This window comes from Neltuma alba, unplaced genomic scaffold (genome assembly GCF_004799145.2).
Source record: "Neltuma alba isolate B1F8T4 unplaced genomic scaffold, ASM479914v2 tig00011479_pilon, whole genome shotgun sequence".
Lineage (NCBI taxonomy): Eukaryota > Viridiplantae > Streptophyta > Magnoliopsida > Fabales > Fabaceae > Neltuma > Neltuma alba.
In genome coordinates, this window is record NW_021636148.1 from 370,590 (window position 1) to 493,725 (window position 123,136).

The following is a 123,136-nucleotide window of genomic DNA, read 5'->3' on the forward strand; positions in this document are numbered from 1 at the left end:
TGTATTAATATCCCAATCAATAAATTAGGAAATCCATTTGAAACATAATAATTTCATTGTTTTGAATTTAATTGGTTAATTCTTTAATTAATAATTTCTTATTAATGCATTTAAATAACACGCTTTTTAAGAATAATATATTTTGAATTGTAATATGATTTTTTTAATAATACACTAAGCAAAATACATTGATTGCAAGATCCGATCCGACTGAATATCATATGGGTATTACAAGAATTCTAATATATAGTTGATAAGACGTGCTAAAACCTAATTCTTCTGTACAGTGAATTATTCTTCTTCTTATTTACAATATAAAATACTTTAATTAATTCATCAAAATTAAGAAATGATAGTTACCTTATTAAATCTGTTTCAAATCAAAATTTGCCCCCCAATTCTACTCATATATTAACTGAGGTTGTGAAAGAGAGAAAAAATTCAAAAAAATTATATATAAGTATTAATTAATTAGAAGAGTAAGATTAACAAATAATCATTAATTACTTTTTAAGTGATTTATATTGTAGATCAATAAAATTTTGTAAAAGTGACTCATATTATAGATAGCAAGGAGTATAATTGATGAAGTGTGAATAGCATGCATTTTTATAAATGTTATATGGCTTGCCATCTTTATTGATATATAGGTGACATAACATGAGGCTCATATAAATTAATTACTTACAAAATAGTTTTTTTCCCCTAAAAAATTAAAAAGAATTCATGGCAGCTTAGGTCTGTGGGATCTGCAAATCTCATAGGTCCTTCTATTCTCCACTTCTCCCTTATGTATATCGAGGTTCACGAGAATAAATAAAAAAAATGAGAGCTTGTAATTAATGTCACAAATAAGGTTAGTTAGTGAGGCAAGCAGTCAGTAGCTTTCTTAATTAATTAATTAATTACCAGTATAATACCATATCAGTCCCAGCTAATAATGCAGTGCTAATCGCGCAAGATCATCCGATGTGTTTTTAACGTGGGGCCGACTATATCTGCACGGACCCACTGTGCAAATAAACAATATGTCAGCTACTAATTTTTTTTTATCCGAGTTATTACTTAAAGGAGTCCAATAATTTGTGTATCATTTTACTTAGCTTTAATAATACTTATGAAAAATGTAGATATATATTACTTCCGATCTTAATTATAACATCCTATTTATAGACTATAAATAGGATTTTAAAATTAAAACAGGAGCTAGTACATTCTTACTCTCTTACATACATAATGAGCCTGTTTAGAACAGCTCATAAGTAGCTTATAAACTACTTTTCAATTGTGGTTTACGGAATACGAGATAAGTATGTGAAATGAGTTTTGTTTCGATTTATGTGAAACATGCTTATAAGGGATTTTCACCGTTCAGCCAATATTATAATTTTTTTTAAAAAAAAGGACTAGATTCCCCTCCGATTGCCACCATTAGAAAAACGGGAGTTTGACTACAATTTTGGTTTTTTTTTTTAATGTAAGATCATAATTTACTTACTGAAAATTTTTAAAATTAAAAAAATTGGATGAAACTTGACACAAAACGTAAAAAAGGAAGTCATAATGTTCATTATTTATTGATAGCGTGGTCTTTAACAGATTTTATATTCATATTGATTATATATTGAATAATCTGTTGATAACAAAATTCAAAGTTTTCAATTTAAAATAAAAAATTGGCACTTTTCAGAAGAAAGTTTGAATTGAAATTGAAGTAAATGTTCGGCCCAAAAAATTGAAATTAAAAACAAAAGGACTTCAAACGGATTCGCGCGCATGCCCGGGCTTGGCCCCAAACGTTAGCACTGGGAAAACGGGCCGGCCCGGCCATACAGGGCCAGCCCGTCACGGGCTCGGGCTTAAACGGACTGGCCCGTTTAAGCCCGAGTTCCAAAAATGAAGCATTTTCTCAAGCCCGGCCCGTGAGAGATAACGGGCTCGGGCCAGCCCGCGGGCTTTTGGCCCATTTAACTAAAATGTATTTTTATTATTTTTTTACCTATTTTATCGAAATAATAAAAATGAAACAATAAAATTACTAATAAAAGATATAAATATAAAAAAAATAAGTCACAAACATAAACACCATTATGTCAAAACATCTATCACAGTGTAATGGAGTTTATTGAATGAACAAACTAAATAGAGGACAGACATAAACAACTAAATAAACACTAAGTTCAGTAAATAATTACAATATGGATGATCTTGTTTAATTATAAATAATTAACAAAAAAGTTTAACTAACAAACATAGTATACATAAAAAATAATTGTTTGTCCTACTGATAAAAAAGAAAAGAGTTCATCATTCCTAGTTCTAAATTTGTTTCTAACTATAAAAATGATATAGATCTTTATTTTAATTTAAAAGATTCTTTAACCAATTCTATTTCAAGTATAAAACATATGAAAGAATGATAAATAAAGATTGTAAAATAACACATACAGTATTTTAATAGGTTTTGACAACTTATAAATAATAACACATTTTTGTTAATATACTTAGAATTATGGTGATTTCTTTTTTGTGAATGCCATTTGTGTGAGCAGTGGGGGTAAAGTAAAACTAAGAGTATATTATGTGTAAAATGTTAGGGTTTTCCTTTTTAAGTTAAGAAAACAATATAAAATTTTTTAAAAAAATATTGGCGGGCTTAAACGGGCCGGCCCGTTTATTTTTCGGTCCTACAGGGCTGGTCCTTTTAAGCCCGACTTCCCTTTTAAGACTCCAAAATACAGCCCGGCCCGCGACTTAAACGGGTTTAAACGGGCCGGCCCGACGGGCTCGGCCCGTTTTCCCGGCTCTACCAAACGTGCAGGAAACTAAGAACAAATTCATTAGCGAACTACTGATTTGCGAGAGACAGAGGAAGGAGTTTCCAATGGAGTTTTCTTCTGTTAATGCTCTTTGCCTTCATGTAAGTTTGATATTCTCAACATAATGAATTCACCTCTTTACGATTATGTCAATGCAATTGCTTTCTCTGGCGTTCTCACTCTTGATTCTTCGGTTTGTTCGGATACTTGGATTTATGATTGCAGCTGATTTCTTTAGCATTCCAAAGATGCCGATTATCTGAGCAGATTTGCAGATTATCAGTCATCCTCAATCGCTCCTCCTCTTCGCAGCATCCTTCCGTTCAAATTTCGAGTTAGCCTCTCTCGCTGTACCTGAGAGCATGGGACTGAATTTACATATTTGATATTAATTTTTGTGTCTTGACTCTGTTAGCTATAGGAGATTACTTTTAAAATTTCAGACACCTAGGATTTTCGGGATATTAAATTAATAAACACTTTGATTTGATAAAAGATAAATAAATTAAAAATGAGTCAAAACGACGTCCTTTGCAGTTTTTGACTTATCTGATTTTCGAATTACTACTCCAGGAGGTTGATGACTTGATATATAAAATCTCGTTTTTATGCGTTAACATACGATTTCATTACTTTGGAAAAGTGGTGTTCTCATCATGTGTCAGGGCAGTTGACCTCAGGCAACTAAAAGAAGATGAAAACATGTTGACCGAACTCAAGTGAGATGATTTGACCAAGTATTCTGGGTTCAAGCCTCATCCGGAGCTTGGTCAATCTGCTTTGATGCTATGTTGGAGAATTTCTATCTATCTTAGATGCCTTGATTAATATTATGATTGATGATGGCATCTTCCATAAACCTTTAATTGAGTGGTATCTGGTTGAAGCAGTTTCTGATACTGGTATTGGAAGCTGCTTAAAAGAATTTCAAGACTTGAATTTTTCTTGGGGAGGTATTACTGAGAAGTGGGGTAAGTGAAGTTTCGCGGTTGACACAGTACATTTGAATTTTCGGTCTTCAGCTTCCATGTACTTATTTACTTATTTGTTGTTTGTTATGCTCCTTGTGACAGATGGAATGCTTAGTGTTAACACCACGAGTGAGTTTAATGCTCCCTTATTGTGCTTTGTCTGATTTAACACTGTCGAATTATATGGAGTTGGAGATTTGTCGAATGTTTTGCTTACTGTCTTAGTTCCTTGTGATCCTATACCATAATTTCAGAGTGATTTACAGTTCGACAATTCGTTTAATTGAATTGCAGAATAAATTACTGCTTAATTTCACAATTGTCATCGGAATTGTTGACAGAGTATAATGACATTGCAGGCATCAGTGATCCTGAGATTTATAATTACCAATTTAGTTTGAAGGAGAATCGTTCTTCCAGAAGAATAAATAGGCTACCTTCATACCAAAAAAATGGCGCAAAATTCAGGTTTCAAGATGCTTAAACTAGTAGTATATATTTAAGGCATTATACGCTCGTCTAGTTTCTTTTAACTTTGCAACTACCCTACATTGCAGTGGCACTGAAGTTTTCCTGTCTTTTGCTCAAAGCCTAGATATTTTACTGGCTGATGTTCGTAGCTTTTTGCAGAAGGTCAGTTGAATTTCTAGTGCCATTTCATTAATTCTTCTACAACACAATGCTAGAAAATTAGATAGATAGGTTAACTGATATATCAATTTAATCATTTGAATAATGAATTATATATCTCTACTATCATGAGATAATACAAGCAACTGCACTTAGACATTTATCTTTGTGGAAAATTTAAGGGGAACAAACTAAGATCAAACTCCATTTAGCCATATGTTTTGGCCATTGGAAGTACACAAACCTAATCTGGTTAAATTCTGCTATAAGCTATAAAGCTAACGCTGCAGAAAGTATGATATCTGCTTTCTCTGAATGTCGTTCAGCAGTATAAAATGGTCTGTTCCGGCAGAACAAAAAAAGTATAAAAAGGTCTTAATATCAGAATTAGAAGTCAACTTCAGTGACCTTGACTGTACCAGTTCTTGTATATAAGCTGCACTTCTCCCCCCTTGTAGAGAGCAATTTTTGTCCTTTAAACCATAACTTGATTGAGTAAGCAAAGAGTATGTGTGCTAATGTGGAGTGCAATAACGCACCAAATATTCATAGGAAGAATTTTCTGAAAAGGAAGTAATATCAGTGCCAGCCAGATAAATGGAGGTAGCTTTGGCTAGCATGAATTTGCTGCAGTTTCCTTCATTCATTACTGATTACTGCATATCAAAGGACACTGTTTTGTTTCAAAGGACTTCATTCATTGAATTTCTGTTCGCTATGCTTTTTGGCAACATATTGGTCTGTTTTGATTATTTATTAATAATATATTTCTCTTTCTACTTATGGAATTTCTTTTTCCTTTTGCAGATGCTTATTCTAAGGATTCCTGTAAGTTAAACCGACATAAATGCAGATTGCTGCAGTATTCTCATATTCTTTCGAACATGAATTAGATGCAGTCTATTGATGCCTTGCTGGTGCCGCTTAAAAGCATTTATTCTTGATTTCGCTATCAATAATTATTAATTATGCCAAATTAGAATGCTAAACTCGATGATCCTATAATCTGCTACAGAACCCTTGATCAAGACGTTGGGACGGATCTAGTAATTATAGCTTTAATATTTCATTCAGAATATTGCCCTACAATTGGTGGCGGAAGATTCTGACGTTCCAGGATCACGATACGAAAAGGTTTTTCTTGCAAATAAGCCCATGCAGTCACCTATTTTGGCATCAAATCTTCAACATCTGAAATCAGGCTTTGAAGAATATGTCTTAACGCATGGGAATAGTTTAAATAGCAAGTGTAATTCTTGCTTCCCATGTTGGTAAGTCCATAATCTCATGATCAGAACCCCAGTTATTATTTAGAATCTATGATTTTATTCTGATGTTGGTAGATTGATTAATATGCTGTGGTTAAGTCCGTCAGCAGCCGACCCTTACTATTCTATACATTAAGTAAGGTTACAACTAAAGTATCCTTTATATACCGTTCTAATGTGCACAGAGAATGCAATCATTGTAGTTCTCATGGTAACAAAAATCCAGTTTCATACATGTACGTCGCATTATCTGGTGCAGCAAACCAGTTAAATCCTTCACCGGAAGTACTACTGTTTAAGGTTGTTTCTGCTGAATTCTACAAGGTGTTGTCGTTCATTATGTAGCAGCACCCAAACTGTGATATGATCAAAGTAATTAATCTTTTTTGTGTCTCACATCAAACTGCTTCTTTTGTGAAATTTTCCCTGTTTTATTAATCTTTAGTTAGATCCGTTGAAAATGATGTTGATATGTAATATCACATATATTTGGAGGCAAATTATCTCACAATATTTACTGACACAAAAAAGTCTCACATTAAGTAGAATTGGAGTTAAGAAACTATGTTCTCCATCCATAATTCTGAGAGAAGTTCAAAATCTTCATTTTCTTGGTAATCAGAAAAGAATCTCTAGATTCACAAGTCATGTACTGATAGACTTGGAACTATTTACCTTGTGAGCCTTTGTTAGGGAGCATCTCAAGGTTGGGAGTGGACGAGCATGCTGCTCGGAAACTGAACTGGTGATGGAAGCAGTGATAGTAATAAGTAATGTATCAAAGGACAACAGTACATGCTTGAGAGAAAGTGGTGATAAAACAGAGGTTCTTCACTATATTTCTTGAGCTATAAGTTTCAGTTCTGTTTTGTATTGAACAATAAATAATCAACAGTAGCATTTACATGCAAGTCAGTCTACCGGTAGTGCGTGTATGTGTACAGACAAACTAGGATATCTGGCATTAACTTTTGTATGCTCATTATCTTTGATAGTTTGGGGAGGCAGCTTAGCTCCATGTTAATGTTTGTAAAGTTAGTTTGTGGATATTGCTTTCAACATTTATCTGGTATGAGATCAATATTGTCATGGAAATATCTCGTACAGAGTTACTGAAAAAGGTTTGCATTGTCATAGATGTTTATGATACGCTGACATTGATGATACTTTTGAGATTAGCCATCCATGAAAAATGTTTGCAATAAGCTGAAAAATATCCAAGCAGAAGACAATATTTTCTGAAGTTAAAAGAAGTGATGATTCATTTTTACTAAAAAGTCAAAGATCATTATGGAGATTTGTCTTCATTTATTTATTATCCTTTTTGGACGCTCTATGTTTGTTATTTCCCAGATTCGATTTATCATCCAATTAATGATGGCCTTGTCCAATATCAGGTTATGTATTTCAAAGATTTCTCACCTTGCACAATTCCTCAATCATCTATGAAGGCGTTGAAAAGCGTTGGCTGGAGAAGATATGGTTTGAATTTAACAGGCACAGCGCAGCAAGATGGCCGTGCATTACTAGAATGGGAAAACTTGCCAACGGATACTCAAATTGATATTGTGCTTCACTCCTATCATCAACAATATCCAGCTTCTTCTGAGAAATCATTTGATGCTTTTCTTGAACAGACACATTACTGCATAGAAAGTAGCGCATATTTCAGTACGGAAATAGTACTTTATCTCTTGCCTATAGTACAGTTCGAAAAACATCTTGCTTATAGTAGATAAACTGGAGGACATATTTCTCCACATGCATTTAAGAATGAAAAATTTCTTCGTGCGACTGTGGTGCTTATATAATTTCTTAATTTAAATGTGATAAACTTCCTTGACCTTTTGTTAAGACCATGATACGGGCACCAAGGAAAGAGTCTCAAACTGGTAGGAATCTTGTTAAAAGAGCCGTTAAACTCTCATTGGATGACTTGAAGAACAAGCATGCAGGAGCTCTTTTAAGTGCCCGTGCTACTAAGGTGAACCCTCTTCCTTCTTTTCTTCATCCCCCCTCCCCCTTCCCAAAGCACAAAAGCACACATTCACAAGCATATGTGAACACACGTCATGGGCCCTAATTGCTTCTATTGTCGAGTGTTTTCACTCTCACACCAAGACATATCAAACTCGCTTTACCGTATCAAGTTTGCAATTCTTTCAATTTTACCTTTTCTAATATCTTTATGGCCCTTTTATTTTAACTTAGTGGGCTCCTTATGCCTTATACAGAGTTTGACAGATAAGTCCTGTTATTTATAACTTGTAAATTTGATATAACCTGCTGAAATAAAACAACAACCAGAATAGGAAAAGTGTACTGCAATAGTAAATGAGGAGAAATACTGAGGTTTTGCCTGTTAAATGTCAGAAGGAACTGAATTAGTGCTACAAAAAGATTCTCATTGATTTTGGCCAAAAGCCTTTTCCCCAATACAATCATTACAGCAAGCAACTCTGACAAAATACACAAAATACTGATGCAGAACCAATAAAAATAATGATGCAGAACCAATATGCACCCTTGGCTTTCGAGAGGCCAGTCTCTCCTCTCCACACTCAGTTTTCCAGCTCTGGCAGAATATCATAGCCTATTGCAAATTTTATTACATATCGAATACTGATGATATTGATTTGGCTTCTTACAATTCCAGATCTGCAGTTATGCCCCTGATCTGGGAAAAACAATTGCCGGTTTGATTTTGTCCTCTAATGACCTGGAATTCCAAGGAGAATGCTTATCACTTCTTGGATTACAGTCTCAAAGAGTAGGAGCTGAAATTGTGGAAAACCGTATTGTACAAAGGATTGTTTCAGTGATAGAGATGAACGACAAAAAGGATCAGAAAACTCAAGAAGCTGCACCTTTCCTTTTTGATGACGACCGTCTCCGGGAAGAAGAGTTTCAAGAAAACGATGAAGGTGATTATAACATGACGGCACTAGGAGATTAAAGTTTTATATATTTTACAAATTAGCCAGACGCTTCATTACTGAATCATCTTTCTTTTGATGAAGTACGCCGAACCATTGGTTATTGAGGTAATATAAATCTGTCAATCTCTCTTTTTTTTGCCAACAATATAAATCTGTTAATCTGCTCATACATGAGTCCTGATGCTTGGGTTTTTCATTAGCATTTAGGATACAAACGATTGTTAAATAGTCACAATTTATCTTGTTTTTGTTTTTCTATTTTATAACCATGGCTTAATAGTTTATTGTGGAAGATTCAGCTACGACAACAATGAATGCCGTGCACCGTGCGCTGCACAAGAAGAAACATGAGACCGCATATTAATAATAATAACTTGTTATGGGCTTCTTTAAAAGGTATGGAGTGTATTAAATAGGTCAGAAAAAGTGGTGGGTTTAAAAAATAAGTTAAAATTAGTTAAAAATAATAAATATGTAATAAATAAATTTACTTTTTTTTTTCAAACATGTCTTTATTTATAAGGGGCCAGTAAAAAAAAGTATGAAAGAGAATATAGTAAACCTTTTAATTAATACAATATATAAAATTAATTCGGAATATAAATGGTAAAAATACATTAAATTCTCAAACAACCATAGGTAAAATCTTATAAAAAGGATTAAGGTAATTCAAATTTCAAGTTCTTATAAAAAAGATCAGAGGGTGTAGTAAATAGGTCACTCATTTAACAATTCATAAATATTGGAGTTTTATATAAGGAAAAATAACAAAAAAGAAACTAAAAATTATTAAATCTCAAACCAGGTTTAGTAATAACACTTCATTTTATGTTGATAATATTGAATTTGTAAATAATAACAAATTTTTTTTATATTTCTTGTTTGGCATTTAGTATTTTTTAGCTTTTTTTTTTTATCGTTTTTCCTTTATATTATATAATATATTATTAATAATTTTTTTAACATAAAAAGGATTTAAACCCTTAATCTATACTTACACCCTACACCACTTGTATCTTTCGTGCTAAGTCCAAATTATTGGCAATTTAATAGAGTTTTTATGCTAGAAAAATTATACAATTTTAGGTAATTTAAGTTATTATGTCTTTTGTGGCCAAACAAAAAGTAATTTTGTCAATATTAAAGTATCTAGTTGAAAATAAGTTTAAACCTTCTGCACCCTGCGGCACTTACTGAGTAGTGCAATTTTCAGTTGTCCTAATACAAACTAAATTAGTTACGTTCATAATTTATTGCACGACGCATCGCCAAGAAAAAGGAAAGAAAAAAACCAACAACCAAAAACCAAAAACTCAAAAATGCCTTCTTCCGCGACCGAATTGGCGCCACCATCTTCCCTGTCGTTGCTATTTGCCCATTTCCACAGACCGCAAGGAAGGCTTTTCAGGTGAAGTCGTTTTTTGCTGGCGGGGTTCCCTCTGCGACGGAGCAACTATCAAAGGGAAGCGATTATTACAGCATCATCCAAGGGGTTTTATTCAAATGTGGCCCAACTCCTATTCAGGTACTTCTTTTATGCTTCGTTGATTTATTGTTTTGGAAGTGGGGATTGAGAGTTGTAAATTTAGTTTCACCTAGACATCGTTTAGCTTTCTGCTTATTTCTGTCATCTCCGGGATCGCATGTGCTGTCATTTTTCTCTTGTCTTGAAATGTGCGTGAAGAATTAAACCTGCATGTGTCACTGAAATATTAAACCTTCAAGTGGCATTGAAAAGTCAAGCCTGCGAGTGGAAGAGCAAATCAGAAATATCTTTCATTCATGTACACACTTAACTCACCTCTCAATCCTGGTCAAGTTCAACTCTCACTTTCTGCGATAAAACAGAACAGTACTTTTTATTTGATTATTTGTTTTTTTTTTCCTTGCAGCTTAAACATTAAATTTGTTGGGAAACAGAAACTGGGTATAAACGCAGTCGATTAAACACAAATTTCAGCGCCAAATACTCACATTGAAGGGAGCTTCAACTTCATGAAAGCTAGTTCTTTTCTTTCTCGTCAATTTTCACAATTACAAGTCTTGCTTTCATCGCTCCAAAAATCTTTACTGTTACCAGTAAATCTAAGTCTTGAAGAACTTATTGGCAAAGCATTAGACCAATATCCTGCAGTCAAAACCTTAAAGAATGTCCACTCTATCATATTTCGTTGCCATCTTCATCTAGACCCCTCTCTCGGAATCAAACTGATGAGGGCTTATGCTGCTAGAGGGGAAGTTCACCTGACACGCAAGCTGTTCGACGAAATTCCTGCAAAGAATGTTGTTTTCTATAATGTCATGATAAGGAGCTATGTGAACAACCACTTGTACAATGATGCACTGGAAGTTTTCAAGACCATGATTAATGGTGGCTTAGGTCCGGATAACTATACATACCCTTGTGTCCTAAAGGCCTGCTATTGCTCTGAAAATCTAAGATTTGGGCTGCAACTTCATGGGGCTGTGTTAAAGGTTCGACTTGATTCGAATTTGTTTATTGGAAATGGTTTAATTTCCATGTATGGGAAATGTTGTCATTTATTCGAGGCACGACGAGTATTGGATGAGTTGCAAGGCAAAGATGTTGTTTCCTGGAATGCAATGGTTGTCGGGTATGCACAAAATGGACAATTTGATGACGCACTTGAGATTTGCCGGGAAATGAAGGTGTCAGGACAATGGCCTGATGCTGGTACGATGGCTAGCCTCATGCCAGCTATAAATAACACATCATCTGAAAATGTTTCATTTGTTAAGGATATGTTCATGAATTTAGAGAAGACGACTTTGGTCTCATGGAATGTGATGATAGCTGTGTTTGTAAAAAATTCAATGCCCAACGAAGCTGTCAAGTTATATTTACAAATGGAAAAAAATAGGGTGGAGCCTGATGCGATCACCTTGGCTTGTGTTACGTTAGCCTGTGGGGATCTTTCGGCTCTGTCGCTTGGGAAAATAATTCATGAATATGTTGAGAGGAAGAAACTATGCCCCAATGTGATATTAGAGAATGCATTGATAGACATGTATGCTAGGTGTGGATGTCTAGAAGATGCAAGGGAAGTGTTTGACAGAATGAAGTTCCGTGACATTGCATCATGGACATCATTGATATCTGCTTATGCTATGACTGGGCAAGGTCGCAATGCTATCTTGCTCTTCAAAGAAATGCAAGATTCGGGTTTAAGTCCTGATTCCATTTCTTTTGTTGCTGTTCTCTCTGCTTGTAGCCATTCGGGTTTACTGGATGAAGGGAAGTTCTACTTTAAACAAATGACGGTTGATTATAAAATAGCCCCAAGGATTGAACATTTTGCATGCATAGTGGATGTCTTGGGACGTGCTGGGCAGGTTGATGAGGCCTATAATTTCATCATACAGATGCCTTTGGAACCTAATGAGAGAGTTTGGGGTGCTCTGCTTAGTGCTTGTCGCGTGTACTCCAACATGGATATTGGGCTTTTAGCAGCTGATAGACTTTTTCAGTTGGCCCCTGAGCAGTCAGGTTACTACGTGCTGTTATCTAATATATATGCAAAGGCTGGTAGATGGAAAGAAGTAACTGCTATTCGATCATTAATGAAGAGAAGAAAACTTAGGAAAACACCTGGAATCAGCAATGTTGAGCTGAATAATCAGATTTACACCTTTCTCGCTGGTGATAGATCTCACCCACAGTCAAAGGAGATATATGAAGAACTAGAGGTATTGGTGGGAAAGATGAAAGAATTAGGTTATGTCCCTGAGACTGATTCTGCTCTTCATGATGTGGAGGAAGAGGACAAGGAATACCATCTAGCTGTGCACAGTGAAAAGTTAGCTATTGTGTTCGCTATTTTGAATACACAACCTGGTTTTCCAATCAGAATTACAAAGAACCTTCGGGTCTGTGGAGATTGCCATATTGCTGCCAAGCTTATCTCCAAGATAGTTGAGCGTGAAATTATTGTTAGGGACACTCATCGATTCCACCAATTCAAAGATGGGATGTGCTCTTGTGGAGACTATTGGTGAGAGCCAACCTGATCAGTCTCTAATCGAGACTTTAACATTATTATTGACGGACTATTTAAGGCTTTATGGGGTCAAATTTTGGATCGAATATCATCTGAAGCTAATTGCCGTGAACTGCAAATCGGCAACTCTGGTGATCCTGTACATTGCTCAGCACACAAAAACAGATCCTGTATATGTAATACGATGGCCTGAGAAGATTGAGTATCTTGTTGAAGGAGTTTCTGATACCGGTATTGGAAGCTGCTTGAAAGAATTTCAAGACTGGAAGTTTTGTTGGGGAGGTATTACTGAGAATTGGGGTATGTGAAAAATTTGTCGTTAACACGATAAATTTGAATTTTCGTTCTTTAGCTTTCAATTATTTATTTACTTATTTGTTGTTTGTGCTCCTTGTAACAGATGGAATGCTTCGTGTTGACGCCACCAGTTTATTCTTAAATATCTAGGTTGCATGAGCACAAGATACATGGGCACCTAAAATTTCCATGAGCTTAGTCTTCCAAATAGCCGTAAAATTGAAATGATTGAAGGAGGTTCATATGCGTGTACAAGATTTTATCGGACTTTTGAATACATTCCAGCATTTGTAGTAATAGCGTATTAGTTAGTCGTAAAATATTCTGGATGTTTAGCCAAATCGCAATAAAGTAAAATCTAAAATATCGTGTACAACATCTTTTTACATAAGCAAAACGCCATGGTTTCCAATATATTGACAAGAAGAACGAGACAAAGCACGCCATCATACACTGCATATCCAAATCAATGAAGTCCATTAACAAACCTCTATATATTTCTAACTACATCTTTGTCCAAGATCAAAGCCTAGCTTCATCCAACAGTCAAAAGAGGAGAACAAATATAAGATAGTGATGGCCCTATAACACCAGCTTTAGGTATGGTTTCTTCTCAAGCAGCAGGAGGAGCAGGAACGAAAGAAATTTCGGGCTCTTCAGAAATGGAAGCCATAATTGGTGATCTTGATAAAGACTCTTCCTCAGCCACAACCTGCAAATGTTGAGCCTTAAAATCAAGGGATTTATCATTGTAAATGTTCCACCATTTTGCAACTAACATCTTTATGTCTTCCCTGTCCATGTTAGCTTCCTTGCCAGTGTACCTCCATGGTTTTGAACCCTATTTACATATAGAAAATGGAGATTTATAAGTCCTTTTTTTTTTTGTAAATCAGCACTCATGTTTATTTTTATTAAAAAATTGTGACACGTCACTTACGGTTGCACAATAGTGGGCCACCTTAACCTTTGTCAGGTCCACATTCTCTGGATGACGCCATAACATAGGCAAAACCAGGTTGTATTCCAAAGGTAGAGGCTTGTATCGCTCTTGGAAGAGCATATTCAGAAAATCCTATTAAGCCATTATTCCAGAAGTTTCAGTCAAAATTTGGTCTCCTTCGTTATCTTGAAAAGGTTAATAAAACATTAAGGTGTAAAAAATTGTCTTTCATCTTTCTTTTTGTCAAAATCGAATTGAAAACCTCTGTTGTGCATTGTGTGCGCGTAGTGGAGGTTTTACTCTTTGCAAAATGGAGTATGTTTAAAAGAAATATACATTAAAGAATACGGCTGTGCATATCGAACCTACATCTCACAATTAGGTATAAGACTTAAAATTTGGAAAAAATATAACTATAAAAAAATCTCATAACAAGTTAATGATAAGTTTTATTATAGAAAATGACAATGAAGTCCATTTTGCTTATTTGTTATTGAGACTTCTTCATGATTATGGAGATCTCATATTCGCTTTTTTTTTTTTCCTCTATCTCTCTCTAAATGCATTTTTTCAATTTATTTTGTGATTTTAGGGGATCCGAATAAAACTTACTTGCTCAGCAAAAGGAGTGGGAGGAGTGAGCTGGAGAGTGTGAAGAAGGCTGTGATAGGTAATTGGATTTGGCTCAAACACAAACATGCCAGCATTGAAATACAATGGAGGAGGAGACCCCATATGTGCAGGCCAAGCAACCTTACCCGGACATTGTTGGCAATATCCAACCTTGTACTGTGATGAGTGGCTCCATGTTATCTCACAGAAGCAGTCCATCACTGCATACAAGTATCCATCCTCTGTGTCGAACAAATGGTCTATGTTGTCGTATACTTGTATGTCTGCATCCAAATATATCATCTTCCTGTATCCTTCCAACTGCACAAATACACGCATTGAAAAAAGAAAAAAAGAAGTTAACATTTGGTTTACTTACATGACAAGTATACAGTAAAGGCCATTTGTCGAACACAAGAAAAGCAAAAAAAGAGATAAACCTAATCTATGATATATACAAATAGAAAGTGACCCAACAAAGATTGAAGAAGAAAGGTGTTTGGCACTCACATTCCAAATACGAAGCTTGGAATAGTTGATGACATAATAGGCCATGGCGAATTGAGTTTGATTCGGAGGAGGATAGATTGGTTCAATCTCATGAACAATACAGCCCTGAGACCTCAAAATCTGAAGATGCTCCTCAGGAACATCAGGCAAAGTAGCAACTACTAAAGGATATGCACTTTTCACTTTACGTAAACCCTTAGCCAAACCCACCACACCTTTTATATAATCTCCATTTCCAGCCAAAAATGTCACATATGCTTTCTTTAAGCTCTCTCCGTTTGGCTTCGTGCCTGTTCCTGCAATCACCTCCTTTGTTAGTTCTTCATCGGCCATTTTATGAAACACTGATTCTAACTTCAATATGAGACACAATATGATAAGAACACTGTGACAAGATCGGATATATTGGTCTGAAAAAGGCTTGTATTGTATATATGATTTGAAGTCGCCAAAAAAAAAAAAAGTCTATGTAATTTTAAGAAGGCTTTGTTTTTGAAGCATCAGTGTTTCCAGAAGGTGGGATTAATGCATAGCTTCGTTGAAGAAGTTTGTAGGAAGAGGATAAATTTGAGAAAAGAGAACAGAGAACCAGGAAATACGAAATAAAATTAAAGCTAAGTTTGATTGCTATGATGGTGGTCTTGCCCTTGTTTATATAAACTTCAAATGGCTAGCAAATGCATGTTAAATTCACCCCAAATGAAATTCCAAACCGGACTTTCTTATGTTTATCATGTTGCGCTGTTAAAAAAATGGTTTAGTGATCGTGACGATATAACTTATTTGATATGGATAAATTAATTTTAAATGTTATTAAAGAATTCATGCCATGTGCAATAAAAATAATAATAATTCAGAGCAAGTGTGGGAAATTGATTGGGGAAAAAAAACTCTTCCGATCCTTAATATAAGACCCAATTGTTGAGTTGGTTTTTATCCTAAATATAAAACATATTTCTCATATTTATCAATTTTTTTTTTAAATTACCCATATGGATACTCTCTCAACCATAATCAAGTAGAAAAGGGAGAGAGGGTGTTAAAAAAATGATTATGGTGTTTTAGGAAAAATATGTCACTTTTCTTAATTAACTAATTTACCTAACTTTCTTAATCTAATCAAATTAGCTAAATGAGTCTTATATTAAGGACGGAGGAGTATTATAATAATGTGCCGGGTTGTAATAAAAATAATAATAATAATATGCTAGGTTTGATGATCACGGTTCATACCCTGCACAGGGCTAGCTTTATCATGAAAAGAGACGGTTGAGATTCGGATGCCGGTGGAATTGGGAGATTGAAGGAGGGTTTTAGTAGAATATGAAAGGTATGTTTTATATTCCTTCAGTTCTTAATATAAGATCTATTAACTAATTTGATTAGATTAAGAAAGCTAAATAAGTTAGTTAATTATAAGAAATGTGACATATTATTATAAGAATTGCGACACATTTTTTCTAAAACACTATAATCATCTTTCTTAATACACCATCTCTCTTTTCTACTTGATTATGGTTGAGGGAGTATCCATAGAAATTTAGAGGAAATTGATAAATATGAAAAATGGGTCTTATATTTAGAACCAAAACTAACTCAATAATTAGGTTCTATATTAAGGACCGGAGAAGTAATATCTATATATATATGGCCATCAATTTTATAATATATATAATATACTATAATGTGAAATATTACCTTCAATTTTAAATATAAGACTCAGTTCATAGTATAAATTACACTATAAAGCAAATCTTATATTTAATATAAGATATGCAGTCGGCATTTAATGGTGTGCATTCCCATGAAAGTGAGTGGGTCTAATAGAGAAATTGTAATTTGTAGCATTTAGTTTAAAATATTTATGTAGATAGATTTTAAATTTTAATGAGATTTTTTTAATTGCAACTGTTTGTGTTAAAATTATCAATATTTGGCAGCATATAAAATCTTGAAAGGTGAAACAAGCTTAAAGGCAAAATAAGGAGGAAAGAAAAAGAAGTGATGGCAAAGAAAAGAACACGGTTTCTATAAGTATTTACTACTCATATTGATAATATAATATTTACCTTTTTTATTTAACTATTGTGTTTTTTAAAAGCACGTATTAGTTGAATAAAAAATCAGTTTAAATTTCTGAAACAAAAAAAAAAAAGCTACAAAACACAAGACAGCATGGAAGCTCCTAGGCTCCTAGCTTAAGTTGCGTCTTATCTTTACAGAGAAATAATATCTCATTCTCTGTAAATTTTAAATTTTGAAATAGAAATTCAAGCAAGCCAATTCAACGATCACTAATAATTACAGAGTTCTTTAAATTTCAGAGCAGCCCTTTTTTTGGCATAAAGAATTTCACAACAACCTTATGAACGTTTGTTTACAAGATTACCTCCATGTGCACAATCACAACACTATTTTTTTATATCCGTTATTTAATTTTCTATTTTTAAAAAGTCTGCTTCCTTTCATGGTTTTATATTCCATTTGTAGTTAAAAGCAAAACTAATGGCCTAAGCAAAGAATATATACTGAAGTAAGAAGATATTGTTAGTTTGTCACTGAACATTCTGGAAGGAATTAAACATTAAATAAATATTATTTCAATATTTTATTTCTTCTGACTTTAAGTTAAATCGATCTGACAATGATATAACTATTTAAACACTTGGAAGAATTTGTTTATTTTTCTATCATTTTTAATGGGATTTAACTATTTGAACTTGTCCAGTGGGAAGTCGCCAATCTTGCATTATATCGCACGACATATCTTCCATGCTTCATTAATTTAATTGGTTCACTGTCACTACATCAGATAACTCATTATTTTATATGATCACCAATTTTTCTTCTTGTTCTATTTACTCAGTCATGTAATTATAGTTTATATTAATGTCATTTTTGACTTTTCATAAAAAAAGAAAGAAAGAAAGAAAAATTATTTGCTCCTCCCAACTCCCCCGTCCCTCCAAGTCTCTAGACTAGGTATCATCTCAATGCTTTACATCAAGTCTAAAATAGGCTGCGCTTTTCATGATTCGGGATAATGTGATTTGATGAATATTGATTTCTTATATATTCTATTATGTATAAAATATATTTTTTGCCATATATAAATATTGATATATTGATGTTTCCTTTCTCAGGTCCCGGCAAACTACTTCAAGGCCACTGCAGCATTAATACATGCTCAATCATTGTTTGTTCTCATTGTTCAAGTTTGCTTGGGCTTGTTGCGTGCCACTGCCCACTTTTCATTATGAGAATATAGGTAGAAGGAACGAAGAGAAATGGACTTTAGAAGTAGACTTGGTACATAGAAAAGTAAGTAAAATCCAAGAAACAAAATATCAGACTACATACTAAACCAATTAGAATAGTGGTTCAAAGACTCAGTAAATCAACTCAAAATTAAATTAGTCATATTAAAATAATATAATTTAATTAAAAATAACAAAATATAACATTAACAATTACTAATAACAAAATATAAAGAAATACAACAATAATTTGATAAAAATATAATATTGAGAATTTTGGTCTTCACAATTTCTCAATAACTAAAATTAATAATTATTAATATCAAAATTACTATTAAAAACTGAATAAAAAAATAAAAACAATAACAACATAACTATCCAAACCAATTCATCACCAATTTTTATCAATTTACTCCAATTTAATCAAGTTGACACTAATTCAATTACTAGCCAGCTTATTACTTAAACCAAACTGAACGTTTACTGGTTTTCTGATTAAACCGGTTAGTTCAATCTAATTTTTTTCTTTCACCGGTAAAATCTTACTCCTTTTTTTTTTGGGCTTGTTTATGCGTGTTTGAGGATATTGTGTGTCAGACATGGAATAGACATGCATGGGAGAAGAGTGAGGGAGGGAGAGAACTTTTTTTTTGTTCGTTTCGTTGACAGAGGGAGAAAGCTAAACGACTTAAAAGTGTGAAAATCTGAAGGGGTTTGAGTTTGGTGGAGGGTGAGAACAAATCTGAACAGAAGGACTGAATTGCAAGGATTTTAAGGGCTTGGATCCCCTGCAGCGAGTCATATGTGCAGCGTAAGAGTGCAAGAGAACTCACCAACGGCTCCATGAAAAGGCTCGATGATTAAGCATTATATAATCCCCATCTTCACAGACCATAGGGCGGTAATTGCAGAAGCGGCAGTTATGATAACAGTTTTCAGAAAAGGGATGGCGCATTGAATTAGTTTCCATGAGAGTTACAAACATTGCAGCCAAACCCAAATATAAAGCTCAGGTATCACATATCCCCCATCATGAAAACAAATTTCTACAACAGCTTTAGCCACTGAGTCCTACTACACCACAGAAGATAAACACAAAACCAATTTATCTCTCAAGAGATTCTGTTTTTCTTATATCGAAAAAGCCCAAAAAAAAAAAAGCTAGATAATATTCACCCCTGCATCCAGAATTACTCCCACAATAAGACTCCGAAAGAGCATCAGGCCTGTTGTGATAGAAAAATCAGGTAAGAATCACCACATGGCACATTTAAATGTTAACTAGTCAAGGTGAAGATCACATGCAAGCATAGAGGCATACAGCATGAACTTTGCCACCACTCTAAACTAACGAAATATCCAAAACCCTCCATCCATCATTAAGCATTGTTTTTAATCAATATTGCGGAGGGAAGGAATAGTAGCTACCTTGTTGGCTATATTGTTGGAAAGCCAATCCAAACCCTCATAAAGGCCTTCCCCAGAAGTTGCACAGGTGCTCTGGATATACCTGGAAAGATCGTAAAACAATAGTCCTGATCAGGATCGCTAATCCTATTAATGATAAATGACAATAAGGTGGTCAAATTCTTTACCAGTGGCGCTGCCTGAGAGAGTGGAGACCCAGCTTATCAGTGATCTCAGCAGCATTCATTGCATTGGGAAGATCTTGTTTGTTAGCAAATACAAGCAATACTGCATCTCTGAGTTCATCCTGAAAGATAATTAAAGGAAATAAAACATTTTAAACTTCCCCCATAATCAACAGAAAACCACTCAGAGCAAGCTAACATCAATTGCTAGACTAATGTATTAACAACATGGAGTCACATCACAGTAGGTAAAGGTAAATGCTGACAGAGGTACCTCATTCAACATTCTGTGCAACTCATCTCTTGCTTCAACGACTCTGTCCCTATCATTGCTGTCCACAACAAATATAAGGCCCTGTGTATTCTGGAAGTAATGCCTCCACAAGGGACGAATCTGCAAAACATTAAATGAAAAAAATAAATATCAAGCCATCAGCCTCCAGGACAAGAATATTTAAAAACGGTAAAAATTTTGTATTGTTTGGCAGTGAGATAGAAGTGGCCTACGTATCATGCACATCTATCAATATAAAAAAGAATGAAGAGGGATCAAAGTTTACACCTTGTCCTGACCACCAACATCCCAAACAGTGAAGCTAATATTCTTGTATTCAACGGTCTCCACATTAAACCCTGAAAAAGAGTGTTGGAAAAGCCCGTAAAAAAAGGGGTATGTAGTCGGGGAGGGGGGGGGGGTTTACACAAAGGCATCACAAATGTTCAGACTGATATATATGATACTAAAAAAACACTTCACATGCACAGGAATCAAAACAATAATATTAGAATCGCTACAGTAAGATCAAGGAAGGAGAAGAATAAATCAGTCTGGATGATCAGCCACAATAAAGACCTACTCAACCCTCAAAAGTGCAAACTAAACTCGGAATTGACAACCAAATGCTATCAAATTATGTGTGCCCATGCATATGGAAGCAGCTTCCGCTGTAATGTACACTAGCCAATATTTGTATCTCCAAAACAATCAATCAAGCAAAATTTTTTACTTTCACTCAACCATAACTCTTACATAAAATTATGTATGCCCGTACACTTTTCTGAAGTGGAAGAGAACAGAAAAGAAAGAGACAAACAAATATATACTTCACTATTTTCCCTTTTGTGGGTGTTCTTTTTTTTTCCTTTTTTTTTTCTTTTTTTGGGGGGGGGGGGTTGTGTTTGGCAATATGAAATAGAACCTATTGCAGGTAGAATTGCTGCAAGGAACCACTAAATAGACAAAAGGAAGGAAAGGCGATAATATCACTTTAGCCTTGCTTGTTCCTCAAGCTGATTCTGTCACTGCTCAATGCTCTCCAGCTCCTCTTTCTCTTTAAACCTAGCCGATGTGTTTTGCTTCAACAAATTCAAGCAGCACATTTCTCTCTTGAACTTGTAAACCTTCTAAACCTCTCTTTTCCAATTCTGAAAATAGATAGTAAATACGCCCGCTTCACTAACAACTTCATACTTTCTAGGAAATAAACTTCTTTACTTTGGCTTCCAAACCTTTTTACCCAATCAAGACTTCTCCTTTTTCACTTGGAGCCTCTAACCTCAAGTTATTGTAACTTATAGTGTAGCGCCTAATGTATACCTTTAGTATTAGACTAACTTGAATAAAACATGCCAGCCATATATCCAATGATCAAGTATGACGTTGGGAATTAGACAACTCATCCTTGAACTTCTACATGAACAGGTAACTCATAAATAAAGGATATCATGCTGATGCAAATTGAATATTTAAAATTTCAAACCAAAGATCCGTTCAAAACTTACCAGTAAAATTACAATGAGTATGATAATCAATCAAGAGTATTTACTGAATTAATGGTGCAACAAGTTGCATGTTGGATCTCATGTCAACTATCCAATATTTGGTGGCATGACTAAAATCTAAAGTGGCCGAATCATCTACAATTTTAGCATTCACTTTTCAAGGTTTCTCCATGGCTCCTGATCTGCTGCTAACGGGCCATGTGTAACACATCATGATTTCAAGAAAGCTTATCAACATATCAACAAAAACCAGTTACAAGAAAATATAAAAGGAGGGGCATTGGAGTGCATCCGTTAGAAGCACCTTTGTGTGGGAATTCAAAACGGCTCAAATGGGGATTTACCAATCCCATCGCCCCTCGTCTAATGTTTCTCCCCACATAAAAAAATAAAAGGACAAGGTTGTCCAAATACAAAAAGCATACAGCTCTTAAAATAAAACTTTAACTTAACAGCAAGTACAGTTCAGAAACTTACCAATGGTAGGAATTGTAGTAACGATCTCCCCAAGCTTGAGCTTATACAAGATGGTGGTCTTACCAGCAGCATCAAGACCCACCATGAGAATTCGCATTTCCTTTTTGGCAAAAAGCCGACTGAAAAGCTTCGTAAATGTCAGTCCCATTTCTCCTTCAAACGGCGGACCCCTACATATACCCATGCATAAAACATCAACCCGATAGAACATTTTAGAAGCAAGCTTCCAAGTGGTAAATTTTATTTTATCAAAGACAAATCTGTCTTAAACAATTTTATTTTATCAAAGACAAATCTGTCTTAAACTTGTAAAGCATCCTAATTGTTGCGGGGAATCTAACCAAGCGGAGTCGTCAAAGGAAAATCAAGTTAATGCCACTTGATTTGGCCAGATCTCATGCTAATGAGACCACAGCGTCATACAACATGGTTCACAATTCGCATCGCATAATCTTTTGATGGCAACGGGAATGGATCGCACCGATCAAAATTACGATGTTAACATGGCATTCGAAGATATCCTGCCGGATTCATTACAATATTGAGAAAACAAAAAGATCAAAACAGTCCGTTCCCACAATAATCAGATCAACACAGGGAGAGAACAATAAAAAAGCCAAATACTGAAAATACCAATAAAAAACCTCAATAGAAACTTCATTCCATCGGAAAATCCAACTGAAATTCAATAATGAACTTAAAACTCGTATTCCCGAAATAATAAACGCCATAAACACTTGTGGAATGCAAAAATCCAAAGGAGAAAACAACAAGGAAAGAAACTTCAAAACCGATATTCCAAACGGTTGAGGGGACTGATGAAACAGAAGCTGTGACCTTGGATACAAAATTTACCTTGAGAGATGTGCGCTTAAGGGATCTACTAAAATAAATCGCAGAGAACGAGAGACACGCGAGGGGTGAACGCTTTGGGCCAACGCCAATATGAGGGGTTTTATAGCAGAGGGGCACGGGTACCGGAATTGTTTGTCCATAAGAGTTAGTTAAATTACGGAATTACCCTGGATTGGAAAAAAAAGTTGGAATGTGAGATTTGATCAGAAGCTTCCAAATGCGACAACCTTTTATTAATCTGACGCCAGTACTTATTTTATGGTTCTGGCGAGCTGGCTGTGTCGTTGATTTTTTAATATTTCAATATCTGAAGAGCTGCATATTTTCACATACGTTTAATTCAAATTAATCTAAACATTAATAAGATGAAATCAAATGCAGGAAAAAAAAACAATAATTCCAAATTATGTAACAGTTATGCTAAGTAGGATCTATACATATAATAAATAAAAATCAAAATCAAACTGAGCCATTTTCTTATTCATAACAGCTCCTCACTCATTTTACTGTGCTATGAAGAGTACCACCTAAATGAATAGTGTCAGCTTGTGGATATGACTCCGTGCTGGGATGAACTTCTTTAGTTTTTAATTTTCTGATTTTCTCTCTTTTGTTGCGTGTGAAAGTGTAAAAACTATTTTGCCTTATTTTTCAGTCTCCATGAAGTGAGTCAGGTTGTTTGTGGAGGTATGGAGGTTTTATAACGTATTAGAATTATTTATGATTTAACCGTTGGAGGTAAAGAGATGAAGCTTCCGGTTGGATTTTCAAAGTCGCCATTTGATATATTAAAGACGTTTAAAAGCTTTCAACGCATCACTCTATTTTGAATTTCATAATCATCTTTTAATACATTAAAAATGTTTAAAAGCACTAGGATTTAAAACCTTTCAGGCGTTAGACAATCATGAGAAAATTTCCGTTGAATAATTTAAATGCTTCAATGCATTAAAGGATTTTAATGGGCCACTTTTAAATCTCTTAATGCATTGGAAATCCATTTAAAACTCTTCTACATTTGATTTTCCTATTCATAATAATAATAAGAAAATCTGTCTATGATTAATGCTTAATTTGTTTTCATCTTCCCACATTCCCAATTAATGTAGGATCCTTTCTTTGACACACCCAAAAAATATTACAACAATCCCCCACATGTGTCAAAGAAAATACCATTAGCTGAGTTACACACATGAGTACAATCATTGTATCTGGTGGTCCTTTGAACTTAAAACCAGACCTAGACCAATAATACTTAGCACACAGAGGTGCCGGTGGTTCTTATGAACTTAAAACCAACATCTCTAGGTGTGTACTAGAGGTATTAATAGTCAGACTGTACCCCCACATTTCTGCTGTTAACGGCGTTTTTGCGCGTTAAAACGGCCATGCGCGTGCCTGGTGCATAACGAATGCTCTAGAGATTTTGCCACAATCTCATAGGAGCGGCCCCACTCCACATTCGTAGAGGTGATTTCATTAAGTGTACCTGCAATGAGCACACCGTCCTGTGAGACTATGAAATCATTAAGAGCTTCCGCTCAGCCTCACCAAAATGCATTCTAGCACTTTCTCACACACCATAGGAAGGGACTACTAGTTTATTTAGTGCTAGCAGAACTAACAGACGACTTGTTCTTACCCATTGAACCTTCTTCATGGGATCACCAATCACAAAGGTTGGGTTGCCATCGCTGTTAATTTCAAATTGGCTTCAATCCCATTCCCCTCGATGTTTCATAAATTTGTTTCCTCCCTAGAGGTTTTGTTAACGGATCCGCTAGGTTCACTTCTGACCTCACATAATCGATTGAGATTACTCCATCTTTTAGCAGCTGCCTTATAATATTATGTCTCAATCGAATATGTCTACTTTTACCATTAAAGGTTTTATTTTTAGCCGTAGCTATCGCAGATTGGCTATCACAGTGTAGAGACACTGATGGTGTTGGTTTTTCACCCAATGGAATATTCGCTAAGAAGTTTTTCAACCACTCAGCCTCAGAACCAGCCAACTCCATTGCAATAAACTCAGAATCCCTCGAGGATTTGGTTAGTATAGTTTGTTTGGCTGACTTCCATGTTATTGCACCACCACCGAGATTAAAAATATAGCCACTAGTGGATTTTGTCTCATCTGAGTCTGAAACCCAGCTAGCATCACTGTATCCTTCTAATACAGCGGGAAATCCACTGTATAGTATACCATAATTCATGGTACCTCTCAGGTAACTCAATACCCTCAACAGAGCCTCCCAATGCTTACTGCTTGGGCAGTGAGTGTATCTACTCAATCTACACACAGCATAAGCTATGTCCGGCCTGGTATAGTTCATTAAATGCAACAGACTCCCAATGATCTGTGCATATCTAGATTGAGCAACTGGATCTCCTTCATGTTTTGTTAAATGCATATTGGAATCATAAGGAGTGCTAACAGGAGAAACATCATAGTGTTCGAACTTTCTCAAGATTTTCTCAACGTAGTGCTCTTGAGAAAGCAGAATACCACATTCATTCCTTATGATTTTAACGCCCAATATAACCTTTGCTTCACCCAAATCTTTCATATCAAAATTTGAAGCAAGAAAACATTTTGTCTCACACACAACATTTATGCTAGTACCAAAAATAAGCATGTCATCCACATATAAGCAAATAATCACACAATCACCATTTACAAGTTTTGTATAGACACAACGTTCTACCTCAACAGTAGAGAAGCCACCACTCAACAAAACTTGGTCTAGCTTTTCATGCCATTGTTTAGGCGCTTGTTTCAAACCATATAAAGACTTAACAAGTTTGCAAACTTTATTTTCTTGTCCAGGAACTACACACCCCTCAGGTTGGGTCATGTAAATTTCTTCTTCTAAATCACCATTTAAAAAGGCTGTTTTAACATCCATTTGGTGAATAAAAAGTTTGTGGATCGAAGCTAAAGCAATCAGGATTCTAACAGAAGAAATCCTAGTCACAGGAGAAAATGTATCAAAATAGTCAATGTTTTCTTTTTGAGTAAAACCTTTGGCTACCAGTCTAGCCTTATATTTATCAATTGATCCATCTGGAAAATATTTTTTTCCTAAAAACCCATTTGCACCCAATAGGTTTTGCTCCTGGAGGCAAGTCAACCAAAATCCATGTTTTATTTTGATTTAAAGAATCTATTTCAGCTTTAATAGCTTCTTTCCAAAACTGAGAATCCGGAGAAGAAATAGCTTCATGAAAATTTTTCGGATCACCTTCTACTAAATAAGTATAAAAATCATCTCCAAAAGATGTTTCTTTCCTTTGTCTTTTACTTCTCCTTAAATTCTCACTTAAACTATCATTTGAAGTTTTTTCCAAAGAAGAGTTTTCAACTCTTTTAGGGACACGCCCAACTTTCAAAGGAAATATATGTTCAAAAAATTCTGCATCTTTTGTTTCAACAATCGTATTAGGATCCAAAATATCACTTTTCAAAACTAGAAAACGATAAGCAGCACTTTTTTGAGCGTAACCAATAAACATGCAATCAGAAGTTTTAGAACCAATCTTTCTCTTTTTAGAATCAGGTAATAAAACTTTTGCAAGACACCCCCACACTTTTAAATATTTGAGGTTTGGCACAAATCCTTTCCATAATTCATAAGGTGTCTTTTTAGTTTTTCTATGGGGTATTCTATTTTGTAAAAAACAAGCAGACAATAAAGCTTCACCCCACAAGTTATCAGGTGCAGCAGAACTCACAAGCAAAGCATTCATCATTTCTTTTAAAGTTCTATTTTTCCTTTCTGCTATACCATTAGATTCAGGTGAATAAGGAGGAGTTACTTCATGGATTATACCCTCTTTTTCACAAAAATCATTTAATAATAAATATTCTCCTCCTCTATCTGACCTAACTCGTTTAATCTTTTTATTCAGTTGATTTTCTACTTCTGCTTTATACAAAAGAAACATTTCAAAAGCTTCATCTTTATTTCTCAATAAATATACTTTAGTATATCTTGAAAAATCATCAATAAAAGTGATATAATATCTTTTGCCTCCTCTAGTTTGAACTTGTTTTAAATCCCCTAAGTCAGTATGAATTAAAGATAACAATTCAGTTTCTCTCTGAGTAGAAAAGTGTGGCTTTTTAGTTAATTTAGTTTCTGCACAAACTTCACATTTGTTAAAATCATTACTTTCAATTCCATGAATTAACCCAAGATTTTGCAATCTCTTTATATATGATTTATGAGCATGTCCTAATCTAGCATGCCATATGTCAAAAGAATCAATCAAGTAAGCAGAAGAAGATGCATTTTCATTAATTTCAGCAACACTTAAAACAAACAGACCCTGATTACAATATCCCTTCCCAATGAGAACATTGTTCTTAGTCATGACAACCTTGTCAGACTCAAACGACACTCTAACCCCAGCTTTCCCAAGCAGCGCCACAGAGACTAAGTTTGCCCTAACATCTGGGACATACAGCACATCATTCAGCGCTAGGGTTTTTCCTGATGTGAGTTTCAGCACCACTTTTCCCTTTCCCTGAACCTTGGCAGTTCGGGAGTTAGCGAGGTAGATGTGGTCTTCTCCTTCTTCAAAGGAGGTAAACATCTCTTTATTTGCACAGATGTGCTTAGTGGCTCCTGAGTCCACTACCCATTTCTTCACATCAGTCACAATAAGGGCTTGAGAGACCACTGCAGCTATGACTTCATCATCACTGCCATCATCTCCTTCAACCAAATTCACATTTGGCTTAGGAGGATTATCACCCTTTTGAGTAGCCCTTTTTCTACATTGCGCCGCATAGTGCCCTGGCTTTCCACAGACAAAACAATTGCCTTTCTTTTTGAATTTGGGGTTAGAGTCCTTGGATTTGTAATCAGATTTCTTATTTTTGTTATTTTTGTTTTTGGGATCATACCTCTTGGAGCGCGGTTTCGATTCCACCAAGTTTGCTTTGGCAGCTATTTCCTTTCCTTTTGCGGCTTGTATGGCCTTTCTGTTTGTGTCTTCAATTATTATGTGGGTAATAAGATCTGACAGGGACAACTGCTTCTGTTTGTGCTTTAACTGTTGTTTGTAGTCACTCCATGTTTCTGGCAGCTTCTCGATCAGTATGCTAGCTACGAACTCATCTGGCAGGTTAATCTTCTCAGCACGCAGCTCCTCCAACAACTTGTGGTACTCGTTGATTTGCAGCTTGATGTCTTTCTCTTCGGTCATCTCCCATTTGTAGAAGTTCCCCACTACAAATTTCTGCTTCCCAGCATCCTCAGCAGTGTACTTGAGGATAAGAGATTCCCATATTTTGTGTGCTTCCTTATAGACACAGTACACATCGAACAGATCGTTAGATAAAGTGCTGATAAGAGTGTGTCTGCAAACCTTATTGGCATGTGTCCAAATATCTTTCTGGGCTTGATCAACATCTGGGGTTGGTTCGGACTGAGTAAGAGCAGCAGCTACTCCATGCATGTCAAGGACAGAGTAAACTCGCTCCTGCCACCGCCTGAAATTCCTTCCATCAAATGTCTCTATTTTTGAAGTGTCAGGGAACGGCCTAGGAATAGGAACTGCTGTTGGAACAACAGTGACTGGGGCAGCATCATGGTTATTCTGAGCAGCAGTGTTGCGGGGTTGTTCCATGATGGGTCTAGCTCTTAAGATTGTTGGCGGCAGCACCTGCAAAATAAATAGTTAATCCGAGTCACGTCCTAAGGACGCTGTCCTTAAGAGCTATTCCGCAACCACCGGTAGATAAGGATGCGGCACTCCCCAGGATTAAACGGATCCTTCCTGTAAACAGGGTGAGCAGAACAGCAGAAGATAGTAGTAAACTCAGCAAGTAAGAGAGCACACAAGAGGGGGAAGAGAGGAGCTCAAAACTCTAGAGCTGTGTGTTTTGAACCTTGGACTAAAGCACCTTTTTATAGGCTCCAAATAAAGTGAACGTTGGCACCATAACAGCACAACATTCAATAGTCCGTTTTCCTCATTGAATTCAAGTCAATCAAAATTGAGTATATGAATTAATGATAGCATTGTGGAGGTATGGAGGTTTTATAACGTATTAGAATTATTTATGATTTAACCGTTGGAGGTAAAGAGATGAAGCTTCCGGTTGGATTTTCAAAGTCGCCATTTGATATATTAAAGACGTTTAAAAGCTTTCAACGCATCACTCTATTTTGAATTTCATAATCATCTTTTAATACATTAAAAATGTTTAAAAGCACTAGGATTTAAAACCTTTCAGGCGTTAGACAATCATGAGAAAATTTCCGTTGAATAATTTAAATGCTTCAATGCATTAAAGGATTTTAATGGGCCACTTTTAAATCTCTTAATGCATTGGAAATCCATTTAAAACTCTTCTACATTTGATTTTCCTATTCATAATAATAATAAGAAAATCTGTCTATGATTAATGCTCAATTTGTTTTCATCTTCCCACATTCCCAATTAATGTAGGATCCTTTCTTTGACACACCCAAAAAATATTACAACAATCCCCCACATGTGTCAAAGAAAATACCATTAGCTGAGTTACACACATGAGTACAATCATTGTATCTGGTGGTCCTTTGAACTTAAAACCAGACCTAGACCAATAATACTTAGCACACAGAGGTGCCGGTGGTTCTTATGAACTTAAAACCAACATCTCTAGGTGTGTACTAGAGGTATTAATAGTCAGACTGTACCCCCACATTTCTGCTGTTAACGGCGTTTTTGCGCGTTAAAACGGCCATGCGCGTGCCTGGTGCATAACGAATGCTCTAGAGATTTTGCCACGATCTCATAGGAGCGGCCCCACTCCACATTCGTAGAGGTGATTTCATTAAGTGTACCTGCAATGAGCACACCGTCCTGTGAGACTATGAAATCATTAAGAGCTTCCGCTCAGCCTCACCAAAATGCATTCTAGCACTTTCTCACACACCATAGGAAGGGACTACTAGTTTATTTAGTGCTAGCAGAACTAACAGACGACTTGTTCTTACCCATTGAACCTTCTTCATGGGATCACCAATCACAAAGGTTGGGTTGCCATCGCTGTTAATTTCAAATTGGCTTCAGTCCCATTCCCCTCGATGTTTCATAAATTTGTTTCCTCCCTAGAGGTTTTGTTAACGGATCCGCTAGGTTCACTTCTGACCTCACATAATCGATTGAGATTACTCCATCTTTTAGCAGCTGCCTTATAATATTATGTCTCAATCGAATATGTCTACTTTTACCATTAAAGGTTTTATTTTTAGCCGTAGCTATCGCAGATTGGCTATCACAGTGTAAAGACACTGATGGTGTTGGTTTTTCACCCAATGGAATATTCGCTAAGAAGTTTTTCAACCACTCAGCCTCAGAACCAGCCAACTCCATTGCAATAAACTCAGAATCCCTCGAGGATTTGGTTAGTATAGTTTGTTTGGCTGACTTCCATGTTATTGCACCACCACCAAGATTAAAAATATAGCCACTAGTGGATTTTGTCTCATCTGAGTCTGAAACCCAGCTAGCATCACTGTATCCTTCTAATACAGCGGGAAATCCACTATATAGTATACCATAATTCATGGTACCTCTCAGTAACTCAATACCCTCAACAGAGCCTCCCAATGCTTACTGCTTGGGCAGTGAGTGTATCTGCTCAATCTACACACAGCATAAGCTATGTCCGGCCTGGTATAGTTCATTAAATGCAACAGACTCCCAATGATCTGTGCATATCTAGATTGAGCAACTGGATCTCCTTCATGTTTTGTTAAATGCATATTGGAATCATAAGGAGTGCTAACAGGAGAAACATCATAGTGTTCGAACTTTCTCAAGATTTTCTCAACGTAGTGCTCTTGAGAAAGCAGAATACCACATTCATTCCTTATGATTTTAACGCCCAATATAACCTTTGCTTCACCCAATCTTTCATATCAAAATTTGAAGCAAGAAAACATTTTGTCTCACACACAACATTCATGCTAGTACCAAAAATAAGCATGTCATCCACATATAAGCAAATAATCACACAATCACCATTTACAAGTTTTGTATAGACACAACGTTCTACCTCAACAGTAGAGAAGCCACCACTCAACAAAACTTGGTCTAGCTTTTCATGCCATTGTTTAGGCGCTTGTTTCAAACCATATAAAGACTTAACAAGTTTGCAAACTTTATTTTCTTGTCCAGGAACTACACACCCCTCAGGTTGGGTCATGTAAATTTCTTCTTCTAAATCACCATTTAAAAAGGCTGTTTTAACATCCATTTGGTGAATAAAAAGTTTGTGGATCGAAGCTAAAGCAATCAGGATTCTAACAGAAGAAATCCTAGTCACAGGAGAAAATGTATCAAAATAGTCAATGTTTTCTTTTTGAGTAAAACCTTTGGCTACCAGTCTAGCCTTATATTTATCAATTGATCCATCTGGAAAATATTTTTTCCTAAAAACCCATTTGCACCCAATAGGTTTTGCTCCTGGAGGCAAGTCAACCAAAATCCATGTTTTATTTTGATTTAAAGAATCTATTTCAGCTTTAATAGCTTCTTTCCAAAACTGAGAATCCGGAGAAGAAATAGCTTCATGAAAATTTTTCGGATCACCTTCTACTAAATAAGTATAAAAATCATCTCCAAAAGATGTTTCTTTCCTTTGTCTTTTACTTCTCCTTAAATTCTCACTCAAACTATCATTTGAAGTTTTTTCCAAAGAAGAGTTTTCAACTCTTTTAGGGACACGCCCAACTTTCAAAGGAAATATATGTTCAAAAAATTCTGCATCTTTTGTTTCAACAATCGTATTAGGATCCAAAATATCACTTTTCAAAACTAGAAAACGATAAGCAGCACTTTTTTGAGCGTAACCAATAAACATGCAATCAGAAGTTTTAGAACCAATCTTTCTCTTTTTAGAATCAGGTAATAAAACTTTTGCAAGACACCCCCACACTTTTAAATATTTGAGGTTGGCACAAATCCTTTCCATAATTCATAAGGTGTCTTTTTAGTTTTTCTATGGGGTATTCTATTTTGTAAAAAACAAGCAGACAATAAAGCTTCACCCCACAAGTTATCAGGTGCAGCAGAACTCACAAGCAGAGCATTCATCATTTCTTTTAAAGTTCTATTTTTCCTTTCTGCTATACCATTAGATTCAGGTGAATAAGGAGGAGTTACTTCATGGATTATACCCTCTTTTTCACAAAAATCATTTAATAATAAATATTCTCCTCCTCTGTCTGACCTAACTCGTTTAATCTTTTTATTCAGTTGATTTTCTACTTCTGCTTTATACAAAAGAAACATTTCAAAAGCTTCATCTTTATTTCTCAATAAATATACTTTAGTATATCTTGAAAAATCATCAATAAAAGTGATATAATATCTTTTGCCTCCTCTAGTTTGAACTTGTTTTAAATCCCCTAAGTCAGTATGAATTAAAGATAACAATTCAGTTTCTCTCTGAGTAGAAAAGTGTGGCTTCTTAGTTAATTTAGTTTCTGCACAAACTTCACATTTGTTAAAATCATTACTTTTAATTCCATGAATTAACCCAAGATTTTGCAATCTCTTTATATATGATTTATGAGCATGTCCTAATCTAGCATGCCATATGTCAAAAGAATCAATCAAGTAAGCAGAAGAAGATGCATTTTCATTAATTTCAGCAACACTTAAAACAAACAGACCCTGATTACAATATCCCTTCCCAATGAGAACATTGTTCTTAGTCATGACAACCTTGTCAGACTCAAACGACACTCTAACCCCAGCTTTCCCAAGCAGCGCCACAGAGACTAAGTTTGCCCTAACATCTGGGACATACAGCACATCATTCAGCGCCAGGGTTTTTCCTGATGTGAGTTTCAGCACCACTTTTCCCTTTCCCTGAACCTTGGCAGTTCGGGAGTTAGCGAGGTAGATGTGGTCTTCCCTTCTTCAAAGGAGGTAAACATCTCTTTATTTGCACAGATGTGCTTAGTGGCTCCTGAGTCCACTACCCATTTCTTCACATCAGTCACAATAAGGGCTTGAGAGACCACTGCAGCTATGACTTCATCATCACTGCCATCATCTCCTTCAACCAAATTCACATTTGGCTTAGGAGGATTATCACCCTTTTGAGTAGCCCTTTTTCTACATTGCGCCGCATAGTGCCCTGGCTTTCCACAGACAAAACAATTGCCTTTCTTTTTGAATTTGGGGTTAGAGTCCTTGGATTTGTAATCAGATTTCTTATTTTTATTATTTTTGTTTTTGGGATCATACCTCTTGGAGCGCGGTTTCGATTCCACCAAGTTTGCTTTGGCAGCTATTTCCTTTCCTTTTGCGGCTTGTATGGCCTTTCTGTTTGTGTCTTCAATTATTATGTGGGTAATAAGATCTGACAGGGACAACTGCTTCTGTTTGTGCTTTAACTGTTGTTTGTAGTCACTCCATGTTTCTGGCAGCTTCTCGATCAGTATGCTAGCTACGAACTCATCTGGCAGGTTAATCTTCTCAGCACGCAGCTCCTCCAACAACTTGTGGTACTCGTTGATTTGCAGCTTGATGTCTTTCTCTTCGGTCATCTCCCATTTGTAGAAGTTCCCCACTACAAATTTCTGCTTCCCAGCATCCTCAGCAGTGTACTTGAGGATAAGAGATTCCCATATTTTGTGTGCTTCCTTATAGACACAGTACACATCGAACAGATCGTTAGATAAAGTGCTGATAAGAGTGTGTCTGCAAACCTTATTGGCATGTGTCCAAATATCTTTCTGGGCTTGATCAACATCTGGGGTTGGTTCGGACTGAGTAAGAGCAGCAGCTACTCCATGCATGTCAAGGACAGAGTAAACTCGCTCCTGCCACCGCCTGAAATTCCTTCCATCAAATGTCTCTATTTTTGAAGTGTCAGGGAACGGCCTAGGAATAGGAACTGCTGTTGGAACAACAGTGACTGGGGCAGCATCATGGTTATTCTGAGCAGCAGTGTTGCGGGGTTGTTCCATGATGGGTCTAGCTCTTAAGATTGTTGGCGGCAGCACCTGCAAAATAAATAGTTAATCCGAGTCACGTCCTAAGGACGCTGTCCTTAAGAGCTATTCCGCAACCACCGGTAGATAAGGATGCGGCACTCCCCAGGATTAAACGGATCCTTCCTGTAAACAGGGTGAGCAGAACAGCAGAAGATAGTAGTAAACTCAGCAAAAGAGAGCACACAAGAGGGGGAAGAGAGGAGCTCAAAACTCTAGAGCTGTGTGTTTTGAACCTTAGACTAAAGCACCTTTTATAGGCTCCAAATAAAGTGAACGTTGGCACCATAACAGCACAACATTCAATAGTCCGTTTTCCTCATTGAATTCAAGTCAATCAAAATTGAGTATATGAATTAATGATAGCATTGTGGAGGTATGGAGGTTTTATAACGTATTAGAATTATTTATGATTTAACCGTTGGAGGCAAAGAGATGAAGCTTCCGGTTGGATTTTCAAAGTCGCCATTTGATATATTAAAGACGTTTAAAAGCTTTCAACGCATCACTCTATTTTGAATTTCATAATCATCTTTTAATACATTAAAAATGTTTAAAAGCACTAGGATTTAAAACCTTTCAGGCGTTAGACAATCATGAGAAAATTTCCGTTGAATAATTTAAATGCTTCAATGCATTAAAGGATTTTAATGGGCCACTTTTAAATCTCTTAATGCATTGGAAATCCATTTAAAACTCTTCTACATTTGATTTTCCTATTCATAATAATAATAAGAAAATCTGTCTATGATTAATGCTTAATTTGTTTTCATCTTCCCACATTCCCAATTAATGTAGGATCCTTTCTTTGACACACCCAAAAAATATTACAACATGTTTTACCCCGCTCATTTTAATATTTTCCCTCTTCACATTCAAAATTCAAACTTTCTTAATTTGTACTCTTTCTCTCTCATTTTTTTCATTTCTTCACCAAACCTACCTGACAACGAGGAGAGGAGGAAGAAATTTTTTTACATAAATAATCCTTTCTGCTTAGATGGGATAGGATTTCGCATAGAAGCTTCTCCCTCTCTTCTATATCCCTATTCAAGAGGAGAAGCGATGGCTGTGCCTAGCTCCTTCATTCAGCCCAAGGATGAGAAGAGGCCAAGAATTAGGCTCAAAAGAGAGATTTGTTTACTTCTTACACATTAGGTATGCATCTCCGCTTTTTCTTGGTTTCTCTTCATCTCTTTCGTCTCTTTCACTATTGCTTCATCGTCTCTTCTCGTGGAATTGGTTACAGATGGAAAGTATCAAGTGGACTGAGAGGAGAAGCGAAAGAGGCAAGCACGGAGGATTTTAGAGGCAATTAAGACAGGGATGATAAAGAGGTTAAGGGCGAAGGAAGAAGAGATAGCCAAGATTGAGAAGTTGAACTGGGCTCTGGAAGAGAAGTTGAAGTCGCTATGCGTGGAGAATCAAATACAGTGTTACGCTACCCAGTGCCTGGTTCTTCTAGATTGAAATACGGGGGGAGGATAGAATATAAAATGCTCTAAAATATGTTTGCTTGATAGGTGTTTCTTAAAATGCACGTGAGAAATTTTTGTGTGGGTTGTGCTTTTCTTTTTTGGGTATATCCTCTCTATTCTGTTTTTTTGCTTGGCTAAAATGGTGTAACAATTTGTGATCTTTGATAGTTAGGAAGAAAAGATAATGGAGTGAATGTAATAATTTGCCACCAATGAAAAGGAGTCTTATGTAAAGAGAGTCTTATTGAGTGAATGACGATTGTTTTGATGCAAGTATATCCAGAACCTCTATTTGGGTGCTCTAGTAATTAGGTGCTATTGATAGAATTTTGCTTTATTCAAGCACCGTTCTAATATTATCTTGTTTGGATTTATAAAAAAAAAAGAAGGGGAGGGTAAAATATCTTAATATGAACAATTTTGCTCTTATTTTATTTAAGATATGGACATAATGGTCATAACATGATAAAATATAGATATAATAATCACAACATGACAAATATGAGCATAATAATCACAACATGACAAAATATTACTATTTCCCTCCAAATCTTTCCAATTTTGGAAGGGAGGTTGAGGAGGGGAGGGGAGGAAAAATTTTAAAAATTTTCCATCCCCTCCTAAAATTTGTGTGTTGCCAAATAAAGAGAAATAATTAAAATCCCTCCTCTTCCCTCCCCTCCCTTCTAAATCCCTCATACCAAGTCCTCAATTTACTGAGAAGTTCATTCACGTGGAGAGGTGAAGAAATTTTGTTTAGAATTGAATTCATAATTTTATTTTTTTATTATTTAGCCTAATTGAACTACTGTCATGGTTTTTTCCCGTAAAAGCTACCTAATAAATAATTGGTAAATTCGTTATATGTTAAATTCATGTATCTTTTGTTTCATATTTTTTATTTGTAGAGGTTGATCTAGTAGGAAAGAAAGAGTTGTTTAAATTCATCAGTTCCTTTTTTCCCCAAATTTTAGGGGTTGTCCTCAATGAAGTGGTGTTTTCAGAGTTGTGGAGTGGGTACTAGCTTTGGGAAGACAAAAGATATGACATTTGCAAAGGTAGGAAATTGACACACACTTGTCTTGCAGGATATGTATAACTGAAAAATCTGCTATGATATAAGTTATTAAATCTATTAGGTTTCTTATTTTTATAACATATAATTCTGTTATTGTCCAGATCTTTATCTTAAGGACTTACAAAGTAAGATGGTTGGCTGAAGTTTCTTGAAAAGAGGATTAATTTTGGGAATATAAAAGTTCTGATATTTCCAAGGGCAGAAAATCAGCACAGAATTATCTTGTAAGATTTGCTTAATTGTGAAAATATTTTGTAATGTGTTGCATGTTTGGACAAGTTGTGCATCATCAAAAGGATTTGATACATATTGTCACTTTTGTTCTTCCTTTCATTGAGTTATTTTAATTAGTAAGAATGATTTGATTCTGTTTTGTGCAACCCTATAAAAACAAGATCATAGGCTATAGATGTTACATTTTCATTTATTTTCTCTGTTCGGGAAAAATGTGATTTTCCATTCTTGACTTGGATTGGTATATAATAAATGCAAAATATTGGACCTTAATGATTGAAAAATTATAGGTGTTAAACGATGTAAGACCTCGTGAACATGAAAAAGGCACAGGTAGTATTGTTCAGTACTTCATATTAGCTTGAATTTTTTTTTTTTTCAAATCACAGAACGGCTACAAGAGATGACGATGTTGGGTTAAAAATTTGATAAATGAATATTGTCGTTTAGTTTGTTCCTTAGCTCTTCTCTCAGTGAAGATATAACTAACAACATTTGTTTACAGGGAAGTCTTTTTTAACCTGTGATAAACATTTTTCTGGGTAGTAGTGTACTCATTTTTTGAATTGATCTTTTTGTTTGGTGAAAATATTAATTATGTTGTGTCTAAATCTCAGAATTAGATATGTGAAGTTAATGCATCATGTGCATTGCACCAGGTAGCCCGTGCTAGTTGAATTATTAAAAAAGTACAGACAAATCAAATTGGAGGGGTGTTTTCTCAGTATAATTAAATTATAAATGATAAAAATAATAATATAAAAATACAAAAAATGAAGGACTGAGTCATAAATAAGTTTAAAGTTTAAAAACTGCGTCACATCAAGTCATAATTAAGAAAACTAAATTATAAATGAGTTAAATCAATGAGAAAAAAATTAACTCTTAAATTTTTTTTTTGGTTACACAAATGTGTTGAAATCTATAAATAATCCTAGGAAAACATATGAGTATGAATTGATGTTATCCTCCGCCATCAAAAAATAAAAAGTCAATATAAATTTGTGTCTCTCAAGTTTGTTTTTATTCTGATTTTGGTTTTTTTAAATTTTAAATTATATATTTTAGTTCCTCAAGTTTCTTTTCATAAAAAATATTGATCCCTATAATTCAATAAGAATCTGAACGATTTTATTTTTTGAGGGACCAAAATATATAGTTTAAAACTTAAAAAATTAAAACTAAATGAAAACAAACTTAAAGCAACAAAAATTATATTAACCCAAAAATAAATTATAACTTGTGGAGTTCAAATTTTTATGTAGAGTAAACACATTTCTTTTTATAGAACCAAATACATTTCTTTTTTGGTATGAGTTAGGGTATCCTCAAGTATAAGTGCACTTCTTAAGATTTAAATTTTTGTTCTTCTTTTTACATGATGAGACTGCTTACCATTTCAACCTGACATATTTTTATTGCTTTCACATCATGTATCCTAGGCTAGCCCCTATTCACAGGGCACTCAATGGACCCAAACTAATTCGGATTTGGGCTTTGTCGGCCTTGTATGAGGGAGACTTTGGCCTCTTATGCTGCTGCATTCCTACATCTCAAACTCGAAACCTGTTGTTAAGCTAGAACAACTTCGACTAGTTGATCTAGGCACTTGGAGTTTTTCAACCTGACATGTTTTTAGTAAACCAAATACATTTTTGATATACTGTACATGATATGAGAAGTTGATTGGGCAGTCCATAATTTATAAATGATGCCACTAATTAAAAATTTTATGACCTTTACTTTATATATATTTATTGAAGAAAAAATTACATCAAAAGGGGAATATCCTTTGACAAAAAAAGATGTGATCGTGATATAGTAGATTAAATTTCAAAAAATGTTAACTTTTTATCTAACATTTTTGTATGCCTATTTTTCATTATTAACAGGGACAATGACAAAAAAAAACTGGAAATTTGAAAATACCAAATAAGAAATGTCAACAAAAATTTGTTGTCATTTACAAATTTAGACTTGTTAATATCAAATAAAATTATGTTAACAAACCTGATTTGGGATTTACAATTTCTAACTTATTTTCCTGTCATTCTTCCTTATTAGTAGGTGTTTCCATTTAATTTTCATGTCATTTACAATTCTATGATAAATTTGAGCGCTATCTGGGAGTTTCCGTTAGGAAAAAAAATCAACGTCCCTGTCCTGCCAAGGGGCATAGATCACAGAACAAGACAGTCACTCTTAGTTTATACATCAATCTATGTTATTTTACTAATTCATACAAAAATATGCTGTCGCACAAAAATTTCTATAAGAGCCAATATCAAAATTAACATAAAACCAATTTTTTAAGAATCAGTGTTCCACTGTTTTAAATCAATGTCAAACCAACGTGACATCTATAGATTCTTTTAAATTAATGATGATCTAAGGTAGCCAACGATGTTTTTTGCCTCTCACTCAACTTCACCCAGCTCCACATGACAGATGATCCCAACCAAATTTGGCTGGTTAGACTTTTTACAATCTTAATCCGTTCTTTTTTGCCCGTTTTCCATTCCAATTTTTTTTTTAAAAAAAATGAATACTACTAGTGAAAAAATGCATGTTAAGAAAGCTACTCTTATCTGAATAATTGTAAAAACAGGTCATTGCGCTTTTTTAACAACTCAACATTATGTAGCTATCATACTATATATTTGCCCTACTTCCAATTGAAAAGTCCATAACATCATCCCATGACAGGAGAGTGCATGAAGTACAAGATCATAATTCACTAAATAAACAATTACTACGCCAATGAGAAATTCGATTCAACCTAAGCGGACTTTAGTTAGAGGACGACACAAAAATTAAGCTAAGCTGGCGTCTTCATATTAATTTAGCCAGGAGAATGAAAGAAACTATATATTATATACAGTAACAGACAGACTCACTGCCTTCCGGATGATGAAGTTCCAAGAATAAATGCAGAATTCAGAAGCCTCCGGACACGCGAAGCTGCAAACAAGGGAGAAAATGTCAGGAAGGCGTGGGAAGAAGACCCTCTCTCCATTTGAATTTGTTAAGACGAAAACAAGAGACGCCTAGGCACCGGGAATTCACCAGAAAAGTAAACCATTAAAAGAAAAAGGAAAAAAAAAAAACCTATCACCTTTCACGCAGTCGCCAACAATATGTCCTAATATTAATCTTTTAAGAAGAGAACTCAAGTGACAATGAAGCTCACCAGTTTGAACTTTGAGTTGATAATAATGGGGTTAGCGCCAATACTGAGCCCAGCGATGAATGGTCTCAACCATCTGAGGAAACAATGCACTAACACTCTCATTGATAAGATCCTGGAAAAAATGTATACTAGCTTCATCGTCCAAGTCTAACCGAAACTTCTCCTGAAGCTGTATAGCAACAGAATTCTAAATACTGTCAGAAACCAAAGAGCATTTTTGACAGCGTGATGTTTGAGCAAGAATGAGCTTACCTTCAGAATTCCTTTTTCAGGATCAGAAGCAATGTCAGGAATATTGGAACTCGCCATTAAATAAAATAAGTTCAAAATTAGGTTACTAGATTTGCGAAGAATGTTGTATGCTTCACAACAATAGGACTTGAACCTTGTATAATATTGGCTGCGGGGAGAGAAAGTAATCAACAATACACTTTTTAACCAAACACATGATGCAATCACCATCTTGAATCTAAAATGAATAATCTTAATGTGGGCTTTACCTCTCAGCTCCCCCCATGGCCTCAACCATTTCCTTGCAAAGCTTCATTGGAGGTGGAAATGGCTTAGGATCTCGCCCGAGAATGAAGCCAAAATCAACATGGAAAAGACGTCCATCATCTCTAAGGAGGAGGTTGTCTAAATGCCTATCAATCAAAATAAACTCAAAACGATTCACTTCAAGTGGGAAAGCAAACAAATTTCAAAATTATTTAGGTTCAGTAACATTAGAGAATCTACCTGAGCCTTCTCAACTGAAATTTGGGGAAGGAATCTTATATTCCATGTTTTCAATTTGTTGAACAATATAAATGGCAATAGCAATTTGCATAAAAAAAATAAATAAATATATAAATGGCAATAGCAATTGATATATAAAAGATAGAGAAAATTACATCTGAGGACATAGACTTCGTCAATTATATATCAAAGGACCAAATTTTAGGAAAGATACAACTTTTAAAACTGAGTGGTAACTTTGGTCATCGGAAATAATAGCAATTTTTAAGATTCTGTGCTCTAAATTTACAAAATCTAAGTCCTTAAATGTGATTTCCCCCGAGCCTCTTTGAATTTTTACCTAAACTTCTTTTAGGAAAGTAGTGCAACTTTCTCAAAACCGAGTATTAACTTTGGTCATTAAAAAGAATTATATATATATTTCAAATTCTAAGCAGTAAACCCTAATTGTAAATTGAAAACCTTGTTACCCAAAGAACAAAAAATTGAAACCCTAATAAGAAGTGTTTGCATCACAAAGAAAAACAAGATTGGAGTATTTAAAGGATTATGGTAAACTATTCTAGATGGAAAGTAATATGATTGGACTGAAATTAACAATCACCTGTCTCCAATCCCAAGTATATATGTGATGACAGAGTAGCCAGCACAGCTTTTAATAAATGTTTCAAGACAGGCAGCTGTAATGCCAAAAGGACCTTGGTCATCAGGATGAAACTTCTGCAAATAGCTTATAATACTACGATGCTCTGACAGGATCTAGAATGAAAGGACTATATATTAGTTTGGGAATAGAAAGAACGTAATTCTACAACCAATGGAACCAATTATTAAACACCAGAATCATAGTTTTGCAAATAACAATAAAAGGTGGGGAACAAAACTTGTTTAAGACAATAATAAAATCCAAGACAAACACAAGTATAATGATGGATCAAGATAGAACACAATTTCTAGTGATAGATGTTGCATATATCTAAATATCAATATAAAAGAGTAAAAATTTCAAACAACCTGTGACAGAAAGATAAAGAAGCTTCTGCACACCACTACAAGAATTCAAAAATCGTACCTGTGCCAATGAACGAGATGGAATGAATTCCAACATGCCTTCATCTTGTCCAGTTGCAAGAACTTTGTATGGCGTTAAGTGCAGATCAAGATTTTCTAACTTTAGCAATCGATCCATGAGTGAAACCATTTGAACAACCTAGAAAAAGGAGACGTTAAACCAAACTAACTTCTTTTTTTCCCTTAAATATTCATCTCCACACACGTGGGAGAAAGAGCAAGAGTCTGTATGATTACCAACTGGTCCTGCCGAATATCATCACCCTTTTTAAACATGATTTTACAAGTACCCCCATTTGCTGTTCTAAAGGTAAGTCGCAAAGGATGCAATGCGCTCTTAAATATTGATGACTCTGATGGTATTATCCCAGTGATGAGGACATTCGGTGCCAAGGGTGAACGTATAGGCTACAATCAAAAGAGCACCCCGATATTTGTTTGATAACATAACTTGAGGAACTGTCTAAAATTCAATTGACATAAAAAAGAGTGTGGATTAAATCAAGAGACTAAAATTACACGAGTTTCCTGGTGACATATCATTCAACTATGGAAAAAAGAATGTTTAGAAAATGATAACAACAAAGAGAATCATGTTAAGGATATACCTCCTCAAAATAGGTAAGTTCACTAAAAATCCCAGAAAGTACTTCTCTAAGCTTTTCAATCTTCTTTTGGGTATTGCCACGGGTACCTCTTACTTCTCTTGAGACTGAACACAACTGAGCAGTTAATTCTGTCTGACGCACCAAACTATGCCACAATTTAATCCCATCCTCCTCTCCATTCACACCAATAGCCGCCTATTTCAAAGAAAATGTCATCAATGAACTCCAGAATGAACGAATTCTAACTCAGACCAGCATTTTCCATCACCGTTAATAGCTTAAAAATATCACCAAGAAGATCAATATGTTGCAAGGATAGTGTTAACTGGACTCCTTTAAGCCACCCCCACCCCACCCCACCCCAAAAAAGAAGAAGAAGAAGAAGAGGTTCTGTGATGTCTAATTGACTTTCTGATTTCATTATATTTTTATATTTTTTAGTAAAAGCATATCTGCTGGCATCTCCAAGCTCTACATTTTGAAATCAATTTATTAAAGAAAACTCACTTATTCAGGGAATAAGAAAAAACTTCAGATACATTGAAAAAAAACAAAAGGTTTCACATAATCCTAGGCCTCTAGTGAAAGGATATTGGAACAGCAAAGAAGCAGAAACGGCTTTGCTATTATGTCGAACTTGCAAATGAAGAGAGAGGAGGAAAAGGAAGAAGATATCAAGCAGCTTAACATGATAATAAGCATGATGGAATGCACTGAAATTTGGAAAGTGAAAATTATTACAACAAATACAAAGATACTAATAATTCATACAAGGCCACACCTTCAGCATATTCTCCTCCAGAATCTCATATGTGCAATAAAACCGTTTGGCGTATACAGGATCGAAGACTTCAGTAGTTACATACCAGCGAAGAAAGCTGGCCAATTCAATATTGCGTAATGCTGTTGAAGTTTAAGTAAGGCTCACTTCAGCCGAGAAGCTATAAGATAAAAGAAACACTTGAGCTTACTCTAAGGGCCTCATGCACATACCACGCTCAACAAGGAAATGACAAAGGCAAGATTTATCAGAGCGCTCAAATCGAAGAGCCTGAACCAATTGAAGCAAGTAACACTGAAGCTCTTCATCATCAGCTCTTCCAAGAACACTAACTGCATAAGCACGGACCTGAAAAGTAGTAGTAGAGTAAGGCCTGATACCAATAAAACAAAAGGTTGTAATTATGTTGTAATGCATCTATGCTAGCACCAGAAGAAGTGGGCGCATTGGCATTTCAAGTTTAACAAACACTTGATTAGGTGGCAGCATTACATGCATGTCCTTACATTAATAAGCATTCAATTAATATTGAGGATAAAACAGTATAAGTTTAGATATGTCAGGGACTAGTGTGAAAATAAGGCCCATGAAGGGTTTGGCATATATCTCCTAAGTGAAAGCCCTTTGGGCTTGAAATGAGGACAAAGCACAAGATTATCTTAATGGTACAAGGACATAAAGTTAGAGGCTGCAAGAATCAAAGTCTTCAGTCTTGATTGATTGTTTAAAGAGGCTTTGCTATTATGTCAAGGATCAAGAGCATGGATGAACTGGTCTCTTGCATGAAAGACTAAAATCTCCTCCACTCTAGGGTAGCTTCCAAATCCCTGTTCTAGCAATCTTACCAGCATTTGTTCACCCATGATTGTTCTAAGAAAGAGACTTAACATCTTTGAATGGTTATCATCACTGAAATACAAAGCAAAAGGTCACCTATAGCATGAGACCACTAGCCCGTGTGAAATGGATGAATCATTAGAAGCCCAAGCAAGCATAAACAGATTCAATTTTTTTTTTTCCCCAACAGCAAAGCACTGTTGCTTCGCAAATTGTGCAGTACAACAGGTCAATTATGGCTGAACAACTTCCGACAAGTGAAAATATCCAAAATCATCCACTACTATGGAGATCCCATTTCCTTAGTAGCACTTGTAAAAATCTATGCTATATAAATGTAAAATATACCTCAGATTACTGTCAACCCAACTGCCAGAGTCACAAGCTTTAGTAGCAATTTTTTTCTAAAATTATATTAACTGTAAAAAACCTGAGATTACTGCTAATTTAATTGCCAGAATCCCAAAGCCTTGCTGTGGGCAAAATTCAGCCTACCCAGCTAAAGCTCTCGTATTGCTATAGTTCATAATTTTGATTACTAGCAATTAGAAATCTTAATACATATGGTCAATCAAAGAAAGGTAACATGGGCGTAACTACTAGAGCATATGTAAGGAGTCATTCTAAGTTTGTGATAGTAGCCGGTAAAATTTAACATTACACCAGGAAATGACAGAGAAAAGGCGGCTAAACATGTGCAACGGTTTTTTAAATCAGAGGTAATATGGACGTGCCGACCAGAGCATAAGTAAGAATTAAGTCTAGGTTTGAGATGGTACTCCTTAAAATTTACCATTGCACCACGAAAGACAAAAAGCCACTTAATATTTTAACAACATTTAGGAAAGAAAACATAGCTCTGCACTAAAATATGCATCCAAATTACCTCTTCACTTTCAAAAACAGGAGATAAGAGTTCCAGCGCATCACAGACATCAATCATTTCCCATTTTCCCATCAGTTCCAGAGCTTGTTTTGCTTCCTGTGGTCAAATGAACATTACAAAGTAATAATGTTATCACAATCTTATTAACACAAAGAAATAAAGATAACAAGGAAGGAGAATAAGAGATAACAAGATGACCATTTAAGTAACTCAAATCAATTAAAAGATAAATTCAAAGCATGTGATTAGTTGGACGTTAAACTTTCAGCCAAACTAAGATAATTACAATGCATTTATATGTAAAATAACAAGAAACCGGAAAACAGTTAATATATGAAGGGAAGGGAGACAAAAAACATCCATAGGTCTCAAACATATCCAGTACCCAGTAGCACCCCAAATTCATGTTTCCAATTCCATGTAAATGACCATGGCCATCCTCATATATATCCTTTCAAAAGAAAAGAAAAAACGCCTCTATATAAACATCAGTAGTTCTAACATTCTCAAAAAGCAAAAAGTTCCATGCTGGAAATCCTTGGAATTAATATTTGACTTTTGCAGAAGTGTGCCTCAGACTTCCCAACTCTCAATACAGGAAGTAGACCTTCTACTTTACAAAGTACAACAAAAGCATCCCATCAATATTTTTATGAAAACCAAGGTAGTATGAGATTCCTACACCCACAAGGAGCAGTATAATCTACTCTATGGGGCACTTAAATTGGGGTACTATCACCTTATTAGTTAGTTTATGAGGGAGGCTTCCACACCGCACTTTAATGCCTATCATATTTACAATTTAATATTTTGCCATTGAAAAACTTAAGCTGGATAGGGAATGCACCGTTTCCAAGTTACTGTAACTAGTCATGATAAAATAATTCATCCAAATATCATCTATTGCTTAACTTCTAAGATTAAATTAGGCTGACCTGGACGTCACTCCATTCCACACAACGAAGGAACTTTGTGAGAGCCTTCTTTTCAGACATCAAAGAGAAACGAAATTTCCATAAGAGCTGCCTCTCATCTCCACTCAATGTTCTGGTTGGAGGGTATTTTAATATTCTCTGTATGGACCTTGGCATTAAGGAGAAAGGAAATTTAGGAACAGTCAGATAATGCAACTATAAGCCAGAAATATTGAACAAGTATGTCAGTGAGAAAGGGAAGAAAATATTTGTTCAAATTATATTCAAAAGAGAAAAACAAAAAAAGTACATAAAAAAAGATTCAGCACATATGAGCTACACAAATTCCGTTGATGCTATGACTTCCTTCCCAGTTTTCCTATTGTAACAAAGACAAGAACATCCCATATGTTTTTCTTCACCGACATTTTGAAAGGCAAATAAATGTTCAATTATCTAACAGCATATGACTAAATACTTTAGAACAATACTGACCAAGGGCTCTTAGCTGCAGTTATGTAATGCCATTTCTACTACCTTAGAGAATGATCATCTTCAGGATTTTGGAAAGAAAATCAAACTCCCAAGACAATTACCAAAAGCATAATATTGAGCAACAAAACAACCCCACTTAATTCCAAAACCATTTATTTATAATAGACATATTGCAGAAAACGCACACGGTAGTGAAATGTCATCAACATTTTAATTGATTTCTCTTCCTCATTTGATAAACATTGCACCCAGATGAGAATATGCAGATCTATGGACTAATAATGATGAATCTGGATCTCAAAAATCATCAACAAATCCATATCCTTTTCCATGATCAAAAAATTCATGCAGCAGAAGCATTTTAGGTCCTACATAAAAATGCTCATCAATTACAAGGATTGACATTGCAATGAGAATGAAGTTACGGTTTGAACATGATAAATCATAAAGCACTCAACCTAGAGCTAAGAATCCTATTTAAAGAAGAAAAACAACATATCTGGTCATAGTTGTCATCATTATATCAGAAACAAAAGTCAAAGCATACTTCCTCTCATTTGAGCTTGGCTTCAGATCTCTATCTATGACACCACGAGTCAAGCTCCTAGCCAGCTTTAATTGCTTATGCTCAGAGGGATTTATCTTTCCCATTTCTGGGTCCCAGACAATAACAATATCATTGGTTGAAGCTATAGGGGATGGCAATAAAAAATTTGCGCCCGATTCCTACATTTAAACACAGAGTTATTACATATGAAGAATCTGAATAAAGGCGCCGTGCATTTTTCTTTCCTTTTCTTTTTTTTTGGGGGGGGGGGGGCTGTACTGCTTGTCACACACATATCTATGCACCAGTGGATAAAATATCCCTCAACTTAGAGGTCTATGTTAGAGCAAATTACTGCCTGCATACAAACTCGTGAGATTCAAAGAAAATGAGACAGTGATACCTGAAAAACGACTCGATGCTCAAAACTACAGAAATCCACAACCAAGTACAAATGAGAGCTTCCATTTTGTAAGCTTTCACGTTCCTTAATTTTTTCCATACTTTTGAATGTGAGGCGGTCCAGCCAGTCAACAGGGTGTATCTGACCTCGCTCATATTTGTTTTCCAGCTTGTCCAAACGCTCCAACTCCCCACGCTCGTGCCTAGGGACCTAATGAGAACAAGAGTGAAAAATATGAAACAATGAAATACAACATCTTAGATAACTGAGAACCAGTTATTTTAAACCTTTCCAGGAGTGCTAGTAGGATATGTTCCATCTGCCTCTTTTCCTGCCCAAAGCCTAAGCTTTTGCTTCCCAGTTTTAAGTTGCTTTTTACTGTTAAAGAGAAGAATTGTGGCTCCTCCAATCAATCCTTCATCTTCGCCGTGTGAAACATCCCAAACCTGTTGATGCAAAATTATTACTAAAATAAGGTCATGTCTGACAAATTTTAAGTAAATTTTGAACATATTTATTAGAGAATAACTACTTAAAATAATGAAAATAAAATCTCAAATAATCATTGAAAAAATAAATATCAATTTACAGAATTTCTATTTGATTTTTGCCATTTATTTTTTTTTCAATCTTAGAAACTATATTTAAGGATTTGCGATTTTTGAGGTTTTTATGCAAGCTCTCAGGGTTCAACTTGATTAGAATTTGGTTTGATTCAGGACAAACATAGTTCTATGAAGTATGAGAATTAGATGTCAGAATTTTATTCACAATATTACCAAATTCTTCTAGCATCTCCTATATGAACAGGGTATCCATCCTTCGCATTTTAAAAAGGTTAAAGGTCATAGCATATTTCCAAAGGTATTCTCTCTCTCACACACACACACTCTCTCATAGTTTACCTCCCCCCCATCTTCCTGTGGGATTCAAGAAAAAACCCCGCCGGACTCCAGTCCTTGCCCCAATTCAAAGAGGGACACAGAAAATACAATAGAATACTGCTACTAGACAGTTAGATAACCAAAATTTTGAATAAATGCTTGAAGAAAGACAAGAACAGCAACAAGCTTTACTCCACTAGATTTGGCTACATAGATTGCACAAGGCCATTGTGCTCTATCAATAATCAAATCTCTGAATAAATTATTAACCAAAAAATCCCGTTCAATAATTTCACTAAATATTTACAGTAAAAGCAATGTAAACATATAAATTGAAATTGAAAACTTACAGTAAAAGCAAGCTGTGACTGAACAGTTAAATCCCGATATTTAGTGTCAATGTGATGAGCTCATTCCAACAATAGGATGATCCTGTAGATTCCAACCTTCACCAAATGATTTGAGTTTATTAAGTTCTGTGGAGATAGGATAAAGTCAACATAAAACTGTCATATGGCTGTACAGTAAGGATCATTCTTAATCAAGTAAAGGAAAACATGCCAGTGAGTTGATAGCTCACATGGCACCAGCCTCAGCCATTATGATTGAGCCAAATTTGATGCCAAGGGTCTGATCGCTACCCATGCCCCTCCCTTTCCCAACTCCCAAGCCCTCAAACCTCCTTTTTGAGCGGATAAAAAGAAACAAAGGAAAACATCGTAAAAATATAATAAACATGAGCCATCTTTCAAGGGATAAGGCTTTTGCAGTCCTACCAGTTCAAAACCCATAGGCATGATGAAGAAATTAATTAGCAAGGAAAGGGAAAGTCCAGGAAAGAGAAAAATCCCATGAAATTTGTATTTAGGCCCTTTACTTTCAAAAAGTAACCATTAAGGTTAGAATGCAAAGAACTCCAAACTAAAATGAAAAGAAAATCACAGAAATATATAAGAAAAATATATCCAAAATCATTATTCAATCAGAATGTCAATTCTTCAAGATCCAAGGTCAACAACCATGGACCACAACCTAATATATGCCCTTCAGTTGACCAGATTTAATATCTATTGGCACAAAATATCTAAAATTTCAATTATATAGAAACCTTGTTCTTGTGGGAAGGCCAAACTGTGCACCATCGATGTACAATGCACATTCAACATATAATTCTTGCCTTCTATCCTCTTCTGGGGTTCCGTTCTCTGCACAGAAAATTTTTTATGAAGGAAGAAATTTTATTTGAAACTTCTCATGGGAAAATGAACATAGCTATAAGCAGAAAATGTATACTTAAGAATAATCAAAGAAAAACACTTTTAGCGCTCAGTGCATTGCCCTAGTGACATGCTCCCAAGTAAGGTGGAGTTTGCGGGTTCAATTGTAGGGCTGGTTTAGCCCCCTTAAAATCAAAAAAGAAAAACAGTTTTCCATACTGATAATATAATTTAAGATTATGTTATATCATTACGGTTACAGTCATCAAGTTCAAAAAGTCACTGATTGGTTAGAGGAATGTCGATTTATATTGCCAAAATCCGCACAGCCACATTAACGAACGGATTATGATCAATAAGAGCTCAAACTGAACTTAAGACATGGTGAGACTAACACTTTCTTTTGTGAGAACGGGAATTGTGCATGAATACGTACATACGAATACACATATACCAGTAGCTCCCACACTAGAAAGCTAGTCAGTTCTAAAATATCAATTCCTGCCAATCCACAAACAATCAACTATTAAAACGCGATACAGTGCAGGCATTAATATTCAATTGTCCAATGCTCACGATTAAAGAAATTCTTACAGCACCCCAATTTGGACTACGAAGTGAAAACACCATGAATCGAAATAATCGAATCTCAACTCTGGCGTGACAGCAACACAGTAAAGGTACAGACATGACAGCTTAGGAGAGAAAAACCTACCTGAATTGGAGGACTTTCGAGGGGTAAGATTGCCTTCAAGCCGCTCAACCCGGAAGGTTACTGGAAGATTGATATCGCATGATAAGAAGAAGCGAAATTCGTTGCCTGTCATGTGCACTGTCTTCTGCTTTTTCTCCTGCTTGTAGGGTTTAGAAGTTGTAAATGATCACAGTTAGAGTTGTGGAAGACTTCGTGATCGTCAAAACAAAATCTTCGACTGAAGGTAACAGGAATAACGGATTCCGTACCTACGAGGACGATTTATCCTTCCGGTACAACTGCGCATCGGTGGGAGGAGCAACCAAGCAAGCCAGAGACGTCACGGGGGGTCAACTGACAAAGCAAGGTTTTTTTTTTTTTTTTTGAAAAAAGTTAGAGTGTACAATGATAAAAATTACTTGATCCAGTGATTTTTTTTGTTTTAAAAATTACTCCTTTTAATTTATATTTTGATGAAGAAAATGAATTTTTCAAAAACAACATAATAAAAAAAATAGGTAGAAGTTTTTTTTTTTTAACAAAATGTGGAAGCATATTTAACTTTGAAAAAAAGACAATAAAATAACCTCAAAAATATAAAAGACAAATTAAAGTGGGTGAGTTTTTTTTTTTAACTTTTCGTCCGTGAGTTCAGCTAGTGAAAGGGTCACACACTCTCACCAAAGGAGAGGGTTCAATCCCAGAGTGCCACTTTACTGTGGTTCCAGTCACAACACTAGGGAAGGCATCACCACAACTAAGTGGAAGCAACCTCTTTTGGGACTAATTCCCATGTGGTTAATGCCTTTAGCTGGGGGGAGGTGGAGGCATGTGTACTTCCTGCCTGTCCGTAAAGTCATGGAAACATAGTTAGGTGTCCCTACTTAGATCATGGGTGAGCCTGACCCTTTTTCTAAAATTTTTTCACCAAAAAAAAAGTGGGTGAGTTTTAAACTTACAAATCAAATTCCTTGTCCTATTTTAAAATTTTAAAATATTATATAATAACAACATTACTCTTACTCCTAGTGATTACTTTCGCATAGTTATTGACTACCTTTGTTTTGACTACTTTGGTTGACTACAAAAGAATAGTAAATAACTACACAAAAAGTAGTCACTAATCCTTAACAACACTTAATATATTTTTTTTAATTTTTAAAACAAAAGTAGTCAATTGTAAAACCAGAGTAGTCAATAACTAAATAAGAGCAGTAACCAAATTTTTAAAAATAAAAGTAGTCAATCACAATACTAAAATAATTAATAGCTAAACAAGAGTAATTATCAGAGTTCTAAAAACAAATAGAGTAATAATTAAAAAAGAATAATTAATAATAAGAAACACATGTCATCAGCAAGGTTGCCGTCGCCAAAGCTCTGGTGGCCGAAAACCGACAAGGGTGCTATAGTGACAATATTAAAAAAAAAAATAGTGAAAGGCATTTATGTAATTAGCAAGATTGGAAAATTCTAAAGTAGTATTAAATCTAATTATGATTTTAAAATTTACCTACACTGGTTTGTCTTTAACAATTTCTAAGATATTTTATTATCTTTCTTCCTTTAACTTTTTAAGTCCTTTTCATTTTACCCTCAGTTTTATTTTTGGTTTTTTGATTTGATTTTGTCAAGTTTCTTTCTAGTCTTTTAATTGTAACAAATAAAATCATAAGAACAATTGTTTACATAATTTTGTAATCAAACTTAAAAAAGAATCCTTCATTTGAATGATAATCTAGTAAAAATAATCTAAATATTAAGTTTCTATGCGTGTTGGTTTTTAGGAGGTCATAGCATTTATTTTTGGTCAAGGATCACAGCATTCCAATGTTATTGGATGCAACATGTTATAGAAAGCTTGTAGATACCAAAGAGGAAAAAAATTAGAATACACTTAGAAATTTTATATATAGATCCACCAAAGAAAAATACTTGAATACAATATACTTTTCCGGTCCTTAATATATGACTAATTGTTGAGTTAACTTTAGTTTTAAATATAAGACATATTTTTCATATTTATCAATTTTTTTTTCTAAATTATCCATATAATACTCTTTCACCTATAATCAAATAAAAAGAAGTGAAGATATTAAGAAATGATTATGGTTTTAAAAAAAATGTCATATTTCTTATAATTAACTAACTTACCTAACTTCTTTAATTTAATCAAATTAATTAAATAGATTTTATATTAAGGATTGGAAGAATACATATCACACCAAATTTATATCCTGACATGAGTATGCGTTTGTTTTTTTTTTTCCAAGCTAAGAATAACTTCATACAATAGCTTGAGGACAAGAAGAAAGTAAAAATTTTGGGGCAATGACTAGTTATAGTTATGAGGATTATTAAAAAATGGTGGATAAATTAGAAATAAAAATGATATTTATGAAATCAAGGTCTCCTGTGAAACTTGGAAAAATCCGGGGCTCTGCGTTGCATGAATGCTGTCTTTCCCTCGCTGGCTTCCTCAGTGCCATAAAATATGAGTGTTGCGTTTCCACCAAGCTCCTGCAATTTCACATGAACACAAATTAAACAGTACTACCTCTGATCCTAATATAAAGTTAGTTGACTAATTTGAGAAAATTAAAAAAGTTAAGTGAGTTATTTGTAATGAATAAATGTTATCTTTCTTAAAATATCCTTGCTAATCAAGTGTATTGGTTAGAATTATCATTATTAGAAGGATTTCCTTGGGAAAAAAAACATAAATATGAGAGATAAAATGAATTAGAATCTATATTTAGGATCAAAATAAAAGTCAAACGAGGTCTTATATTAAGAAACGAAGCTAGTATTACTTACATATGATCCAAAGTCAAAGCTGCACATGTTGCAATAATTTGTATAGCAAAATCCTAATAATCTCTGTAAAATTCGGTATGTTTTTACATTTGTCATCTCTATTTTCATCTCTGTATACAACTATTACCACATCCTGTACTTAATATAGAAGCTAATTAAAAATTAAAGGAGTGTTTGAATAAAAACCAAATAATGATTTTACGATATATGAAGTAAGTATGTGAGAGGAATCTTGAAAACACTTTTCTTAAGTGCTTTTTGGGTAAACCAAATGCTCGTCAGTATAAAACCTCAGTATGTTTTGTCCCTATAGCTATCATTTTCTTTTCCCAAACTATCCTTGCAGGAAATATGCATCAAATGGTAGTTTTTATGCAAATGACTTAAGAGAGTGTTCTCGGAAAACCAACACATATCTTTAACAAATAATTAAGGGAAAATTAGTCTTTTGGCCCTTCAACTATTGACTCACTTGTAACTCAGACCCTCAACAATAACTCACTATGACTCAGTCCTTAAATTTTTGACTAGCCTATAACTCAGTCTTTAAATTTTCCATATTTAATAATTTAATCCTTATTATACATAATTTATCTTAAACATAAAATAATTATCCTACATGGCAAAAAAATTACTCTTAACACAATTAAAAATTGCAAACATGTCATCCAAGTCAGCTTATACGCATTTGATGAATTTTTTAAGGAAACAAAAGACCGTCCGGTGGAATCAACTCATCGTCCTCTCCTTTTTCCTCACCTTTTGAGAACCATGTCCACTTCTTCACTGACATTCTCTAATCTCTTCTTCCTCCACGCCTTTCCAGAGACAAACATGCTCTATCTTCTTCCTTATCCCTCCACACATTTCTCCTCCCAGTGATCCTCACTCAGCCTGCAGCGCTCTCGAGTTTGAGCGACCCTTTGATTCAGGTGCATAAGCTGGGGGAGGTGTGGCCTATTAAAATTTGCACATTTGCCACTGTGATTCTAAAGGCGATAAAAGAACAAAACAGTTGGATCATCCCTCAACCTCCTCATATACATAGCGGGAGGACAAATGTGTGGAGGGGGTTATGAGGAAGAAATGAAACGAGGAAGAAGACAAAGCATGTGCGTCTCTGTGAGGAGAAAGGAGAGGACGATGTCCACCAAATGGCTTTTTTTTTGGGTAACAGACCAGATGGTTTTTCAATAGTGAAGTAATTTTTTCTGCCATGTAGGATAATTATTTTATGTTTAAAAAGAAATTATGTATGATATGAATTAAATTATTAAATATGAAAAGTTCAAAGACTGAGTTATAGGCGAGTTAAAAGTTCAAGGATTGAGTTATACCGAGTCATAGTTAAGGAACTGAGTTATAAGTGAGTTAATAGTTGAATGACCAAAAGATTAATTTTTCTAATAATTAATTTAACTAGTTTTTTTAATTTATCCAAATCAGTTGAGTAGACGTTATGCTAAGAATCGTAGTAATTTGTATGAATATGTATATGTATATAGAGGGCTTAGATGCATGGAATGTTGAAATCTTGAATCACTCTATATATATACCTGAAGTCCAGCATGGCCATCATCCACTGCGTTAAGAGCTGATTTGAGAACTCGGATTGCAGTTGGGCTGTTCCTCAGAATCTCTCGACACCATTTTACTGTCTCTTTCTCCAAGTTCTCTAACTGTACCAAAATCCAAACATTACATAATCACTGAGAGTTTCAGGCTGGGGTCAGAGAGCAATCTGTATTATTGCAGTGTCAAGAACTCATTAAACAGATGAAATTTAACTCACAGGTACAACAGTGTTTACAAGTCCCATTTTATCTGCTTCAGCAGCAGTATAAAACCTAGTGAGAAACCACATTTCACGTGCTTTTTTGGGCCCCACCTGTAGAAAGATTCAATTTTTTTCCTTAAATCTTGAATCCAAACGTGATATTCTGTAAATATTTAGTATTTGATGCTTACCAGACGTGACATGATGGAACTTCCATAACCAGCATCAAAGCTTCCTACCTGCCTTGTGCACAGAAACAGAAAAACACTATAAACTCATGAAGTTGTCTCTCTATTAAGAGCAACGAATTTCTGTATTCTCCTTATAACAGACCATATCCTCTTATCTACATGTTTTGTGTACGATTGAACCTGGAGTTATCTATCATAAGAATTAGCTTAAGCCACTTAATTAGGACTCCTTACAAGCCTTTATCCCCCCCCCCCCATTTCTGTTAGATGTTGGACTTTCTATAATAGATGCTTGATCACTTTTAGATATATGATACAAACTGTGTCCTAAATGAAGAGGGAAATGATATAAGCACCTTAGGACCAGTTTGGCCAAGTATAGCATTATCTGCTGCGATAGTTAGATCACAGACCATATGCAATATATGTCCTCCTCCAATAGCATAACCTGCTACCTGTTTTTCAATGTCAGGAGAATGTTATACACCCAATAAGAATTACAAAAGAAATGAAAAAGTAGAAGTCATCTTGTTAGCAGAAGTTTTAGAAGGTTTAAATATCAAATTCACCAAAAGAAAACATAAATGCACGGGAGATATTAACCATAGCAATCACTGGTTTTGGAAGACGACGGATCTGCACCTGCAAGGGAAGAAAGAGTAAAGAAGAAGAATAAGGAAGGGATAAAAAGTTTTTTTTCGTAACATCATGATAAATACAGTTATCCATCGAGCAATCAAGTAATTTACCTGCAAATCTAACACATTAAGGCGGCTAATACTCTCGAAATCAGCATAACCATCTTTAGTTCTCAAATCCTGGTCACCACCACTACAGAATGCTTTGGTTCCCTATAATAATATATATACCATCAAGAAAAAAAGTCCACAATAGCTAATCTGAATATATAAGTAGTGAATCACGTGGAACAGGCTTGCACTTGAACTTCAGCGTTGTCACTTGTCAAGATGGAATCGGTGGGAAGTATAGAGACAAGATGGCTTCATCAACATGTGGATGGCAAACTAGTATAGGAGATAGCTGATATAACCTCATTTTGATCCCATGATACTTGTATAATACTCCAACATCATTCTAAAGATCCTGTTGTCTTCAATAAACTAATCCTAGCCATATGTGGTTGGGAATTAAGATTGAGTATTTCAAAAAGATCAAATTCATTGTTTATATTGTTACAAATACATGATTCACTTTATACGGACTTGTAAAGGAACGAATGGTTCTTCATATGGCGTGGTTCATGTTTGTATAACTGTGTGATTCATATAGTAAAGATATGATGGTTAGTTTTGAAAACACATTTGTTAGCACATCAGTCTTGCTAATATACATACATGAATCTGTATCTTTAAGGACAGTGTCTAATGACGTGACTCTGACAATTAATTCTCTCTATTCCGCCAATGTATGTGAGCCCACAAAGAGAAACAAAAAGCATTGTAATAAATGAGAAAGGAACAGTGAAGAAATATCTGGGTCTGATGGGCACCTTTCCCGTGAGAATGATGACCCCAACAGAGCTATCATCTCTGGCATCATTGAAAGCACGAATAAGCTCCTTAATGGTAAGGGGTCGGAAAGCATTCCTTCTCTCTGGCCTATTAATGGTAATCTGCAAGAGTTGGCCAGACACAATCAAAACGATGAAGCTTCAACAATGGAAAAAAAAAAAAAATAATTGCAAAAGGACTGGTTTAGAATTAAGAACCCACCTTTGCTATGGCTTCTCCTTCAGCCTTCTCATATATAATATCAGTGTATTCCTTGCCAGATTCATCAGAAGCGATCCTTCTCCAAACAACCTCATGAGAAGGAACTTCACCGTGAACCCTGTGGTAACTATCTTTCATGGAAGTATTACACAACCCCACTGCCCCATCTTGCGAAGATTGAAAGGGAACGAAATGTTTGGCTATGGAGGCCACCCTCCTCCTCATAGTGTCAAGGTCCTTCTCTGCCATTGGAACTCTGGCTCTGAGCCTCTAACCCTACTTGATTTGACTAGTTAAGAGCATTCAAAGATGAAAACGAAAGCTTTTAAATATTTGGAGGTTTATCGTTGAAAAATGGAACTTGGGATGGAAATGGAGACCCATTTGATTTCGCTAGTATTAAAGAGACGTTGAAGATGGTAGGCAACATAGTTTCTTGTCTCGGGGCGATTTGGATAAGATAAGGTGAGCTGAGACTGTAACAACTAGCACCAAGTTAGAGACAGTTAAGGGGCAGCTGACGCTTGACAACATCGAAGCGAAACGGTGCGTTCCATTGCCTTGCGTTTGCCCATTACCGCTGTGCTTCAGAAGCTCATTCCTCCGTTCCTTCGCCGATCGCTCACTGCGTCGAAATAAATAATTTCCGGAATTGCTAAAGCAAACGCATGAGGTTGAAAAGGAATGACATGTGATGGCTTGCTCTTTTTTTCCTCTTCGATAGAAGTTATGGGATTTTGAATTGTGGTTCGTGATGAATTTTGTTTAACAAGGCATAAAATTGGTTCTTTGTCATCAGTATAGACCCCAAAAAAAAGTCCAATCCCATTATCACCAAAAAAAAAAAAAAAAGAATCCAATCCCAAAAACTAACCTATTAAGAGAGAGAACAGAGCATCCTCAATTCTCCATAGGTAGCCCTTTCTGATTTGCCGAGTCTTAGTAAAAACACCAATGTTATGATCCTAAGCCTAAAGAAAGAGCTCAATTCTAAAATATTAGCTTGTTAGGAGGGAGAGCCTCTTCAACTTATAAAACCCACAACACTTGTGAAATTCTCTAATATGAAACTCATGACATTCTTTCTCATTATTTGAGTATTCAATCATTTTTAGGTCCGCAGAGGACCTCACATGTTTATGTACTTCTTGAATCTTTAAATGGCGCGGGATATACGTATTGAATCATTCAGGAATTCCTGAATTGGATTTTTTGCCTCCACCATGGAATTCGTTTCATGCATTAATCCTTAATGGAAGAAGTATTATTAAAATATGCACTTTTGAGCTCTGAAAGCTCAATGCAGACTACGTGATCTCATCTCCTAAAATCTATGAAGCTTTGTTGCCCAATAAATAGATGGCCAGCTCTTTAGGGTTTGAGAATGAAGTTAGTTCCTCTACATCGCTTCTGCTCATTCTGATGAATCCATCTTCTTCTGTTCCCTCCATTTACTCACTTCTCCTATGAACAAAAGCACCTCTAATGTTTACTTAACTGGGCTAAGCAGATTAATAAAGGCATATAAACTAGTTTTGTGGCCCACAGGCCTAGTTCTGAAATCATGAAGAGACAAAATACATGTTAGTACTCCCTCTGATTGTATTTGCAAGCTTCAAATTAGAAAATAGATGTGTTTTATTTTATAAACTTCAATTTAAATTTGTTTTAACATTTTTTTAAATATTGCCCTTAATTATTTTTCTCTTATCACATTTTCCAACACATTTTCTTTTATTTTTTTCTTATTTATTATAAAGGCATATATAAAAACAAAAATATATTTCTAACCTATTTATTTATTTTAACTAATTTTAGCTAATTATTCGTTATCTGTGAATTTAAAGTTTATAATAAAGATAGGAGGGAGTAGAATATAACCATGTCTGATGTCAGCTGTGTTTCTCTTTATTCATAGCCGGATTTGCTGGTTGTTCAACTTGTAAATTGTTCTGGAAGCTGATGTACATGAACTTTTTTTTCCCCATATATAGCATTATATTTTGTTCTTTTAACTTTGTTTAATACACCATAGCTCAGAATATGTCTAGATGATAATGATAATTTTTATTGCACAAACTGATACAAGCACGCGTATGGTAGTACCTCACACTCAGGCAATATGCCACAGGTACAGGGCTGCCATGCCCAATATTCTCGGCCTCTAGCTAAATGCAGGGCCATCAAACTATCATCATGGTAAACCGTATTTCCCTAATGAAGAAAAATTTCCTATAGAATAGGACTTTCTATAATATACATGCTTCACCTAACTGGCTAATGATGTAAAGGAAATTTTAGATCTTGCTATCAACACAAATCATGATCAATCTGAACCCGATTGCTCGATGGCTTCCCAATCTGTAGACAAGCAATTGGTGGAGTTGTTGGAGTTCTTAATTCTCCAAAAGTCTGCCAGCAGAATGGATCATATAGGTGGTATTGTTCTTGAAGTGGTTTTAGTTCGATGGAAGTTAAAGTAACATCTGCACAAGGCAAGCTATCACTGCAGGCAAAATGTACTGGCTTGACTGTGTATGTTCCCCTGATTCTTTCATAGTTGATTCCTTGAAGGGCCACGGCTGATGTATGGTTTGTGCATGTCCTTTTATCACAATAATATTGGTCTATCACAATTGGGAGTTGAACTTCAGAAACTTGTATATTTGAGAAGAGAATCCCCTGTACAGAGCCTGATCCACCCTGCAAAAATGTTATATAATTCATAGGTGATCAAACATATTCACAAAGCTCTAAAATTGGAAGGGATGGGAGTGATTGGAATGAATGAAAACTTTGCAAAACTGATTCATCAATATCTAGCACTAATAAACACGCTACAGAGATTATTAGTTGGATAATAGCATACAAAAAAGAGTTCAATTTGTACTGCTTATCGAAATCTGCATCTCTACATAGTAATTTGCTGACTTTTCTCATTAACCAGAAGTTCTATGTGAAAAGAGACGGCAAGTTTCAGAATTGTTGAAATTCATTTTAGTGAATTTATTTTCACTCTAAAAGTTCCATAACCACAACAATCCAATTAGCAGACCACCAATGCTTTTGTAATAGCTATTTCTTTTACTTTTTCACTTGGTAGAAAAAAGATTGTGCAGAAGTCAGTTTGCTGCTTGTGCGTTGTGGACCAATTATTCTGTCTTACATCTTATAACCTTCAATTATATGGGGTTGCATATATTTTACCTGCCACGTTTTGATCCTGACACCATTCATTGTGTTGTGCATATTGACATCTCTGACAGTAATGTTTGACACACAGGCTCTCGTGTTATCCTTCCCTAGACTTCCAATGCTGATTCCATGCCCTGGACCGCAGTTGACATTGTGCACATATACATTTGAGCATCCAGTTTGTATGGAAATACAGTCATCCCCTGCAAAACAGTTCAAATGCGAAGCTTCACTTACCCTCCTTGAACTAAGTAAGCCTATTGGTCTCTGTGGTTTGGTGTTGTGCTGCTACCTCTGGTCCTTAATACAAACTAGATCTTATATTAAACACCAGAGGTAATATCTGTTAAGAACTTGGTTTAGCTTGTAATAGATTTTCTGATGTGCTATATTTACCCAGAGCTCAGTTAGATTAATAAGTGGGGGCCTTCATTGGATAGTCGGCAATGAGGAATGAGAAGCACTATGCAATTATTTTGTTGGCGAATGCAAGACAAGGCTGTCATAAAAGACGCACATAAGAAGAATTCCTGTCTGTAGATTAAAAGAGTAATGTAACATTGGATGATGCAGTGAGGATTTTGGACTTGACATGGGCCATATAGAGTATGTTATAATATGTGAAGTGCTAGGATATTGTTATTTGCCACGTGTCCAACTTCTTTGGGCAATGGATAAGGTAGATAATGCCATGTTCTTATTGAGCTTTATAAACCAACCATCTAAGCTTTGTTTTTGTGTTTCCTGTTTTTGTCTCTGTGTACTACACCACCATCAAAAGTACATTATATTTTTTAAAAATAAACATGAAATTGTGCAATAACTTATTAGTAATTAAAGTATTACCACAAGCTAATTTGCTGCTGTGAATCAAAACATCTTTGGAATTCTGAAGGTGAATCCCATCTGTATTGGGGCTGTCGCCAGGAGATGAAATGCTCACATCATGGACCAGGACGCCATTGCAATTATCAAACTTGAGATGGAACTGTTGGCTATTTTGAATTGTTATGCCTGTGACTGTTGGATTAAAACTGCCATAAAACCGTAGCGCCTGTGCAAAAACAATAAAAATCATGATGCTAACAGTATTTGGCCCACTAGTTTTCTGAAACTTTCATAATATGGCCCTTACAGTTGGCTTCATGAATGGCATTTTCCCTCCCAGCTCACTTTGAGCCTACAAGTACAGTTTGCAGAAGTGTGATCTATCAGCTTCAGACGATGAGATATTGAAATTACTATAACTACTTGCAAAGCTAATTATAATGTTAATATTACCGGCACTGGAGGCCTTTTCACTGAGTTGTTTAGTGGGACAATGAGCTTTTCTTCATCATCAATGGGATTAGCAAATGGGTGGTCTTGCCACCAGACTGAGCCTCTTCCATCAATGATTCCCTTTCCTTGAATGGTAATTCCAACCAGCTTTGTGAAATCCAACCACTGCAACAATCCTCTGCCCCACGCGTTGGGATTCGTTGGGGCAATAATTTTTCCATCAAGCTGACAAAATATCATCATATTAGCCTTGCAAACAATAGTGTCGGTGGCTACAGTATCATTAGCACATGTAAGTAACTCTTTGCAGGTAAATCTAAAAGTATCATTCAACTCCATCAACTGACGTAAAAGTTATTTAACAAGTGGCACTGATACACGACACAGTTACATGATAAACTAGTTATTTTGTCTTTTATAGAATGAAATCAACCAAGAATCTCTTGGTGAGTATCCCATGAAAAGTAAGATAAAGAAGATGAAGAAGAAGAGAGGTGGTGTGTAATGAAGTGTTGTTAACAACGTAATTTTCTGAATGTTGCAATATGACAGACGCATATGTTGTTTTCTGCCAAGTCATAATTACAGGCATTTATCTTTTCACATGTATGTTGGTCCTGTACAACCGTTCTCTTTACTGCCTGTGTTTTCAGTTGTAGGTCACTCGTGTTACCTGAAAAACTATGTTGGGCTTGCAGTATGGACCAGAGAAGGAAATGGGTCCCACAAAGAAGACGTAATCTGCTGGGATGAGCATGGTTGATGCCTGTACCTTACATGCAGCTGCCCATGCAGCTTGAAATGCCTGCGTTTCATCGAAGCTAATATTTACATTACAGTGAGCAAACCATTATATAGATACATATATATATATATATGAGATCTAAAGAAGCAATGAGCTTTTTTGTTTTATTTTATTTCTTTTGTTTTCTGTGCATTTTAACCCCCCGTCTGGAAGTTACAACTTAACCCCTTAACTCCCCTAACGAGAATCACTTTCTTGGTGGGCCTTCCCTAGTTGGGTTGTTCTGTGTCTTCTTTTTCGCTTTATTATTTATTTCTGACTGTTCAATTTTCGTCCGTATATGATGATAAAAGTGAATCATATTATTTTCTACTCGTGAAATGGTGGGCAGGCTATAAATTTTATGTTTTATATAGATCAACATTCTCAGGAAATTTTCTTCATTTATAACTATTATTAACTCCGTTGTCAGTTTTTCACACACTGAACATGAAAAAGAGACAGAAAATATTTATTCTGTGTTCTATTCACAGATGGAATATGTATTATTTTTACCCCTGCTAGCAGATCTGTTAGGTGAGAGAACCCCTAATTAGAGGTCAGAAAAGGAAACAAGATTCCGTTTTTCTGACTTGAGACACCCTCTTTCTGAAACAAAAGAAGCAAGGACTCCCTGGGCCCAAACTCGTCCATGACTAGGTAAAAAATTTAGTCTTTGAATTTAAGATTATTTAACTTTCATGTTATAGAAATTTCTGAATATATGTGTTAAAACTGGTCACCGATGAAAAAATAACATGTTAATCCTTCTGGGACTCAAGCTAAGGTAGGATGTGCTCGAAATTTCAACTTCCCAGAATCCTAATGCCAATGCATAAGCAATGTGAGATCTCCTTTCTTTCTCAAACAACTTCCCCTGAATTTCTTGTTACAAACAGAGGATTCCCCTGAATTCTTATAGGACCCCAGAATCCAGTGAAGGTATGAAAAATTTTATCTTGCTAAGTCAACTTGATTGCGATTTCTAAGTCTAAAAGGGAATGAAAGAACTTACCTTCGTATCATCAGTTTTTCCATCGCCCTTAGCTCCAAAATCTAGTACATTAAAGGTGGTAGAATGACCCCCATTGTAACTTTTCGGTGGTGAACCTGAAGGAGGACTACCTTTCTTTGGCTTAGGAAATGGTGGCGATGGTGGTGAAGATGATGGAGATGGAGTGATTTTATAATGTGGAGGAGATGATGGAGGCTTTGGTTTAGAATGTGATGATCCTCCTCCATGGTGGTTGTTCTGTTTATTGCCATGACTCTTTCCTTTCTTCTTGTACAGAGAAGCAGACACATCTCTGTTTTGCCTCCAATGCTTGCCTCTTCTTGCAATGCAGGCTTCAAAATTGGAAGACCACACCAGAGATGCAATCAAAACCATCAATGTGAGGCCTCTGAAACTCCATTCCCTCATTTTTACTGGTTATATGGGAATGTGAGTAGAGAAGAGAGACAAACAGAGAGAGAGAAAGGAGTGAGGTGGGGGAGAGAGAGAAGGAGAAAAACAGAGAGCTTCTTCTTTGCATTGCCAAAAACAAGCCACTGACATTATATTTATATAAGGACTGGAACTTGAAAGCTTAATATAACTGTGGAGGCAGACAAAACTGTGGTATTTATTATGCTTCATTCTCCTTTTATTGTTTAATCTCTTTTATTGATCTGTCTGTTTTGCTTTTTGTGAATTATGGTTAGACATGAGTACTGCTCTGTTTGCCACATTATCCAAAATGTCTTTGATAATTGCACATCAAGATTTCTTCAAGAGCTAGCGTATTTTAGTGTTATATAAAATGCACTCTAAACAGATGCCTAAACAAGACAAATTCTAATTATCATATATAATGCAGAACGAAGAGTGTAAGAAATAATAACCATTGAACCGAACCCTTTTCAATTGATGCTGCATCTTGAATGGTGTTAATACTTGAGTCAATCATTGTAGGTGAGAGAGTAAATTATATGGTGGCATTTTGTGTTGCTTGCTTGATACAGTTTTGTGCATGTTTAAAAAAGGAAAAAGCAAACGGGGGTGCATTAAGTTGGTAATAAGCAAGATTTAATGGAAAGGCCAAAATGATACACGTGAGTGGGTCTAAGAGATGTCAAGAGAGCACTGATTATAACAGCTCTTTATTATCACATGCAGCCTTCACGGGCCAAAACTTTTTTATGTGCTTTGTCTTCTTAAGCCACTTCCCCCTCTTTAGATCACTTTGATTATTGTTATATACATACCCACACGAGAGAGAGAGAGAGAAAGAGAGAGAGAGAGATGTGTGTGTGTGCAATCAATCTTTTTTCTTTTTTAAGCAAAAGGGGCAAGCTAAAACCAATTTGAATGTGAAAAATTATCATCCATTCTTACACAAAAAGTTAATCACTAAAAGGTTTCATAATAAATTGGCAATGTAAATGACAAATTCTCATGTAGAAAATCACAATAAACGCATGATCTGCTTTCTTCTTGTGAAACTTTTTAGTGATTAAATTGTTCGTATTAAACTCCACAATGATTTCTCCACTTGAATACCAGTGGGATTCAACTCGTGGTGTCTCACATGTAAGATTGAGTCTGAGATTATTAGATCACATGGCCATTCGGCAATCAATCTTTGACTATAAAAGATCTATACGCCTTTCCACTTCTCTTGTTTCTTTGGTAGAAAGAACAGAGGGCGTTAAATTAATAAAATGGAAGCTGAAAGATTACAAGAGGAGTACCATCTGAGTACAGAGTTGCATGATAGAATCATTTGAAAGGAAAGGTTTTGATGAGTGGAAAATCAAAACCTCCATGCGCCCACAGATTTGAAGAATGGTTTCTGCTTTTATTTTTTCGCTGCAGCAGGATATCTTTTTCTGTGCCTACCTAATAGAAACAAAAGCAAAAGTACTATATTTTATGTTTCCTGGCTGAACTAGTGGACAATTTCACAAGGAGAAAAAGTTCACAGAAACCAAACAAATTAGCAAGAGAGTTTGCTCCTTTATGCACAAGAAGCTTCAAGAGTTTAGATTTGGCTAATGATTGTGAATTGGTTTTCTCTTGAATAGATTGATTATATAGTTCCACACATCCTCTATTTTCATTCGTGATTGCACACATAAAAAAGAATAAAATCACACACAAAAATCTCACGATAGAACTTATCGTTATATTTTATATCAGAACTTGTTATTACATGTTACTTATTTATTATAAGACTTTTTAATGACTATATTCCTTTGTTTTGCACCTCAAAGTGATTTTTCCTTTTATTTATTCAAATTGTTTGAGCAATCATTTATTCAAATGACACCGTCAAATAATGTCCCTTCAAAGATTTTGGGTTTGATTCTTGTTGTTAGCATCTTTTGATGATTATTTTCTAATGTTGAAATTCTGGAATCATTTATTGGTTGAAAATCATATAGGGAGGGGGATGAAGATGGTGATGAATCAAATAATGTGAGGTGTGTGTGAGCCCTATATTTAGGAAAATGCCGCCGCTTGAAAGCCACCTTACACTATGAATCGCCATCTCCTAAACTGTTCGTTACTTTCACATATCCCTTTCCCTTCGGATTTTGCTTCCAAAAACAGTCTTAGTCTCTGTTAATATATTACTCCCCGGTCCTTAATATAGGACCCAATTCTTAAATTGATTTTGGTCCTAAACATAAGACCTATTTATCATATTTATCAATTTTTTTTAAATTACTCATACGGATACTCCCTCAACTATAATCAAGTAGAAGAGGGAGATAGAGTATTAAGAAAGATAATTATGGTGTTTTAAGAAAAATGTGTCACTTTTCTTATAATTAACTAACTTACCTAACTTCCTTAATCTAATCAAATTAGTTAAATAGATCTTATATTAAAGGCAGAAAGAGTGCTATGTACTATATACTGCATTGTGCAAAAAATAATGTGATGAATTAGTGTTACTGTTTGCAATTTGAGTTTGAATCCTTACTGTGAGTACTTTAAATTTGTTTTGTCATGATATATTGATATTGATTGTTTAATTATATATGCTTATATTTTTAATAATTTTGATGGCAAGGGTAAAGCCTAAGATGGGGATCGAACTTGAAACCTGATGCTACAACGGTCACATCTTGTACTACTAAACCCCATAGTCCTTGGCTTTTTAATTTTATACTCCTCCGGTGTTTAATATAAGATATATTTAACTAATCTTGTTAGATTAAGAAAATTAGGTAAGTTAGTTAATTGTAAGAAATATAACATGTTTTTCCTAAAACACCATAATCACTTTTTTTAATATCATCCCTCCCTCACTTATTAGTTGAGAAGGTATCCATATGGATAATTTAGGAAATATTGATAAATATAAGAAATAGGTTTTATATTTACAAATAAACTAATAAAGTTAACTTAACAATTAGGTCTTATATTAAGAACCGAAGAAGTACTATCAATATTTAATATAAAAGTTAGTTGGATATTAAATTTGACCATAAATTTAATATCCCAATCCATTTTATGTATTATATTTATCATTTTTTTCAACTAATTTACTTTTTTTTTAATTGGGAACTAATTTACCTAATTAACTTATAAACTAATATACAATATAATATCATATATGGGTATTTTAGTGAGATAGGGTCGTGTTATTAAAACTAACTAATTTATCTAATTTTATTGATATATTCAAATTAGCTAAGTACTCTTCCAGTTCTAAATGAAGACTCTTATACTAGAGTATATAAAGGTCTTATATTTAGGACCGGAAGAGTATTTTTTGAGACGTAAAGGAGTATATAACATAATAAAATACTTATTCCGATTTTAGATGTAGGTGAGAAGGAACACATACTAAACTTACCCGAGTACATGAACCCACACATATGTTGTCATGTGTTCTTGGTTTATTTTTATTATGACAAGACGTTTTCTTAGCTAGACTGCACGGGTTAAGAAAAAGTAATTCATGTTAGTAATTATTTTAAAAATCACCACTTCTAAATTAAATTTACTAAATTCTGACGCCATCTTTATTCTCTAAAATAGAAGGTCAAAAATTTGACTTCCAATACAAGGATGTTTGCAAAATAAAAAATTAAAGTTTTAAATACTTTGCAATGTAATATAAATTTTCTGGAAATATAACCCATCAAAAAAATCATAAAATGTATGGCTAATATTTATTTAGTTTTTATGTTCCTCAGTTTCGGCCTACTTGACTCCAATAATTTGCCCGAATCTTCGGGCCTTTTTTTTAAAATAAATAAATAAATAAAATAATCACATGTGATTTTGTGGGTGGGCAGGGCTCGTATTTCTGTACGAAACGACCTTCTTAATCTGAGGTGTCCTGCGGCGTGTCATGCCCTCGTGAACTCCAAGCCTCCCCGTGAACCCCATGCGCCCTCTTGGTATTAAATTTTTAATCCTTCCTTATACTCTCTCTACCCTCATTGAAACTAGGGATAATTAATCCACGTGTCTTTATAGTTTTAATTAATTTTAAATCAAGTTTTTATAGTTTTTTTTCTTTTTATCAGGTCCTTATACTTTCACCTGTTTTTAATTAGATTCTTGTATTTATTTTTTTTATCAAGTCCTTATAAGTTCACCTTATTTTTAATTAAGTCCCTGAATTTTTTATTCTTTATTTTATAAATTCTAATAGTACTATTATATAAACATAAAATAGTATATATTATTTAATATTAGTTTATAAACAATAATATTCTAAAGATATTGAATTGTTGTAATGATTTTAATTTTTTCAGCAAAAAAATTAATTGTTCTAAAAAAATTTTCTGAATTAATTAATTCTATTACTTTTTTATTACATAATTATTAATTTAATTTAATTATTAATATTTATATTTCAGTATTAATCTATTTAATTAAGCTTATATTTAATTAATAAATAAAAATTAAAACTACATGGACCTGATTAAAAATTTAGTGAAATTATAAGGACTTCATTAAAAGAAAAATAAATACAAGGACCTAATTAAAAAAAGGTAAAAGTATAAGGACCTGATAAAAAGAAAAAAACTATAAGGACCTGATTCAAAATTCGTTGAAATTATAATGACTTGCGGATTAATTAACCCTTGAAATTATAAGGCCATACTTCTAATGTTTAATGTGTTCTAATATTTAATGTGATATGTTTTGTTTAAAGCATTAATTTTTAGATTAAATAATTAAGCACTTAAATTATTTTTTCAATAATATTCACTATTTTAAATAATTTTTTTATATATTTAACATCCTAAAATACTTAAAGTATCACGCGTCTCTCAATAGCACTCTTTATATTAAGTGGGTGTTTGAGTAAAAACCAAACCATAGTTTTAAAAGTATTTTTACTGTTCATGAAGTAAATATATAGAAGAGTTTGTCTCGTTTTGCAGAAAATTACTTTTTAAAAATACTTTTAAAGATTGTCAAACACCTCCTAAATTTACGATACTTATTTTAACTAAAAAATATTGTAAGAGCAAAATAGCAACGAAAATTATTTTAGAATAGTAATATACTACCTCTGTTTCTTAATATAAGATCTTGTTTGGCTTTTATTTTGGTCTTAAATATAAAACTCTAATATATTTTGTCTCTCATATTTATCCATTTTTTCTAAAATAGTCCTTCTAATAATGATAGTTCTAAATAATAAACTTAATTAGCAAAAATATTTTAGGAAAAACAACATCTATTCATTACAAATAACTAACTTAACTAAGTTCTTTAATCTCTCAAAATTAATCAACTGGGTCTTATAATTAGGACTAGATGTAGTACTTTAATACGCAAGATGCGACCTAACCCTTAATTTTCTTACATTTTGTATCCAAATTTTCTCTAATTAATTGAGAGTAATTTTGATATTAATAACCAAAAAGACCAAAAATAAAAGGGCCCGTGCCCTTCCAGGTAAGGCATCACCTCGCTCTTATGGATGGTCGCAATAATTATTATATGGCCCACACAAATATTAACAATTATTATAATATTAATGATAACCATTTCGTTAACCCCACCACATGATCAATACTGAAGCTAATTTGTAATGCAACCATTTTTTTAGTATAAATTATGTGGCGTGGGTCTCTGTATTTTAAAAAAAAGTTATCATCGTTTAATCTTTTCTCTTGTATATATTATTATGATTTTTTAAAATTTGAGTTTTGAATTTCTACACTTGGGAGTTTTATTTTTATTCAATTGTATTGTGATTAAATATTTTTGATTTATATTTGAATTTATTACTCGAATTATTTAATCATATATATTTTTATATGAGTTTGATGATTTTATAATTTATATCCTTTGAATGTTCTTTTTAAAAGTGCAAGTTATAAATTGAATATAAATTACTTGCTAAGTGGTATTTAATAATTATTTAAAATATAATTATATTGTAGATTGTTTGGTATACTTATTGATTAAATAATTGAGTTAATTAATCTGCAAGTCCTTATAATTTCAACGAATTTTGAATCAGGTCCTTATAGTTTTTTTTTTTTATCATGTTCTTATACTTTTACCTTTTTTTAATTAGGTCATTGTATTTATTTTTCTTTTAATTAAGTCCTTATAATTTCACTAAATTTTTAATCAGGTCCATGTAGTTTTAATTTTTATTTATTAATTAAATATAAGCTTAATTAAATAGATTAATACTGAAATATAAAATATTAATAATTAAATTAAATTAATAATTATGTAATAAAAAAGTAATAGAATTAATTAATTCAGGAAAAGTTTTTAGAACAATTAATTTTTTTGCTGAAAAAATTAAAATCATTATAACAATTCAATATCTTTAGAATATTATTGTTTATAAACTAATATTAAATAATATATACTATTTTATGTTTATATAATAGTACTATTAGAATTTATAAAATAAAGAATAAAAAATTCAGGGACTTAATTAAAAATAAGGTGAACTTATAAGGACTTAATAAAAAGAAAAATAAATGCAAGGACCTAATTAAAAACAGGTGAAAGTATAAGGACCTGATAAAAAGAAAAAAAACTATAAGGACCTGATTCAAAATTAGTTGAAACTATAAGGAGCTGTGGATTAATTATCCCTAAATAATTTGATTTAGGTGTTTGCCTAAGATTTAGATGTTGAACACTTAATAATTAATTACTCCATACCTTTTGAACTGTGGTAGGCACGCATTTGTTTTCAAAAAGTTTCATCATCTTATTTTATCTATTTTCTTATTTTTCTTTTTTTATTATTTATAAAAAATCAAAAAATATTTCTTTTAATTGTTCTTTTCTTTGGTTGCGTTTTTACACTTAATTAATTTAGGAATCAAATTTAACATTGACTGCGCATGGATAATCAACTTAAGTTAACCACTATATTGTATAGAGGTTAATTTAATACTCTTTCAATCCTAAATATAAAATCTCTTTTCTAGTGTAATTTACACTATAAAATAAATCTTATATTTAGGATCGGAAAAGTATAATTAATTTGAGCGTGAAGCGACTAGCCCCTTCAAATTTTGTGTCAACACCAAATGAGCATTGTATCCACCACTGGCTCTTATTGTGGCAACATTTCTCTATTTTTTTTTTCTTTTGGAAAGATATTTGGGGGGGGGGGGGAAAAGAAGAAGCGGATACTCATAACTATTTCACGAATATAAACGACTCATAATCCCATAAAGAACTATTCACGGATATGAGGATGGCTTTGAGCCACAAAAAAAGAACTTCGGCTTTATCGATGTCTATAACTTAGGAGTTTGGAGGAAATAACACACACACACACACACACACACACAGTTTTTATCTTGTAGTGGTTGGCCTATGTAAGTGGCAGAGAGAGGTCACGAGCAACTTACAAGGTGACATATTTACGCACAGTCGCACAGACAACTACCTCCCTCTTTTTTATTCTAGTTTCATGGTTTGTGTGCACTGCGCACACCCATGTGCATTCCCTTTTGGTTTTTTGCTTCCTTCGAATGTTCATTCTGTCCTTCTAAATCACAATCACGATCTTTCTGTGTTCCAAGTACACCTCTCACGATTCGCCTTTTTTTTTTTTTTAATTGAAGCATAGGTATCCTCTTATTGAAAGTAATCCTATTTGAGACACTATTGGATACTAAATGTGGGCATATTTCTCAGCGAGAATTCAAACATTGGTTCACCACGTTGTGAAGGATTAACTCCTTTTGTTATACCTAATCCACGTTGTCATTTTCTTTTTATATAACTCAGTATTCTCAAGTCATTTTGGATTTGAGATAAATTTCTATCAGACCAGAAGCGTTAAAATTAAAACCCTCCTAACAAATATACTTAGTATCTTAACCAATAATTTGTTGGTCAAAATTCACTTTTTTTTTTGGCAATTTTCTCTCAAGAAGCTTCACACGCTCATCAAGAAATTCAACGCTTGTTTCACTCCCAGAACAAAAAGAAAAATGTTTCTGGGCAATCGTACTGTGTCGGGCCTGAGACATATGACGTTTGGTCATGAAAACTCAACACAAACCCATAGTAGCCAGGCTGCGCCACAAGTCTAAAGCTATGGGCCGGATACAGAAGAAAGACAATTATGTGCTACTTCCGGTTTTAATTATAAGAATTAATTGATTAATTTAATAAGATTAAAAAAAATTAAGTTAGTTATTTATAATAAATAAGTAGTGTCTTTCTTAAAATATCTTTACTAATTAAGTGTATTGGCTAGAACTACTATTGTTAGAAAGATTACCTTGGACAAAATGCATAAATATAAAAGATAAAATAGATTGAAATTTTATATTTAGGACCAAAATAAAAATCAAATAAGCTCTCATATTCAGGACCGAAGGTAGTATTATGAGTCCCGCAATAGGAAGCCTCACGAGTGTGACGTGATTTGTAAGTCAAAAAGCCCTCCTTCCCATTAGGTTGATATTTTGGACTTGCGTTCATAATAAAGATGTTTTAATTGAAAGCTTAATGTTCATGGAGAAGGCTAGCCATGAAGAGTTCTGATCGATAAGAGGTCAAGTGAAATGCGATGATGTGAAGCTGTCAGGATGTCAATTCTCATAGAGAATCTAGGCCAATTTTTTTGGAATCAGGCTCTTCCTTTAAGCTTATGATCATGACGTTATGTTAAGCTTAACATAACCTTTTACACCTAAAAGGTACAAGGATTGCTGTGATGATATGTATGCTCTTGTGGGATTTAGTTTCTCCACATATCACTTCACAGATCTAAAAGCAGACATTCTAATTTGTAGATCATCTTGCTCTCGAGAGAAGCTAATTAATCAAAAACATGGAGCAAACCAAGAAGCCAAAGAAGAGCAAGGAAAAGATTCCTTTTTGTTCTTTCCCTTCTATAATGCAGGCTAGCAGTTTTTTCGCCCTGTTAAATTAAATAATCAAAGTTGGTCCCATTTTATTACAAGTTGTACTGTGGACCACAATGTATTTTGGAGGCATACCAACTGTTATGCAGAATTGCTGTGTTTGTCAGTTAGCCTCATGAAGCTAAATAAGAACACTAATAGCAGTGTACTATCAAATAGCTTCAAGTTTATTTATATTTTATTGTTACTAAGTAATAGGTTTAGTGCTAACCATGTACTGCAAAGTATCTTACTTGTCCTTTCACTGTTTCTTCCTCTAACTGATATCCTGACCATATCGAAGCTGTTCAAACCGTTGCCAAAAAGGCAGAACAAGTAACAAACAAATTCTCATCTTTTTTTACCAGGAGGAACAGAGCTAGGAATTTGTGTGAGATCCACTGGCTTCTTGGTATAAAAGCTACTTCTTTGGTCTTGTTTATAAGTCAAAAAGAAAAAGTTTTATTTGTTTCCATTTTGTAAGTTGTATCATTAAATTTTCTACATGAACGTATAATTTTGTTCTTCTTTATTATCATGAAGTCTTTTTTTTTAAAAGTGTATATATTAAATTAGAATAAAATTAAAAAGTTATTAAATTAGACTTTTTAAGTTTGAGAAGCAAATAGCACATTCTTGTAAAGACTCTACACGGGACATTTGGTATAACATGATCTTGATTTTAATATTTTAATATTAAGCAAATAAAAATCTCATAGATGAGTGGATAAAAAATCAATAAAAACACCAAGCAATTGTAATGCTAACTTGCTAAGATTTAAATACATCTCAAACAATATCATAGAATGGCACATATATCTTGTTCTCCTTCTTCAATCTTGTTCTCAACCAATGCTCTCTCCTTTTCTGGGGCAAATTGGAGAATATTTTCTACTCTTAATTAACTAAATAAATGGCAAACCATATATCCCTTCTGCTATCTCTCATTTCAAACTTCCACCATCAAATCCTTCTTGTTACTTCACAAAGGATTATTATAATGTATGCATATAGAACCAAATTTATAGTTCCATGTGACGAGTATCATCTTTAACTGGTTCTGCAATATTGTCATCGGAATTCAGGCAATCTGCAGAAGGATGAACCACCCCACATCCAAAGCCTTGAGCTGAATGACAGTATGTCTCCACTGAGCCATCCTCTTTCTCCAAGTCAATGTTGCTAAGCACTAGGCTGCTGCATGGAACTGTGTCACTGCAGTCAAATGTAATGGCTTTTGCGCTCTTCGTTGTCCCACTGATGTTCTGATATACGATCTCGCTTATCTTCACAGCTGATTCCTAAGAAAAATCAAATGTACAAGAGAAAGGTTTATTAACTTTTTTGAGTATATTCTCTCCATGACAATTGAAAGTTGAGAACCTGGCATGATGAATTTGACTATTTTAGACCCCTTGATATCTTATACCTTGGCATCCAAGATATCATAGCTTAAGAGGGCAATATACCATCTTGTGATGGGTTTCACCATACGAACATGGTACATAGTAAACTGATGAGACAGAAAACTTGAAGATGGTATATAGTAAACTGACGAGACAGAAAACTTGAAGACTATCCGTCCTTACCTGGGTTTGACAAGTCGTGGGGGAGTCGCAGTAGAACTGATCTATGATTATGGGGTTTGATACGTCTTCCATCCTCACATTCTGAAATCGGACCCCACGAACATACCCAGAACCTCCCTGCATGATGCCAGAATAGGACACAAAGCAGTCCTAGTTAATCTCAAAACATCAATTTCTACTAGAATTTTACATTTAATTTAGAAGTAAATCTCAATATCTGAATGACTCATGGAAGAAGATCTTTACACACTATAGAATGATGGTATCATTTACATTTATTACACTACAATTTTGTTTCCAATACGAGAAAGCACCACGAAACTTTCTCTTGAGAAGACAATAATATCCTAAACGGTTCTGAGATCCCCCTTCCCCGACCTTGAATTTCTCCTAGCAATTAGTTATTACTGACATATGATATTATAGCAAATTATTCCCAAATGATTTTATGAAAATTTAGAAATTTACCTGCCAAGTTTTAATCCTGACACCATTTGTAGTCTCCTTAAGAACTGCAGTATCCAAAATCACCTTAGTGACTACGCCAGTGGAGTTGTCCTTCCCAAGGCTTCCAATGCTGAAAGCATAGTGTTCAGAGAAAAGAAAGAAACCAGGGATTTATGACTTTTAGCAAGGGAGCAATGTACACGTCAAGTAACTAATAATTTATATCTATATATTAATATATAATATAAAATCTATAAGTAGTCACACTATTCAGAAGCCAACAGTAGTGCGGCTCACCTCAACCTCTATGTAAAGTACAAGCCCACAATCTAATTTTAAATTATACTTGGTGGGGGAAGAAAGGGAAAGAGAATTGAATCAATTACCTAATCCCATGTCCTGGTCCACAATAAATCCTCTTCATTTTAATATTAGAGCTTGCATTGACAATTGACACACAATCATCACCTGAATATAACACACAACCATCATGAGAACAACTTGCCGGCATTCGCCTGTTAATCTCAAATTCTTGAAATTCTGGAGCATGCCACTTATTTGTTGAAACATTGTAATCAGAGCAGTATTTGGAGTTAACCTATGTCAGCTCGTGTTTTATTTCCTTCTCCGTTTTATTTTTTGGTGTCTCTACGTTGTGTATTATGTGTTATGTAAGTTATCTACCTCAATCTATCACAATTCAATTTTTGTATTCTGTTTCCTGAGTCCTGTAAAATGAAATTTAAGTTGACAGCACAAAATTTCAACCAAAGACAAGAACCTGTTCCAATTCTGCTGTTTTGGAGTACAACATTTGTTGATTCACTTATGTGAATTCCATCAGTGTTTGGGCTGTCCCCTGGTGCCGACACTTTTACACCATTAATTCGAACCGCATCACATCGGGATATCACAAAATTCATTTGCTGGCTATTCTGGAAAGTTAGTCCTCTCACCCTTATAGCTGAGCTTGAATCAATGGTAAATGCCTACAAAAACCTCTCAAGTTAAATTTCACTATGTAATTATGATTGCACTTCCTGCAAATATTTCTTCTAGAAAAAATTCAAACATTGAGAGGATAAGATTTTAGAAAATGGTCCTTACTGTTGGGGCAGCTTTGCAGGGCTGCAGAAAAGAATGCAAGGAAGCACAAAAGAGAAGTTATTAGGTTCAATCGAGGATTTGTATGAAACCACAAGACAATTAGGGTCCAGTTCTGAAATATTACATTTGTCTTGTTTTTCTTGCAAGATGCTGCCCACCATTTACTTCCTGAGCCATCAATAACCCCATGTCCTTGGAAAATAGCTTTATCTAACTTTGAGAAAACAAGCCAAGTCCGTGGAAAATTTGGATCCCAGTTCTTTGGCTCATCTGGTGCTACAATTGTTCCATCAATCTGCAAATAGTAATGTTATGCAATGAGCATATCAACACTGGATCTTGTAGATAAATCTGACGGTAATAAATCAGAAAACCTGGATGTACACTTACCTGAATAATCAGCCTGTCTGCACAAGGTCCTGTGAATCTGGTTGCATTAACTAGGTAACGGCGTCCTTGAGGAACTAAGAAAACAGATTTTGGAGTAGAGCAAGCAATATCCCACGCTTTTCTGAAAGCCTGTTAATCACAACATTAGAAAAGAGAAAGAATAAAATAATGTGTTGTTAGTAACCAATGGTGCATGACCCACATAGCTAGTACTGAGAAAAAAATATTTTGGCCATGTTTAATAATGAATTAAGTGTAGAGTGCATGTGTAGAAAAATAATGGAGTACTTATACCGATTATTACAGGTACATCTCCATAACACCACTCAAAAAAGGGGGCAAAAAGGAACCTGACCTGGGTATCATCAGATTCTCCATTTCCAACGGCGCCAAAGCTATCGACATTCACAAGAACTTTGGCACCACGTTCACTATTCCATGAAGGGATCTCTGAAATCTCTACCTCATTTTCTTCTTCTTCTTCTATGTCCAGACTTTCAAGTTCTCCTAGCATGCCTATTTGGTCACATGAAACGTTTCCTGCAGCTCCATGAGCCGCTATTAGCAAACCAAGGAAAAAAACAAGAAAGAATTTATCCATATCTTGACTTTGTTTGTTCTATTGCAAGGATTGGTCGATGTGATTAATTTCAATGACTACTTTGGTTACAATTTATATGCTCAGATTATCTCTAGAAATGGAGGATTTGGAGGACTTTATGGCTTGACTTGGAAGTGGATGAAGGCATTCAATTTTCTACATGCCCACACTTAAAGTACAAGGGAAATTGTTTGTAGTATTTTGCTTTACTCATCAACCAATCATAAGACTCACCAGTAATAGCATACAGTTGTGCTTTTTCTTCCCTTAGCACCTTTGAAAGAGAAATGGATATCAGTAACATGTAATCTACGAGACATTTTTATATTTTTTAGCTATTTAAAAATGCAAAAGTGTGTCATGGCATACATAAAGGGAAAAGAAATAATTTCTATTTCAATAAGACGATCCCAGTTAGTTATACCAAACGGGGAATGAAAGTGCAGATCCTCGTTTTCTTGGCATGCCCACCCAAAACCCCACTTCAAAGGAAACCTCTTTTCCCATTAGAATGCAAGATTTGAAGACTCCACAAAGTAAAGAATACCTTAACATCAGTGCTTTATCTCAATCAAACTACGACCAATCTCCCATATCATCTTCCTGGCTAGAGCCACCTCTCTGATTTGCATAGATGCATCAAAATCCCCAATCTCAGAAAAGAATTGTGAAGCTTGCAACCAAACCGCTGGATCATCTGGACCAAGCTCCATTATCATTTTTGCTACTCTTCTTCCAACCACTTCATTCTTGTGGACCCTGCAACTTCTTAGTAATGAACAGCACATAGCAAAGTCGCCTTCTCCAGGTGCCTTTTGCAGCAGCTCTTCAGCTTCATATAGCAATCCTGCGCGGCATAACAGATCCACCATACATGAAAAATGCTGGCGATCTGGGTGCACCCCATGAAGTGATTTCATAGAATTGAACACTAATCTTCCTTCATCAACAAGTCCCGAATGGCTACAACCTGCTAATACACACAAGAAGGTAACTTTATCTGGTTTTAGGCCTTTCTCAACCATAGCTTGAAGCAATTCAAGGCCTTCTCGCCCCATCCCATTTCGTGCAAACCCATTTATCATTGAAGTGAAGCAAATGGCATTTGGAGAATTAAGAGTTTCAAAAATACGACGAGAAAGTTCCACATGCCCCAATCTTGAATATGCATCGATTAGAGAGCAGGCAACGGCAATATCTTCTTCAAATCCAGATTTTACAGCCAAACAATGCAGCAACTGACAGCTAGTGAAGTTTGGTGAAGCAGATACAGATAATGCTTTTAAAGTAGTGGAGAAAGTTATTTCATCTGGTTTAATACAATCGTCCATCATCAAACCAAACAACTGCACCGCATCTTCTGTGGCATTAAATTGAGACAAAGATGTCATTAATGAATTGCAACATTGTAAAGTTTTCTCAGGAAGGCACTCAAATATGGCAATCGAACTATCAATGTCGCTGCATTTTCCGTACATATCAATCAAGGAAGATTGAACATGAACGCTTTGGGTATCAAAACCCAGTTTCAGAACATAACAATGAATCTGTTTCCCCAGATTAATATTTTTCATCCTACTTGAGAAATTCAGAAACCCCACTAATGAACGGATGGATGGTCTCTGACCCCATAGTTGCATGGTTGTAAATAATTCCAGAGCATCAAACAACAAATGGTTGTCTATATAAACAGAAACCAGTGAGTTCCATGAAATAACATCGTCAATTGGAATAGCTTCAAACGATTTCCTCGCCTCAACTAAACACCCACAAGCAGAGTAAAAATCCACCAAAGCATTAGCAACATAAATGTTCGATTCCCCTAACCCAAGTTTCAGAATACGGCTTTGAATCTTCTTCCCTTCATGGAACAATCTCAAATTACTGCAACCCCTAAGTAGATAACAAAAGGTAAGCCCATTTGGCTCGACACCTTCCGATTCCATCTGGATTTGAAATCCAAGCAATTCTTCTTCTTCCATTCGACCCAGCTCTGATAACCCACGTAACACTATATTCCATATCGCCAAATTTCGTTGAGGCAACTCATCAAACACTTTCATTGCGACCCTACTTAGTCCCATACTCATGTAAAAATCAATAATGGCCCCAACAACGAACACATTCAAATCGAATCCAAGTTTAACCACTCTACAATGCACCTGAATGCCTTCTGTATAAAACTCAGCTTCGCTACAGACTCCTATCACAGAGGAGAACGTCGAAGCACTCTCTCTCATTCCGATTAAACCCATTTCAGCGTAGAGATGAAGAGCCTGGCTCGATAACCCATATCTGCTATGACCAGAAATTAGCAAGTTGTAGGTAACAACGTCACGTAGTGGCATGCTATTGAACACTGCAATTGCTTCGTGCAGATTCTTCGATCCGATCAGATTATCGATTTCGCGGTTCTTCATATAAATATAGTCACTGCTAGTTTTACCACTAGACAGCAAACAATTGTTTGAGGCCTTGGGTCTATAATTCGCGAATTTGGATGTTATGACTCTGGTGAAGCACAAGACTTTAGCCTTCTGCATTTTGCATGACCCATGAGAATTTTGTACTTACAATGAGCATTTAGGTTCGAACATTCTTAATGCATATTGCGAATCGGAAAACATTTGTAAAACAGCGAACTTTATTGTAGCACTATTCAACACAAAGTGCTCAGCTCCCCTGTCGAAGTATCAATGCTGCATTGTTGCAAGCTATTAACAAGAACGGCTTTCATCAAATGTAAAATTAATAACAATTCAAGCCGATAGATTCTTGTCTGGTTCTTCAAATTTGGTGAGTAATAATTTAGTCCGTGTTTGGGTTCACGTATAAATCAACAAAATCACATTTTAGTGGGTTATTTAAACATGATTTTGATAAATTCTAATGTAAAACCAGATGTACTCCTTGTTAAATTTAAATTTTAGATTAAATTCCGCATTGATTTGCGAAGAATGTTACTTAACATTGGATTAAAGTTTTCTTCGAAAGACGTCCAATTCACAATCAAATACATAATTTTCCAGTAATTTACTACGAAGATTGCACAATTTACTCAACAAACCCTTGAAAAGAAGATTCATCTATTGCCATGCTTGGAAGGTACATGCTTAGCTTACTTTATTAACAACCAAGCGATCTAGCTAGCTAGTTTGATTTTCTTCCTTCAAATATAAGAAACAAATCCGCCGCCCCACTCTGGTGCAAGAGACTGGAATGTTGGTCGTGGAATCACAACCTATAAGTTCAATCCATGAAATCTGAACTGAAATATTAAGTAAACCCTAAACGTTTCAAAATAGTTAGTTCCATGTGAAGAAGTATTATCTAATTGCCAATTCGCGTAAGATTTATCGAAACGCAAGATAGAGAGACAGCAAAGAGTTCTCAGGGGATTGAGAATGAAAATGTCGCCATCCTTAAAAGTTCAATCACTTTTTTTCTTTTAGAGAAAAAGCCACTAGGCACCTTTTCATCTGTCACAATCTTCTCTTCAAACTTCACCTTCCTCCTGCCCGCAATGGTTGGTTAATTTTCTTAAAAGAATGAGAAGCCGGAAATTAAAATGTACGTGTGAGTGGACATCACACTGTATTCTTTTCAGGTGTAAAAAGAAGTCAATAAGTAATAATATTAAGATTAAAGTGTAAATCTATTCATTAAATATTTTTCCGTGCATATTTGAAATCATAAAATTTTCTTAGGCACAAAATGCATGAACATTTTGAATGGAGAAAAATGTCATGTTTATTATTTTTTTTGAATTACTTCACTCGGTGTCCTGGATAACCCCTCAGAAAATTACAAACCAGACTCATCCAGATCAGAGATTATGGGCGGCTACCCTACTACCTACACTGCTGCATGCCCGAAGGATCGAATCCGTGACCTTTGATTGAGCTGGAACAACTCCTTACCAACTGATCCAAGTGCTCGGTGATCATGTCTATTATTTTATATCTAACATCTGATGATTTAATAGGGTCAAATCTATTTAGGTCCCGTTAGATATAAAATAGATTTTTAATACTTCCTACTAAACAGGATTTAGTGTTCAAAAGTAAATGTTAGTTGCACTCAACATGTCATTTTTGTTCCATATAAAAACATTCACATATACTATTATGTTAAAAAAAAACTTTATGATACTTTTTATCTTAATTCTTAATATTAAAATTAATATGTTTATCGAAATTTCTACTAAATCATATTTACAATTGGTAAAATATTGAGATCCCTTTTTTTAAAAAGGGTAAATGATGAGATGTGACTTGATTTAGTTAAATATGAAATATAAAATTTGTACAACATTAATGTAAGTGACTTCTTTTTCAAATTAACTACATCTAAAAGCCCCATTTTGAGTTTATAACCATCGTGTTGATACCATGACACACTATCTTGTATCCTTATTATAAACGTTAATGGACTAATTTAAACAAATTCAAAAAATTAGTTAAATTATTTATAATAAATAAGTGTTATATTTTCTAAAATACACTACTAATTATATACATTAGTTAGAACTATTTTGATGAAACATTTAACATGTGCTAGTATTACAAGAACTATCTTAAAAATAATAATAAATATAAGAAATAAAGTGGATTAGAGTCTTATATTTAAGATCAAATTAAAAGTGAAACTAGCTCTTATATTAAGAATAGAAGGTAGTATTAGATTAAGGTAAAAGGCTCCACCAACTCAGATAGTTACTATTTGCTATTTTGCTTTCGGTATCAACAAAATTAAACTCTATTATCTTTCAGAAAATTAATACGAAGAATATAGATATTTTAAATTTAAAAAAATGTCATCATTTTGAGGCGCGTATCGACGGTGACACTAAGCGCGTGGGGACGAGACCCCTACGGTTAATGCAGGTGAGCGCCGGAATGCGAAGTTCGGTGCGACTGGTGCAAGACGTTGTGCTCCCCATTTCGGTGCGTACGTGATCGATCGTACACCAATAGCTCATGGCACCTTCATGCTGTCCGATGTCCTCACATTCTTCTCTCACCTCTGTTCTTTCTCTTCGCTTGCGCGCGCCCACCACCCACTCTTCTTCCCCTTCCTCCCGTTGTTCCCCTGCAGAATACATGTCTCATCCCTGCCTCTGAGAAAAAGTAAGCACGCCAGCATCCCGCTGCACTGCATTTTCCGGCACGCCTTTTTCTTCAGCTTCAAGAAATACGCCCTGGCTTAACATTTCCGTTTTCATCCTTATTTGATACATACGAGGTTCATATGCCTTTTTCTTTCAGGAGAAGTATTTATGAAGTAATAGTCAAGTTCAAGTCATTTAAGTCAGTAATTATCTTGAAATTTTAGAAGCGTTCAAGTCATTTAACGCGTAGTTATCTTGGATTTGGAGAAGTCTTCTCGTTATTTAAATTTATCTTGTCTGACCATTACATACTAGTCGAACAGTTTGTTCACTCGTTTTTGATATGTCTTTATAATTTCTTCTGATATATCCTAGTGATGTATGTATGCTTCGTAGAGTTCTGGAGGCTGTTTGGTGAACGTTAATAGCTGCTTCCTGCTTGGTCATGGTATGTTTTCCACTCCAATAAGAGGATTTAGTCTTCACTTGCTATCAGATTCAAAATGACCCTTCTTAATCATGATCGGTTTTTCAATTTAAACCCTTCACATAAATTTTATCTTTAAAGTATCCAGCGCCAATAATGACTGGTTTCCACGGCGAAAATTCCATTATTTTGTCATTAAATATGTTTAGTTTTTCCGGGCTAATTAAATATATTGGAAGCAGTAAAAAAGTTATGAAACTTTTAGTTTTGTTGTTTATTTGATAAGATTTATCTCATTTTAGATCTTGCTCGGTAAGATTTATCTCATTTTAGATCTTGCTCGTCTGATTTTTTATTCAATTTCTACGTGGGGAAAAAATGTTTAGGATACAAGCGGAGATAGTTGGGAGAATAACGTTGATTGGACCACTGATGATGAACTTGAGGTATTTGGCGTGCCATTGCAAGGGTCTCTGAGAATAACAAACACTAGTGAGGTGAGTATTGAATCTTCTCTGAAAGTAACTTCTGCATCCACTATTTGGGTGGAAAAAAATCCTTCTCATTATATAAATTAGTGTGAAGAACTAAATAAATTTTATCACTCGAAACTTAAGATTTTAAAAAAAAAAAGTTGAACTATTATTCAATCATCATTCCCCAGTCTCGTGATATGATGGATCTGGTACACCCGCCATCAGTAAGCTGTGTTCCACGGTAGAAACTAAAAAGCATGCTCCCCGGAGATATTTGATGGTGCATACTTGTATGAAAAGACTAGGCGCATATCATGATTCTGCCTTCCATTTTGCTAATTGATTCCTTTATGCAGGAAAGCACTTCTCGCATGTTAAAGAAGGACGAGACACTGTCAATGCTTGTGGATATGGGATACGCAATGGAAGAGGCTTTGATAGCTATGGATAAATGTGGTATGTAGTATTGTTTCCATTTTTTTAGTTTTATTTTCTTCCTTTTCATTTCCTATTTCTTCTTCTATTTTGCCTCGTATCGGCGGCATTAACTGATCTGAAGTAATTTAGTAATTGTTGAGGAAAGAACTACTTTTCCTCCTATCCTTGTACCATGTTCCCCATCCAAAGCCATTATGGTTATATGGTTGATTTTACGATTGCGGTATCTTATTAGAACACCATGCAGGCATTGATGCCCAAATAAGTGAGCTGATGGATTTTATTTGCGCTGCTCGAATAGAGAAGGAAATTGATTCCCAACTTCAACATTCACATAATCAGAAACCCATCGCACCTACCCACACATTCGAAAAGGTATTGTGCACGATCCTTCTAAATGACTTTGTAATCTTTTCAAATGACTATGTCTATACCTTCTTTAGTGTGACTCTTGTCATTTAAGAAGAAATATTCTCAATCATGTTGTGTCTTCGCTTTGTAGGAACCATATTTATTTCATAACACAGCCAAGGAAGTGAAACAAAACAACGAAAAATGGGAAAGCAGAATATGCAGTTCAAGTGAAAAGGCTATAGTGATTGATGATGAGGAGGTGATGCATATCCTTAATCCCATGCGATAAGATTTTATACTTGTTCCATGATAGAGAGCAAGCACGCTGAGTCAGTTGATTATCAATACTTTATTATGGAAATGTTCGTCAGATATCCTTGTTTTTTTAAGCATCCATCTTGCTAAATGATTCCTTGATGCAGGAAGACACTTCTTTTATTTTAGAGAAGGACGAGACATTGTCCACGCTTGTGGATATGGGATTCACAATGGAAGAGGCTTTGATAGCTGTGGATAAACATGGTGTGCGCATTCCCGTAGTTTCCTTTTTATTTTTCTGTTTTACTTACAAGTTTTCTTTTTCTTTTATTTTCCCACGTATTAGCGGCAGCATTACATGATCGAAGTTTAGGGGAAAAAACCAATTTTTTGGCCTTCTATGTTTCATGTAGTATTTGCAAGTTCATTTTTGTGGTTGACTTAATAATATTGACATGTCTACCATTTGGCAGGCCTTGAAGCCGACATGAGTGAGCTAACAGATTTCATTTGCGCTAATCGAATAGAAAAGGAAATTGATTCCCAACTTCAAAATTCATATGATAAAAAACACAGTGGAGCTGTCTATACCTTTAAAAAGGTATTGTTTATAATCGTTTTAAATAACTTTTAAAATTTTGTTTTTTAATGCGATTTTATAATGTAGATACAAGTATCTCCAAATCATGTTGTACCTTTGTTTTGCAGTCAATATATCCCTATGGTTATACAACTAAGAGAATCAAACTTGGCAACGAAAAATGGAAAAGCAGAATGTACAGGGCAAGTGAGAAGATAGCGGCAACGACTGATGAGGGGGCGTTGCATATTCCTAATCCCATGACAGGATTAAGTACACCCAATGAATTTTGTCCCATTGTAGAGCGAAAGCTCCCAGAGATAGTTAATGGTCCACCCTACTTCTATTATGAAAATGTTGCTATCACTCCTAAAGGAGTTTGGAGTAAGATATCACGTTTCCTATACGAAGTTGAGCCAGAATTTGTTGACTCCAAATTCTTCTCCGCTGCAGCGAGGAAAAGAGGATATATCCATAATCTTCCCATTCACAACCGTTACCCTCTCGCTCCTCCCCAACCACTCACTATTGCCGAAGCTTTACCTTCAACCAGCAAGTGGTGGCCTTCGTGGGACAAGAGAACAAAACTCAATTGCCTTCAAACCTGCATAGCTAGTGCCAAACTCACACAGAGAATAAGGAAAAAGCTTGAGGGAAGTAATAGCGAACCCCCTCCACATGTCCAAGAGTATATACTTCAACAGTGTAAAAAGTGGAACTTGGTTTGGGTCGGAAAAAACAAGGTGGCACCACTTGAACCTGATGAATTGGAGATGCTGATGGGATTCCCAAGGCATCACACCAGAGGTGGTGGAATCTCCAGGACAGATAGATACAAAGCCCTTGGCAATGCATTTCAGGTAGTTTTCCTCTATCAGAACGAGTCTTTATAATTAGGGTATGTCAAACACATCTTCATCATAATGAGTCTTCGTAATTGAGGGTATGTTTGGTTTTGACATATATTCTAGCGCTTTCAAACTGAAACCACATATAAACGGTCTAATTATGATTTTTTTTTTGGTCTTTCTGATAATTCCTTCTACAAGCTGATTAATTAAGTGCAAGCGCATGGGTTTCAGGTTGATACAGTTGCCTACCATCTTTCAGTATTGAAGGATCGTTTTCCAAATGACATGAATGTCTTGTCCCTCTTCTCTGGCATTGGGGGCGCTGAGGTTGCTCTGCATCGACTTGGAATTACACTTAAAAATGTGGTATCTGTGGAGATATCTGAAGTAAATAGAAACATTATTCGCAGTTGGTGGGAACAGACCAACCAAACCGGAAATCTGATTGAGGTTGAAGACGTGCAAGAAGTGAGTGCAGATAAATTGGAGAGATGGATGGCTTCTTTTGGTGGGTTTGACCTTGTCATTGGTGGGAGCCCCTGCAATAACCTCGCAGGCGCTAACAGAGTGAGTAGAACTGGACTCGAGGGCAAGGATTCCTCCCTTTTCTATGAATACTATCGTATTCTAGACCAACTCAAGACCGTGATAAGGGGTTAGAGGGGTTTCTGCGTTTGAAGAAACATTTGACATGAAAACATTTTACAGGCCACATATAGAGGATTTCTTTCTCTTGGAAAAATATTTTCAGTTTTCACTTTTCATGATAATTATTCGGAGCACAATCACCTTTCAATTGAATTGAGTAGCTGTTGGACTTTTGTTCCTTATGCCAAAATAACTTAGATTTTGTCCAGTTCTAATCCCATCTCATGTTTAGTCCACTTTCTGATAATTAATTTCAACATTAGCTTTTCGCCAATGCTTTCAATTTATGTATAATTTTTAAATCTTAAAAGTTCTAATATTTGTATTAACACAACGGGAATAAAACTATTATCTCTTTTTTTTTCAAAATATTTTATTCTTAAATATAATATTTCAATCTATTTTATTTTATAAATTTATAATTTTTTAAAATATCTTTATTAATTATGTATAGTTTCTATTATTTTTTTAATATTATCAAATTAAATTAGTTAACTCTTTCTTATAATAATACTCATCTAATCTTAAATATAAAATCTATTCATAAGTATAATTTATATTAAGAAATGTTCTTTACATTTAGAACTGAATTGAGTAATTTTTAGAGAAAATTTGAAAAAAAATGACTATTAAATTTTAAAATGACAAATTATAAATTATCACAAAAACAAGTTGTTATTTATTTTTTGAATGTAGTCATTTTCCTTATAAATACAGTAACCAATACTAATTTAAAATTTAAAAATTCAATAATTATTTTTTTGAGATTTTTTTAATTTTTATTTGTTGTTCCACAAGCCGCGGATAAAATATTTTACTATAATTAAAACATTTTAATTAATCCGACGCTGATTTGCCTGTCCACCCGCCGCAGTTGAGCAACGGAGACAGCGGAAACTCAACCCAAATCTCACGGCCACAGAAAGACGAGGAAGGAAAAGGCGGTAGCCACCCAAGCGGGTTCACGGTAGGGCACAGAGCCGAAAGCTCCTTTTCTGTTCATGGTTCCGTTTCGCGAACCAGAAAAGTTGCCACTGCTTCGGTTCTGAATAAATCCAAAGAACGAATTCGAGGTATATTGCTTTTTTTTTAAAAAATTATTGTAAAATTCCAATCTGTTATTCCGATGCTCTACACCTATGTACCCATATTAATTGGCAGGACGAAGACTACTCTGAATTGAAAAATTGGAAAGGTGTATACGTTTTTGGTAAAAAAAAAAAACAAGAAGAAGAAGAAGGAGAAAGGTGTATATGTTAATTATGAATTAGACTGAATGTCAATTTTCTGTTCTATTCCTTTCTCATTATCTGCTCTTTTTGCACGATGATGGACTTCAGCAGTTCAGCTATAACTACAATTATGTGGATTGACCCCCTTTGATGTACGCTTGGTTTTTTCCCATCGTGATTAATTGATATACAGTTCTCATTAAAAAACAATTGTTTTTTTATTGACAGCATGGTGGTGCCTTGCCCCGTCGTCAATCTCTCTCTGTCTCTGTCTATTTTTCTTTTTGGGGAATGCAAAGGGCAAGCTGAACAACTTGAAAGCTGACGGGATCAAATACGGGACCTCCCACAAGCAGGGAAAGCTTGGTGTCACTAAGCGTTGGCTTACCCTGTCAATTTTAATGTTACTAAAATTTGGGATATTTTCACAAAAAAAGGGGTATTAGCTTACCTGAGTGGTGTTGATCTTGTTTGGGTTTTGTGTTTCGCCCCTTCACAACTGTTACTTGTTAGTTACGATTCAGTGTCTCCCCTGGTATGAAAAAAGAGTTCCTAACTTAGTAATATTAGATAGAAGTTATAATGAATGAAACTTGATCGTGCGGTCGTTCTTTTAAAGATGCCGCAAAATACGCCACGGTAATTGAGCGGCACAGGGAGCTTGTGAAAGTAAAAAATTTGATCTTTCTCCAATCCTGGCCAGGAAGGCTAGAAGATCATGCCTCGGTATAAGGATGAACCCCCTGCGGTTCGCGTCTACACCGTCTGTGATGAATCCAGGTCAGTGCTTTGTTTGCACCCCATCTCTTTGGCTTCCTAATTCTCTCGGTCTCGATTTTTATCTTTAATCTTTAACCATCAAGTTTATTCTATTGTCCTTGTAATTCATGACATTACCTTTTCATGAAATGCAATTAAATGGCAGGCTTTTTATATAAATTTTCTACTAAAATTATTTTAGTTTGGTTGGGATATTTTATCAATGGATTTGAGGCTGTAGATATTTGATTGTGAAGAACGTTCCAGCATTGGGCTGCGGGGACGATCTGTTGAAACTGTTTTCAACCTATGGAGAAGTCGAGGAGTAAGTTCGTTGCCTTCTAATTTGCGTGTTCTTGTTCTTCAGTCTTCTCTATGCTTGTAGTTTGCTTGATATGCTCACTCTTCAGATGTAAACCAATGGATGCGGAAGATTGTGAGCCATACACTGATGTATATTGGATAAAATTTCGTCTTTTCAGCAATGCCAGGTTCCTGAAACTGAATAATTTATGACAATCTTTAGTTGATGTCTAGCTTGCTAGAATTAGGAGACTAGTTGAATATTTGAGAGGATTGAATACCCATCTTAACTTTTCAGGTTTGCAAAAAGAAAGTTGGATGATTTTGTTTTCCTCGGGAATCGACTGGTGGTCTCATATGCTCCTCATTTCGAAAGCCTCTTGGACACAAAGGATAAGTTAGAGGGAAGAAGATGGGAGGTTTTAGGACGATTAAATCGTAAGTCCTGCAGTGGAGACAATTTCAAAACATTTTCTTTTTTTTTTTTTTTTTGTGAGGCTTATACTTATAGTATGGCCACAGAAATCCTATAACTGATTAGGATCCTCTAAGATTTTTAAGGACATTGACAGTGTTTCAGAGTAAGATAGACATAGCACGTGAGGTCTAACACTTGATAGTGGACCACTACACTATTGTCATTAAATGTTGATTCCAGACACTTTTTCTTTTTTTTTTCGCCATATTTTTATCTGAAGTAATCTAGAGGGTCCAAATGCTATCCACTGAATTGCTTTAATATCTTTTTTATCAACTTACGCATGCATTTACCATGATAGCAGCTAGAAGATCCAAAGAGTCGACGACTTTGAACACTTGGTCTCCCGTGAAGAGCAACACTGTTGTGAACTCCTCTCAGAGTAACAGCCTACCTCAACGTTTAGATTCTAATAAAAGGTGGTTTTTCAATTATTTGTAGTGCGATACTGCAGTTTAAACTAAGGCAACGTTTAATTGATTCTCTTTCGTTATTGTAGGGATTCTAGAGAACTTGAAGGAAGACCACTGAGCAGTAATCCTCCTTTGAAAATGGTTTCCTCGAATGAGGTTTGTTGCTGCTGTATTGTACATGAATGTCTTGATCTTGCCTTCAAAGTGAATCTTTTAAAATGAGGGGAGCATTATTTGTTGTTGTGTTCTGAAAATTTTCAAGCTCCTTAGCTTTATGAACCTTATTCCCTGGAAAGGTAGAAAGCAATTCTGCGTCTACATTAGACCCTATATTTGTTACTACTGGTTAATTTTTGAGCTACCCCTATTTCACACATGAAAATCAGTTTTTTCATAATTGTATCTTCTGTTGTGCTGAACCTTTCTTCCCTATGTGTATCATTCCATCAATCCGTTACGCATCGTATTTGAGGATCTGATGATATTATGCTTTTTTATGTTGTTGGACTAATTATGCTCTAACCGGCATGTTATATGCAAGATCTTGAGAAGCTACTAACCATTTACTAACTTGGCCTAACCTTTTCTTTGCTTAGGATTATTTTGCTTCTCAATCTATGAATCAAACTGTTAGGTTGGTGAGGGAGAAGCTTGATAAGGTAACGATTCTTACCACATGATTTGTCGTCAAATATTTTGCTTATTATTGAATGATGAAATGATTTCTTCTTCTCATCCAGATTCGATCCAGTGGTGAGAATATACAAGCCGAGCCCGCATCAAAGAGATCAAGAGTTGACAATAGAAGGAGAATTTAAATTTGGAGTTTCGTTTTTGTTCTATTGGTCTCAGCTAGTTTTGTCTTGCATCTATGACCTTCGCCAGCACAAAATAGGTGGACTTTACATCATACAGCGTCTGAAAAATGAATTGTACAGTCCCCATTCAGATGCTTGAGCTTTCCTTGCTCATCATTTCAGTGAAAAATTCTTTCCTACACATTGTGCACTGGTTGTTTGTGTAAAAAGTGAATGAAAACTTGTTGGAATATTGCAGGAATCGACCTGCTAATTCTATTCTGATTAGCTTTAATTAGTCCACCCCTCCCCCCCCCCGCGGGACAAAAGTTTTTTTTCCTCCCTTCTTTTTTTTTTTTAAGTGCAAAGAGCATATAAATATAAAACTTGCTTAACTAATTCCTGGAAATTAAGGAGGTTGGTTAAGTTTTTATTTCTTTCACAGAAAACCAGAAAAAAAAGCTGTAAATTACTAAATTCTAAATCAGGTTTGGTGACAATACTTTATTTGGTATTGAATGAATTTGTAAATAACAAAATTTTTGTTGACATTCTTTATTTGGTATTTAGTAATTTTGAACTTTTTTGGGGGTCATTTTCCCTTTCTTTTATTATATGAAAATTACATGTCACTTTACTTGAAATTCGTTAATGAGGGTATTAAATGAGAAAGAAGATTATGGGGAAAAAATTTTAAAAAAAGGAATGAAAAAGCTGTAAAATTAAATGAGTAACATGAAAAAGTAATTAAATGATAGATGAATTTTTATATTGAAAATCAGAGGGAGTATGTTCCAACGTATTGTTGTTACCCGTGCATTGCACAATGTTAATGTTTCTACAGGTTTTTTTTTTATGATATAATGTAAAATGCTTTTGGAGAAATTAGTTATTATTACCTTCGGTCCTAATTATAAGAGCTAGTTGACTAATTTAAGAAGATTAAAGAAGTAAGTTGAGTTAGTTATTTGTCCTAAATAGGTATTGTCTTTCTTAAAATATCTTTGCTAATCAAGTGTATTGACTATAACTATCATTGTTAGAATGACTACTTTGAAAAAAAATATATAAATATGAGAAACAAAATAGACTGGGGTCTTATATTTATGACTAAAATAAAAATTAAATAAGGTCTTATATTAAGGACCAGAGGTAGTAGTTGACTGGCAAGTTGGCAACTTTAATTTTCATTCCCCAATATTTTAACTTATTGTCACCCGAACATTTTATCTTTTTTTTTTTTTAAATATTGAAAGGCAAGCAGGAAGCTTGAGTGTTACAAAAGGTATTTACCTACCCAGCACAAAACGTCACAGGTTACTGGGCCATTTGACCCTGCCCGGAATACCCGAACATTTATCTGTACCAGTTGCTAAAAAACCAGTCATGACTTCTATTGGTCTTTTTTTTTTTTTTAGGTCGGGGGGGTGATGGCGGATTGGCGGATGTCAACTAATCGAGTCTTTTAGGGCTTACCTCAAACGGGTCGCTGGTCACATGGTTACCCGCATCCGAATCCGATGCCTTCTTCAGTTCATCTCCTCAAGGCTCCCTCCCTCCCGCTGCATAAATCAGAGAACTTTGTGACGAAGAACCGAGTCAGAGACAACGTATCGAGCCATTTTGTATTGCGAAAAATGATCATTCCGGTTCGTTGTTTCACTTGCGGAAAGGTAGTAACTACACTTGCAGCTCCACGTGCGAATAAAACCACCTCCTTTCACTGGTGGTAGATATAAGGCGCAGGATTTAGGGTTTCGATTAACTGGATGTTTGCTTTGTCTTCGTAGGTGATCGGAAACAAGTGGGATACGTATCTGGATCTTCTGCAGGCAGACTACAGTGAAGGGTTGGTATCTCCTATCCATTTTTCCAGTCTCTGTCGGTGTTTTTTGGGTCTGAGATATTGATCAGTCACAAAATTTCGTTTTTCTTCTCTCTTTCTCTTTGGGACTATGTTTTTTCTTTATTGTTGGATTGTAACCGGCATTTATGTATATGATTGCTAAAATTGACTTTGGAACTACAGATATTGTATGATCGAACGCAATGTACGCGAGAATTCATATATGTTTTTGGGTCAATATCATGTATTTTTAGTCATACTATGGGAAATAACACTTTCGTCCCCTTCTGAGAAGGTTGCGATTGTCAACAAACTGGTGGTTTTTTTCCTTAAATTTAGAAACAAGAAACATGTCTTGTCTTCTTGAATTGTCAGAGTTCAGAGAGAGATTTTGGAACTATAAACTAGCTACAATTGTATTGCAGTTGTGCTCAAGTGTTCATAACTTATGTACTAACTACTGATTACATAATTTGAGTGATGGAAGATCCATCATTACTCTTTCAGATTTCAATTTTCCTCAACATGCAATCCATTTTAGTGCCAAATGTCTGTTGTACTTAAGTTACACTTGTTGGGGCTTGTAATTTTAAGCGTAGGCATAGGCCCTACAGTTTCTCTCAAGGGTTCAAAAGTGATTTCTGATGTCAAGATAATCTTTTGGGAATTTGCAAGCCTTTCTTTATTCAATTATCTCATATCAAGTAACCCTTCTAAAGCTGCAACAAACCCTTGATGACTATTACTGCAATACTTCATTCGTCGACCGCTACAGGGTATCAGTTTTGTTATATTAGTTGTAATGATGAGATGCAGAGATGCACTAGATGCTTTGGGTTTGGTCCGTTATTGCTGTAGACGCATGCTGATGACCCATGTTGACCTCATTGAGAAGCTTCTGAACTACAATGGTAATTTATCCTACTCTGTTATTCTGTCTGGGCGCGTCATTTTCTGATACTGTTTAGCTTGAACTGATTGTAAGTTCGGTTGCAGCTCTGGACAAGTCTGAGCCCAGCTAGACAACTCAAGGAATTACAGATGACTCAGAAACCAGTTTTGCCACTTTCCTCTCATCGTGTCAATGATTTTGCCTTCTTTTACTTCTTCAAATTGTCTATCGTCAGACGTGTCTAGTCTGTTCGAGTCAATTGAGCTGTGTGCAGTTTTACAAAGAGACTATCATATTAATCTGATGCAGCGTGTGTTAAATACCTGGCCCCTCGTCTGTGTCAGTTAGTGTGATACTGTGATGTGAAACCCCAACTGTGACATCATTACATCATATTATGACTTGAAAGACTAAATTTACAAAGCCTTGTTTTCAAATTGATTCTACACGGGATTTTATCCTCTTGTGCGTATTGTAGTCTTCTACTTTATATAAGTATGGCTGCTGTTTAGGAATTGGACATCACAATGACTAAAAGCCTAATTAATGATTCTGTTGCTGAGTAGGTTGAGTGTAATAATCCACTACAGGGTTGTTGAGGTTAACTTTTCATAATCTGTTTTCTCTGTTGATGGCTGTATTTGCTTTCAAGGGGGTTTTGAACCTTCATATTGGGAGCACTGCTCTTTCGTATCAAAGATCAATATCCATAACACGAGAATCTCCATTTTAACTCTTGAACTGGAGTTGGCCAGTGAGTCTAGGGCGGTGTTTGGATGAATCCAAACCATGATTTGAGGAATAGCTTCTGGAGAATAGATTCTGGAGAGAATAGATTTTCTGAAAAATAGATTTTGTGAAAAAGTGATTCTGAGAAGTAAGAGTGTTTGGATAGTTATTACCAGAAACACTTTTCACATGTACAAATTACTAAAAAGGGCATAAGTTAATATGACAATTATATAAGGGATAGATTTATAATATATTTTGATTTGAAGAATAAAATTGTTAATAAAATAATTTTTACCCACATAATTAATAATATATAAGATAATATAATTAATAAGTAATTAATATGTATATATATTTATAAATTATAAGATTAAATATGTTTATAGAAAAATGATTATTTTTTTGTAATAGAAAAATATTAATTTGCTTTAAAGATTTTAAACATGAAATTCTATAACATTTTTTCACAACTAATTTTTATAATAATATACTACCTTTCATCTTTAATATAATTAATTAATTATTACTACATGGGTAAAAATATTTATAAAATATAAGATTAAAAATATTTTTAAAAAAGATGAATAATTTTTATAAATAGAAAAGAAACAAATTAAAAAAAAATTACAATGTAACAACATACTACCTCTTTCTGGTTTAAAAAAAAAAAAACATACCACCTCTCTAAACAGTGAAGGACCGGAAGATTAAAGCTTGAGGGACATATGTGTCTAGTCCCAAAAGAGATCCTCATATCCGTCTGACACTCTTCAATTTTTTTTCTAAAAGCATATTTAAAATGCTTTTTCAAAAACCATGGTTTTGGGGCCAAAACCATGGTTTTGATTTTGTATGAGTGTTTGGGTTATTTTTTCTCCAAACCATGGTTTGGGGAGACACCCAAACACACCCTAGATCTATTAAAGTTCCCCTGGGGGGCAAAAAAATAAAAATTATCAAGTTCTTTTAAAAGAACAGGGATAATAAAGCTTATGCTAAGTTTGAATAAACAATAAAAGTGACAGTGGGAGAAAAATGAAAGAAGAAGCGAGCCTCCCGTGAAAACAGAAATCAACACGCATGCACGTATTTATGTATTTGAACTTTTGTGGAAATTATACTATTTCATCCCATGCACAAGTCTGGAATCCAACTTGTAAATTGTTTATGGATAAGAAAGGAGAGAAAAATGATAAATGAAAAAGAAGAACATGAAATTTATTCATATTTTCACTTTTAAAAGAGGTCATTTTGAATCTGGCGTACAATTTCACTTCTAATAGCTTTCAGAAGCCCATTCCGCGCTCGGCTGTGCAGCAACATATAGTGTTATGGGCGTTGTAGGAATGGATGAACATTTACTGGTTTTTTCCCCTTCTAACCATTTAAAAATCACTTTAAGAACAGGGAAAACACAGGAGGGCTATTTATTGCATGCGAGGTGACACTGTTCGTCTGGTTGTGAATAGCCATAATGGCTTTGGTTGTGAAGGAGTACCAGAAAATTAATGCTTTGAAATATCGCCACATTTACAAATGCCATAGGGGAAAAAGAAAAACACAAGGCCCGAACAAGATTCAGCTACATAATAAACTCATGGACTACAAATGCAAAAACTAATATGGGTTATTTGGGCATGAAACCTCTTCGAGTCAATTTTCAAATATGAAAATGCAATTCAACTTGTATTTTCTTTTGTCCTGAACCCCACTGTCTCCATTATGAATGCAATGGATCGGCTTCTCTTCCATGAAGGGACCACACTGCATTTATGGTACCTAAAGCACATAGGACCCATATAACATATCGAACCAATTAGGCATATTAATTCTTGCCATTTATGATAGCCCAGTTACAAGGTCGAAGAAGAAGTTATTCTAGTGGCTATGCTTTTGTCCACCTTGTACTCTTTAGCAGCACAGAAAATACACTCCCAAAATAGAAAAGAAATGGAAAAAGAGAGAACTAAAATATAGATAGTAACATGGCCTTTTCTTATCTCTTTTGAGATGAGGTGAATCGTTCGTTTGGATTTCTTGAGCTATTTTGGCCCTTCACTTAGGATATGACAGGATAACATTTACACATGATGCTGCCCTTAAAAATATCTTCCCATATTCCATGCATTTTGCTTCTCATTTGTTTGCTTTCTTCTTCTATTTCGTATTCCTCCCAATTTGTTCTCTTTCTCTTCCTTCACTGCTACACTATGCATCACAATCACCAACCTTCTCTTCCTTGTCTCTATTGCCACCCTCAAAGATATATTACGATGGTGATTCTCTATATCTGTTTACTCTTTATATCCACACACACACACACACTCACATGTTCATATGTACTATGACTTCATCTTCATGCACTGACTTTGAATATACAGGTTCAGAATCTCATAGAGAGATGCTTGATCCTTCACATGAGCCAAGACCAATGCGTTAAAGCATTAGCAGAGCATGCAAGGATTGCCCCACTTGTTACACTTACGGGTACATTTTCAGTAAGAAGAAACAGAAAGTAATATGGTACATACTTCACGGATATCAAGGTTTATGTCTGAATTTTATTCTTGCTGTGCAGTGTGGAAAGAGCTACAAAAGGAGAATAAGGATTTCTTTAGAGTATATTTCCAAGTTATCTCACCAAGGCCTTTTTTTCCAAGCAAGACTATGTGAAGCTTATGATGAGCATTTAGCAAAAAAGGGTTCTCACATATTCTTATTTTACTGTTCATCAGGCAGATCTTTTCACAGGGGGCCGAGATTAGCGAGGAGGAAACAGTGGAAATAGAGGATTAGTTAGTAATTAATTAATAATCATGTCTGGGAAAAGCTAGTGAGGATGAAGAACTCTATTAATAACTCCTGCAAGTTAAAGTGTATCATGGATTTGGAGATAGTGAAGTTTTAGCTCCTCTTATATATATTTATTACCAGATAGAGTCAATGATGATTAATACTACATCTGTTATAATTAGAAAAGTGATTTTGTTAATCTTCTGCATTTAGCTCTTCCCATATTATGCTAGCAAATGACACGCGTGAAGCCAATCGATTCGCTAATAAAGTGTGAAGATTTAAGCGAGCGTTTAAGCCCAAGTTTAGTAATTTTTATTCTACTGTTCAGCGAATTATGTATATAAATATTATGCAGTATGCAATTGAAACTTACGTGATTTCATTAATGAGGCTACGTAATTACAAGAACTTGGAGTTGATTCAGTATTTAGACTTTTGTATTGTTGTTTTTAACAAAGCCCATTGAACTATTAGGAATTCTAATAAGTTACAGGCTATTCAAATTGGAAGCAGATAAATTTTAACAATAATAACGTTGTTTTCAGTTTCTTTAGCCTTCTTTATGGTTTTTTATCAATGAGCATGTGAACTTCTTAAAGACAAGTACTCTATATTGTAGCATTCGATTCTACTTTTACATGATAAGTTTGAGTTTCATCTCATTGGGCTCAGAATTTCTGCACTAAATTCAATTGAAGGGTTTGGGGTTCTTGGTCCACTTCATTCGGTTTTGAGCCAATCTACTTAGCCTTTGTTTGGATCCACAGTTGAAACAACTTAAAGCAGCTTGTAAGCCCATAAGCATGTTTGCCTGTTGTATATGTGATGTCTGAATATGGTTTATGGGTCAGAAGCTGATTTGAATTCCATAATTTGAAATCGTGCTTAATGGGGTTGGTAGGACCGTTAAGATACAATTATTGCTGGTCAGAAGAATGTATTCTCTCTCTTCACCCTCATTATGCTTCTCACATTTCTCCCTCCTTCTATCTGCCGTTGAACGCTGAGGTCCATCTCTGTTTCTATGTGACCACAAATCAAAATTATTACCATACTGATTGGATCAGATTATGAGAAATTAAGAGAAAGATGAACTATAGAGACTGCAAGTTATATTCAAGCAATTGCCCTCGTGGTAATTTATAATATCCACTTGTTTCTAATTGTCTATTCAGTCTTTAATTCTCAAAAGGCAAATGATTTAGAGACAACTTGTATGGTAAGACAGAAATAGTACGTGGTTGTCATGTTAAGGTTTCATCATTCAAAAGTGGTCCTCTCCTAGACATATCTTTCTTCCACAGAGGCCTTGTCCTCCTTCATTCACATCCTATTTTCACACATGAAGTCTTACCCTATTTACAGCAGCATAAAGTACTATACTACAAATACCATAGTTTCGTAATTTCTAAGACTGTAAAAGACATGACCATGCGTCGGTTGTAGGATAAACCAGAGAAACAAACATCCAAAAAGGTTCCAGTGATCACATATCAGATTCAAATTTTATAATTACACTAGGAAGATGATGATATCTGGAGGAGGACACGTATCACAAGCAGGTATCACTAGTTATTACTATATATATGAGGATAACAAGTGTCATGAAGTGAAAGACCCAAAAAGCCCTTGCATTGTAGTCTGATTTTGAAATTACTATGATTTTTCCTTCTCAGCATCTTCATGTGGATCCACATGGCTACAGCTTTCTTCATCTTCTTCTTTAGATTGAGCTTGAGGGAAGTTGGCCCACTGAACATGACCATAAATTTTTTAGGCATTAATTAGTCTTGTGAAAAATACACTTGTCCTCTTCAATCTTGCATAAGCAAATCTTTCTTTTTTCTTTTTCCTTTTGGGAAATAAAAAATAAAGAGAGTTGATTCTTTACATTTTTGGCTGCTGTTCTGAAAGCTTCCTTGTGGACCATGTCTGGGTTCTCAGCCTTCAGCCTTCTGATCTCTTCTCTGCAACAAACCAATATTCTGAATTAAATTATCTTTTTCACATATTAATCTGATTCTAATTTCTATACACTGAAATATTACCGGATGAAGCGATTATAGGCCGATGGTTTTTTCTGCCTTTTCCCTGCAGGGCATATGTAGAATCAATAAAACTCGTTTCAAACTCAATATCATGTCAAGTATTACAAAAAAGCCCATTGAACTTCAAGTAAATTGATCTCTTTGCTAATCTTTATTCAACTATTTCAGACTTGTTTGGATTCACTTATAAGTAACTTTTTAAACGTGATTTATATAATACTCCTCCGGTCCTAATTATAAGACCCAATTGACTTATTTGAGGAGATTAAGGAAGTAAGTTAAGTTGGTTATTTATAATAAATAAGTGTTGTTATTCCTAAAATATCCTTGCTAATTAAGTATATTGGCTAAACTATCATTATTAGAAGGATTATCTTGAAAAAAAATACATAAATATAAGAGAGAAAATGGATTGGGTCTTATAATTAAGACCAAATAAAAAGTCAAATTGGGTCTTATAATAAGGAGGAGTACAAAATAAGTATATGAAGAGTTTTGTCTCAACTTACGTGAACTTACTTAAAAGTGCTTTTTAAACGGAGCTCCAAACAAGCTCTTTATCACTTAGAACCCTTTACAAGTAACTTTTTTTCCCTATAGCTAACAAACACCTTGATTGGAATGATTAATTAGCTGATCAAAGATGGTGTTACTTACGTTCATTAATGGCATCACTCATTGGGATCGCATCTTCTTCCCCACTATCAGAACAAGGACTCTTGTCTGCGTTTTCTTCTGGACTACCTTCTTTTGGCTGAAGATGTACGTATAATAGTCACAGAAAAGCATTTGAAATAATCAGAAGAATCACTATACTTTGATGAACTCAATTACAAGTGAAAAGGCTAATAATGAAGCATGCAAATATACCTGAACAGCATAAGTAAACTGGGAAGGAAAGAGTTGAAAAGGGACAAAAGAAGCTTTCATCATATTAATAGAAAGGAGGTTTGTGCAGTTTCCACATTTTACAGTCACCTCCATTGATAAACTGCTGGGTGGGACACTGACCTAATGGAAAAGAAAACCCAAAGGAGAACTTAAGTATAATCAAATACAAATGATGTGATCAAGAAGCTATGAAATAAGAACTGAAGAATCAGTACCAGTAACATGGTGCTGCAGACTCCACATTGCACGTAGCATATCTGTTCTTGAAGATGAAGCTCGTTAAGTGTTGACATGGCTTGGTCTCTGAGAGAGAGAGAGAGAGAGAGGACGAAGCTGAGATGAAGCGAGGAAGCATTTAATTTATAGTTGAAGGTTGAGACTGAAACAAAGTTTCATGCTATGTTTGTTTCGTTGAAAAATTATTTCATGAGTTGTTTTTTTATTTTTGCTTTCCTGTCTTGATCATTGCATAAGGGAAAAAAAATAGTATGAAATGTTAAGAGTTTGGACATTGTGGCAAGGCACTGGTCAAAGATATGACATTAAAAATGGTGACCGCTTGGATGCGCCAATCAATCAATAAATTTGGTACTAAGATAGCAATAGGGGTTAGGCATCGATTACCAAAAATGGATGATATATTTAGGATATAATATATGATAAATGTTATGTTGTATATTGAGTGTATTATTAAATATTATTATCAATATGTTTATTAAAAAAAATGTTTAAATCCAACCAACATGCTCAAAACCAAAATTGGTCAGTCAAATTTAACAAATTTTTTATTGGTCTTAATTTGGGACTCAAAAATACTACCTCCGGTCTTAATTATAAGATATTATTTGTAGTCTACAAACAAAGTCTTATAATTAGGACTTAAGGTAGTATTATGATTTTACAATGTTTCTTCTCACCAAAAAAGAAGAAGAAAAAGTCACCCTACTGGCAGCTGGAGCTTCATCAACTGTGACTCAAAGCCACCTTTATATAATCATCCACCACCCTTATAAGTGTTTGCAGAGACTTTATTACAATATTTTTATTGTAAATAACTAATTTGAACTTGTTAATTTCTAAATTTGTCATCTGATTGTCTAGAAATTAACAAGTTCAGTTTAACAGTTCACAAGTCCTTATTAGTTATTCACCACAAAGTTTTTATAATAAAACTACTAAAGGGTCACTCACTAGCAAAGGAAGTTTTGGGTGGAATATATAATAGATTGTTTCCAATTGTAATTAAAATCGATTATAATGACTTAGGTTGAATAATTCAGCAACCCAAATCCGATAGAAGGACTCAATCAATCATAATCTTGGCTTTAATGACTTGTGTTGTGAGGTACTTATGGAGCTTTTCGTTGCCCTAATTTGCTCCAACACTGAACCTAAAAATGTGGAGAGTATATCTAAGCCTCTCAGATTACAGTTACATCCTTAAGATCTGACGAAGAAAGATTACCCATCTTCTTATTATCGGACTTTGTGTGGCTCAAAGTTGCATGCTTATTTGCGGGTCAGGTACTTTGTCTCATGTCTCACTATGAAAACAGACCATTTACTCATCACATGCATAACCAAAGAATGTTGATCTTGACATGTACTAGTCATCCACCTTCATTTCTTTGTTTTGAATTTTTCTTAATCATTATTTGGTAGTGGTACACAAATCTTAAAAAAAGTGTTTTTGTGCTTTATGAGATAAATACAGCTAATTCAAACAGTATTAAGCATTGTTGAGTCTAAATAAAAATGGCTTTTCCACCTAATTTTTTCCATCTAAAAGTTTTGAAGTCGTAAAATCTTATGTAAAAAAAAAAATCATCACTTCCCACTTAATCCCCCAACTCTTTATGTTGATTTTGAGATTCGAATCACGTAATTTTAGGTCATAGTTGATAAGAACGTGTCATTTTCAAAGGAGAGGGAAGAGGAAAAGGAGAGAAGACCTTTATGTAAGCATTTACTACAGGTTCCAAATACGTTGGACAAGCATGAAAAGGGACGGGAGTTATCTTGTTTTGTATGAATGTATGAAAGCTGGAAAAGAAGAACAATACAATAAATTATATATCTACACCTGAAAATTACTGAGTCATTTTGAAGGGAGAGGGAAGAGGAGAAGGTATTTCCCATGGAATTGGATTATGAGACACAGTTATAGCGCAGTGTTCTTCATGCATGCCAGACGCGACATAGTTTTTACTTTTAACAACATATCTTCAATCCATTTTGGAGAGGAATGTAATCAAAATTTGGTCAAATTCGGACCATTTTGTGGTTATTTTGGTGACCAACTTTTGAACAAGTTTTAAGATTCATCACTACAGTGTTAAGGTGCAAGGACAATTATATCAAGATATGTTATTTTCATGAATAATAATAATAATGTGATTATGATCTCCTTTTGACAAAATGAATTGAAGTTGTGCAGTTGGTAGGAATCAGGAACCGGATATATAGCTGCTTTAATTATTTAAATTCCATTTTGTAAAGTATAAAGATCTCCTCTAAATTATAAAATGTTTGCCAAGAATCCCTTTTGTTTTTTGTCACTACCCTTTACAGACTTCGCTCCATATGTTCATTTATCACATGTCCTCATACCATTCTTCTCAATCTAAAGGAGAAATCACACAATCTTATGTGCATAAATTGCTATAATAAGGAAACAGAGTATCTTGAGTTGTCAAAGGCAATGATAATGAGGGTGAGAATTGAGATGCAATAATTCTATTTCTTTCTGTATTCTCCTCCACGGTTTGTCTCTTACTAATTATCTCATGGACATGGAAGTCTATTAAGTGAAAACAGCTTTTAAAACTAAAAATTGATGGGTAGACCCCTAATAAAATTTAAGTTTGACTATGCTCAGTTCTTTGAGTTTATATCAAATTTCAGTTTAGTCATTAAGTTTATAAAAAGTATTTTCAATTCCTTAAGACTACTAAGGGATTGAAAATTCACTTTGTAAATTTGAAGGATTAAATTCAAACTTAATCTAACTTTAGTGTATTAGTTTCTAAAGTTTGAAATTAGGAACACTTGAGGGGCACATGAAGAGACGGATATATACCTAGTCATGCCTGGAGAGAAAATGCACTGTGGACAAACATTATTGTGAGGTGAGCGGGAAAGAATGAGTAAGCGGTTTTGGTGGTGAGTGTCAATTATTTAACATCACATCAGAAACTGCGGCTTTCATGGAGTTTGATCACCAACAAGATCAATAAAATAGTCAATAGTATCATGACATTGACCACATTAAATCATTTCCAGCTCTCTGCTCTTTAAGCTCGTCATGTTTGCATTCTAAAAGGAAAGGTATTGATCTTTTTTTTTTTTTTTTTTTTTTTTTTTTCCTGAGAAAGGTATTGATCAAATACAAGACAATTCAATTCTTCAACATACACATGTTCATATTAGGAAAATGCATGGATTACCAAGCTCTTAGTTTGCCACACTTTCCAGTTTATCATCCTAATTGATGTGAAAAGTTCAACACCCAAAGTATTTTCTAAATACATTCAGTACTCTGAAATTTTTTTTTTTTACCTTAATGTTAAATACCAAAAAATATTTTTAAGTACTAGATGCATCTAAAAAAAAACTAAGTGCTAAACGCATCTAAAAAAATATTTCAAAATACTGAGTACACTTGAGAAAATATTTTAAAATGCTAAATATATCTTAACCCTACAAAAAAAAGTATTTTATTCCAATATTTTGTATACAATAATTTGAGACCTAGCAGCGTAGTTCTCTCAAGTCAGCTTCAAATATTGTTAGGTACAGTTGAAAGGAATACTCCCAACATGATTGAAAATAAGGTGCAACATATCAATAATTTATTTTACAGGGATTCAAATGCCATTTTCCCCTGCTTTGTTTTGAATCTCTTTTTGGTTCTATTGTAGACAAAGTAACGAAATCATGCTCTAACGTCAACGAATATTTTTAATTGATTAAAAATAATTGAAAAACTTTTCGAGAGAGAAAAGAATAAACATGCATATGTCTGCAGAGTGCTCAGTTATATGTTGCCTAACGATTTCTAATTCAACCACAGATTTCGAGTTCTAGGGAACACGGAATAAACAAAGTATTCATATTCTGATGAACGAACAAAAAGACCGGGCAAAAGCATGACATGCGCTAATCAAATTACATCTAAGCCGCATGGTGTTAGACATTTAAACTCTGAAGTGAGTTTTGAAAATGATCTAGCAATTATGCAATCTTCATTTACGTTTCATCATCAAAAGTCACAACACAACTCAGATTTTCCAGAGGCAAGCCAGCAACACTTTCCAGAAGAAAGAACAATTTAGAAGCATAAAATTACAGTTGATTCCTTCCATTCTACCAGCATGTTTGAAACCACATTTTGGTGCGCCAAAACATGGTTATGACACAAGCAACATTCTTTTTGGCACAAGCAGCAAGATTGTTGCTTCTGCCAAAGCATGGTTTTGGAACCACATGCACATACATGTTGAACAACCCGAGCACAACTCATTGACAAGTTTTCAAACCATCATAATGCTTATATATTAGATGGAACAAGATTGTTTAGCGATAGGCAAGGTACCCATACTTCTCAAAATTATGATTAAGTCTACCATATACTGTCATTGAGGATGCCTACGCCAATAAATGTAAAATACCTATCAGAGGCATCAAATGGTTATCTTAAAGAATTATATTCCACATAACTTTCCTTCCAAAGAATGTTTGGGTCCAATATCAATGCTCACAAAATTACTCCAAAAGGTTCTAATTGATTATTCACCCACTCGACTCGCAATGTTTTGATCTCAAATCAAGATTTGCAATTTATTCGCTGTAAGTTTCGAAATAAATAAGCATTGTGCAATGCAATTCAAAATTTGATAGCATCATCGTTGTTCAACCCTGCATGATGTGCTTAATTTTCAGAATAGCCAAAATCATTTCATAATATGCTTGATCATGAAAATATTAACAAGACAGCATACTAAAACATAACGCGATAATCTTATCTAAAAGATGATTAAGTTCATGCCAACAAAGATCCAAAATACTTAATAATACCATAGAGATGGATTGTAAAAGCAAAACGACTAATAATGGCAGGAGAGCATTAACGATCAGTTTAGGTAAACAAAAATGTTAAAAGCAAAGCCCGAAAGATCGAAACCTTGGGGTGGTCGAATACAATTTAAAACGATGTCTACTGAACTATTCTACAAAAGTTTAAACTGCCACAACAAAAAAGCAACGTTGTAGAAAGTAGCGAACCCATGATTCAAAATGCAATAATTAATCACCACCGGCCTTCTGGTAGACATAAGTAGTCCCGCACTTGCCACAGTAATGGCGATCGAAGTGGTTGGCCATGAAAGTACCAGCACCACACTCAGAATTGGGACATTCCTTCCTAAGCCTCACGACCTTACCTGAATCATCAACCTTGTAAAATTGGAGAACAGGGAGCTTGACCTTCTTCTTCTTGTGCTTGATCTTCTTGGGCTTGGTGTATGTCTTCTTCTTACGCTTCTTGGCTCCACCACGGAGACGGAGCACGAGGTGAAGCGTCGACTCCTTCTGAATGTTGTAGTCGGCTAGGGTTCGGCCATCCTCGAGCTGCTTGCCGGCGAAGATAAGACGCTGCTGGTCCGGTGGGATTCCCTCCTTGTCCTGAATCTTAGCCTTCACATTGTCGATGGTGTCAGAAGACTCAACCTCGAGGGTTATGGTCTTCCCCGTTAGGGTTTTCACGAAGATCTGCATGTCGCCGATTCAAAAAACCTTGAATGAGAAAGTGAAGAAGACACAGGGAGACTTATATACTGAATCGGGTCTCTAGGGTTTGGCGATTGAGGATGTGGTACAAAGCGGGTTCATGAAGACCGATGGAGTTGCGGCAATAAGGGAGACTTGGACTTGGCGCATATTGGGCTCTTAACTATAAGGTTAGTCCGGCCAATGTCAGAATTGAGTGAGATGAGCTTACGCAGGGACTTGCTACCTCGATGGGCCTGGATAGCCCAATGGACCCCTCTTTTTGTGGAACGTGGAAAAATAATTTCGTCAGCAATTCTTCTCACTCTTTTTTTTTTTTTTGCCAGCAAGCAATTCTTCTCACTCTGCCATAATTATCCAAAAAATTTATTAAAAAAAATACATATGAGTACTAACAGAGTTGGGTTTAGTAGAGAGGTTAAACCTCCGGCTTTGATCGTATTCCTTTCAAAATATGAGTGTTTTTCTTGATTAAAGAAATATGCAATAGATTATATCCAAGGAAGTTTTTCAAAAATGTTTTCTAAATATTTATTGGATAACTCTATTTTAAAGAGAAAAATTGGCACTAGCAGGTATTTATTTAGAAATTCTATTTGCTAGAATGATTCAAACTTACTGTTATATGTCTTAATACATATAAATTACTGATTCTGAGAAATTTTATATTTTTTTCAGATTTCGGATGATTCTAACAAATTAAATTTTTCAATCAGATATTGTTTTATCCATTTTTCTTTTCTTTTTTTTTTAAGGGAAAAAAAAAAGATGCATAAAATCTTCGGGCCAACAATGAACACATAAAAACGACAGAGAATGGCCAGGATCAAGGGATCAGGATTCGTGGCCGTGGGGCGCAGGCGTAGCTGATAGTGGACGACATAAGAAGATGAGATTTGAGAACTAAACGGCATAGGGGAACAAAAGGTCAGATGCATCATCCTCTCTTATTTGCTTCGGTGTCATTACCAGCAACTGAAAAACCTGAAATCTATCTTCCCTCTCTTCGCCTAAAATTTCTATCCATTTCAGTGGCAGCTTCAATATTGGTAAGTACTAGCTTTAACTAAAGTCTATCTTTTCCAAAACTTCCATGGTGATTGTAGCATCGCTACCTGGACGCAACCTCTTCTCGTCCTTACCTTCGACGCCACCACCCTCCGACCCCGCCGTCAACACCGCCACTCCTTCTCCTCCGATCCCAATTCCCAAGTACCCACCTCCTCGCAGATCCCTCAAGTCCCAAAAACCCCCTCCTGAACCCTCAAAACCCACTTCGAATCCTGCCCTGAAGCACCATCGCAATTCCAAGTACTACAAACCCATCAAAGATGGCGTTATTACATCTGACGGCGATCGCTCCGTCGTCATTGGCGAGTCCGGAGTGTCCTACCTTCTTCCCGGAGCCCCATTTGAATTCCAGTTTAGTTATTCGGAGACGCCGAAGGTAAAGCCGCTGGCAATTCGGGAGCCCGCGTTCTTGCCGTTCGCGCCGCCTACAATGCCGAGGCCTTGGACTGGTAAAGCGCCCTTGAAGAGCTCGAAGAAGAAAATCCCACTTTTTGATTCTTTCAATCCTCCCCCGCCGGGAACGAAAGGAGTGAAGCATGTTGAAATGCCAGGGCCGTTTCCACCTGGGAAGTATCCGCAGGAGGGGAAGACGAGGGAGGAGATACTTGGGGAGCCCTTGAAGAAGTGGGAAATAAGAATGCTTGTTAAACCCATGCTAGGTGAAAACCGTCAGGTTAATCTCGGTGAGTTCTAGATTGAACTGAGTGTTTGTTGTTTCTCATACGTTGAATTGTATGTTTCCTATACCATATGTCCGCATCAAGTACTATTTTCAAGTACTATAATGAGTGATTTCTTCAATGTGTCATCTATTATGTTGGGCTAGTGGTTCCCTACACGGCTTTTTTTATCAGAGTACTGAATACCATGACTTCTTGATGGGTTGTGTAGGAAGGGACGGATTAACACATAACATGTTGGAGTTGATACATTCACATTGGAAGCGATCCCGTGTTTGTAAAGTTCGCTGCAAAGGTGTCCCAACCGTGGATATGGATAACGTTTGCTATCATCTTGAGGTATCGTATTTTATTTCTCTTTTCTAACGTCTAATCCGGCTAGGTTGTAAGCATGGACCGCTTGCTTGGAAGTCGGTAGCATTTGTTCAGACTTAAATTGGTTTCCTATGAATTTTTCAAGTTCTAAGCTTTGTTAATATTTCAAAATCATGGTCTTGCTTTTGTTTTTAGAACTGACTTTTCTTCAATGATTTGACCATACTTTGACTTACTGAAGTTTTGTTTCAAATTACCCAGGCCTGGGCCTTTGGCTGGGAATTTTCCGTTTAACTTGTTGATCAAGGCACAGCATAATGATAATTCTAAAAGTTACATTAGATTTTGTATTTTGATGCATACAGTCATGACGCATAATAGAACCCGTGGTCTGGAAAGAGAGACATTATTTGGAAGAGCTGTTGTAGCCATGCCTTTCACACCGGCTTTTAGTATCAAGACAGGGATTTTAAAAATATATATATACCAATATTAATTTGAAGTCTTCTTTTTATTTCTTGTGAGTTAAGTAGATGCACTGCTTTCATGGCATCAAATCCGAAGGTCTTTGCAATTTGTAATCTGTTGAGTCTCACTTTCAATGTGCTTTGGTTTCTAATATTTCGTTTTCTTGCTTCCCGTCAAATGTGTTGACTGATAATTTCATGCTGCTCTTTATTAGCTATTAATTCAAATATTATGTTTCCATTTTATCATAGGAGAAAACTGGGGGTAAAATAATTCATCGAGTTGGTGGTGTGGTTTATCTTTTCCGTGGGAGAAATTACAACTATCGTACTCGTCCACAGTATCCACTGATGCTCTGGAAGCCAGCTGCTCCAGTTTACCCAAAACTTATCCAAGAAGCTCCAGAAGGATTAACAAAAGCTGAAGCTGATAAATTCCGTAAGAAAGGAAAAAAGTTATTACCAATATGTAAATTAGGTAAGACATCCATTTGGACTATGAGATCACTCTGTCATCCATGTTTGTGTGAGCACAAGATTTGAGGTTGAGTCTTCTGACTGTCAAATTTGAACGACTGATTTACTTTAATCATATTGCAGCTAAAAATGGGGTCTACGTTTCCCTCGTGAAAGAAGTAAAACATGCTTTTGAAGGAAGTCCTTTGGCGAAAATTGACTGCCAGGGGTTGGAACCCAGTGATTACAAGAAAATAGGAGCCAAGCTTAAGGTTAATTTTCTTTTTAGGCCTGTTTATACACGACCTGGCTAATTTTACCTGTACTACATAATAATTCTGTTATCGTTCCCCCTGCGCCTATTCATTTATGCGTTTCTCAAGTAATGACACATGAAAATGTTATTCTGTTTCTTGATCTTGTGTTCGCAGGAATTGGTTCCTTGTGTGCTATTGTCCTTTGATGATGAACAGATATTAATGTGGAGGGGGAAAGATTGGAAATCAATGTATCCTCAAGCTCCCCCAGTTTTAAGCCGTCCTGAAGTTGGTATTGCAGGGAACTTGGACAATTCAGGTATGTTGAGGAGAATATTGTGGCACAGTATTTTCCTTTAAATGTGTTTGACAATTTCATTCTATTGACTTTTTTGCATTAGGCAGCTCTTTTTCCGTTGACACAAGTAATAATGACTTAATGAAATCATGATGAAAATATTACCTAGAGGTACCTCAATAGTTATCACAAACTATGGTTTGGTGATTGTTTCCATACTCCTACCATATTACCCCCATGCAGTGAAACGTAGAAGTATCATTGGCTAATAGTATTGTGGGGCTTTGATTTGATGATATGGTATGTTGACCATGTTGATCAGGTGAGACTGAGGATGATCAAAATAAGCTTGATAAAAACATGATTCCTTCAAGCCCAAAAATGACATCGCTGTGGAAGCGTGCGATAGAGTCGAGCAAAGCACTGTTATTGGATGAGATTATTGATGATCCTGATGCTCTCTTGGAGAAGGTAGAGGAATTTGAGGTTGCTTCACAGGCCACTGAACACTCCTCCCCGGCACTCATATTCTCCAGTGAAGATGGTGATGCTGCTACTAAAGGCTCACTTGCAGACTTTGAAGAAGACAGCAGTTATCCTAGTGATGGCTTCACTAATGAGGATGACGATGACGAAGAAGATTATCTGTATGACAACTATGATGAATATGACGAGGATGAACGAATGGTGTGGTGGGTTCATCAGCCGCACCTGGATCACTACCTATTGACCTAATTGCTGACAAGCTCAGAATAAGACGAGACAAATAAGAGTTTGATGGGGTCACTCGCATATCTCCCTGTGTAATTTTGAAGAGCTTGTGCATTCAGAAGGTCTGTTGATGTTTAGGGAGTAGGCAGTAGCTGGCCTGAAATGTAAAAAAATACCCACTAATGACAAAACTGTGTATATAGTTCAGTCCCCTTTTTTTACCTATAATGCTCTTAAGTTTGAGTCCTTGTTCAAGAGAAAAGAATAACTAAATGTTAAAATTGAACCAACAAAGGGTTAGGTTTACGAAAAAGACTTAATCTCTCATAACATAACGAATCATGATTTAAATTTCTCATTATGAGAGGTGTTTATATTTAGGGTTGAACAAGTTGTCTCCAATAGCATTAAAAGGATGCTAGTGTGTAGCCAAAAAAAAAATCTTAAATTTTAATTATTAACAGAATGAATATGATTTTAAAATTAAATTTTTAGTATTTAAAAAGATATCCTTGAAATTCTTCAGCCAAGAAAACTCAAATCTTAAAATTCTATAACAGAATTCTTTATAGCTTGTCTAAAATTTTTATATTATTTTTTTATTTTTGTCCATATTAATTATTCATGAATTTTAAGGCATTAATTATTCATTCCCTCGCACGATCTCCATAAATTACGTTATGTAATTACGTTATTTCTATTTTAAAGTATATTTTGCTAACTCTTTGCATCAGGGAAAAAAAATTATTTTTGTTAACGCTCCGCGCGATGTTTAATGTGACTAAGACCTGTAAATTCATAGGCGGGCACGGTTCTCCACAACTGCATGCTAATAGTAATGAGCTCAAACTGCCAACTGCAGCCGGACTGAAAAAACTCTACCACCCACAACCAAATTGATAATTCATCACTGATTAATAATATAATAATTATAATAATAATCAACTCCGTTATGAACACGCAACGGAGATTGAGATGCAATTAGAGAATAATATTTTCAACGAAAAGTTGGTTCCGTCTTCACTGGGATCCTGAATCTTCTCTGATATCAGCAAAGGAAGCATCTTAGTTATTTTTTTTGGACAAAAACAAACGAAGGATTTGCTTCTTTCCCCAAAGCAAATTCGTTACGGGTTGAACTGTACACACAGCTCTCTGGCCCTCTGGGTCCTCTCTCTCTTTCGTTGCCAACGAAAAGGAAGAAGCAAAGCATCTTCCTTTAACATCGACCACTATCTTCTCTGAGTTTTACTTGTAACAGTAAGTTCTTCATCTTCTTTTCCTTCTCTTTTTTGTTTCCTTATTAAGAATCATTTTACGGAGGTAACGAACTTTTGGGACTTTGGGTGAAACCCATTCGAAGAAAGGAATCTAAGTTTGGATAGATTGATAAATGAGCAAGCTTTCTGTACCTGATCTCTTAGTTTTGTCCCTTGTCTCCTGCACAAATTGTGTTTTCGTTCTCAAGGGATGGCTATAACAAAGTTCTGCTTTAATTCTAGCTGTTTTCTTTTTGCATTTGTGGCGGGGGACATACAAGCTTGAACACGCACTCCATATTTAGCATGTGCTAGTCGGGAAGCTCTCACACGTTTTGTTCCTAAAACCCTGCATTTTTCAGTTTGATTTTTCTAAATTCTCAGTTTTGTTCCCGACTTGATTCCTGTCATGCTTCAAATATCTTTGGTCTTGATTAAGTTTATGATCTTTCGTTGAAATAGTTTATGTCAGTTCCTTTCCTTCGTGGTTTCCGGGGGTGAGTCAGTTGAGAATTTGAGATGTTCTTGACTGATTCTTAGTTTTCCACAAAATTTATTTGGACTACTTGCTGGCTATTAACTCCTGTCTGCTTTATCATTCAAATGTGCGCAAACACTTCAACTATTGCTTTTGCCTTTTTGGTGGGAAGAACATTTTTCTTTCTACTGTCATTATAGCCATCTTACTCTCCCTAGTTTTCCACTTAAATGATAGCTTTCACTCTATCGTTTACTCATGCACACTTGCCCTTGGGTGTCTGGGCTTAAATGAGTACATAGAGCATTAAAAATCATACCAGGAAGACATTTTGTTGAGCATTTGTAAGTGACTGATGAGTTTCTTGTCAGGATACTCGAGCCATACTTGGCAACCCGTCATGACTGCAGATACTACTAACCCAAGCTATTGGCTAAATTGGAGGTTCTTCCTCTGTGCACTATGGATTTTCATCTCTATGTCTCTGGCAGCTTTATTAATTTGGAGGCATGAAGGATTCAATAAATCAAGACTTGAGAGGAGAGAAAATCAAAGAGATGAAGTGGGCTATTATATGAGGATGAAGCATGGCAGACGTGTGTTAAAGGAATTCATCCTGCTTGGCTGCTTGCTTTTAGAATAATTGCTTTTCTTGTACTTTTGGCATTGATCATCGCCAATGTGGCTGCTGATGGGGGAGGCATATTTTACTTCTACACTCAGTAAGCTACATTATCTCACATCACTGTATATTTCAGTCTTGTCAGCATCTATTCCATGATAAGATGGACTAGACAAAGTATGAAAATCCTTGCTTGAAATAACATACCCTCATTTCTCAAGGTTTCCATATGTCATGCTCTTTGATATAGTCATATCGTTAAAAGGAAATTATTCTTTATCGACCCATATGTTAAACTTGAACGTATCTTGTTTTCTTACTACCTCAAGTGGCAAGTTAGAAACTTCTTATATTTATTTGTGTGCCTTTTATGTTATTTTGGTTAAATTGTATACAAAACCAATGTTGGACTTTGAGTTTTGTGCAGACAACCTCCCAACCTATAAAATTTGACAATGAATCTCCTAAACTTTCCAATTCGCCCCTATAACTCCCTGTCAATGGTCTGATATTTCATTAACAGAAGCATGGCAAGTCAAGGACAATGAAGCCATGTAAACTATATTTTATATAGATAACATTCTTAAACGTTGGGTAATGTACAAGTAACCACATGACACATCACAATTTTATTGTCCAAGTAATAGACTAACTAACAAAAGGAGGATTATCTGTATAAATTTAGAAGTTACAGAGGTTCAATATCTAATTTTAAAGGTTTACAGATTTCCTACTCTTAAAACAAAATTCAGGGAAGGTTATGTGTAATTGAACCTATTTTACTATAGATCAAGTTTCAGAAAAAAAATTTTACAATAGCTTATTGATGTTATATCGGACATAGCTATTAGTCAACAATAGAGAGCTTATGTTAGCTATGGAAAAATCTAATATGATATAATCGTGTTTTTTTCCTCCATGGCAGGTGGACATTTACTTTGGTCACTATATACTTTGGGGTAAGTTGTTCACATGTTACCTCTTTTATATTACACCAAAAGTTCGCAGAATGAAACTCCCATAGAATTTTATGTATTTCTATTTTATGGGGCAGTTAGGACTTAGGTATTTAATATTTAACTCAACTCATTGAATTAGAGTCTCAGTAAATCAGTTGAATTATAAAATTAATCTGTGGAGTTTCCTTTTGTCTGTATTTTAGTTTATATGCTCACCTGACTTTTGTTCTCAATTTTACCTATAGGTTGGATCAGGTTTGTCCATATTTGGATGCTTTATTTACCCAAACAAATTTGTTGACGACGCGGTCAATCATTCTTATTTAGATACAGAGCTAGGCATATATGTGGCTCCTAGACTTGGGGGTGGTGAAGATATGTCTAACCTTCCAAAGAGTTCACATTCCCATCAAGAACCTTATGCTCCAAGAACAGCTGGTTTATGGGGTTATATTTTTCAGATACTTTTTCAGGTAACTTTTTCTTCCCGCACCTCCCCCCTGGCGGCCCCCCCACTGGTGGAGACTTTTTATATTACGTGAGAATTTTATCCTTTAAATTTAACCAAACCATGTCATTCTTTGTAATCTTTTATATAGTCAAGATGCAATGCTGACTATTTTTTAAATGTTTGGCTTATAAAAGAAACTGAATATATTTTTCAAACAATTTGAATCCTTATCTATCAAACGTCTTTGCTTTACACTAGGCAAGAAAGATTGTGCCATAATGTTATTGTTCCATGGCTGAAAAGGCAGATTCCTTCACAAAATATGCAATTCTCCTATATGCTTATGTTGAGTATCTTCCAGGAAAGCACTACCCTGAGTATGACTTTAGTTTGATAAAGAGCCAGAGGGTTTGAATTTGGGCCTGTTGAGTGGTGAAGTACCCAAAACCATCAGAAGTTTGCAAAATGCTGACAGTCTGTGAAATAGCCTCTGTTTCAGCCGTGCTCCTAGGGCATCTTCTTAGGCATCTTGCCTGCGGTCATATCATTCATAAAATGCTTAAGTTTTTGTTATACATTTTGTGTTTTTGTTTTTAAATGCTTTTAAGAGTCCACTCCTATTTTACGTTGAACTAAGGAAATTTATTGTTGTTTTCTTCTTTTTCTTTCAAATGATCAGACTTGTGCAGGTGCTGTCGTGCTCACTGACTTTGTGTTCTGGTTCATCATTTATCCATTTTTGACATCCAAAGATTACAGCCTGAACTTTGTAAGTATGATTTTCTTATTGTGCCTTGGTTATCATTTGTCCTTTTGAAGGTTATGAACTTTGTAAGTATGATTTTCTTATTGTGCCTGGATTATCATTTATCCTTTTGGAGGTTAAGTTTTATGCTTAATAAACAGATAAAACTGTCAATAGAAAGTGTGTGCTCTCGCTTTCAACCTTCATATTTATTGAAAAATGCAAACTAATTTGTACATTTTCATTGAATATTAAAATAGCTTCTCACTCTTTTCACCATTTTGCAACTTATATCTATGAAAGTAATTGATTATTTTTCTTATATTTGTCAGAGAAATACTCAAAAATTCTCAATTTCTAGTCGATTGTTTTTATACATTTTCTTTAATCTGAATATAGTTGCACTTCTCAATTTCAGTTGATTGTTTGTTTGCACTCCATTAACGCTCTTTTCCTCCTTGGGGACACATCATTGAATCGCTTGGTGAGTCAAGTTTTAACTTTCTACTAGTTCATGTTTTTCCCAGACTATAGAGCTCAAATTCTACATCTATTTTCTGTTGATTTATGCAGAGATTTCCGATGTTTCGGTTTGCATATTTTGTCCTGTGGACAACAATATTTGTTGTTTTTCAGTGGATCATCCATGCCTGTGTTTCAATTTGGTAAAATAGCCCATCCCTTACCTTGTTTTGATCATAACTTGTGCATGAAGAAACCTGAGTCTGATGTTTACAATATGCTAACCTCTGTTACAGGTGGCCTTATCCTTTCCTTGACTTATCATCCTCATATGCACCTCTATGGTATGTCGTTGGCTCTGTTTCAGCTTTAGCTTCTTGATTCGATTGAGCATAAACCAATGCATTATGTTATTGCCAATTATGCATGCTTTTCTTTCAAGACATGAAGATAGACAATCTCTTGGGTAGACCGAACCAAACAGAGATCCTCACAATGTTGCAGTATTTAGTTATAAAAGTTTTGGTTCGGTTGAGCTTATTTTTTTGGCCTATTGGACTTAGGTACTTGGCTGTTGGGTTACTGCACATTCCATGCTATGGCGCCTTTTATCTAATAATAAGGTTGAAGCTCTCATGGTTGTCAAGAGCATTTCCTGATTCCTGCCAGTTTGTACGGTAATAACACATTATATGATTTTAATTAATTAATAACAAGGCAATAATCCTAGCTGAGCCATTTTAGATGTTAGATTTTGATGATACGAGATAGCTGTTGTACCAACAAAATAGTGCTTCCTAGAGAGGCATTTGTGAAGGGGAAGATTTGTATGTATGTAGGTGTGATGTTTGAATTCGTTTCTGAAACTAAGATGTATCTTTTTAAGAGCTCGTGAATAGTTTCTTGTTCTTTTGTATATTTTGTGCATCTTTCAATATACATCTTTCGAAATAATGAAATACTTTTATGCGGGGACAAATATAGTTGAATTTTTCGTTCTCCATACAGGCGCAAGTGCCGCTGGGGCACACAAGATTGGATTTTTTTAGAACAAAAAAAAATGATATTAATATATCATGTCGAAGTCGGAGAAAAAAAACCTTAAAAACCAAGTAGTGTGTGAGATTAAAGGGTAGGATCTCTTCAATTGATAATGAACGAGTTGAGCTTCGAATGGCTGGTCCGCAACAACACCCCCACCCAAAAGGGAAAAAAAATGTAGTTAGTGTTTAATTTTAAAAGTTGATTGATTATTTATGAAACACATGATCAAATGATCCTCTTACCATGCAAAATGAAATCCGCATGGTTCATAAGCTCCAAAAAAACAATCCTACAATTATAGTTATGTGTCGCTCCAGAAGATTCAGAAGACGTAGCTCACATCACATTAATGGGCTCCTTTCTTGTTGGGAGGGAAGGGTTTTATTTCCAATTTCGAGAATTTTACATCATGTACAAAGAAATCCAAGTTCACCAAATGTGAAAATCAAGCTGAACAGATGAGATAACTAATCTGACCCAAGAAACGAATAGGACAGGGGTGCCAAAAATATCAGTAAGCAAACAAGCAGAGGACAATCAAGGGATCAACAGATCAAAATGCCCACTCGGACAAGAAAAATTATCCAAATTCAAATCAGTTGATTCATAACCAATCATACACCAGGAGTTCCCGTCAGTTGGTCCCCCCTATTTTGACCCCCTCTACTTTACTTCTTCCCTTCTTTCTTGCCAATTACAAGAAAAACTGCTAGGCTTCCCCAAGTTCTGACAACCGAGCAGACCAACCCAGGCCAGCTCTCATACATTGAAATTAACTATAACATCCAGCTAAGGCTTCACGTATTTTCTGATAAACTGTTCCAACTGAGATATCTCGCCATTTAAACCAGAAGCTTCTGCAGTTGTAACTTCGTTATAGCACTGGGAAAAAGAAAATGGTTCCCCAGCAACACCAAGGGTAAACTCGTTGGTAACGTCGGCATCTGATACTGCACTTCTTGATGCCCGCAATTTATCACTGCATAAGGATAACAAAAGCCAAATGAAGTTGACGGATTAAAAAAGTAATGCTGTACTGTCAGTCACAGGGATTATTAAACAAATATCAGATATATTTCAGATAAAAACAAAGCAATCTTGATCCCCAACGACAAGATAAATGAAAGAAGTTACAAAGGCTAACAATAAAAAGCACTTGGTTAATGTCGAAAGAAGCATTACATTCCTTCTAAAATCTCTATCCGATCAAGGGGTATAATTTCACATTCCACAGTGAACGAAAAAGATGTCATGGCCATGTAATGGTCCACACAAACTCCTAAGTCTTAAATGCGCTTCTGATCCTTCTAGTTTTATCGAAGTTTAATTTCATCCCTCCTAGTTTAAAAATAAACAATGTTGCTCCCCTATTTTTTTAAAATAATCAATTCTACCCTGGTCTTATTTTGTGAAAATCTAAAGTGCATAGAATAGCCGCATTTATGTTAACTGCTAAAGTAACTCATCAAAGATTATACGAGTAGCATCAAGGAATTGGGATTTGAAGCCATACATTTCCTTCTCCATCTGTCTGCGGATAAAGTCCTTGGAATGAGCAGTGACTTTGTCTGTCTTATTGCAGAGAATAAGCAAAGGAATCTTCTTCCTCACAACACTTCCCTTAGTCAAAATATCATATAGATACCTTCAAAAAATAACAAGTGTTAGAATACAGGTACTAAAATGCTAATTTCCTAACGAACTTGGGCAGAGGTGGAAGGTTAATTGTTTAAAACTTTAAGTCCCACTGCCAATTGCATAGTACTGACTCGACAGTACTATTGGCATTAAGGATGAAAACCTTTTCGTAAAGATGATAATCTAGAAAGTAGCAACAAGATGTAAAAATAATTGCACACAATGTAGCAATGCACAATACAAGCAGAGGGATTTACTCAGAAGCAGCACGGCAGTTTGGTAAGAATTCCAAAGCATCAACCACAAAAACTATGCCAGCTGCTTTAGGTAAGTATTCATCCAGTTTGGGCCGAAGACGAGAATGCCCGGCACATCAACAAGATGGACAGGCTTTATCTTACCCTTCTGTTAAGGAAACAGAACAGCATTTGTTCTAGTGTTATGATTTCACAATCAACATAGCAAAACAAAAGATAACATTTACCATTTTATAATTCCAATCAAAAAGCAATATTAGCACTATTTAGAAGAAAAAAGTAGATGTCCTCTAATAATTATAGACAATAAGGTACGTGATAGAGACCAAAACAAGCATGGAATTCATCCTTGAAAAATTGACTTACAAAGTGTAAGGGCCATGCCCCTTGCCAAGCTCCTGTTCTTAATTTTCTCAGTCTTCTCTATTTCTCCCCACTTTTCCCCTTTCTTTCAAATTGTGATATTGTTGAGTGAAGATGCATTTTATTTAAAGGATCTGTGTAATGCGTTGTACATATACTGAGTAGATATAGAATAATGCCCTTGTGTTTTAAGTAGGGACATTGATGATAGGAAAAGTAAGCATCTATAGACGACCCATTTAGATTCAAATTCGTTGACAAATTTAGGAGAAGAAAAATCACGATCTTGTGAATTAATCTCACTTGGCTTAATCCCAAAGTTCAAAGGAAACATTTCATTTAAACGATATATTATAAAAATGTAAATTGGCAGATAGAATATTAGAAAAGTCAACCAAAAAAAATTGCACGTTGCACCTCTCACTCAAAAGTTTAACGTTGTACCTTTGTTGTGTCAGAATGAAGATTAAATGTGCCTTCATTACGTTCCATTGATGTAACAGTTCCCTGATGAGTAGAGCCATCCCTAAGCTGACACAGGCATAACAAAATACATCAAAACTATATAAGAAAATAGTCAAAATATCCATAAATAAATGGAAATGAACAATAAATGTCAAGTATTCAATATTCATAGCAAATGAATACGGATATGTCAGCCAACTATAATGACTTGAGGTGCCAGTATGATGGGTATTATGTAAGAATGTCATGTGGAGCTTACCTGATAGAACAGAACAGTTTTCCCGCTCCCACTCAGGCCAGTGAGTACAATGGTATTAGACTTTGCACGTTTAAACAAGCGAACTACAAAATAAAACACAACAATTGCAAAATCAGTAATCGTTCTAAATAATCAAAATGAGCAACATCATATAAGAAAAGCACACACTAATCAATATGGAAAAGAACGAGTAATTATGAGGAACAGGGCAACAAAATAGGGATGTAACCACTTACTCAACAGTAGTAGTATGACTGTAAATGCCAATACAGCAGCGGCAGCATACAGCTGTTCCGGGGGAACCTGACGAAAATACTCCAGACCCAGACGCCACCAGTGAGCAACTTGTTCCTTCCACTGTTCGAATTCTTCCATTGGCCCTAGAGCATTTGAAATAACAAAATTGAATAGAGCCCAAAAAAGGCCTGTGTCGAATATAATCAAAGGCCTCCAAGTGTGAGGCGTTTTATGGTTGCGTTTTTGACACACAGATTTTCCTCGGTTCAGAAAGTAAGAAATGGATAAACTTGACAAAGAAATTAGGAGAGAGGAAAACCAATTTTACCGGCCGGTAAATGACGGCAGCCCGACGAGAGAGGCAGCGAGAGGGAGGACGGAACGGCGTAACGTCCGACACCGAGAGAGACCAAGGTTTCCGATCTGCAGATCTGGAGGGTCGACGATTACTTGAGCCTTTTGAAATCAAATCCAAAACGACGATGTAGAGGTGTCGTTTTGGCGTCTTTGCGAGCTCACTTGCCCCATGGTCCTGAGTTCTGACCGAAGGTAATTTTTCTGTTCCTTGGTTTCGCCTAAACTCCCTTTTCGTTTTTGGAGAAGATTGGGGATAAAGATAAATTTCTCGTTATAAATTTAATTAGCAAATAACTTCTAAAATAATTGATTACATAATAAAAGGTTAGTAAGTTACACAAAGAGAAGATAATTTGCACAAAACATTATTTGAATATAAGAGATTAGTAATGCAAACAAAATTTTTGATTTGTATTAAGAAAAATTGAATTGCACATCGTATAAAGAAAGATTATTGGATATAAAGAAAGATAAATTGCACGTAAAAGAAGTTCAATTATACAAAATACTTAAGTCACATTTGCCAATTAAATTTTCAACAAGAGATTTATTCCAATTTTTCCTTCCCTCTTCTTCTTTTTTTTTTTTTTTTACAGCCTCCAAAATTTGAAACTTCTATTATATTTGGGGAGAATGACCAAAAAAAAAACAGTTAGAAATTACAAATCTCAAATCAGGTTTGGTAATACAACCTTATTTGGTATTGACAAGTCTGAATTTGCAAATGACAATAAATTTTTGTTAACATCCCTTGTTCGGTATTTACAAAATTTCAGCTTTTTTTGTTGTCATTGTTCCTTATATTTGTTTTAGGTTCTTAATAAAAATTTCATATACTTATAAACATAAAAGGATGACATGTAAATTTTAGTGGTTAGTATGTAAATGAGGAGATAAAAAATATTTAACTTCCCTGTTTAAAATATATTAATAATTTCCCCAGAAATTGATTGTGCAATTGATTGATGAGTAATTTCTTAGCAATGCAGCCTGGATTGAGATATGAAGATGGATGCTTTCAATAGAATTAATAATAATAATTAATAATAAATGTGTTGCTAAATAATCTTGAAACTCCAAATAGCGGAGCATGGTTATAAAATATATTACTTTCGGTTCTTAGGGGGTGTTTGCTTTGCAAGAATATTTTTACGTAAATTAAGACAAAATTTCTCTTATATATTTACTTTGTATATTATAGAATTACTTTTAAAATTATAATTTGATTTTCATCCAAACACCTATTTAATATAAAAATCAATTAACAAATTTGAAAATATCAATAAAGTTAAATAAATTATTTAATTATATCACATATTACATAATCCCTCTAAAATACTTATGTATGTCATTAGATTATATATCAGTTTATAAGTTATACAAATTAGTTTGAAGAAAAACAATAAACATAAAGACTTTAAATTAATTTATTTAGCTTCACTGGTTTCTCCGGATTAATTAACATACTCTTAAGGACTAAAAATAGTGTAATTTATTTGACTATACATATAAAACCCCAATTTGTATCCATTGGGTTTTACGTTTTATATCCAATCATAGCTATGTATGACTTATCCTCCTTCATTAATTTTTTTTTTTTTAAATTAAGCTGCTCGCCCACTTATGAGTAGTTGGTAGGTGACCATTAAGCCTCCAAGCATATGTAGTTATTATTCAAGTTTTAATGAGCAATTTGCTAAAGCAGGTCAATGAAATAAGGCTGCCGGATTGACCCATTGGTGATAGTCTTGCTGATGAGAGTTTTCAGTAGAAAATTACTTTTCCATTACTTTGATCAACATTAACAGGCTTCCAACACACACTTAGATTGCCATAAATGACGTAAAAGTATTTATTAATATTAAAATACATTCTTAATATAATATAGTAGAGGTCTTATAACCAGGACATGCAGTAGTACTCCTCCAGTCCTTAATATAATACACATTTAACTAATTTAACTAGATTAAGAAAGTTAGGTAGGTTAGTTAATTATAAGAAATACACGTTTTTCCTAAAATACTATAATCATCCTTCTTAATACTTCATCTTCCTCTTCTACTTGATTATGGTTGATGGATTATCCATGAGGGTAGTTTAAAGAAAATTGATAAATATGAGAAATGGGTTTTTATATTTAGGACCAAAACCAACTCAACAATTGGGTCCTATATTAAGGACCGGAAGAGTACTTATTATATAGCCCCTAATTTGGCAAAAGAAAAAATATAAGCCCTTATTAAAAACTTTATATAAATTAATGAAGTTGATTAAAATTATTTTTTTTAAATATCAAACAACCCCCAAATAGAAGTCTAGCTAACCGGTGGGGAATAGTTTTTATGATTAGTTACGAATTTTAGGTGGAAAATTACCCCCCCCCAATCTATTGTTACAAAAAACAACTACTAAATCACACAATTCACAGTGCCAGTTAACTTTGATTAAAAGTAATAAATTTGTAAACTATATATATATGTGTGTGTTTTTCTATGTATACTCTTACTCGTAAAAAAAGATATCAAAAATAGTGACTAGAAATTTATTTTAATAGGGGTAGAAGTTAAAAGACTCATTTAAAATTTCAGATAAAGAAAATCTGTTTCTTATATCTAAGAATGCTATTATAAGAAAAATTATTTTTTTCCCCAAAAAAGAGAGGGAGGGAGTGATATTTTAAATAAAACATGCTAGAGGTCGATAGATGGATAGATAAGGATGGGAGAAAGTATATAATAAATGAAAAACTATTTCATGTTTCCTGCCTCGCCCTTGAGTTATGTTGCTTTGTTCATTTTGGATATCTTTCCTTCTCCAGAGCAGGAACTCCCATGGCCATTATGTGTAGAAACTTATAATTTTTCTAAATCTGATTTGGAGTTAAAAAAAAAAAAAAACCAAGTTGTATACATTGAACCTAATTTAAATCCTTATTATATGATAACAGAATTTTATGGTTGCCAAAATTCTATTTCTCTACTATAGGAAATATTAGCATGCCCTCTAATTAGTTTCCATATGATAAGACTATTTCAACAAGAAACATTAAGATGAGCCTTCCTGCATCATCACCATTTCGACAAGAAACATTTTTTAAAAAAATGTTTTTAATACCTTTTTTTAACAACGGGTGAAAAAATTATCAATTTAATGTATTTATTAGTTTGTGCATTTAAGATACAAATAACTTATAAATAGAAATTATAAGAAATTGGTTAAGAATATTGTTTAGGCTAAAAAAGCTGACTTTCTCGCTAGAAAATCTTTACCTCTTTTGTTTGTGGAAGGCTTTACTTCAAATAATTACACCTCTAGTTTTAAATATAAAAACTAGATGACTAATCTAGAGAAATTAAGAAAATAAGTTAAGTTAATTATTTATAATAAATATGTATTGTTTTTTTCTAAAATACTGTTGGTAATCAAGTGTATTGGTTAAAATTATCATTATTAAAAGGATTACATTAGGAAAAATATATATAAATATACAAAAACAAAATGAAGTTAGGTCTTATATTTAAAACTAATATAAAAATTAAATAAGATTTTATATTAAGAATATATTATAACTGTTTCAAAGAATTTGCCACGAGGCTTGGTATAAGTTATAGGCCTATAGAAAATTCTTTGCTAAAACGAGCTGCATTCTCTTAACAGACGCTGCATTAGTAGTGGACTGGATATAGGACTATGGTATCAAGATTTACCGATGCCTTTTCACTATTAGAATCTTTCTTGAATTCTTAAATCCGAGGAAGAGTTTTCATTTATACTCAGGTGATGTGTCACCCTCTTTTTGAACTGTGACGCCCTTGTTTATGACAGGGGATTTTTATTATACGTTATGCTTTTTTTATAATTAATATAAGAATTTATTTAATTTTTATTTTGATTTTAAATAGAAAATTTAATGTATTTGTCTCTTATATTTATTTATTTTTTTAATATTGTCTTTGTAATAATTGTTATTTTAACCAATATTTTAAGAAAACAATACCTATTTATTACAAATAACTAATTTAATTAATTTTTTATTCTACTAAAATTAATCAGCTAACTCTTATATTAAGAACTAAAGGTAGTATTTTTTTTTAGTCTTTTTGTAAATAATGAAAATATATTTATTAGAAAAGGCTAAAAAGGGGTGGACTGATACACGCGTTACATGCGTCAAACTGACATTTGACCAGGTGAATGCCAGATTTAATTTGGATTATTTTGACTCGGCGATTTGTCCAATTGGTTCGGCTCAGGGATTGTCTGGATAAGATCAAACTATGGTTTCAGATGTGCTTTTACGGTATATGAAAACAAATATATGAAGGAGATTGCTTTGATTTGCCGAAAAATGCTTCTGGAAAGTTATTTTAAAGGCATCCAAATACCCTCTCAATGTCTCAATAAGTCAAATCGGACTTTGGGGGGGGGGGGGGATTTATTTTATTTGCTTTTCTGAAAACTGAAAACTTTTCAATGTAAATGGCAATTAATGGTCCGTTCGTTTTTCCGTTTTTAGCCGCTCTCTCTCTAGCTCTAAATATGTGCTGTTATTTCCGAAACGCTTAGTTTCTTTACATCTATCTTATTACGAGTTAATATTTATTTTAGTTTCTGAAATTTGTCTTCATCTTAATCTTGACCTCTGAAGTTTGAAATTAGTGTTTTAATTCCTAAAACAAATTTTAAACCAGTGATTTGATCTCTAAAACAAAGTTTAAGGAGCCAAAAAATATTGTCCGAGGAATAAAAAAAAATCAGACCAAAATAAAGTTAAATTTAGGCATTGACTCAAATTTCACGGATCAAAATTAAAACAAGACCACATTTTCAAAACTAGAGATAACACTGACATTTTATTTA

At 34.8% G+C, this 123,136-nt stretch overlaps 16 protein-coding genes and 2 pseudogenes across 21 annotated transcripts; 8 read left to right on the forward strand and 10 right to left on the reverse strand.

The window, feature by feature from the left end:
* The first annotated feature begins 2,845 nt into the window (after positions 1-2,845).
* LOC114713922 (type 2 DNA topoisomerase 6 subunit B-like) lies at positions 2,846-8,840 on the forward strand. The gene is made up of 12 exons (XM_028898603.1): positions 2,846-2,920; positions 3,045-3,153; positions 3,710-3,790; positions 3,893-3,919; positions 4,150-4,258; positions 4,348-4,423; positions 5,228-5,248; positions 5,495-5,691; positions 6,382-6,514; positions 7,086-7,279; positions 7,543-7,672; positions 8,345-8,840. Exons 1-12 carry the CDS (start codon positions 2,885-2,887, stop codon positions 8,642-8,644), a joined length of 1,413 nt encoding a protein of 470 aa, XP_028754436.1. The 5' UTR covers positions 2,846-2,884; the 3' UTR covers positions 8,645-8,840.
* Positions 8,841-10,542: 1,702 nt separating this feature from the next.
* On the forward strand, positions 10,543-13,133 carry LOC114713941 (putative pentatricopeptide repeat-containing protein At3g49142). Of its 3 annotated transcripts, none has more exons than XR_003737397.1 (2): positions 10,543-12,928; positions 13,047-13,133. XR_003737397.1 is itself a non-coding variant. In XM_028898628.1 (1 exon), the coding sequence occupies exon 1, from the start codon at positions 10,623-10,625 to the stop codon at positions 12,642-12,644; it is 2,022 nt and encodes a 673-aa protein (XP_028754461.1). In that variant the 5' UTR covers positions 10,543-10,622; the 3' UTR covers positions 12,645-13,086. The 3 variants fall into 3 exon arrangements, 1 of the variants encoding a protein (XP_028754461.1); XR_003737396.1 differs by having other exon boundaries at positions 10,543-12,946; positions 13,047-13,102; XM_028898628.1 differs by having other exon boundaries at positions 10,543-13,086.
* Positions 13,134-13,326: 193 nt separating this feature from the next.
* Positions 13,327-15,437, reverse strand: LOC114713932 (galactinol synthase 1-like). The gene is made up of 4 exons (XM_028898616.1): positions 15,009-15,437; positions 14,499-14,819; positions 13,884-14,018; positions 13,327-13,784 (listed from the first exon to the last, which is right to left on the reverse strand). Exons 1-4 carry the CDS (start codon positions 15,339-15,341, stop codon positions 13,557-13,559), a joined length of 1,017 nt encoding a protein of 338 aa, XP_028754449.1. The 5' UTR covers positions 15,342-15,437; the 3' UTR covers positions 13,327-13,556.
* Positions 15,438-19,197: 3,760 nt separating this feature from the next.
* LOC114713939 (ADP-ribosylation factor 2) lies at positions 19,198-23,048 on the reverse strand. Its single transcript, XM_028898627.1, has 7 exons — positions 22,972-23,048; positions 22,117-22,286; positions 20,420-20,490; positions 20,132-20,251; positions 19,861-19,979; positions 19,694-19,775; positions 19,198-19,491 (listed from the first exon to the last, which is right to left on the reverse strand). The coding sequence occupies exons 2-7, from the start codon at positions 22,262-22,264 to the stop codon at positions 19,486-19,488; spliced, it is 546 nt and encodes a 181-aa protein (XP_028754460.1). The 5' UTR covers positions 22,265-22,286; positions 22,972-23,048; the 3' UTR covers positions 19,198-19,485.
* A 16,340-nt stretch (positions 23,049-39,388) lies between these two features.
* LOC114713930 (phosphatidylinositol 3-kinase, root isoform-like) lies at positions 39,389-50,379 on the reverse strand. Its single transcript, XM_028898615.1, is given in 20 exon segments — positions 39,389-39,731; positions 39,961-40,129; positions 40,213-40,360; positions 40,461-40,604; positions 41,303-41,457; positions 41,771-41,908; positions 42,007-42,177; positions 42,378-42,572; positions 43,159-43,280; positions 43,371-43,506; positions 44,882-44,977; positions 45,817-45,964; positions 46,838-47,016; positions 47,241-47,450; positions 47,528-47,686; positions 48,475-48,521; positions 48,524-48,570; positions 49,233-49,329; positions 50,057-50,192; positions 50,305-50,379. Coding segments are annotated over 18 exon segments (2,442 nt in total). The 5' UTR covers positions 50,169-50,192; positions 50,305-50,379; the 3' UTR covers positions 39,389-39,731; positions 39,961-39,991.
* A 1,827-nt stretch (positions 50,380-52,206) lies between these two features.
* On the reverse strand, positions 52,207-57,151 carry LOC114713892 (1,4-dihydroxy-2-naphthoyl-CoA synthase, peroxisomal). Its single transcript, XM_028898562.1, has 9 exons — positions 56,554-57,151; positions 56,331-56,453; positions 55,570-55,671; positions 55,424-55,462; positions 55,177-55,275; positions 54,821-54,868; positions 54,645-54,740; positions 54,409-54,531; positions 52,207-52,555 (listed from the first exon to the last, which is right to left on the reverse strand). The coding sequence occupies exons 1-9, from the start codon at positions 56,800-56,802 to the stop codon at positions 52,439-52,441; spliced, it is 996 nt and encodes a 331-aa protein (XP_028754395.1). The 5' UTR covers positions 56,803-57,151; the 3' UTR covers positions 52,207-52,438.
* Positions 57,152-58,601: 1,450 nt separating this feature from the next.
* On the reverse strand, positions 58,602-63,347 carry LOC114713888 (polygalacturonase At1g48100). Its single transcript, XM_028898560.1, has 7 exons — positions 62,829-63,347; positions 61,703-61,834; positions 61,030-61,254; positions 60,884-60,928; positions 60,595-60,802; positions 59,761-59,951; positions 58,602-59,256 (listed from the first exon to the last, which is right to left on the reverse strand). Exons 1-7 carry the CDS (start codon positions 63,234-63,236, stop codon positions 58,864-58,866), a joined length of 1,602 nt encoding a protein of 533 aa, XP_028754393.1. The 5' UTR covers positions 63,237-63,347; the 3' UTR covers positions 58,602-58,863.
* Positions 63,348-72,834: 9,487 nt separating this feature from the next.
* On the reverse strand, positions 72,835-76,448 carry LOC114713891 (probable polygalacturonase At1g80170). Its single transcript, XM_028898561.1, has 9 exons — positions 76,064-76,448; positions 75,709-75,837; positions 75,443-75,613; positions 75,319-75,339; positions 74,993-75,200; positions 74,598-74,679; positions 74,233-74,341; positions 73,765-73,881; positions 72,835-73,476 (listed from the first exon to the last, which is right to left on the reverse strand). The coding sequence occupies exons 1-9, from the start codon at positions 76,307-76,309 to the stop codon at positions 73,198-73,200; spliced, it is 1,362 nt and encodes a 453-aa protein (XP_028754394.1). The 5' UTR covers positions 76,310-76,448; the 3' UTR covers positions 72,835-73,197.
* Positions 76,449-76,781: 333 nt separating this feature from the next.
* LOC114713919 (putative pentatricopeptide repeat-containing protein At3g05240) lies at positions 76,782-78,852 on the reverse strand. Its single transcript, XM_028898600.1, has one exon. It carries the CDS (start codon positions 78,850-78,852, stop codon positions 76,864-76,866), a length of 1,989 nt encoding a protein of 662 aa, XP_028754433.1. The 3' UTR covers positions 76,782-76,863.
* Positions 78,853-81,189: 2,337 nt separating this feature from the next.
* On the forward strand, positions 81,190-85,463 carry LOC114713920 (DNA (cytosine-5)-methyltransferase DRM2-like). The gene is made up of 9 exons (XM_028898601.1): positions 81,190-81,255; positions 82,233-82,343; positions 82,679-82,778; positions 82,996-83,135; positions 83,263-83,373; positions 83,537-83,636; positions 83,846-83,973; positions 84,081-84,812; positions 85,035-85,463. The coding sequence occupies exons 1-9, from the start codon at positions 81,190-81,192 to the stop codon at positions 85,461-85,463; spliced, it is 1,917 nt and encodes a 638-aa protein (XP_028754434.1).
* Positions 85,464-86,326: 863 nt separating this feature from the next.
* LOC114713893 (RNA-binding protein 48) lies at positions 86,327-89,731 on the forward strand. 4 transcript variants are annotated; one of them, XM_028898563.1, is made up of 9 exons: positions 86,327-86,524; positions 86,912-87,463; positions 87,684-87,767; positions 87,853-87,933; positions 88,044-88,255; positions 88,528-88,642; positions 88,723-88,792; positions 89,233-89,295; positions 89,377-89,731. In XM_028898563.1, exons 2-9 carry the CDS (start codon positions 87,402-87,404, stop codon positions 89,452-89,454), a joined length of 765 nt encoding a protein of 254 aa, XP_028754396.1. In that variant the 5' UTR covers positions 86,327-86,524; positions 86,912-87,401; the 3' UTR covers positions 89,455-89,731. The 4 variants fall into 4 exon arrangements, with proteins under 4 accessions (XP_028754396.1, XP_028754399.1, XP_028754400.1 ...); XM_028898566.1 differs by having other exon boundaries at positions 86,328-86,524; positions 88,044-88,183; positions 88,525-88,642; XM_028898567.1 differs by having other exon boundaries at positions 86,328-86,524; positions 88,044-88,183.
* Positions 89,732-90,943: 1,212 nt separating this feature from the next.
* LOC114713896 (DNA-directed RNA polymerase subunit 10-like protein) lies at positions 90,944-92,631 on the forward strand. Its single transcript, XM_028898570.1, has 4 exons — positions 90,944-91,106; positions 91,224-91,282; positions 92,096-92,190; positions 92,276-92,631. The coding sequence occupies exons 1-4, from the start codon at positions 90,954-90,956 to the stop codon at positions 92,299-92,301; spliced, it is 333 nt and encodes a 110-aa protein (XP_028754403.1). The 5' UTR covers positions 90,944-90,953; the 3' UTR covers positions 92,302-92,631.
* A 2,356-nt stretch (positions 92,632-94,987) lies between these two features.
* Positions 94,988-95,904, forward strand: LOC114713895 (uncharacterized). The gene is made up of 4 exons (XM_028898569.1): positions 94,988-95,179; positions 95,285-95,390; positions 95,482-95,562; positions 95,639-95,904. Exons 1-4 carry the CDS (start codon positions 94,991-94,993, stop codon positions 95,689-95,691), a joined length of 429 nt encoding a protein of 142 aa, XP_028754402.1. The 5' UTR covers positions 94,988-94,990; the 3' UTR covers positions 95,692-95,904.
* A 1,264-nt stretch (positions 95,905-97,168) lies between these two features.
* Positions 97,169-98,931, reverse strand: LOC114713894 (axial regulator YABBY 4-like). The gene is made up of 6 exons (XM_028898568.1): positions 98,854-98,931; positions 98,618-98,758; positions 98,405-98,501; positions 97,748-97,790; positions 97,591-97,666; positions 97,169-97,451 (listed from the first exon to the last, which is right to left on the reverse strand). The coding sequence occupies exons 1-6, from the start codon at positions 98,929-98,931 to the stop codon at positions 97,356-97,358; spliced, it is 531 nt and encodes a 176-aa protein (XP_028754401.1). The 3' UTR covers positions 97,169-97,355.
* A 4,707-nt stretch (positions 98,932-103,638) lies between these two features.
* LOC114713897 (ubiquitin-40S ribosomal protein S27a-like) lies at positions 103,639-104,473 on the reverse strand. The gene has a single exon (XM_028898571.1). It carries the CDS (start codon positions 104,411-104,413, stop codon positions 103,943-103,945), a length of 471 nt encoding a protein of 156 aa, XP_028754404.1. The 5' UTR covers positions 104,414-104,473; the 3' UTR covers positions 103,639-103,942.
* An 895-nt stretch (positions 104,474-105,368) lies between these two features.
* Positions 105,369-108,704, forward strand: LOC114713921 (CRS2-associated factor 2, chloroplastic-like). The gene is made up of 6 exons (XM_028898602.1): positions 105,369-106,179; positions 106,388-106,515; positions 107,211-107,436; positions 107,559-107,686; positions 107,846-107,990; positions 108,292-108,704. Exons 1-6 carry the CDS (start codon positions 105,519-105,521, stop codon positions 108,702-108,704), a joined length of 1,701 nt encoding a protein of 566 aa, XP_028754435.1. The 5' UTR covers positions 105,369-105,518.
* A 1,019-nt stretch (positions 108,705-109,723) lies between these two features.
* On the forward strand, positions 109,724-114,629 carry LOC114713906 (uncharacterized; annotated as a pseudogene).
* Positions 114,630-115,191: 562 nt separating this feature from the next.
* Positions 115,192-118,349, reverse strand: LOC114713931 (signal recognition particle receptor subunit beta-like; annotated as a pseudogene).
* Between the last annotated feature and the right edge of the window lie 4,787 nt (positions 118,350-123,136).

What these genes read in the sequence shown, in the direction of transcription:
- LOC114713939 (XM_028898627.1), bottom strand. Translation starts at nt 22,264, where the DNA reads ATGGGACTGACATTTACGAAGCTTTTCAGTCGGCTTTTTGCCAAAAAG. An exon ending in TACTACAATTCCTACCATTG is followed by an intron (nt 20,491 to 22,116) that starts GTAAGTTTCTGA and finishes ACTCTTTTTCAG; the next exon opens with GGTTTAATGTGGAGACCGTT. An exon ending in TGCACAGAATGTTGAATGAG is followed by an intron (nt 19,980 to 20,131) that starts GTACCTCTGTCA and finishes ATTATCTTTCAG; the next exon opens with GATGAACTCAGAGATGCAGT.
- LOC114713894 (XM_028898568.1), bottom strand. Translation starts at nt 98,931, where the DNA reads ATGTCAACACTTAACGAGCTTCATCTTCAAGAACAGATATGCTACGTG. An exon ending in AGTTTACTTATGCTGTTCAG is followed by an intron (nt 98,502 to 98,617) that starts GTATATTTGCAT and finishes GTACATCTTCAG; the next exon opens with CCAAAAGAAGGTAGTCCAGA. An exon ending in GAGTGATGCCATTAATGAAC is followed by an intron (nt 97,791 to 98,404) that starts GTAAGTAACACC and finishes TATGCCCTGCAG; the next exon opens with GGAAAAGGCAGAAAAAACCA.
- LOC114713941 (XM_028898628.1), top strand. Translation starts at nt 10,623, where the DNA reads ATGAAAGCTAGTTCTTTTCTTTCTCGTCAATTTTCACAATTACAAGTC.
- LOC114713892 (XM_028898562.1), bottom strand. Translation starts at nt 56,802, where the DNA reads ATGGCAGAGAAGGACCTTGACACTATGAGGAGGAGGGTGGCCTCCATA. An exon ending in AAGGAGAAGCCATAGCAAAG is followed by an intron (nt 56,454 to 56,553) that starts GTGGGTTCTTAA and finishes CAACTCTTGCAG; the next exon opens with ATTACCATTAATAGGCCAGA. An exon ending in TCATCATTCTCACGGGAAAG is followed by an intron (nt 55,672 to 56,330) that starts GTGCCCATCAGA and finishes ATATTATTATAG; the next exon opens with GGAACCAAAGCATTCTGTAG.
- LOC114713932 (XM_028898616.1), bottom strand. Translation starts at nt 15,341, where the DNA reads ATGGCCGATGAAGAACTAACAAAGGAGGTGATTGCAGGAACAGGCACG. An exon ending in CCAAGCTTCGTATTTGGAAT is followed by an intron (nt 14,820 to 15,008) that starts GTGAGTGCCAAA and finishes GTATTTGTGCAG; the next exon opens with TTGGAAGGATACAGGAAGAT. An exon ending in TGGCCCACTATTGTGCAACC is followed by an intron (nt 13,785 to 13,883) that starts GTAAGTGACGTG and finishes ATATGTAAATAG; the next exon opens with GGTTCAAAACCATGGAGGTA.
- LOC114713922 (XM_028898603.1), top strand. Translation starts at nt 2,885, where the DNA reads ATGGAGTTTTCTTCTGTTAATGCTCTTTGCCTTCAT. An exon ending in TTAATGCTCTTTGCCTTCAT is followed by an intron (nt 2,921 to 3,044) that starts GTAAGTTTGATA and finishes TTATGATTGCAG; the next exon opens with CTGATTTCTTTAGCATTCCA. An exon ending in CTTCACTCCTATCATCAACA is followed by an intron (nt 7,280 to 7,542) that starts ATATCCAGCTTC and finishes ACCTTTTGTTAA; the next exon opens with GACCATGATACGGGCACCAA.
- LOC114713888 (XM_028898560.1), bottom strand. Translation starts at nt 63,236, where the DNA reads ATGAGGGAATGGAGTTTCAGAGGCCTCACATTGATGGTTTTGATTGCA. An exon ending in GAAAAACTGATGATACGAAG is followed by an intron (nt 61,835 to 62,828) that starts GTAAGTTCTTTC and finishes GATGAAACGCAG; the next exon opens with GCATTTCAAGCTGCATGGGC. An exon ending in CAGCAGCAAATTAGCTTGTG is followed by an intron (nt 59,952 to 60,594) that starts GTAATACTTTAA and finishes ACTGTTTTGCAG; the next exon opens with GGGATGACTGTATTTCCATA.
- LOC114713891 (XM_028898561.1), bottom strand. Translation starts at nt 76,309, where the DNA reads ATGGATAAATTCTTTCTTGTTTTTTTCCTTGGTTTGCTAATAGCGGCT. An exon ending in GCAAGAAAAACAAGACAAAT is followed by an intron (nt 75,340 to 75,442) that starts GTAATATTTCAG and finishes TCTTTTCTGCAG; the next exon opens with CCCTGCAAAGCTGCCCCAAC. An exon ending in CCACGACTTGTCAAACCCAG is followed by an intron (nt 73,477 to 73,764) that starts GTAAGGACGGAT and finishes GATTTTTCTTAG; the next exon opens with GAATCAGCTGTGAAGATAAG.
- LOC114713920 (XM_028898601.1), top strand. Translation starts at nt 81,190, where the DNA reads ATGCAGGTGAGCGCCGGAATGCGAAGTTCGGTGCGACTGGTGCAAGAC. An exon ending in GAATAACAAACACTAGTGAG is followed by an intron (nt 82,344 to 82,678) that starts GTGAGTATTGAA and finishes TCCTTTATGCAG; the next exon opens with GAAAGCACTTCTCGCATGTT. An exon ending in GATAGCTGTGGATAAACATG is followed by an intron (nt 83,637 to 83,845) that starts GTGTGCGCATTC and finishes ACCATTTGGCAG; the next exon opens with GCCTTGAAGCCGACATGAGT.
- LOC114713896 (XM_028898570.1), top strand. Translation starts at nt 90,954, where the DNA reads ATGCCTTCTTCAGTTCATCTCCTCAAGGCTCCCTCCCTCCCGCTGCAT. An exon ending in GTTGTTTCACTTGCGGAAAG is followed by an intron (nt 91,107 to 91,223) that starts GTAGTAACTACA and finishes TTGTCTTCGTAG; the next exon opens with GTGATCGGAAACAAGTGGGA. An exon ending in CAGGCAGACTACAGTGAAGG is followed by an intron (nt 91,283 to 92,095) that starts GTTGGTATCTCC and finishes GATGAGATGCAG; the next exon opens with AGATGCACTAGATGCTTTGG.
- LOC114713919 (XM_028898600.1), bottom strand. Translation starts at nt 78,852, where the DNA reads ATGCAGAAGGCTAAAGTCTTGTGCTTCACCAGAGTCATAACATCCAAA.
- LOC114713895 (XM_028898569.1), top strand. Translation starts at nt 94,991, where the DNA reads ATGATGCTGCCCTTAAAAATATCTTCCCATATTCCATGCATTTTGCTT. An exon ending in CTCAAAGATATATTACGATG is followed by an intron (nt 95,180 to 95,284) that starts GTGATTCTCTAT and finishes TTGAATATACAG; the next exon opens with GTTCAGAATCTCATAGAGAG. An exon ending in ACCAAGGCCTTTTTTTCCAA is followed by an intron (nt 95,563 to 95,638) that starts GCAAGACTATGT and finishes ACTGTTCATCAG; the next exon opens with GCAGATCTTTTCACAGGGGG.
- LOC114713893 (XM_028898563.1), top strand. Translation starts at nt 87,402, where the DNA reads ATGCCTCGGTATAAGGATGAACCCCCTGCGGTTCGCGTCTACACCGTC. An exon ending in CGTTTAGATTCTAATAAAAG is followed by an intron (nt 88,643 to 88,722) that starts GTGGTTTTTCAA and finishes TCGTTATTGTAG; the next exon opens with GGATTCTAGAGAACTTGAAG. An exon ending in AAATGGTTTCCTCGAATGAG is followed by an intron (nt 88,793 to 89,232) that starts GTTTGTTGCTGC and finishes TTCTTTGCTTAG; the next exon opens with GATTATTTTGCTTCTCAATC.
- LOC114713921 (XM_028898602.1), top strand. Translation starts at nt 105,519, where the DNA reads ATGGTGATTGTAGCATCGCTACCTGGACGCAACCTCTTCTCGTCCTTA. An exon ending in AAACCGTCAGGTTAATCTCG is followed by an intron (nt 106,180 to 106,387) that starts GTGAGTTCTAGA and finishes TGGGTTGTGTAG; the next exon opens with GAAGGGACGGATTAACACAT. An exon ending in AAATAGGAGCCAAGCTTAAG is followed by an intron (nt 107,687 to 107,845) that starts GTTAATTTTCTT and finishes TTGTGTTCGCAG; the next exon opens with GAATTGGTTCCTTGTGTGCT.
- LOC114713897 (XM_028898571.1), bottom strand. Translation starts at nt 104,413, where the DNA reads ATGCAGATCTTCGTGAAAACCCTAACGGGGAAGACCATAACCCTCGAG.